At 35.4% G+C, this 132679-nt stretch overlaps 2 protein-coding genes and 1 long non-coding RNA gene across 4 annotated transcripts; 1 reads left to right on the forward strand and 2 right to left on the reverse strand.

Moving 5' to 3' along the window:
* Positions 1-15802: 15802 nt before the first annotated feature.
* Positions 15803-116972, reverse strand: LOC136033091 (A disintegrin and metalloproteinase with thrombospondin motifs like). Of its 2 annotated transcripts, none has more exons than XM_065713699.1 (17): positions 116833-116972; positions 80237-80341; positions 76194-76257; positions 72607-72833; positions 61776-61865; positions 54486-54744; positions 49819-49936; positions 46737-46866; positions 40270-40412; positions 36783-36838; positions 33844-33970; positions 32062-32226; positions 24839-24965; positions 22939-23043; positions 21936-22174; positions 20787-21088; positions 15803-17143 (listed from the first exon to the last, which is right to left on the reverse strand). In XM_065713699.1, the coding sequence occupies exons 2-17, from the start codon at positions 80297-80299 to the stop codon at positions 16992-16994; spliced, it is 2367 nt and encodes a 788-aa protein (XP_065569771.1). In that variant the 5' UTR covers positions 80300-80341; positions 116833-116972; the 3' UTR covers positions 15803-16991. The 2 variants fall into 2 exon arrangements, with proteins under 2 accessions (XP_065569771.1, XP_065569770.1); XM_065713698.1 differs by lacking the exon at positions 116833-116972 and adding an exon at positions 85855-86081.
* On the forward strand, positions 44730-64454 carry LOC136033092 (uncharacterized). The gene is made up of 2 exons (XR_010618849.1): positions 44730-44852; positions 64255-64454. It is a non-coding gene; the product is annotated as an uncharacterized LOC136033092 (long non-coding RNA).
* Positions 99030-99494, reverse strand: LOC136032596 (uncharacterized). Its single transcript, XM_065712864.1, has one exon. It carries the CDS (start codon positions 99492-99494, stop codon positions 99030-99032), a length of 465 nt encoding a protein of 154 aa, XP_065568936.1.
* Positions 116973-132679: the final 15707 nt, after the last annotated feature.

Raw genomic sequence — 132679 nt, forward strand, 5'->3', positions numbered from 1 at the left:
ACAAGGCGCAGTAGAGCAGTTTCAAAGAATTAAAACCGTTTATATACCAAATTAATGGCTGCATAAAAATATTATAATATACATGAAAAAAGTAGCTTTAATTCTTTAGCCTTAATCATTCAAAAGAATCCGTTAATTTTAAGTATGCTGCGCATGCTGTCGTAACATCAAATACGTAAAACATAACTGTTGACAAAGCAATTGTCTTCATATTTTATGGATTTTATATTATAAAGTATTTTTTACTGCTGATACATACTGCGATGCTAACAAATTCAAAGATGAAATGTCTTACGTATATAATCTATTTTCAGATTTTTAGCAATTTTAAACGCAATTTAAGTCAGTGGTGCTAACGGATGCAAGCATAAGTAGACATTAAGTCATAATATCATTAAGTCATAAGTAGACATTAAGTCATAAGACATTAAGACATAAGTGACACTGTTTGCTGCAAAACTGAATCTACTGCAATTCAGTGCATTTCACATAAAATGTAAAAGTCAGTGAAGTGGCTTCTGAGAAATAAATACAGAAGATAAAAACAAAACTAGTTAGTACGGCGGTTCAAATCTAATCTATGAATAGAATAATAGCAATATTGTATTAAAAACTATTAAATCACTTAGGATAAACATATAACTCTAAAAAAGATAGCAAAACAATAAATAAAAGCGAAATCATTAAGTTGGAATTTACTAGTAAAATTCGATTCATTAAATGATTCATTTTATTAACACAAGTACAAAAGAATGAAGTTGCTCACGTTAATAAATAACTAAAAGTGGACAGCATACCTGGAAGCTGCTCTCTCCCCTTAACCTCCCACTTAAGCGACTCCCGAGGTGAAAAGTGATCGAAGGCTTTTTGCTGTATCTAAATAGGCGGCGCCCAACCGAAAAAAACACTTCGAACATGCTGGTCATCTAAGCAACCTCCAAGAAGGTCTACAAGTTCTCTTTCTTTCACAAGCAAAGCTATTTACTTCAAGTGAGAGGTGAGATTTACCCAATGCATCAAACATTTATTTGATCTTGTAGTCAGTATGTTTCAAATTCTTTGTGGAAGATTTTTTTTTGGCTTTGAACCAGTAACTGACCACTCGTGTTCAACCTTTAAGATTCAAGAAAGAGTAGTGGCGTGAGAACAATAGGTCATTTTGTAGTAAATTAAGTGAATTGTCTCAAAATTCAGTTCTACTTCTTTTCATTGTGGCTCATGATCACAATCAAATAATGGCAATATTTCTGCATCAGAATCTTCTTCTGTGAATTGAGATTATGGATTTGTATCTTTCATTGTACTTTTATTTCTGAAGAGAGGAAATGTTGATAGTAAAGTATCATCACTTGTATGACATTATGGACGAAACAAATTTCTTCTCTTTTGTCTTGTTGTTAAGAATAAAAACCAAGATACTTTCTTTCTTGGACTACTTGAAGCTCCTTACTGTCAGAATAAATGTGTATTATATTTCCTTAGATGCTTTTGTTGAGATATTTCGGCTTCAGTTCAGCTTCAGTTTGTTGAGATATCTCAACTTCAGTTCTGCCTGTTTTTATGTGGAGCTTTATGGAAACCTTGTTTTCAAATGCTCAGTTTGGTAGACCTTCCATATCTTCGGTTGAATTTGTGACAGTTTCTAACTCATCGACCATAAAATGAGCGAAAAAGCTCTTTCGGCGAGTTTTTCTGTGAGTGCCCGTTTTTTACCAAGGAAACCAATAACGTTATTTACACAAAAAAGAAGCATTTTGGCAATATCGCTCTCCTCTGCTTCAACACTATTGAGCTTTCAATTGATTAAATACAAAAAAACAAGTTTTTTCAACTGAAAGTAAGGAGTGATATCAAAACTTAAAACGCACAGAAATTACTTCGTATATGAAAGAGGCTGCTTCCTCATCAACGCCCCGCTCTTTACGTTAAAGTTTTTTACTGTTTTAGAAAGAAGAATTGAGAGAAAGAGTCAAACTTTAGCGTAAAGAGCGGGGCGTTGATGAGGAAGCAGCCTCTTTCATATACGAAGTAATTTCTGTGCGTTTTAAGTTTTGATGTCACTCCTTACTTTCAGTTGAAAAAACTTGTTTTTTTGTATTTAATTTCTGAACGTTTTTGAATCAATGCATGTTTTGATTTTGGCTCTCCGCAGAGGAATAATCAAAACGAAATTTGAATATTTTTTGGGGGGGGGGGGGCTAAATGGCTTTCTCATAATTTTGATCAAATGATTTTGAGAAAAAAAGAGCGGGGGCGAAGCCTAGTTGCCCTCCGATTTTTTGGTTAATTAAAAAGGCAACTAGAACTTTTAATTTTTTACGAATCTTTTTATTGGTAAAAGATTTACGTAGCTTATAAATTAGCTTACGTAAAGAACTTTTGTATTCTCATGTTTTTATTACATATATGAGGGGATTCGCCCCATCGTCAGTACCTCGCTCTTTACACTAAAGCTTAAATTTTACTCCCAATTCATTAAGAATGACCCCTGAATCACAAAAGCCGTAGAATTAATAGTTGAAATTACTAAAAATTCTTTAGCGTAAAGAGCTAGGTATCATAAGGAGGTGAGCTCCTTAGATGAGTAATAATTTCTGTTTTTTTTAGTTTTATTGCTGTTCCTTACTTCCAGCTGAAAAAGCTTTTTCACATTTATTTTTTTTTTTAATAATGCTAGTAAATCCTGCTCTCCCTTCATGGAAGTTTTCTTTTCCCATGACAAATTCTCGATGGAAAGTTCCCCCAGCATATCCCCCTCTTCTCAACCCCTCCCCCCAACCAAAAAAATCCTCCTGAAAACGCCTGTATACTTCCCAATAACCATTACTATATGTAAGCACAGGTCAAAGTTTGTAACTTGTTGCCCCTCCCACGGGGACTGTGGGGGAGTAAGTCGTCCCCAAAGACATAGTTATAAGGTTTTTCGACTACGTTGAATAAAATGGCTATCTCAGAATTTTGATCCGTTGACTTTGGGAAAATAATTAGCGTGGGAGGGGGCCTAGGTGCCCTCCAATTTTTTTGGTCACTTAAAAAGGGCACTAGAACTTTTTATTTCCGTTAGAATGAGCCCTCTTGCAACATTCTAGGACAACTGGGTCGATACGATCACCCCTGGGAAAAAAAAAATAAAACAAAAAAACAAAAAAAAAACAAAAAAACAAATAAACACGCATCCGTGATCTGCCTTCTGGCAAAAAATGCAAAATTCCACATTTTTGTAGATAGGAGCTCGAAACTTCTACAATAGGGTTCTCTGATACGCTGAATCTGATGGTGTGATTTTCGTTAAGATTCTATGACTTTTAGGGGGTGTTTCCCCCTATTTTCTAAAATAACGCAAATTTTCTCAGGCTCGTAACTTTTGATGGTTAAGACTAAACTTGATGAAACTTATATATTTAAAACCAGCATTAAAATGCGTTTTTTTTTATGTAGCTATTGGTATCAAAATTCCATTTCTTAGAGTTTTGGTTACTATTGAGTCGGGTCGCTCCTTACTACAGTTCGTTACCACGAACTGTTTGATTTTGATGTCATCACCTTTCAATTTTATTATTTTATTTATCAAAGAATGCATAGATATTATTATCTTAAGAGAAAAAAAAATCTGTGTCAGACCCTTAGAGGTCAAATTTTATGCAAAATAAATTTATCAACCAACTCAATAATTGGATGAACTAGATATGTTGCTTAAAATATTTTGTAAGTCAATAATTTTTTTTGGCTTAAGTTGTCCGTCCGAATCCAAAATTTTTACTCCGAACTGGATGTTGACACTTTCTATGAAATTCCACCGCATAATTGCGTGTGGCTCTCATCTGAAACCCGCTTTTTTTCGTGCTGCTATACTGACGTCTTACCTGCATTATTACTCTTTGATTAGAATTTTCATCTTTGCACCCCCTTTTCAGTTTAATTTTGTGTGTGTTCAATTGAGCATAGGTGCACACACGGATGTGGAGGAGAGCTAGACGGGGAGGGGGAGGTCTTGGGAGGGGAAGTTCCTGCACATGGGAACTTTCATTCAAATATAATTTGTCCTAAATATAACCCAAAAAAACACGATTTTGCCTACCAAAGAAGATAATCACAGATTTGCTATCCCAGATTAAGTAGTTCATTGTCAGCGGTCATTATTAAATTTGTTTTTGCTCAGCAAACATACCACAATTATAAAGATTAGAAATCACATTTTGACCGTAATTAAGGGTGTATTTATTACCTTGGGTAGTAGAATTAAAGTATACTGAAAAAAAAGTGTTTTAGTGCGAAATTAATGTCCTTTTCTTAGGAATAACACACTGTGTATAAAAAAATTCCTTTTCACGAAACAAAAATTGAAATTTAGAAGGAATATTGTCTAAGGCTAAAATAACATTATAGAATTCTAAAACTAACCAACACAAATAGCGCTTGGAATCGCCAAAGTAATTGCCTAGTCCATAGTCCAGTAGTTAGCACGCATTATGTGGTTTTTCTGAGCAGTGGTTTTCTTCCTGCCTCAGTTATTATCTATTGATTGTGTTTATATAATCATCAACATTTTTCACTTATAAATTTATCATTTTAATATGTAATTTTTTAATAATTAAGAACATAATAGATTTCTTGAGAAGCTACTTAAAAAAAAAAAAAAAAACTGAACAAAAGCTAAAAGCGACTTCCAAAGTCCGATTGAATGCTTAAATTTCACGCATAATTTAAATTTCCATTCAATATTCTAGTCCTTAAGCTAAAAAAGTAAAGATAAAACGTTAGAAACATCCTTCAAATAAAATAACGATGAAATAATGACAATTAGAAACTGTTAAAGTAAAGTAAACAGTGATTTTAAAACCTAACGAACAGAAATAGTGATACGTCAAACTTAAAATGAACGGAAATTAACAAATAAGAGACCTAATGACATATGCCTTATACCTCCTAAGGACTAGAGTGACACATCTGCTTCACTAAAGCACAACTGATTTCTTTAAGAGTTGGCAACCGATGTTTTGAAAACTTCAGAAAAAAACACTAACGAAAATAAGTGTCTGTATAAAGTATTAGAACTAAATAAACACTCGCATAAATATTTCTTTTAAGAAATATTGTTTTTCCCTTGGAAAATTCAATGTCATTTTCTTTTAAATTTAGACATGTGCAGCGCAAAAGCGCTGCTTAAGCAAAGAGTGATGTGGTCACAAAGTATTATTTATTAGTACACACATTTTTATGGTTTGTTTTAGGCCAGGGCCCTTCGTATCGAAAGATTTGTCGTAGAAAATTCGAAAAGGGCTCGTTCGATTAAAAATTGAAAGGACCAGTTTCTTTTTTAATAGTCAAAAGTGATGGATGGAATCTAATCCCCCTCCCACGCCCATCATTTCTCCGAAAACATCCAATCAAAACTTTGAGATAGCCATTTTGTTCAGCGTAGTTGAAAGGTCGGGGAATTATGTCTTTGAAGATGACAACCCCCCGCCCCCCACAGCCCTCGTGGCAAGGGTTGCAAGTTATTCCCTGGGGGCATATAAAGTTTATATAGAAAAGGTGATCGTATAAACTTCGGAGGGGGCTCATTGGATTGGTAATCCCTCGTATTTTCTTGAAATCTATCTGATAGAAATTTTGAGATGGCCATTTGTTGTCGTAGGAGCTTCGAAAAAGGCTCACTCGGTTAAAAATTGAAAGGGCTAGTACCCTTTTTAATAGTCAAAAGTGACTGGAGGGAAACAAGCCCCCCCCACGCCCATTAATTCCCAAGACACATCTATTCGCAATTTTGAGATAGCCATTTTGTTCAGCGTAGTTGAAAGATCTGGAAATTATTTCTTTAAAGATGACAACCCCCTCCCTCTACAGCCCTCAGTGCAAGGGTTTTAATTCAAGCCCCGAGAGCATATAAGGTTTTTAAGAGTCATTAAAAAATGAATGGAGGGCAATCAGCCCCCCCCCCAACCGATTATTCCCCAAAATAAATCCGATCGAAATTTAAGAGATCTAATTTGTTCAGCCTAGTTGAAAGGTCCAGTATGTCTTTGAGGATGACACCCCCCAGCCCTCAGGGAAAGGGTTGTAAGTTATGGCCTGTGGAATATAAATTTATGTAGAGAGGGTGATCGTATAAGCTTCGGATGGGTTCATTGGATTGGTAATCAGAAGTTCTAGCGCCCTTTTTAAGATTCAAAGTTATCGGAGGGTGGATACTTGCCACAAACCTCGCATTTCCCCGAAGTGCATCTGATAGAGATCTGAAATGGCCATTTGTTCTCGTAGAAACTTCAAAAAAGGCTCATTGGATTGGAAACTGAAAGGGTTAGTGCCCTTTTTAATAGTTAAAAGTGCCCTTCCCACGCCCATCAATTCCCAAAACACATCTTATCAAAATTTTCAGATAACCATTTTGTTCAGCGATAACCATTTTGTTCAGCGTAGTTGAAAGGTCTGAAAATTATATCTTTGAGGATGACAACCCCCCACAGCCCTTAGCGCAAGGACTGCAAGTTATTCCCCGAGGGCTCTTAAAGTTTATATGGAAAGTGTGGTCGTAAAGACTCCAGAGGGGGATCATTTGATGGGAAATCAGATATTCCTGTCCTCTTTTTATGAGTCAAAGGGATCGGAGGGCAGCCATCCCCGTCTCCACACCGTAGTTCCCACAAATGCATTCGATAGAAACTCTGAGATAGCCATTTGGTCAGAAATAGTCAAAAGATCGTATAATAAGGTGTTTGGGTTTGACAGAATCCTCCACAGTCTAAGGATAAGGGTTATAAGTTATACCTCAGGGGCCATTAAGGTTTTTATGGAGGGGATGGCCGGTTGAAATTTAGAAGAGCCTCATTCGATTGAAAATGCATGACTCTAGTTCCTTTTTAAGATTCAAACATGATGGAGAGCAACTAGCCCCCCCCCCCCCGCCTCTCCCTTACATTCTCTTTTCCCGAAACGCATTCAGTTGAAGTTGTGGGATAAATTGTGAGAAACCCCATACCTTCTCAAGATCAGACCATATACTGAAAACAACATACGTTTTAAATGTTTTCATTTTTTTACTTTCATAAATAAAAAATTATCAAAACTTTAAGAAATAAACATCATATGTCAATTAAACTGACAATCCACCGTCATTTGCTTTTGATTTTTCAGTAAAGTGCAAATTATGTTCTAGATCTTGAGAAGGCATGAGGGTTATCAGCCCTACCCATGTATATTTCTGCTCGTTTTGAGCTTGACTCGGCGATTAATTATACTTTCCGTTTGTTTCGAGTTTCATTTATTTATTCATTGTATAGTCTACAAAATCAAACAGAGCATTGTGAATCACTTCGGTACCTACTTCTCGAGGATTGGTGAAGTGGTTCAAAAGGAAGACCAGCCACTGAGTCAAGGGACAAGTGAGGAAGCTTTCATTGATTATAGGGGCCTGGGACTAATAATGGAGACCGAAGAAACGAATGTACAGCAGTTGAAAGAAATTGTAGATAGTATTAAGTCAAACTCTTCAGGTAGTGACGGTATAAAACTTAAGACCTTCAGGCTTATTATGGTTTACCTCCTACCGTGCCTCGTTTACTTGATTAATTTATCACTGAAAACGAGATAATTCCCGCAAAAACTTGAAGAGGCGCGAGTGATTCTTCTAGGTAAAAGTGGCTCAAAGACTGTTCTGACTAACTGGACACCGATTTCTCTTTGTCGGTTTTCTCGAAACTGTACGGAAAAATTATCCATAAATGCTTTACGCACATTAAGCCAAACATAGCTTTTTAAGTGATTACATAAAAAAAACTAGTTTTTTTAACTGAAAGTAAGGAGCGACATTAAAACTTAAAACGAACAGAAATTACTCCGTATATGAAATGGGACAACCCATTTCATATACGGAGTAATTTCTGTCCGTTTTAAGTTTTAATGTCGCTCCTTACTTTCAGTTAAAAAAACTAGTTTTTTTATGTAATTTCTGAACGTTTTTGAATTAATTCATGTTTGATTTTGGCTCTCCACACATAAATTATTAAAATGAAATTTGCATATTAATTCCTTTTTGGCTAAATGGCTTTCTCTTAGTTTTAATCAGACGATTTTGAGAAATAAGGGATGGGGAAGGAGGCCTAGTTGCCATGCAATTTTTCGGTTACATAAAAAGGCAACTATAAATTTTAATTTTTAACGAATTTTTTTATTAGTAAAAAATATACGTAACTTAAGAAAAAACTTACGTAACAAACTTTTATATTCTTTAATTTTTATTTTGTATATGAGGGGGTTTGTATCCTCGGTAATACCTCGTTCTTTACACTAAATCGTAAGTTTTGTCCCAATTCTTTAAGAAGGACCCCTGAATCAGAAAGGCCGTGAAATAAATAGTTGAAAATACTAAAAATACCATAGCATAAAGAGCGAGGTATTTATCTCCTCCTAAATACCGCGCTCTTTATGCTAAAGTATTTTTAGAACCCCTCATATGCGTAATAATCTCTGTTCGTTTTAAGTTTCAATGCTACTCTTTACTTTCTATTGAAAAAACTTTTCCATGTTTATTTTTTCATTTTTTTATAGTAATTTTAGAAAATCCTGCGCCCTTTTCATTGAATTTCTGTTCCCCCATGACATATTTTTCCAAGGAAAGATCCTCCCACATAGCCCCCTCCCCTCAACCCCACCCCCAAAACCAAAAAAAAACCTGAAAACGACTGTACACTTCCCAATAACCATTATTATATGTAAAAACTGGTCGAAATTTGTAACTTGCAGCCCCTCTCCCAGGGACTTTGGGGGAGTAATTCACTCCCAAAGACATAGTTAATATGGTTTTTGACTATGCGGAACAAAATGGCTATCTCAAAATTTTGATCTGTTGACTTTGGAGAAAAAATGAGCGTGGGAAGGGGCCTAGGTGCCCTCCGATTTTTTTGGTCACTTAAAAAGGGCACTAGAACTTTTCATTTCCCTTAGAATGAGCCCTCTTGTGACATTCTAGGACCACTTGGTCGATACGATGACCCCTGGGGAAAAGAAAAAAAAAACAAATAAACACGTACCCGTGATTTGTCTTCTGGCAAAAAATACGAAATTCCACATTTTTGTAGATAGGAGCTTGAAAATTTTGCCATAGGGTTCTCTGATACGCCGAATGCGATGATGTGATTTTTGTTAAGATTCTGTGACTATTAGGGGGCGTATTCCCCTATTTTCTAAAATAAGGCAAATTTTTTCAGGCTCGTAACTTTTGATGACAAAGACTAAATTTGATGAAACTTATATATTTAAAATAAGCATGAAAATCTGATTCTTTTTATGTATATTTTAGCATCAAAATTCCGTTTTTTAGAGTTTCGTTTACTATTGAGCCGGGTCGCTCCTTACTACAGTTCGTTACCACGAACTGTTTGATAGTCAGTTCTGATTCAGGAAAGGCCACTCTACTGTTCATGCTATGCAGCATCTTCTTGATTTTCTGAATGCATAAATAAACAATGGTGATGTGATTTTATCGGTTTTTATAGATTTTAACAAAGTGTTTAATACGGTTGATTTTGAAATTTTAATTGATAGGCTATGGTCACTTGAAGTTACGGGTAGTATTTTGATGTGATTTGAATTTTATTTGATAGGGGGGTCGATAACTGTGTGTTTTGATGATGTTATATCAAATCATTTTTTATAAATTGTAGTGTTCCGCAAGGTTCTGTTTTGGGTACTTTGTTACATCTTGTATATGTAGATACTATGTGGTTTTATGTTCCGGGTGCTGTTAATACTTCTTTCGTTGATGACACGGTATTATCAGCTACTGCAAAAAATGCAGATGATCTTGTGGAGGAAATTAATCAAGCTTTAAGTCGTCTTTTGATATTTACAAATATTAGCCATTTATCAGTGAATGTTTTTAAAAAACTTATTTTATGTTGCTTAGTTAGAAAGGAAGTCCAGTTGATTTAAGTGGAAAAAATTTCTTTATAATAGGCCATTGAAATAAGTAGCTGTGATGAGATACCTTGGTTTCCAGCTTGATCAAAATCTGAGCTGGAAAGCACATAGTGATCAGGTGGCAGCTAAGGTATCTAGAGGGCTTGGTTAAATTCGGTGTCTGAGAAACCAGTTACCATGTTCTTTCCTTTTAACTCTTTATCACTCTGTTGTCATGCCTTGTATTTCTTATGGTTGTGTGATATTGACTAGTCGATTTTATACAAATTTTAAACATGTTCAGGTCTTGCAAAATAAAGCTATTGGATTATTGGGAAATTATGTCCGTGGTGAAAATGACGCAGTTAACTGTTATAGGAAATTCATTATTCTTGATGTTAGCCAACTTCATGGTTATCAACTTACTATTTTTGTTTTTCAGAGTATTTATGGTTTGTCCCCAGAAATTTTTCGTAAAATGTTTACAAGGAATTCTTCGTACCACAATTAAGAGACTAGAAATATGGACGATTGGGTATACGAGTGTCACAGCTTTCAGAGGGCAATTTTTAGTCCCAGGTTTGCTCGACCAGTAGTACGGAATTCTTATTCGACCAGTAGTACGCATGTTTAAGAGTAGACTGAAGAACCACCTTCTGGGAAGAGATTAAGTAAATAATTTAAATGGGATCGCTTATTGTCTTGTTTTATAAGTATGATTTTTCTCTCTCTCTCTCTCTCTTCTGCTTTATTTTCCTTTTTTTCTTTTCCCACTTTTTTGCCTCATTCATTTTTTTTTTTTGTTAATGAAGACGGTATTGTTGTTTATTGAATGTTATCAGCCACTACTAACAAGTCTTTGACTTTCTAAAGTGGCTGATGTGGCTCTTTTGTGTATTACATAAAAAAAAAACTAGTTTTTTTAACTGAAAGTAAGGATCGACATTAAAACTTAAAACGAACAGAAATTACTCCGTATATGAAATAGATTGTTCCCTCCGCAATCCCTCGCTCTTTACGCTAAAGCTTTTAATTGTTTTAAAAAGCAGAATTGTGGCAAAGAGTCAAACTTTAGCGTAAAGAGCGAGGGATTGCGGAGGGAACAATCTATTTCATATACGGAGTAATTTCTGTTCGTTTTAAGTTTTAATGTCGCTCCTTACTTTCAGTTAAAAAAACTAGTTTTTTTTTATGTAATTTCTGAACGTTTTTGAATTAATGCATGTTTGATTTTGACTCTCCACACGTAAACTATTCAAATGAAATTTACATATTAATTCCTTTTTTGGCTAAATGGCTTTCTCTTAGTTTTGATCATACGATTTTGAGAAATATGGGATGGGGAAGGAGGCCTAGTTGCCATGCAATTTTTCCGTTACATAAAAAGGCAACTATTAATTTTAATTTTAACGAATTTTTTTATTAGCAAAAAATATACGTAACTTTAGAATTAACTTACGTAACAAACTTTTATATTCTTTAATTATTATTATGTATATGAGGGAGTTTGTACCCTCGTTAATACCTCGTTCTTTACACTAAATCGTAAGTTTTGTCCCAATTCTTTAAGAATGACCCCTGAATCAGAAATGCCGTAGATTAAATAGTTGAAATTACTAAAAATACTTTAGCATAAAGAGCGAGGTATTTATCTCCTCCTAAATACCTCGCTCTTTATGCTAAAGTATTTTTAGAACCCCTCATATGCGTAATAATCTCTGTTTGTTTTAAGTTTCAATGCTGCTTCTTCCTTTCATTTGAAAAAACGTTTTCATGTTTATTTTTCATTGTTTTCTTATAGTAATGCTAGAGAATCCTGCGCCCTTTTCATTGAATTTTTCTTCCCCCATGACAGATTCCTCCAAGGAAAGATCCTCCAACATAGCCCCCTCTCCTCAGCCCCAACCCCAAACAAAATAAAATCCCCCTGAAAACGTCTGTACACTTCCCAATAACCATTACTATATGTAAACACTGGTCAAAGTTTGTAACTTGCAGCCCCTCCCCCAGGGATTGTTGGGGAGTAAGTCATCCCCAAAGACATAGTTATTATGGTTTTCAACTATGTTGAACAAAATGGCTATCTCAAAATTTTGATCCGTTGACTTTGGGAAAAAAATGAGCGTGGGAGGGGGCCTAGATGCCTTCCAATTTTTTTGGTCACTTAAAAAGGGCACTAGAACTTTTCATTTCCGTTAGAATGAGCCCTCTTGCGACATTCTAGGACCACTTGGTCGATACGATGACCCCTGGGAAAAAAAAAAAAAAAAACAAACAAACAAATAAACACGCACCCGTGATTTGTCTTCTGGCAAAAAATACAAAATTCCACATTTTTGTAGATAGGAGCTTGAAACTTCTACAGTAGGGTTCTCTGATACGCTGAATCTGATGGTGTCATTTTTGCTAAGATCCTACGACTTTTAGGGGGTGTTTCCCCCTATTTTCCTAAATAGGGCAAATTTTCTCAGGCTCGTAACTTTTGATGGGTAAGACTAAACTTGATGAAACTTATATATTTAAAATCAGCATTAAAATGCGATTCTTTTGATGTAGCTATTGATATCAAAATTCAATTTTTTAGAGTTTTGGTTACTATTGAGCCGGGTCACTCCTTACTACAGTTCGTTACCACGAACTGTTTGATTGGCGATATGTGTAATAAAAGTATCTCTCATCAAACAGTTCGTGGTAACGACCTGTAGTAAGGAGCGAGCCGGCTCAATAGTAAACGAAACTCTAAAAAACGGAATTTTGATACTAAAAGATACATCAAAAGAATCGGATTTTCATGCTGATTTTAAATATATAAGTTTTATCAATTTTAATCTTTGTCATCGAAAGTTACGAGCCTGAGAAAAGTAGCCTTATTATGGAAAATAGGGGGAAATACCCTCTAAAAGTCATAGAATCTTAACAAAAATCACACCGTCTCATTCAGCGTATCAGAGAACCATTTTGCAAAAATTTCAAGCTCCTATCTACAAAAATGTGGAGTTTCATATTTTTTGCCAGAAGACAGATCACTGGTGCGTGTTTATTTTATTTTATTTTTTTCCCAGGGGTCATCGTATCGACCAAGTTGTCCTAGAATGTCGCATGAGGGCTCATTCTAACGGAAATGAAAAGTTCTAGTGCTCTTTTCCAGTGAGACCCAAAAAATTGGAGGGCACCTAGGCCCCCTCCCACGCTCATTTCTTCCCGAATTCAATGAATCAAAATTTTTAGATAGCCATTTTGTTCAGCATAGTCGAAAACCATAAAAACTATGTTTTTGGGGATAACTTATTTCCCCACAGTCCCCGGGGGAGGGGTGGCAAGTTACAAACTTTGACCATTACATACAGTAATGGTTATTGGGAAGTGTATAGACGTTATCAGGGGGATTTTTTTTTGTTTGGAGGGGGAGGGGTTGAGGGTAGGGGGCTATGTGGGAGGATCTTTGCTTGGATAAATATGTCATGGGGAAAGATAAATTCAATGAAAAGGGCGCAGGATTTTCTATCAATACTATAAAAAAAAACCATGAAAAAATAAACATGAAAAAGTTTTTTTTCAATTGAAATTGAGGAGTAGCGTTAAAACTTAAAACGAACAGACATTATTTCGCATGTGAGGGGTTCTTCTCCTCCTTCTCCACCTCGTTCTCTATGCTAAAGTAATTTTAGCAATTTCAACTATTTATTCTATGGCCTTTCTGATTCAGGGGTTATTCTTAAAGAATTGGGACAAAACTTTAGCTTTAGAGTAAAGAGCGAGGTATTAACGAGGGGAAAACCCCATCATATAGATAATAAACTTATAAGAATATAGAAGTTTGTTACGTAAGTTAATTCTCAAGTTACGTATAGTTTTTACTAATAAAAACGTTCGTTGAAAATTAAAAGTTCTAGTTGCCTTTTTAAGTAACCGAAAAATTGGAGGGCAACTAGGCCTCCTTCCCCATCCCTTATTTCTCAAAATCGTCTGATCAAAACTAAGAGAAAGCCATTTAGCGAAAAAAAGAATTAATATGCAAATTTCATTTTAATAATTTATGTGCGGACAGCCAAAATCAAACATGCATTAATTCTAAAATGTTCAGAAATTAAATAAAAAAAACTAGTTTTTTAACTGAAAGTGAGGAGCGACAATAAAACTTAAAACGAGCCGAAATTACTCCGTGTATGAAAGGGGTTGTTCCCTTCTCAACGCCCCGCTCTTTACGCTAAAGTTTTTTACTGTTTAATAAAGTAGAATTGAGAGAAAGAGTCAAACTTTAGCGTAAAGAGCGGGGCGTTGAGAAGGGAACAGCCCCTTTCATGCACGGAGTAATTTCTGTTCGTTTTAAGTTTTAATGTCGCTCCTTACTTTCAGTTAAAAAAAACTAGTTTTTTTTATTTAATGTAAAAAAATTGATAGTGATTTGTGGTAGTTTTACATTTGGAAGATTATTTGACTTTATTTCTACTCATTTTTGGCTAAATGAAGCTCTTTACGTTTCTTTGAAAAACGTGTTTTTTGGAAATTTGTTTTTTTTAATTAATCTTAAAAAACACTATCCAAAGTATACACCACTTGAACTGAAGTGAAAATGATACTCTAGCTTTAGCGGAATCTGAGGGAAAAAATAATACCGAGAATGAGTGTCATTTCAAAATAGCGAAACTAAAGTGATTGTCAGACATTTTTCCCTGGAAACTTGATTAGTTTATTGTTTAGCTGTTTTTATTTTTTTTTCAATATCGTGAGGAAAAGCATGCTGTGCAATATATATTTTGTTTTCTGAGAAAAGCAAATGACATTTTAGCTTTTTTGGGATTTGAGAGAGAAGTATAACCTCTTAATTGTAGTAATTTCTGTTCATTCTAAGTTTGACTTTTTATTTTTTTATTTCTGCATGTTTATGGTGTCAATATTGCTCTTTAGAAAAAAAAAGTAGAAAAAAAAAAATCTACTACCCTTCCTACGTTGCCACTACGACCCAAAGAGCTGATTAGACAAAACTTCCATCTATGCTGTAAATTTATATTCAAACCTAACGGGGTTTATACAAAATAACTTTGCTCAAAGGGGGAGTGGGGAGGGTTCTTACTTAGTTCTTTAAAAAACGAATCAATAAAAATTCACAACAATTACATAAATGTGCATTTTGAAGTTTATATTGTGCAGTTCTTAATGTTTTTTTCAACAATAAGCATAATAGACTGCTAAGTATTTGGCAGACCTTCTTTTGGCATCAGAAAGCTCTAGAAGAGGGTTGATCTCTCCCCTCCCCTATCTGCACACCTCTGTAAATTACCTGTTTGAAGACATGTTAATCTTATATGGCATATTTAACAGAAGTCCGGATCCAATAGAATAGGCGTTGAACTTTTTTTGTAGAATATTCCATCTTCAAGTGGTTTAAAACTATTTGTGAAAGTGCGAAATCATTATGACGAGATACTATAAAACCTTCTTGGATCACAAGATTAAAGCAGAAAACCTGAACACGAACAAGCATGAAGTTTAATCTTGCAAGAAAATATGAATGCGACAAAATTGTCGCACAGTCAAATTTGAAATTCACAAGAAAGTAGAATTTCAGAGTTATTTTAAGAATGATAATCTTCAAACTTAATCAAGCGAAAAAGGCTTTTGAATTTACATGGTAGTTTGTATAGAGTACCAATGCACACTTCTCTCATTGGATCGATTTCCGCGTTTTTTAATACCAAAAGATGTTCGGCAATGAATAGGCTGATATTTGAGAAAATCAATTGGTATAAATGGCTGAAATTCTTTGGAGTTAGAAATGAAAAATAGATCTGATATAACTGCCCCAAACTGGTCTTCTATAATATTTTTCTAATTGCCTGGATTTCTAGAATAAGGATTCATAAAGCTACGGATAAGTCAGTTTAACCAAAAACAAACACATATATAACGAAAGAAAATTTTATTCCTACAAAATGTGAAAACATAGTTATATAGTAAAATCTGAACGCGAAATAATAAAATATACATCCAATGAGAACATCTGTCACGCAAAAGAACAATGATAAAATTAATACATTTGTATCGTCTCCACGAAGTTTCAATAAAACTTCAAATGAATAACTTGCATTTAATAAATCTCAATACTATATCCTTACAAGTAAATTATCAATAATAAATTGAGCTGCATTCGAGAATATGCATGGACAAATTCTTGTTTTAAGCATAATTTGGAGATAAAAGGCACTGTCAGCTAAATATTTTAGATTTAGTCATCGAATTAGTCAGCAGTAGATTTTGACACCTCAAAATCAAAGAAAAAAAAAGCTAAACTGGTTTCAAAAGTGATTTTAGAATTTTCTAATAGAGCTTCGTGGTAAAATAAAGATCTTGACGGCACGGTAAAAAGCCATATAAAGCCTATGAGAACAGAAGGGATATTTTATCGATCACAAAATAATATCCAAAAACTATAGCCATTTCCTGTGATCATGCTTCATATGACTTAATTATTTATAACACGGAATACATTTACCCTGAAACTGTGCATATATAGTAATATTTGGATCACTAAATGTCTTGATAAGATTGTTCTTTCATTGGTACAGCTTTTCAAAAAAAGACGGGTTTCTTGAAGTGTTTGCTGTACAGCTACCAAACAAAGATATCAGATCCCTTTCTATTTATTTTGAAAAATAGTGAACTTTTACTACCACAATTTGTTTTAATTTTGGATACATGAGTATCTGTTAAATCTATTGCGAAGGTCCTCTATCAAATCTTGGAAGATTGTCAGGCTTGAGTTTGAAAGGGTGTCTTGCTCCTTCAACTATTATGATTTAATCTTCTCGACAGCATCATTCTTTCCTTCTGGAGCATGCTTTGATATAAGGAAGTTTTCTTTTTCAGATAATCACTCATATCCCTCTAAAGTAACATTGTAGATCCTTAAACGTTAATCAAACAGTTTTGCACAGACGATTGCACTGGAAAGACAAGTACGGAACTGGAAACGGATTTCCCCCAAAAGAGTGATAAAACGGAGGAATTTCTAAAGGCAGTGTGGAATTTGCTGCACATTCAGTGCAGCATCGCACCGGGAGATTGGAACAAATTACCTAGGCTTTACTGAGATCTCAACTATTTCGACATAATTTTCTTTGTGCGGCACAACAGTTCCTAGTTATATAAGAATGCTTGCAATACTGGAATCCGTATCTGCTTAAGAACTCCTCACAGGACATGCTTCCTGCGATATTAGTGATTTTGTCTTCACACTTTTGATCAGCTGAAAGAAAAATTAAAATTTATAATACTAAATAAATGATACTATAATACCAAACATTTAATAAATGAGATAAAAGAAGAACAAATCAAAAGAAAAATAGATGAATTGAACAGTAAAGATCTCTTAGGATCATCGACTAATAAATAGAGCTAGAACTGCTTATTTTATCCATCTATATGTGAAATACCTTCAAAAGACATGTGTTTTATTTATATTATTAAGTCTACTTATACAGATAATTTACAAATCAGCTTGTGAAAGCTTTTTAAACCTAGCAGAGGATACCTATTCATCATTCTAGAATCCCTGAAGACCAGCTGACACCTCTAGCTAGCTCCGAGTGAAATAAAATTGATTCACACCCACTTTCGGTTCCGCCTGGGTGCTGCTCTTAAGAGATTTTGCAGACCGGAACAGACAAAAGAACAGACAAAAATTAGTGAAACCATTTTTCAGATCTTCCAAACCTAAATGACCGCCTTCATTGCCTCTAGTAAAGACGTAACTACCACATTTTGACTAGTAGAATATTCAGGAGCTGAATCTTTCGGGATACCAATTAGAGATTGTATCCATATAGTCCACAAGAGATAATTCTACCTGAGTTGTCAGATTCGGGGGTGCCAAAACTGCCCCTCGATGCTGGAAAAGCTACCTACACGTCTGCCCTTGGCGAAGTTCTATCCACTGAAATTTTTTATAACATTCTTATTTTATATGGAATTTGATTTTTTTTTTAGAAATGCGTTTTTATGGGTTTACCGTTTCTATGGAGAATATTATCGTATTTTAACATAAAATGGCAAATATTCAAACACCATTATAATAAACCGGTAAAAACGATATGTAACCAACTGGTTATATATTTCCGACTTCTATGTCTTGAGCCAAATTACTTTTTAACAACCAATAAAATAAAATTATGGAATGTGATAATATTATATGAACATGGCAATAAACTTTTCTTGTATATCAATTCAAAAACAAGATTCATAAAGACGCTGCTTCCTTTGGAAACCGACATGTTTAACGAGCGACAGGGCATTTAGAAAATAGAAACAAAAATGAACATATACACCCGAATTACAATACAAGAGCAAAATATGTCATTACGTTATCATGAAACTAACTAGCGTTTGTAGACAATCAAGTTTACAAAGCACTAGCAAATACAAGATTTTCAATCGATTTGATTTTCGGAGAAGCAACAACTAAGAATTTCCACAATTCAAACAACTGTTTATATGAGCAATTCTGGGGTGCCATTCGCAAAATGAAGGGGGTGTATGTGTGTGTTTTTTTTATTCTTCTATGAAGATACAAAAAGGTATTTTGTAAGTCTGGCGGGGGGTGATTGCCCCCGTTCAACTGATGCCCCTGTAGAAATTTACACATTTATTACTGATAGTTTTTGTAATCAACAGATAACATTCATCATTTTTATCAAGACACAGTGTTAAGAACAACCACGATACCCAATTAATCTTGCCAAAGTTTAAAAACAATAGGTTCAGTAAGATTATTCATATTAAGTCTAACGTTGTGACCCTATTTGAATTTATAAACGGATTTATTTAATGACTTATTGTCCGACTTTTAAATACCAATTTTAGTATTTTAGTGGAGTTTAATTGAAATAGGACAAAATTTATAGCAAAGATACGGTCTTCAACAAAACCAGGATTATGGCTCTTTTATGGAAAACTAAAATAAAAAGAAAGTTTTCTCAACTAAAAGTAAGGAGCAACATTAAAAATTAAAACAAAAAGAAATTATTATGTATATAAAGGGGGTTACCTCCTCCTCCTCAGCACCTCACTCTTTACACTAAAGCTATTTAGTACTTTTGAAAAATGCTTCATATTGTTCTAATTAAATGACCCTTGTATTATAGGGGCTGTTCTTATAGAACTGGGGAAAAAATTCAAAATTTAGTGTAAAGAGCGAGGTGTTGAGGAGGAGGCAACACTCTTCATATACATAATAATTTCTGTTCGTTTTACGTTTTAATGTTGCTCCTTACTTTCAGTTGAAAAAACATGTTTTTTTATTTAATTTCCGATCGTTTTTTTGAATAATCCCAGGAAATCTGGCCCCATTTTAACGGAGAAATATTCTACCATGGATATATCCTCTAGGCAATCAATTCAGGTGAAAATTTACGCAGGACAATTACCCTAACACCTCCACGCGTAAAATTTAGACAGAAAAGAGAAAGGAAGAAATATAAAAAGAATTTTGTACAGCAATTCCAACAAAGTCCCCCAGTGTTTAATTTTCTTTGACTAGTTCACCCCCGGGAAACTTCCCTCCCCATGGGAAGTTCCCCAGGAGAAAAATTCGTCTTCCCACCCTAAAATGTATGCGTGCTTCCCAATAACAAATACTATGCGTAACCAATGGGCAATTTTTATAACAGAGGCCTAGTTGCACTCCAATCTCTTGGTCACTTAAAAAGGACACTGGAATCTTTGATTTCCGTTTGGATGAGCCCTCTCACGATATTCTAGGACCATTGGATCTATATGACCATCCCTGGGGGAAAACAACAACAAAAAAACTACAAAATTCCACATTTTTGCAGAGAGAAGCTTGTAACCTCTACTACTAATAGGGAGTATCTGATACGCTGAATCGGATGGTGTGATTTTCATTAAGATTCTATGTATTTTAGGGGATGTTCCCTCTTTTTTCAAAAATAAGGCAAATTTTCTCAGGCTTGTAATTTTTTATGGGTAAAAAACTTAATGAAACTTGTATATTTGAAATCACCATGAAAATTTAATTCTTTTGGTATAAAAATTCTGTTTTTTTTTAGTTTCGGCTACTATTGACCCGGGTCGCCCCTTACTTACAGTTTGTTACCACGAACTGTTTGATTTATTCTTAGCCTTTATTTTGAAAAACCACAAGACTTGAAAAATTACACCAGACATTTGATTAAAGCTATGATTTCCCATTAAATTGCCGTAATTTCCATTGAATTTACCGTAATTTCAATTTCCCGTAATTTCAAATATTTCATTTGAGTGAGATAATCAAAAAGCTTATTGTCATTATAGAGAACTTTTCTAAATACGGAATTTTCAGTGATGGTGGCAACAAAAAACTGTTCCATATGTCGAAACAATTATTAATATCGAAGAATAAAAAAGCTAGATGAGCCTTATCTTCACTTCAAAAAGCCTAGACAATACAGATTTTTTCAAAATGCCAGTGAATAAGTAAAATCCTTTAAGCTCTGATCTAACCAGATTCTGGATAACAGTACATATAATACGTCTTTTAAAATCACTCCGGTTACTATGGACTGGACTTCAGCCTTTACTAAGTTGCAGCGAATTTTACAACCATGATTTTCATTAGGACTGACGTTCAGTTGTAATTACCCCGCTCTTAATTATTCACTCATTCCTTCTAAGATTTTATGTCGGATTTGACAAGTGAGATAAATGAAATACCCTTGTATATTACACAAGTTTATATTAAACTAATAAAATCTAAGGCTTTTCTTTAAATAAAATATTCTTTTAATAAGGTAGCCTTCACCCTATGAACAAAAGATGCAATATGACTTCTCGATAGTGGAGTATTCCAACATTTTTATTTAAGAGATTTTAAATAAAAGAAAAAAAGATTATACCTGAAGTTGAGCCAACCGATTTTTTATTTACGTTTGAAAATGAAGAAACGGTCTTCTCCGTACTTGATGGTAGCCAGTAGCCCCACTTATAGGCTTTCTTTGGCGTAGTATATACTGTTACTCGTGATTTCTCTCCTGCCTCCTCTTCTGAAATTTGACGCTTTGTTACTTTGGATGTTGGGGCCCTCGTGGTTGTTGTTGTCGTTGATTTTGCCGTGGTGGAGGTTGTGGCTAATTTTGAGGAATAAGTGTACTTGTTTTCAGATGGAGTTCGCTTTAACCAATAGTTCCACCAGTTATATCTGAAAGATAAGTAGAAAATTAAGAAAAATGGTGAAGAAAAATTAGTATTTATAGTAAATATACAATTATAATTTTCTTCCTTGTGTACTTTGAATTCGCTTGAAAGGGGTAAACAGAAGACTGCCAAGGCTGTAACTTTTTACTGAAAATTAGGCTAATTTGTAACAAGAATATATAAAACATAAAATAATAAGAAACGAGAAAAATGAAAAAAAAAACGATTTTGGTTTTCAAAGCACAGCCTGTAGTAGGGGTTCTTAAGCGTATCATCCATACCCTTTGGAGTCGGGTAGTCAAATGCTGGAGATTTTATTCGATCCCTAGGCACATATTTGGAAGTCATGATGCAACTAATATCAAGAGATGATTATTTCAGTACTCCAATAAAAGGGCTTTGACAGTCATTAGCGGTTAGAAGGTCATCAAGTTGTGAATTGCCCCTGTCCAAAGGTTCAAATCAAAAGCTCGGCCCATTAATTGTGACACACAAGCTAGAGATCTCTGTTTTAACAATTTAATGTGTGTCATTCTCGCTCCCTTTTCCTTCATCTTTCTATCTTCTTTTTTTGTACATAATATCAAAGCTATTTTCACTTTAAGATTTTATCAATGTTAACCATAGTAGCAAAACAGCCACTGTATCTGTGACAGAGATATCCAGCGATTTTTATTTGTTTCGCTGTCAAATAAAAGGATTGTCCCTATGGAAATATTCTTTGACACTAACAATATTTTGAGAATTTCAAGATGCAGGTTTAGCGGAACTCCAGAAAAGTGCCCATCAGAAAGCTAACTCGTGTCTAGATTCATAGCACTTTGGCACTACCCCAAAAAATCATAACTTACTGAGTTGTTGTTGCTAATCCAGAAGATGGGGTTGATGAACGATAGTTGTACTTCTTCCAGGAGGTTGTTGTAGGTTTTTTGGTTGTAGTTGTTGTTTTTACAGGTGCTTTTGTATAATGGTATACAGCTTGTGTTGCTGCTTGGGCTGGTTCTGATTTCCTTAAGAACGAATGCACATCTTCTGAATAGTCAGGTATTGCATTGTCATTATCAATGACACACTTGCCAGCTACACAAATCTGTAATAAAAAGAGGGCTTTAATTCAAGTTGAATATTGTAAATTGGCAACAGTGTAGTTTAAAGCGCAAAAAGCTATAGAAAAGAAGCATAAACAGTAGAGACAGCAACTATTTTTGTAGAAAAGTTGCTGCAGTTTGTTTGCACAAACGACTTACAACAACAATCCCATCGCAAGGCAACACGGTTCGTCCCTAGAATAACATCTATCTTGTTGGGGATGGCATTGAGTCCTTTAATTTCCAAAAAATATTCCATATGGTCTTCTTGGAATCAATTTAATGTAAAAAGATAAAGCAGCTGCTACATTAGAAATTACTATTTATAAGAAACGATGGTAGTCTAATAAACCTGGTTCTATTAAAATAACTTTCAATAAAAAATAAAGCCTTTTAACAAAAAATAGTTGGGGTAAATAAACCCTGTTTCTGTCAAGAATATTTTGAGATACAAAAAACGTCTCGCAGCTACGACATGTTTAGCAAAAAATGTTGACTCCCAATTAAGCATGCAATATTTTGACTTGTTTGTTGATTTGTTCATTGGTTAGAAACTTTCTCTTTTTTTGTGGTAAAAAAGCTTAAATATAGAAAACTTGAAAAATCCCAAAGTAGATAAAGCTAACTAATCTTAGATTGGACAATATAAATATGTGGTATCTGCACTAGAAACTCAGACAAAAAGTCTGAAAGCTCTGTATTCCATTTCATTTCTCCTAATTCTAGCAGTTGTTCTCTAAATTGAACGAAGAAAATAAAAACTTACATGATTATCACCACAGAGGGAGCCTTCTGCAGCTGGTCGGTAGGATACACAGTAGCCTGAAGATGCATCAAAGCAAAAAAGCTGAGCACAAACCCGATCATCTTTCTAAAAAGGAAAAGAAATACAATAACCATTAGTTTTGTTTTGTCATCATCTTTGCACTGTTAAAGTTCAAAACCATAAATTTTCAATGCTCACTTATCATATGGACTATATAGAGAGTGATTTCATATAAATTGGGATTGGGAATTAACAAACAGGGACATACTTAAGCGTTTGATTGACTTCAGTGTTGTGTTTTTGTCAATTTGATTAAAAACAAATGAAAACAAAAAACTCAAGATGAAGAAACAGATAGGGCTACAGCCAATAGAAAAGACTACAATAGGAAAAGACTAGCTAAAAAGACGCAGAAAAGACTAGCTGAAATAACGCAGATATTGAAATTAATGAGTTCAATGAATTAATGAATTCAATGAATGAAATTAATTAATAATAAAAAGCTTGAAATGAAATAATTGAAATTAAATAAGATCTGAAACTAATAAAAAAACAGAAAACAAACCAACATCTATATATACAATTAATACTCCTGCGATTGAGCATCTCAGAAGTATTTCTATACACTATTGCGAGTGACTTCAGTGAGAACACAGTAACTTCTGTGTTCTCACTGAAGTCTTTAGATCGTTTATTCACCTTGATTATCCCAGATCAACTTCTAGAAATCTATAAATTAACACCAGTCAATCAGATAAATTTAGAACTAAAAGCCTTATTTTAATCCTTGGAATTTGTATAATTATTACTTCTTTTAATAATTTAATTGCATCTTAATCTTTCATTATATCCGTTCTTTTACTAAATCATTCTGCATTAGTTAGATAAAAGCTCAAGCTAATAGTATTTGAATGCCATTTGAGTTTGGAAAGTTAAGAGAGCAGAAAATTAATGCATTGTTAAATATAGAATGTTTAGTACCTCGTATGTGAATTTTCTCTGAAAGTAAAGGTTCAACACCTCAAAATTATAAAAAGAAACTGGCCCTCATTTTTTTTTTTAAGAAGGACGTACACTTCAGCCCTTAGGAAATGTGCTTACACCATTTCTATCAAACAGCTCATGGCCAATCTAGAGCAAAACCTTCGGAGGGGCCCAACATGACAAGGGTGCCAATAATACCAAATTGACAAGTTTATTAAAAAAAAAGAATAAAAAAGAGAAAAAAGACACGGAATGAGAAATCTTGGGGGGCAGGGTCCCTCTGGCCCCTTGGATCCCATAAAACAGTGCATGTAATATAATGAAAACCAATGTACAATCTCTTTTATCCAGAGGCGTAATTTAGTTTGGGGCAGAGGGGTAACTGCCCCTCTCAGAGCTTGATTTGTACCCAGACGTCAGACGCCAGTTTTCCCCTAGCTGAAATATAGCTTTTTTCAAAATATTGTCAAAGCTAAGATAAACCTGCATAATTTAAGCATCAACAGAAACAGATTAGCTTTTAGAACATATTTACCTTTATAGTACTATAAGTTACCTTTTTATAGTACTATAAAGTACCTTTGTACTACTTTTGAAGTACTAAATAGTATCTTTATGTTATCAAACGGCTTACTTTTTTAGTTTTTACTATCATTTTTACTTGATTTGGAAAAATTGGCTCCAACCCCCCCCCCCCTTCCCGGGGCTTTGACGAAATTACGCCCCAGCCTGTTTTTATCCATGGTCGGTTTTATGGCGCCGATCGATTTGAAAAGCGAGCCTCTCGAATTAAATTTTAATGACTCTCAAATTGCTCTTTAAAGATAATTTTCTCTCATCTAAGATACTTGTATTAGGTGATTATATTTGTTCTGATGGTCTATGCACTAGAATAAAAACAGCAGAAAAAACTTACAAAGCAAGCAGAAGTTCCTCTATCCATTCTGCACTGTGCATCCAAGCTTAGGAGTTTCCCAGGCAATACTCGAGGCAAAACCGCGTCTTCATGTGGTGAATTATACATGCAGCTTGCAGTGTCTCCACTAAGAATACAAACAATAAACAATTATAATTACAGTTGAACTGGATTTAACGATTTGCCCCTGAGGGTGAATCTATTTTGCATGAATATTTTTTAGGTGATGTACTGCAAATATTCATAACATTGTCTATAAGTGTCATGAAATCTAGATAAATCTCGAATTTAGGTATATTAAACGCCTCTCTTGGAAAATTCAAGCCTCCCTTGTCTGATCTTTCATGAATTTACCATCTTTAAACTTTTGGCAGATTTTTGTTTATCCTAATTCATTTAGTTTCTAGATCTTGATTTTATAAATTTTAATAAGAAAGTCCTTCAATAGTACAGCCATTAAATTCTGAGGATCCGTAAGGATTCTCTGGACGCAATAGTGCAGCATTTATTTTATTTTCGTTTTTTTTAACTCAATGAAAAGATAGAAATTAAAATATTATAGAGGTAAAATGGGAGTTATCTCCAATAATTTCTTAATCATGTACGAAGTCTATTAAAATAACTGACAATACAAACATTGCCAGGCCACTTTTGACGTCAATTCTTGGCACCCACGAAAGAACTACTGATAATATTCCGTCAGTATCTTAGTTTGGTCAACTTAAGTCCGTTTCACATGCATTTTTTAGTTAAACGTCAATGTCTAGGCAAAACCGTTATCTATCACTCATAATTTGCTTCTCTTTTATAAAGAGTCCTAATTGGTTCTTAGTGATGATGGGTAGAGTTGGATGCCTAGCTAAGCACACGTGTGAACAGGGTTTTACTCACCCTTGTAATCAGATTAGCCACTGCGATTCAATTTTTATTTGCCTTTGACGCAAGACCGTATCCAGGATTTTTGTTAGGAGGTTTTTTTTCTTCAGGGTGGGAGGAGGGGGGTACATAAAAATAAACTTTTAAAAAAGCATCAAAAGTTTGTTAACATTGATTTTTGTTACATTTTTATGAGTCGGGTGAAAAATTCACGGGAGGGGGGGTCACGCCCCGCAATCCCCCTTTTGGATACGGCCTTTCTTTGATGTCACCATTTTAGCTTTTAAAAAATGCAATCTCTATTGAAGATAGGACCAGAACTCAGACTAAATAATTCTAAGCCCTTACTTGAAGTATATTCACTATAAAGATCATGAAGCTGCTGTTTGGCACATTATAATTCTTGAAAATAAAAATGACAGGATCAGGTACTTATGTCATAGTTACGCCACATTACGATTCTAATGTGGACACTGCCGGATTTAATATCTTCTACTGAGTGGGAAGGAAGGGTTTCAATTGGAATTTTCACTTGCGTTACAACTTTTTCTATAAAACTCGAACCTGCATTGACATAGCATTTAAACATCTTTGGTTGGCGACTCATTTCAAAACAGGTCCTAACTGGTTTTTTTGTTGTTTTTTTTTACGGTCGGAAATAGCAGCGACAAGCTAGACATTTTAAGTTACTTGTAAGAGTAGTGATAAGAAAACAAATTTTCATGAATCTAATAGAAAAACCAGAACTATCAGATTTTAGAAAGTATTATTGGAAAGGATTATCTGACAGAATAGATGTACAGCTCCCACTACTATCTTGGAATATTAATGAGAGGTTCAATTGTAAAGTTAAAATCTAAACTTGAGTGGTAATGTCCTATATAATCAATTAGATTAAAGACAAATAATAATAAAGTAACATGTTGACTCTATAGAAAATGGATTATTAAGTGAGCAAATTTGACCTCGTAGAAAAATGAAAAGAATTATCCTCCTAGTTTAGACAATTTGAATAATTTGAAACATTCTCCGCTAGTTCCTGAAAAAAATACAGAAGAGAAAGATGACCCAACTTGATTAGCTATTGACAGGTTACATTAAACTGTTTAATTTTGAAGACGATAATCTAGACTTGACAATAAGTATGTTTTTCGAGCAAGGGATGTTTTGGAGGGGAGAGGACTGGGACAACTAGGAAAAAATGTAAAATAGGAAAAACACAGCAGTTTCAAGGACCCCAATATAAGTTCGTTGAGGGCCATATTGAATTCGTTGACCGTTAAACCAAGAAAAAGGGCATAAGCCTAGAATTAGGGCTGTTGAGAAGGAAACATGTTAAAAAAAACAATTTTCATTTCATAATATTGGGGTTAACACATTTTGATTACAAATCAACTATCTTTATCTCCAGCCCCCCACCCCTCTCCCCCTTCCCATCCCTAATATGCAAATATATAGCCCAAATTATATCTATTCTCATGTGTTTTTCGTTTCTTGATTTCGTCAACGTTGATTCAATTTACGGGTAGATGGCTTGAAACAAGTGACACGTAGCAAAATGTATGGGATATATATTGGGCTATATATTTGTAAATTAGTGGGGGGAGGGAGGTGAAGTATAGTGAAATTGCAGTCAAAAAGTCAAAATGTATTAGCTACAGTTATTCCTCGCATTATGAAGCAATAATTGTTTTCTTTAAATGTTTCCTTCTCAACAGTCCCAATTCTAGGCTTATATCCAAGCTTAAGCCAGACTTGGCTTGTATTTATAGTACTTAAGCAGCCCATTTGATAGAATTAGCTAGTGAGCAAGTGTATTTGCATGTAGTGTTTAATCTTCAGGACACCATCTGTTTTAGTTCCCTTTGCTAATTTCTGAAAACAAGGATAAAATAGGTGTCTCGTCGAACTCTTACTTTGTAGTTGAAACAAAAATTAACTTTAAAGAAGAAGCAGATAATGACAAATTAGGTTCAGCTTGAATGTGACAAGGTAAAAAGCTATTCTAAAGATAATTTTCATGTTTAGGATAACTTCTACAATAAAAATAATTTCATAGATAGATGAAATCCAATTGGTTTGTGTTAGGTTTCACCAAAATATTTGGTTTGGCGTCTAACGGTATTGATTTTTTCACTGAAATGCCGGCCAAAGTAAGAATTTTCCGAAAAATTTAGTTTAAAGGACTTTTTTTAATGGCTCCCGGCGACTCGTTATTTATCAAAAATTAACCAATTTAGCATAAAAATTGAATAAAATAGCTCATTTTCAAATGCTAAGAACAACTTTAGTCACCAATAAAAAATCACAATAGCACACCATCCAACAAAATAAATGTTCAGCTATTAAAATGTAAACACGTTAAAGTGTCTATTCAGCAGTAGCATTGAAATATTACCATAAATTATATGCTAGTATAAACTGTGATTAAGGGGAAGAACAAAGTAAAGTTTCTCAGTAGGATTTACTATGTATAATTAAATTTGCAATTTAGCTTGCGTATCATACGTGAGCTAAATTTATTAATCACATATCTGTGTGTGGGTATACGTGATCCCTCCTTGGCTACTGCTTGAGAAAAATTAAAATTATTTTTAGTAACGTTAAGTGCATTGATCCTACGACTAAAAAGGTCTGCTGCCATTAAGGTTGTATTTTCTTTTTGCTCCTTAGCCAATTTATTTTTAGCAAATAATTTAAAAATTTGTTGTTTTCGTGGAGCTAATTTGCTAACAAGCAATTATCAACATATTACTGCCCAAAGTACAGCAATAAATTATAAGACTTGACAAAACTTCACGACGAACTAATCATAAAAGCTATTGGAGGCGTGGCTTCAGTACATATTCTATTTTGTATTACCTTTTTGGAAGAGGCAGTCAGCAATAAAATTTAGCAAGTACAATTTTCTCACGAAGCAATTATTTTTGATGATTCCCAATTTTCAACAGTCGAATCTTATTAATTTCAAATAAAAGTTTTTAACAAAGATTAACCTCAAATGGAAGCGATAACTGGGCATTTTTTCTTCTTTTGTTACATATCTTGCTCAAATAGTTATAGTGGAAAACTGGGTGCCATAATTCAAAGACGTGACGTGACAAAATTTCGAATAGTTGACTTACATTCCGCTCCCTCAAACAGAGCAAGTTCTATTGGTTATTTCAATCATTCTTTTCTATCTTATTTAGTTCATAAGAAATTCACAAGGTCATATCCAGGGGGGCTAGGGTATTTGGGACCCCCCTCGAAATATTGAACGACTCGTAAAAACGTAACAAAAATGAAAATAAACAAGTTTTGAATTTAAACAAATAAAAAAATTGTATCATCCCCCGCCCCGAAAAAAAACTTGATACTTTCTTGGATATTCAGGAGTCTCTTTGCTTTCTTCGAGTGGAATTTCTTCTGCGTTTGCTTACAGAATATCTGGAAGTTAGATGGTTTCAAATCAAAGGTTTTTTTTAAATCGAATACCTAAAATAATCCTTTTTATAAACAACGCTAGAAAAAAACAGTGAAAAAACCTGAATTTTTCAGTTGTTCAGTTGTCATGGAAACTTAATACGGTTTAATAGGCCGTCTTTTGAACAGACGCATTGAACGAGAAATAAATATTTTGAGCACAAAGAAATTATCGAAGAGATCGACAAAGTATACCAACAGATCCAAGCAAAGACCCTCGTCAGAAGGGAGACATGAAGCAACTTACCACACTTAACCCTCCCTTAGTTCTTTCCAGCCCCAATTGTTTATAAATTTGACAGGCAAGACCTTTATTTTTGCTCTATTTCAGCACTAAGTAAGGCATTTATGGAAGTATATACAACACTTGTCATCTGTAAAAAAAAAAGAAACTTGGATTGGTAGATTTTGAAAGGGTCATGGTGAATTTCAATGTCACTCAGCAAGGCAAGTAAAAGAAAACCCAACTTTAAGAGCAAACAAAATGATCCACTGAAACACATTCAATAGCTTGTTTGCGCATACTGACATCCTTAAACAGCCAGTGAAAAATATAGTAATATAGCTTTAGATATAGTAATATATATAGTAATATAGATATAGGAATATAGTAAATATAGTAATAGTAATATAATGTAATATAGTTGGCATAAAGTTGAATCGCCATGTCTCAAAACTGTAAATTCAGTCTCAAAAAGTGTTGGCTATCAAATCACAGAGAAACAGAGGGACTACTTGTAAAATATTGTGACTCTTAAACTTTCCGTTGTTTTTCTAGTTTGAAATTTCAGACAGGAGAACCAATAAGTGTAATTTAGCTTTTCCGTCTATATATTGGTTTAAAATTCCACATAGGAACACTGTAGAATCAAAGAGGGTTTATAGGGCGGGGTTATTTGGCTTCCCTTTTCAACATGCGCTTAACAAATAATGTGATTGGCATTTTAAATATACCACAGACGTTAACAAACGGAAAAACGGACTTTTAGCAAGAAATTGTATGAAAGTAAATCCGTCTTTCTCTCTTGACCAAACTCTGTGCCTTCAGAGTTCATTTTCTATAACTTAATTGTTAATCTTTAGCTGTCATTTTGATACTAGACTCACGTTGGGCATTTCATACCCTTGTAGGTTACATTTCACCCTTTTTCTCTGGATGTTTAGGTGCGTTCAGCAAGACTAACACTCCCAAATGGTACTTTATAAAATTTAACGACGTGGGCACGAATTATTTATATTAATTATTTTGGCATATCTTGGAAACTTGGGTGACGGGAAGGAAGATATGTGTCTAACGACGATTCTTTTCTAAAAAAAAACTTAAAATGCCTTTTCTTCCATTTTTTCTTTATTTTACGAAGGCCATTGCTAAAAATATTAGTGTTTTAAATAGTTGCTATTTAATGATAATCTTTACTGTTCCATGTCAGCACTGGTTTCTTGCAGTTTCTATAGGGCGATAATAGCTAATTCTGTGTCGTAGTTATGATATTATTAGCGATGACATTTGTAGCTGTAAATATACTTAAGTGTCATATATTTTAGGATCTTTCTCACGTATATCATGCATGTGAGTTACATTTTAGTCAATCGGTTAATCTTTTTTTTTCCTTTTTCCTTTCATGGATAACAGCTTGTTCATAAGGTTTTCCATATTAGGATCCATTAATTAAAGGACTATGAAATACTACCAGCTTTCATTACCATATTGTAGACGAATATTGAGGGAATTTTTATCTTTTAATAACTAAAAATGGTTGGCTGTTACATTCACTTAAAATAATTAGGAAGACCCAGCCCCCAGTCACCTAAGGGTAAGAGTGCATTATGTACTTCTTCGGATTTTCATAGATTGCCATTCAAAGTGAGAATATCAAATGTTTAGTTCTGGTTTATGGTGGGTCCTGAAAATCGTTAATTCTGAGAATTGACTTACATTGATTAATGAAATGAAAAGTTTCAAAAATCCTTAGGACTTTTATCATTAAGTGTTAAACTTATTCTAGACAAATGAATCAGACAAATAATTCAATTTTATGACTTCCAATAGCAATTGGTCTAGGTGTCTATTTGCAACTAAAATTTGATTCGGCTTGATATTTCTAACGGTATTATGTCACTTAGATGACAGTGTGTCTCAGAGACCAATTTGGTCAAGTTTTTTAGACAAAAAGTAGGGAATTCATAACTAGATTTTATTTTAATGCACTAATCAGCTGGTAGAAATGCTGCCCTAAATATTTTGATGTTTGGCAGTGTATTTGAGTGTTTGAATGATCTGAAGTGAATTTCACAGCCTCAAGCCACCTGATAGCAACACACCTCCTCTTCGGTCCCCTTAATCCAGAGGTTCTCCCTGTGCTACTTTTCATGAAAATCCTACTTCACTAAATTCCTTACTAATGACCTCTTCCTACCAGATTTTACTTGGGCCGCCGATGAATTTCTAAAAAGCGCGAATTTTAGAAACTTATCATCCTTTTTCCGTAGAATCTGACGCACGTATATTGGCCTTTCTTTCATCATATCCCAAGAAACTGGTATCAAACCCTATTTTTCATTCAGCTTATTATTGGATATTCGGTCATTCAAACAAGTGACTAAAAATATCCCTAGGCCATTGCTATGGAAAATACTGCACACCTTTCTTAACTTTTCGAAACAGTCAGGTTTCAGGGCTATGATTGACCATTGTCATTACCCCGACTTCTGGCTTTTAGGTCTTAGTTCGAATTCTTAGCTTAATATTCCTCCAAACTTTTTTCATCTGCATAAAACACCTTGCACCTTGACTTATTTTTTACACCTCTTTAAGTTTTAATTCGTGGAACAGGGAACATACTTACAGGTGTGATATAAGCAACAGTAAAGCTTTTACTTACTTCAAAAAGTGATGAAATTGAGAAACGGAGCAAGGAGACCACCGGAATCCCCTGTCAGTGTGGCGAAGATCCGACATAATATATCCATCTTCCCAGCGACAGCGTGTCGCTCCTGGTCCTCCCAAATAGCTCGGAGGAGGAGATCCATCATGGACTGAGCCAAGTCTGAAAAAAGTTGTTATCAAAACTTGCAGGATGAAGGCAACAATCTGAGGTTTCTTTTTGGAGTTTTCATAGGTATTTAGAGGCAATTGAGTACATCAATTAAATCTGCCAATTACCCAATTAAAAACACCCAAGAAATTGAGAAGCACAAAAAAAAACACGAAGTTTAGTTTAACAACTAATTGTTTAAATTATCATTTTGGGCAAAGGAGATTTGGGCAAAGAGCAGATTCCTGAGGGAGATAGAGGGACGTAAACAGTTGCTCAAGATACATGATTTATTGTATAGTTTTCTGGTAATGTTACGAATGATTTCTTTTGATACATGTTAGAATATGGACTATTTTTCACCTTTTTTGCGAAAGACATTTCCATAAGCAAAGACACAAATGCATGGGAAATACTTTTTTTCATATTCGCAAGGACAAAACATTTCCTGACCACAGATATGTGTCTTCTTTTAGGCAGTTATTCCTATAATAATATTCATTTTTTGTCCTTTAAACTAATTGATTGATAAAAATTAGTAGTAAAATATTCCTAATGTTCAAACCTAGAATAGACAATTTATCTAAATTCAGACTCATTCCCCACCCCAAATCCTCCCCAGAATTTCTAAATATTGGTGTATTCATTTTACGGTTTAAAAAACTTGGATATTGGCACAGTGGAGATACCAAAAGATTAGACAAGAGATGAGGTCATGATGAATGCTCACAGAGGTGTGATGCTTCCAGACTACTTCTATAGTATTCTCTGTATGTCATACATGTTGATGCCGTCAGTAATATATTTATTTGATTTTCTCTTGTCAGCAACATCAAACACACCCAAATCGCCATTTAACTGGCTAAATGGACATCAGCTTTTCGACCTCCTGTGTGTCTAAATGGTATGTTCTCCATAGGTCAAAGAAAGCCGCGAAAACTCCTGTCGAGTTAAGACAAGCAACCAGCTAAAGATAGGTCTAATGTCAATAGGTTGTCCATGTCTCGCGTCGGTTTGCCAGTGTCCTTTGATCCGTCTTCCGTTTGATTGTGTGTTTAGTATATGATGTAGGAGTTTAGCTAACATGTGCTAAATTTTATCCAGTTCTTATATTATCTAAGTCACCCAGGCTTGCAGAGTTACATCTTCAAGACTTCGGCACTAAGTGCCAGTTATTCTAAATTGAGTAAGGGGGGAATAAATTGTGAAACACATGTTCTCAGTGGCATAAACAGGGGTGCATGTATTTCCTAGATTCTTTTGCGTCCCTTGTCCCCAGGTTTTGAAAAATACCTTTATTGTGAGTATTTTCATTGAAAATGACAATTTTGGTATTTCCGTTGGTCAAATGAAAAAAACAGCAAATTCTCCCCCCACCCCCTTAGATTTTGAAAAATACAATCTGCCCACCTTCAAATTTTCGTGAATTACTGAATGCACTATAAATCTTTTTGTATAATCCCTGACTTAGATCTTCCTAAGACCGGAATAAATAATTCAGAATAAAAATAAAAAAAATAAAATGTAGGAAAATCAATATTCTATTTTAAAAAAGAGAAGAAATTCCGCACAGTTTAGTAGCCTGTTACTTCCCTTAAATGACTAAAAAAGAAGTTAAAGTATTCTTACAGGTGACCGACTTCATGCGCTGCAACTATAATCCCAGAAAATCCTCCAGTGTCTTCAACAATGGCGACGCTATTGACCTTTTCCAAACGTTTGTTAACAACGCATGCACCACCCACATAGGCAAAACCTAAAAACCAAAACAAACAAATAAATACTGCTGTTCACTCCTAGTTGAAAAGACCCCGAGGCTAATAAATTAAAATAATAATTATGGTACAAGAGTAATAGAAGGAAAGACTTAAAAAAGGGTTTCTATGAAAAATAAATGGCTAATAAAAGAAATAGCTTTCAAGGACATTACGCACGAATAAAAAAAATAAGCAGTAAAAAACTAGAAATAGGGCTCAAAACCATAATATAAGATCAATCCCCAATATGATACCCCTCAAAAAATTAGCAAAAATTCTACATCACGAGAGGACCAACTTTGGCAGTATCACAAATTACAATTTACCTTGCTAGAAGTAGAAATAAATCCTGGATTATATTGCTTAGAAACTTGGGAAAATGAAAGAACAAATTTGTAACTTCAAAAATAAAAAAAGATGAAACCGGTAAAACAAATTTTACAAGATTGATAATCTGATAAACAAGGATTGTAAATAAAACTATGCAAGGTTTAAATTGATGAAAACTTACATTGGTAACATTGACCTTAGGTAGATATTATAAGAAGCATCAATATTTACATAAACATGCAAACCAAACCTCAAAAAGCAAGCAGACGAACCAAAGACAGTAAAGGTTGTTACCCACGTCAATTTAGATGACAGAAAAGATGAATAAAGATTGGGAAACGTTAAGAGTAGGTCAGTCTTTATAGTGAAATAATAAGCCAGAAAAAATAGTTCGCTGGGTCCGAGTTTAAGTGTTGCTTAAGTTAAGTTAAAGTACCGAAATAGAATAGACTTCTATATTCTTAGGATCTCTTGATTTTTTTGCTCTCTTGGCAAGCCTTCATTGGGTCCTTGCGTTTGGAGGGCCTAATGAAAAGAAATATTTCGTATCTCAATTTACAATATTATGTTTAGCTGTAGCTGTCTATTTCAATTCAATCATGAAGGAAATCATACAATAAATGCACTACACATATATTTATTTATTTATATTTGAGATCATATCCAGGAGGTTTAAGCTGTTGATGTAACTTAAACAACCTAATTCAACCCCATTTCCTGTAATTATAGAGTTTGGTCACGATATACAACTTTTATTTTTTTTTTAGGAGGGATAGATAAAGCAGCGGACTACCGAAAGAAGTTATTTTGCGGACTACTCCAGAGATCTACTGGAAAAACTTTCAACGAAACTCTTATGTTACTAGTAACTTCCTTTATTCCTCATAGAAACTGAATGAGCAATTTAGAAATGTAGGCCAATATACTTTTATTTTGGGGGGAGAGGAAGGGGGTCATTGAAAGTGACTTTTTCGGTATTTTTATTGCAAAAATTGAAAAAAAAACACAATCAAAAATATATTTTACCCTCCCTCCCCCCTACATCTTCGTGAATTAACACTACTGCTTTCTCAGTTCTAAGCAAAATGATCATACCATTAGAAGAGTTTTTGGTAAGTTAACTTAAGTGTTTTGTCTTCTATGTGTCATCTTCGGAATTTTGTTTTAAGATTTTTTTTGGCAGCAAGTTGTCCCAATTTTTTTTTATTTAGCTTAACTGAAAAAATATAATATTTGATCCTTTAAAATGAAAGACTTAAATTTAATATTCAGGTGAATAATCAAATAATGAGTCTGAAATTTAGTCCTTCTCACGGGTATGACTTGAGATCTTAATAATAATTAGTCACTTTGGTTACAATTAATCTGTATTTGTCAGCGTCAACGTTAAATAACAGTAGATAAACAAATTTTGTAACCAAGATGTCAAACTATTCTCTAGTGAATTTGTCAGTATGGGCTGTTGTTTTACGAAGTCACTGAAAGAAAAGACAGAGTAAACAAGAGTGAAAAATTGACAGTGCATGAAGAATTTGTTTAATAAAAAATTTTATATTAGCAACAATGTTTTCGTGCTCATGTCCAATCTCGGTAATTAACCAAATGCCGTACGATTATTTTAATAGAACATTTCATTTATAAATAATATTATCCAGAATTATCATACCAAAAAATTATATTATTTGTTTATATCATCTTGACTATAAAAGTTTCTCCAATTATTTTATGATAAATCATATTTGTAACTAAGATTTTGTCGTATTCATCAAAATCGTTTTTATAAAACTCCTAATTATTATAAGATTCAAAAATTCTGAAAAAAAAAAAATTTTAGGCTAGGAATGAGAAAAAGTTAATTACATGAAAAGAAGGAAACTTAGGATAAAATTCAACCAGCCAGAGCTTATGAGATAAAATGTCGTTCGTTTAACAGAAAAAGATTACTTAAATTAATAGAGAAAGTTTCATTGCATAATAATGAAAATAAATGGTATTAAGTGGTTTATAAATATACTATGCAGCCATATGTCGACATTGAACGTAAAGAAAGTGAAATTAAAAAACTAGGGTTGATATAAGAGATTCGCATGATATTGTAGATTTCAATGCCACTAATTAAAGATATTTTTCGGCATTTGATGAATTTAGTATCAATAAATAATTGAGAAACTGCAATTTCTCTACTTTTCAACTAGAAATTTAGACAACGTATAGAATCAATTGGATTAAATGAATATTGAAAATGTTTGGAAACGCAATTAATCAATATAAAAAAAATGTATATACCGAGAATTTTACATCAGGCTACGTTTGAGGGTAGATACTCAAAACTACATATTGGCCTGATAATGCCCCACCATAATGAATTAAATAATGAAAATAAGTTTAATTCTGTTCTTGAAAACTTAAAGAAGTATAAAAAAAATTCAAATAAACGTGAAGTATGCTTTTGTGCTGGGGAAGTCAGTCAAGGTCACTTACCAGCCGTCCCTCTGTTGCAGTCATCAGTAGGGAATTCTCGTCTACACATGTCTAATCTGTGAAAGATAAAAAAATTAGAAGACATACAAAATCAGTGAAAGCTAAAAACTCCACGACAGATATTAAGAGCTATGAGTGATAGCCAAACATTGTTTTAAAGATGCGTTCAAGTTGGAATATATTTCAGAATGGTTATTTTATTCCCACCCACTTTGTACAATACCAGCACCGAATAGCAATCAATTCTCAAATTATTTACCCGCAGTTCCTTGAGAACAACTTCCATTTCTCTGTCGACGACAAAGATCAGACCTGGGGCAAAGAAAAATCCAATGATGAATTTTAAGACCGTTCTTGCAAGTTATCTATCCTAGTTACAAGGTCCCTGTTGACAGAGACCGATTTCCTGTGAATGCAGACGGTAAAAACAAAAGAACAAGTCAATATTATATCCAGTTTCAACATCAAGAGTTTATAGCTTATCTTTTTCGACATTATAACCGAACCAGAGAGTCCCAGTCATACTTGGGTTAAATCGTATTCCAGCAGATCAAGTTGAAAAACGAGCTATTCAGATGCCAGTAAGATTATGTATGTTTCCAAGCGACTTTACACTAGAAGTGTGGTACTGAATTGTGCTTCAATCCATAATTAAAACAAAATGAAAACATTAAACAAGGCTAAAATCTTTAATGACTCAGTCTTAATAAGGAATTTTACCCGTTTATCAATAGTTCAATTTTACTTTAATATTATGTGCAAAGGCAGTGTGTCTAAGAAATTATTTACTTCAATGCACTCTTCAGACTCAAAGAGGTAAGCAAAATGAAGCCAATATGAATACTTTCTACTATATGAATGGCACCATACCCAAAGCCTGCAACTTATCTTCCTTAGTGCTTTTTCTTACGATTTTTTATCTGATTATTCGATTTAGCTTCTTGGTGGGTTATTTAACAAATGGATCCGATGAGTATCTTCACTTTCAAAGTCACAACAAAGGTGCTTAAATTTTAATATACTTCTTCTTCTTCAAAAACGACGTTTTTTTCTTTTTTTAGAAGTTAGTAGTCTCGCTCAGTATGCCGGGACGTAATATATTTAGCAAGAATGAGCCAATCGAAATTCAACCTTTAAAACAAAGGTATTTCTTGGTAACGTGTTATTTTTTTTTTATAGTATCTTCATTTTTACAAACAACAGATTAAACCGAATATTTTGGAATTGTGCGCGAATTTTTACGGCTAATTTGTTGTACAATTTTCAAGCTACTGTCCTTTTAGAATTGACAGGTGAATATTTCAAATTGTTTTCTTCTTTTAACCAAATAAAGCCATTTATAATTTTGTTTCATTGCGAGTATTGTATCCAATACAACTTATAAATTTGAATTAAATTTTGAAAAAGATTATCTTATAGCCTTATTTGTAAGTTATAATTGATATCATAAATCTAGAAACGATAGGAGTCTCAATTCCAAATGTTGCTGTCTTTATTTCAATATAATTGGAACCGCTACTAAATTGTTTAGTCTTCTATCTCTATTATAAAGCCAATTAAAACAACGATTTGACATTTGTCGAGGTAGCTGTATCAATTTTTGACTGGTGTGAGTCATGCATCGTCAAAAGTTAAATGGCAGACGTATAAGCAAGTTGTACCTTAAGTGTTTAGTTTAGCCAAATTACCCTTACAACGCCCGTACTTGTAAAACAGCCAAATAAAAAACATATATAGCATTTGCTGGAATTCGGGGAAAATAAAGACAAGAATAGTTAAAACGATACTTTTTTTGATAAATTCTGCTTCATTATCACCTAACACGCGAGTTTCTCTGCCTTGCTTCGACTTATCGAGAAACTACTTTCTTATGACCGGAACAAACTTCTAGTGATTTATCCCCGATGTTTGTTTTTCTTTCCTTTTTTCATACTAATTCTACTGTATGTATATACGCCAATTCAATGGGACGCAAGAGTGGGTTTTTATGGGGTTTCTTTGTATAGTTTTTTATGGGGCACAAGAGGGAAAAATTTTTCTAGAGATCTCAGACTCAACAACACTAGCAATGCCTAACTGCAGGAAATTTTCTCATGTAGAGAGTTGAAATTTTTTCATGAATGAACTTGTAGTGCGTAGGCTCCTTGCCTTAAATAGACTGACCTCTCTATTTTTTCAATGTGAAGCTGCAGCAAGACGGGTGAAGTGGCGGTAATTATTTGATCTGTTCCCATTTCCTGTTCATTTGAACTTAGAGCCACCATTTCTGCCTGCCAGTAAAGAACGTGCTCTTTTATCCGTCAATCCGGTCAAAGAATATGTTCACTCTAATATCTCCAATTATATATAATGTAATCCTTGACAAGCCTTTACATGGTTACCACAGCGATATTTCTAAAGGTTTCGTAATAAATTTGGACAGAAAACATTTTATTGTTTTTTTAAGTTCACAATTGACGTTCGGTATTAGCATCAGTGTGTACTAGATGTGAATTTAATTAGAAAATCCCTTTCTTGGCAAACGATTATTACAACAGGTGCCAAGACGTCTGATCCGAAGTTCCCATTTTGGTTATTGGCAATACGTATCAATATGGTTTTCGGTTGGTAACTAAATTTTTTTTTTTTAGTAATTTTATCCATGATCCGACATCTAATAAAAATCACTGCTTGGTAGAATCAACAGGGCATGGAAGAGTACTGATTTCACAGTCAGATTACTTACTTTTTCTGGTAATGAAATGTGATTAGAGGCATGATTGTACTTTGAAGCCATTTATTTATAAATGAGAAAAAATCCACTGCCAAACAGAGCAATGAGGCATTAAGATGCTACCTTATACAGGGAAGGTGTGATGAATTTGGTGTTGTAAGTTTGACCTGCGTAACCTTTAGCAGAAGAAGGTCGTTCCATGAAAAAAGTAAGATACCTGTCGATCCGTATTCATCTACCATCGTAGAAGGCAAATATATTTTTTGGTTTTTTATTTACAATCATCACTGACAGGCATGGTGTCTATAAGAAAGGCGATGGAAACCAAAAAGTAACAACAATATGTTTTGAAACGCACGACTTGCATAGACATAGTAAACTATCTGAGAAAGAATAGGAATTCAATTTTTTACGCGGCAACTTACGGGTCGTTTTTTTTCTTTTCCGAATGCTGGTTCTTTTCTACGATGCTAGTTTTTTAGGGGGGGGGGGGCTCATTTACCATACCTGAACATCCTCCTCGTCTTGTAGATAGTTTTGAGATTGTAATGAAAGTCCGTAAGTTTCTTACATCTCGATACAGTTCGCCGATTTTGTTTTTTCTAGCCAACCCCATTTATAGTATCGGCAACATCTCAATTAAAATCATGTCTACAAGATAATATGTCCCGCGCAATAATTTCAACAATAATTTTAACAAGGTTCAAGCTTGAGAGCTTTGAAAAGGCTTATATTATTGCACTGTCATACCGAAGTTCTAGGGGAAACACTTACTTTGTGACTGCAACAGCAATGTCATACACGGGAAGTCTTCTTTCTTGGAATAAGTACTTTCCCATATCTGTGAGAGCTGCAGTTGAGTCGATTGCGTTTCTTCCAACTCGATTTTGTTCAAAATAGGGAGTAGCATCACGTCCCTGAAAGGAATTAGTCGAAGGTAAGAATCAAATGATTAAAAACCGCATCCAAATCTTTTATAGTCCCAGACATAAAAATTAGTACGCCAGATTTCTATCTTTTTTATATATTAATATGGGAAAAAAAATCTTCAACCATACCATAGGCAAAATCAGCATATTTTTCATTATTGGGTCGCGAACCCGTATTTAGGTGGGCCTAAGAGATTTGGACTTGTAAATTTTGTTTATGACTGAAAATTTGCTTTTGAACCGAAAAATGTATATGCATGTTATATTTGAGAAAACTTCCACTCGGACTCTCAAAGCTCTGATCATTTAAGGCAAAATCCAACAGTACATTCTTAGGGACAAATTTGAAACTAGTCTTTAAGTTGATTAAATACGTAAACTAACTCTTACAAAACTTAAACTGAACTGGAAAACTTAAGAATGTTGTTTTATAGCATATTTAAACAAGGTTTGTAAATAATAGTCAAATGAGAATATTGTTTCTAAATATCCTATTGAGGCTACAGATGAATGGGCGAACGGACATACACCTTGGAACAAACGGGAAAAGTAAATAATCTGATATTAAAGATAGATCAGAACTAATTGCCGCTTGACGTATGCAAGGCATAAAGGTTAAAATCAAACCTAAATAAAACACATCCTCTGTTTAAAAGGTCTGTAGCAAATTTAGTGTGTGACAAATCTTAAACTACCAGTGTTGCCAACCCTTTACTTAAAGACCAAGAAATAGTTAAAAATTAATTGTTGACGTAAATCTTAGTATAGGCAGAAAGAAAATGAGAAAAGTCAAACCTAATTGACTGACATACAAGAATTTAATTTAAGAGTACATTCAGACGTCAGGTTAACTTTCTTGAGCAATGTAATCGCTCTATCGAATTAATCCATATATGGAGCCGAGAATGTTAAGCTCTGCTTAGTTGGCTCAGTCTAATATGGGAAAAAGAGAAATTAGATACCACAAATCGCTCACGTACAAACACGGTGGCTAGCCATACTACTCAAAATCAACTGATTGCCTTATTCAGCAAGGTTGTGTGAAGGCTTTGAAATCATTTAGCCGGTTGATTCCCTTGAATGGCACATAATGGGTTCTGATTTTAGGCTTTGTTGAGGTATTTTTGGGAGGGGGGGCGTGTGTCAATATTTGAAGGATACTGATTTGGATACAGAATTTGAGACAAAAAATATTGCATTTTCTTCACCTATCTCAGAAACGGAATATCACTCATTTAGGGCAAAAAAAATATTGCCATACACAGGACTCATAGAACAGAAAGAGGTGTACTATAAATTTATAGGTATGATTTTGGATGAGAAGCCCATATTATCCTAACTATGGATTTTAAAAGCCCCCCCCCCCCCCCCGAAAAAAATGTAAAAATTTAGAAGTCTTGACTTTTTTCTTCTTTTTTGAAGGCCGAGCGATCTTTCTTTTCCTATCGTAAAACACCTTAGAAAAAATGTTTTAGAAAGTCAAGGTTACCCTCCGCTCTCCTAGAACGTGAATGTAGTGACATTAAATATCAATTTAAGCGCAGAATAAAAATTAGTACTGTCAGGAATAGCGGGCAACACTACAGAAGTTTACCAAATACCGCTTGTTTGAAATAGGCGTTATCATAGCGACCTTGAAATAGTATGTTAAAAATGCATTGAAACTGAAAAATACAATAAAAATCGAAATTGACTAGTCATTTTTGGTACTGAATTACATAAAACAAACTAGTTTTTTAAGTGAAAGTAAGGAGCGACATTAAAACTTAAAACGAACAAAAATTACTCCGTATATGAAATGGGTTGTCCCCTCCGCAATCCCTCGGTCTTTACGCTAAAGTTTTTAATTGTTTTAAGAATCAGAATTGTGGCAAAGAGTCAAACTTTAGCGTAAAGAGCGAGGGATTGCAGAGGGGACAACCCATTTCATATACGGAGTAATTTCTGTTCGTTTTAAGCTTTAATGTCGCTCCTTACTTTCAGTTAAAAAAACTAGTTTTTTTATGTAATTTCTGAACGTTTTTGAATTAATGCATGTTTGATTTTGGCTCTCCACACATAAATTATTTAAATGAAATTTGCATATTAATTCCTTTTTTGGCTAAATGGCTTTCTCTTAGTTTTGATCAGACGATTTTGAGAAATAAGGGGTGGGGAAAGCCTAGTTGCCCTGCAATTTTTCGATTACATAAAAAGGCAGCTATAAATCTTAATTTTTAACGAATGTTTTTATTAGTAAAAAATATACGTAACTCAAGAATTAGCTTACGTAACAAACTTTTATATTCTTAAATTTTTATTATGTATATGAGGGGGTTTGTACCCTCGTTAATACCTCGCTCTTTACGCTAAATCGTAAGTTTTGTCCCAATTCTTTAAGAATAACCCCTGAATCCGAAAGGCCGTAGAATAAATAGTTGACATTACTAAAAATACTATAGCATAAAGAGCGATGTATTTATCTCCTCCTAAATACCTCGCTCTTTATGCTAAAGTATTTTTAGAACCTCTCATATGCGTAATAATCTCTATTCGTTTTAAGTTTCAATGTTACTCCTTACTTTCAATTGAAAAAACTTTCCCATGTTTATTTTTTCATTGTTTTTTTATAGTAATTTTAGAAAGCCCTCCGCCCTTTTCATTGAATTTCTGTTTCCCCATGACATATTTTTCCAAGGAAACATCCTCCCACATAGCTCCCTCCCCTCAACCCCACAACCAAAAAAAAAAAACCTGAAAACGCTGTACACTTCCCAATAACCATTATTATATGTAAACACTGGCCGAAGTTTGTAACTTGCAGCCCCTTCCCCAGGGACTGTGGGGGAGTAAGTCATTCCCAAGGACATAGTTATTATGGTTTTTGACTATGCGGAACAAAATGGCTATCTCAAAATTTTGATCCGTTGACTTTGGAGAAAATATGAGCGTGGGAGGGTGCCCTCCAATTTTTTTGGTAACTTAAAAAGGGCACTAGAACTTTTCATTTCCGTTAGAATGAGCCCTCTTGCGACATTCTAGGACCACTTGGTCTATACGATGACCCCTGGAAAAAAAAACAAAAAAAAACAAATAAACACGCACCCGTGATTTATCTTCTGGCAAAAAATACGAAATTCCACATTTTTGTAGATAGGAGCTTGAAACTTCTCCAATAGGGTCCTCTGATACGCTGAATCTGATGGTGTGATTTTCGTTAAGATTCTATGACTTTTAGAGGTTGTTTTCCCCTATTTTTTAAAATAAGGCAAATTTTCTCAGACTCGTAACTTTTGATGGGTAAGACTAAACTTGATTAAATTTATATATTTAAAATCAGCATTAAAATGCGATTCTTTTGATGCAGCTATTGACATCAAAACCCGATTTTTTAGAGTTTTGGTTGCTATTGAGCCGGGTCGCTCCTTACTACAGTTCGTTACCACGAACTGTTTGATGAATTTGACATTAAATGAATTTTGACATTACACATTGAATAAAAATGCAACAGAAAAACGTCATGTTAAAAAAAAATGATATAAGCCTTACTTTGCAAATGTAAAACACGACGTCTTACGTGGATACATTAACGTTTCTAATCAAAGTAACGTTGAGCTGTATGGTATAAAAATTAAAACAGCGAGCTCTCTACCGTGCGTCCACCGTAAGCACGGCAGTGCCAATTTAGCACTATCTCATTATGTGTAGCACTGTAGCACGTGCTCAGGGTTGCTAAAATAGAACGATAGTAGTACTAAAATAGCCCGAAAGTACTATTTCAGCACTACTAGAGCCAATTTTTTGACTATAGCACCGAAAATCACTGTGTTGCGCGCAAATATGGGCAATTGTAGCACATTAGTAACTGACCATGGTGGCAAACCTGCTCTATGCTGGCAGAAAACTTCAAACGAGTTTTTTTCACAGAAGGGTATATTTAGCGTGAAAAATCGGTTGCTTTTAACAACCATGTCTCGGCAGTTGAAAAATGGGATTTTTAATCTGAGAAAGAAATTAGCAACATTGTAAAATTTCACCGGAAACAATAGAGCCTAACCCCAACCATATCTTAGTCAATCGTTCAAATTACGGATTCAATTAAGAGCTGCACAGTTTAATTATAATATTTTGGCAACTAGCTTACATATTAGCGGATGAAAGTGAATGTTCTATTCATTAATTTCAAGTTCAAGGATCGGAAGTTTTTGTGTCTCAAAGGACTGTAATGTCAGTAAAGACATGGACTGTTGCTGACTGAATACAGCGAAATTCCATGACTGGTAAAAATTTAAAACGTGATATATTATTTACCGGTACGTGGTATATATTGGCGGCACTTATATTGACTAGCAAAAGAGACTTCCTCAAACTGGTCTGGAAAAGTCGGACGAGGATCAAGGACATAATTTGTATTCCAAAGAATGAAGTCATCATGAATTTTGCTACATGGTAAGTTATCTAAAATCATCGAAAAGCCCAACTTCAAAAGGCAGTATTTGTTCCGAAACGGGACCCAGAATTCATAAGGCTTGATACTCTTTAGCAGATGTTTTGAAAATGAACATTTTTCTGTAAAAGCTTTCCTCCGGAATTTTCAAATTTAAATTCTTACGAAAGAAATACTCATCAGACCGCCATGATATAGCCTACTTAGAGAATGCGATCCGTAATCCTTAAATGTCTTAGAGATGGATGGGTCTCTTACAGTGAGGCGACATAGATGGAATAAAGGGACCTGGACAAAGAATATAGGGCCAAAATCTAGCGTAAAGCGTAAAATTGGTTCCAAAATGGATTAGGCTAATTGCAAAAAAAAATACTTATTTTCTTTATTTCAAAACTGGTGATAAATCAAATATTGTAAACGATTCTAGTAACAAGGGCGCAATTTTGAAAATACCTTTTTTGGTATTTATATTGAAAAAACAACCAAAGTGTACACCCTAGATTTTGAGAAATAAATCCTCCCTAAATATGTATAAATTGATACCCTTGCTAGAAATTAACACAAAAAAAATCTAGCGCCTCAATATTACTTTATCTCTTGTGTCAACAGAAGCGGAGAATTTTTTATTATTATTTTTCGATTTTCTTGATTTTAACAACTTATCTAAAAAAAAACTTGTGACATAAAGCGGATTTGAAGCTAATAACAGCGAAAAAATTTTCACGCGTTGAAGGATCCCATTCTATGGTCATTGGCTATAGAAGAAAGTGTCTCCATTTAGTTTATGTGCCTGAATTAAAACATTTAAGAATATTCTGGATGCTAAAATATGTTGCGAAAATTGTAAAAAAAAGGCTCAAAAATACAAGAACAATACTCTATCGCTTTACAACAAAACAATGTTTTTCTTTTTCTGTTTTTCCTTTTAATGAATCCATAAGGATAAGACGAACTGTTATTAGTAAAAAAAAAATCCGTAGCAATTAAATTGTCTAGTTCAGGGGTAGCCAACCTTTTGAATACTATGCACCAATGTTTTAATACCCTGTACCTGATTTTGCTTTCTGTGCTTCTTCTTATCATTGTATTTTGCAATATAATGCATAAACTTCTGCTTCCAAATTCGAAACCATGATGGCTAAGGCTAAATCTGAACTGACTTATTTATGATATAAAAATGAAGGTAGATTCATCGTCGAGAATGTCTCTGTATTTTAAAACCCCCAGTGTATTTAAGGAAATTTAAATAAAATCAATTCTGTTTTGGTGAGGGAACAACACGTCCCTTGACAATTCACTTTCCAATTAGTATTTATTCGTTTTTTGTTTTGTTTTTTTATTTGCGATGGTTGATTTTAATTGTCATATATTCAAAGAAGATACGTAGAGACGCAAGGATGCTTGCACCACTTAATTATTCAACGCCCCATGTTTGGCACAGGTGCCACAGTTTGGCCACCACTGGTCTAGTTAGTAATAATTTAACTTCATTAACTTCCCCTATAAATTAGCTTGCCTTTTAGTTATCCAAAAGTTTTAAATATACTGAATAATTCTTTGCAATGTTCTTTTTATGCAATAATTATTTGAACAAATTGTATTACACACTATGCCATTCCCTAATCAAAAATAATTTTTTGCCACTTTCTTGGGTGTTCAAGTCTGGAAAATGAGCACGTCAAGCTGAAAGAGCTCTTCCTAAGTAGGTATATCACAAACTTAATTAGAACTTGTATAAATTATTAGTCAAATAAAAAGTATTATTAAATGGGAGCGATAAGTGACACCACTAAGTGAAAAAAAATTGATTATGCAATGAGAGTCTTCTTCTAAGCTTAAGTAGACATTATAGTAGCACTTTAAAATAAAGTAGTAAATAAACTTACACGTGATATTATGATTCCAGCGATGCTAATTCTCACTCTTGGAGACTTTAGGAGCTTGTACCTCAAATCGACACCATTCCAAAATGAAACGAAATACTTTTTAATTTCAGCATTATCTCCACCATGTAACCTATAACCAAAACTTATCAAATCAGCTTGTGCTTCATCCCCTCCCCCCAAAAAACATGATAATTATTCAATGAACATTAAAAAAACAAAAATCTACAGTATATTGCGAGAGGATGAAGGCTATAAACCAAAGGCCAAAATTAGCTTTGAAAATATGTCTAATAAATCTTTATTTTATGAGTTGAGAAAATGGCAATTGAAACCATGTAAATTTGAAAATTCTTTGATGTTTGCTAACAACGAAAAAAAAAAATACTATTTAGTCATTTTTTCAATATTTCATGGGCTTTTGGCTTTTCTTAGATTTGATCAAATATATTCGTAGTTTATAGTTAATATTAATAAATGTATCTTTCTTTAAAGAGCTGTATTAAATCCATAAAAAAATTGAACATGACGAAGTACAACTCTTTCAAGTAAGCGAATGAGCTTTTGTAAATTTGCAAGTCTATGAATTGATTTTCATGGCAATACCAATGTGTTGAAAATCTAGTGGCTTTGTTAAGGCCTTTAAAAACAATATTACTTATACAATAATTTATGTAAAATTTCCTCTGTGAATTATCTTGTTAACAAATAATCTTTTTGGATTGACAGTTATTGTCACGTAGCTTGCTAGCAGGAAGGAAATAAGTAATTATACGGTTGTACAAAGTTTTTTTTTTATTTAAGGGCAAGGACATATACAAGGAAAACATTGTAAGGAAAATACCGAAAGAATACGCCTATAAGCAGCGAAACAAAAGGTTTTTTATGCATGGTTTCCTGTGAAAAACATGAGATGGATTACCAATAACTTTTTGACCTTAGCTCGTTCGCAAGGTGCTTTCGCAACCAATTGAAGTATTAAAATACTATGGATTTTTTTTGTTTTGTAAATTCAACTGCAATCTAAAAAATACCACAATTCAAATAAGCCACGCCAAGGTAAATGCCAGGATGAAATACTCTATAGTACAATAGCCAAAAGACAAAGTGAGCTAAAAATTAGTTAAGGTCTTTTTTCCTTTTTATTGTTTTGTAAGAAAAAGCTAAACTGTTACAAGGCTAACGATTAAAGATGACAGATAGTCTGATTATAGCTTCTTTAAAGTTTTTAGTTAAACAATACGTAAATTCAATAATCGATTAAAAAATCAGGTTGATCCATAGAATGGACTAAATATAGTTAACTGACTCGATAGAATCAGCAAGGATCCCCCTGGATACGGCCTTGAGAATCAGCAACAAAAATATGACTTTTCCTGAAATTTTACAACGTAAATCGTTGGGGAAAAGTAGTGAATTTTTGAAAACACTGCCAAGTATTTCTCTCAATGGGGATATTCTGGAAACCTTCAAAGTCCTAGCTTTTTTAAAATTCGCACAAGAAAAGTTTGTGTTTGAAAGATGGAGCCTAAAAACCGACCTGGATATATTCTTGAGATGTAAAGCCGAACTTGATTTACTACAGTACAATTACATCTGGTCTCTTTATACTTCAAGCTACAGATTTATGATCGAATGATCAAAGGCTAGTATTAGGATGACCAACTATTATTAGATATGATGATGGTATTTTATAGCTTGGCCAAGTGACAGAATTTAAAATAAGTTTTTATATGTGTATTTAGACGTCCATTACGATCTCTTCTTAAAACCATACAAGCCGACGGTCGCTAGCATTACTATCCACGTAGCTCCATTGGAGGCAACTTAGTTGAATAGAAAATTTCTAATTATATATCAATCAGAACAACCACCAATAGGGCTAGTAGAGTCATCAATTGTACAAAGAAAAAAAATGCAAATAGCTATTGATGGATAGGACGACGAATCATGTTTAACTAATATTTCTCAACAGGTAACATCAACCTAGTGCTCAGAGAAAACCATCTAATGGCTGTTTCGATTGATATGAAAAATACTTCCGGCCAAGGGAGTGGTAAATCTTGCAAAATAATGGTCAATCAATCTAGTTTAAAACATAGCCCTGAACAATCATTCTTTTAAATAAAAGGGAAAAAAAATATTTCGTTCGACATGAAGCTCCGGGACATTTCTTATTAATCTAATAGTCATGGAATTATTGATCAACTTTATAACGAGCCGAGTTAGATCAGGACAAAGTTTTATATTTGAAATTACTTTGGATATAAATATGTGATGGAGTTGGGACTACGGTGAATATGGTCCAGAACTGAGCCAGAGTTATTAATTAAAATCAAATTTACGAGGGATGAAACTAAATTTACGGGGGGGATTAAAGTTCTTTTTACGAGGAATGAAGGCCGGCATATATACGGAAACTTCTTTCTTGTGTTATGACCGCTTTTTGGAGGAAGGGGCGAAAAACGTGCAAAAAATTCTTCTCTAAAAATAGATGTAGCTTTACCTATGAAGCTGCATAATTTTAGCAAGTTTATTCTCCTTTCTAACACAGAGCCTCTCGATCGAGGAGCAAATAGATCGAAAGAGACTTATAGGCTAATGCATATCTTTAAATTATGTTTTAAGCACGCTAGCTTTGGGCAGGGGCGTCGTTTAGGGGAGAGTGGCAGGGGGACAGTTGCCCACCACAAATGTAGAGAAAAAATTATTACATATCCCATCCCCCTTGACTATCCTGATATGAACCCATCTTGCCACCCCCCAATAAAGATTCTAGAAATTCGCCCTTGGCTTCAAGGGCGTCATCAAAATCCTAGGGGGGGGGGCAAAGTTAGAGCCGATTTTCCAAGTCAAGTGAAAAGGGAAAAATGTGCCGTATAGTACGATAGAGGCAAAGGTATACTAAGGAAAACTGATTTGTTTCGGTAGATGCTTAAACTATGTATGGCATTCTTAGTTTTGACAAGATCTTTGAAGACTTAAGTCTCAGCTGGGGGGCAAACTGGGCTCTGGGGATGCAGTTGCCACCCGGCCCTATAACAAATTACGCCCCTGACTAGCTTAAATGAAAGATAAAAAGTACCTGTAACCATCGTAGTCGACAATGACTAGAATTTCAGGAAAAATTATACCAGGAGCCTCTCGCTTTCTTTTTACTGATCTTTTCCTTTTTGAGGGTAAGTGATCTGGTTCCATAAACACTAAAATTGACAAACAATCATTAGACCTTTGTTTCTTTTCACCGAATAAGGGCGAATAATTTACAACTTTAAGCAGCAAGAGCTTAACTTAAGAAAATAATATCTATGCGATAAAAAAAAACATGATATGAATATTCAAATTTCTTTGTATTTATTCTACGTCAAAACTCTTACCTACGTTGCCTGATTGTACTTCTTCAAGGATTGATTCGTACACAGTGGCAAATGAAAGCGACAAGTTAAATCATGTGACTTGCTCTGTTAAAGGATTGTTTATTTATTTGAAATACTGAGGTTTTTGACATACAATCACGGCAGTGATGCAAGGGCAGATTTAGAGCAAACTCTTGGGAAAGATTAAAAGTGACAAGGGCGCCAATGAGCAATATCTTGGGGGCGGGCCCAATGTGGCGAAGATGCCAATAATTGACCAAATTGACAAATTTACTCAAAAAGGGTAAAAGTAGAGAAAAACAAGGAATGAGGGCGCCAAAAAAAATATGCCCCCCTCTCCGCCCCCTGTAACCACCACTGCAGTGATGCAGCTCAAATTAACATTCCCCCGGTGTTTTGGATGTTGTGATCAGGATTACTTTTGGGATTACTATCCCTGAATTTTTTTAGATTACCAGAAATATCCCTCCCCACCAAATTCCCCTCGATAATTACCGTTAGCATAAATTGACGATTTGAATTTTGTTGTAGCGTTTCGTGTGCTTTTCAATGTTAGTTTTAGGAGAAATTTCAGAAAGCCCAAATTTCTTTGGGGAAATTCGAATAGATACAAAAAAATTCAGAGACAGTGGATGCAATGTTCGCGATCCAGGTCACCCTAATAATCTTAGCTTTTTTTTTAGCATTTGCAATTGGAAATAGATATCTTAGGTCTTTCCTCATTTGTGTTACTAGTCAAAATTTCAAGAAGGCTTGAAGTTATCTCCATCATAACTGGAATTGAATCCAAAATCAACAAGCATCACATTATATTTACATCCCCTCAAAAAGGCGCCTATCTCCTCTCTAGTTGCGCAAAAGCAATAAATCTGATATAATTATAACACCTTGTTATTTATCTTATACCCCAAAATCGTTCACACCCATTTGAATTTCTTATTCTCCTCCAAAAAAAAAAATACTCGCTAGAGGGATGGTCGTAAACTATATTCTCTACTTGCGTGCATCGTATCAAGAAAATGGGAAGTGAGATGAAATGCAAGTCCAAGAAAATTACAGGGAGGCCTACTGATAGCTATCGGAATTGTCTATAATGGTTCCTTCTCTTTTAAATGCTTAACACACGTGAGGCTATGAATAAAATTTTCTCTCTCCTGCGGTTCCCTACATGGAGAGATATATTATAACTGTTTAGACTCGTAGTATAGACGCTTTTAAACCAAGTGAAAATAACCAGTCTAAAAATATGAGATATAAATCACGAAATGTAGTTTTTACGTTGGATGACGTTGTATTTCACTGGCGTAATTTCGTCGAAATCCTGGGAGTGGGGGGCAAAGTAGGAGCCATGTTTCCCAAATCAAGTGAAAATGACAATGAAAACTGAAAAATGACCCATATAGTACCATAAAGGTAAATAGTACTTAAGTGTTTTAACGACCAGACCAAAGAAGTGGTTAGGTTAATCCTAATGAAATATACCAAAATATGATGAAAATTAAATACTTTAGTAACAAAATTATGGAAAATATAACAGAGAATTATGGAAAGTAATTAAAATATACGTATACTATTTTATCTCGCTGAGGCTAAGCTGATGATCTCCAAGGGGACACAGAAAACTGGTTTTATTACAGATCAAGAACAATTGAAAGTGCCGTTTCTGTGGATGCTTGAATTATGCAGGCTTATCGTCGTTTTTACAAGATTTTTGAAGAAACCAAATTTCAGCTGGGGTGGGGCAAACTGGGGTCAGGGTGGGACCGAGGTCAGGGAAGGGTAGTTGCTCCCCCCACCCCATAGCAAATTACGCTCCTGCTCTACTTCACTTATCAATAAAAGAATAAATCATTTGGCTTCCAGAAAAATGGTGACGGCGTTTCTAAATAAAATTTAAATCGTGAGCCGCTGTTAAAGTTTCCCTGAGAGACAAGCTGGCCAAGAGCTTTCAAGGAGAACCAACTTTTGAAAAAGGGTTTTTTGGCAAGGAGAGTATAATTGTTACTTATATATTGAAAACTTGAACTATAATGTACTTTTATCATTGAGGAAAGAGTAGATGTCCCTTCCCTCTGGTGAGAGTGCTTGATTACAGTAAGCTACGCCTGGCTAACCTATTTTAGAATTGCATTAACATTTGTAAAGATGTTAAACCTAACAAGTATATTCCAAAGGTGGGAATTAACACGTTGAGGGAAAAATAAAAGTTTTGAAGACAGTATAGGTTTAAATTACTAAATATTGGTGTATACAAGTAGTATGCTTGGAACCATGGTGAATTTGGAACAAAATAAGTCTCAGACTTTTACCAATTGATAAAGCAAGTGTATTAGCTAAAGATATATGGATAAAAATTTTGGAGTTTCGGGCGATTTTAAACGGTTGATCTATCATTGAAAGTGAGAGGATAGATGTAAGAGAAGTAGAATGATAGTAGTATCATTGACTTAAGTCATGCGGGAATCTGATATGTGAAGTAAATAGTACCATTTTTTTTTATATTTAATTTCTTAGACAGGTATTTTTTTTCAGATACATCATGTCATAGGACGCTATAAATTCTTTAATACTAATACCCTACAATTAAGTCAAACCTAAGCAAACAAACCACTATAGTATCATAATTCACAAATAGGGAGGCTCTAAAACTATTTATGACGGAAGTCTTAGCTTTGTCCCCCATTCATAAAAAGGCCTAGACTGTCATAAAACATGCGTAAAACATAGCAGAAAAGTGGTAGAAAGAACCCGTTACTAAGGCAAGATAAAAACAAATAAAGGATGGAAACTCTGATTTCATGGTAGGAGAGGCAACCACCGTGAAACTGTGGGTATGTTTATGAGGAAGTCACGTGGCTATTTAATAAACAAGATCTGTAAAAACATGCTTAAAAGTTGTTTTCTCTTGCACAACAGGAACTCAAAGAACATACCGTAATTGATTTTTAACATCTAAAATTCAACCTTTATACAGATTAACTTTGAATAATATTTTGATAAAGAGAAAAACTGCGATTTTTTTTATTTTTACGGAAAGACTTACAACCTCTGTTGATGGGTTTCCCGACATGTTGGATTTGACTATGTAATTTCTTTAAGATCCCGTTTTTTATTGTCTGAGATTATACGGATTTTCTTACGAAAATAATTCTTGATAGGCAATCTTAAAACTAATGGAATTCTCTTTTCTGAAATTCTTAAGAAAAGGAGTTCTATTTTTTATTTTCTTGCCTTTTAATCCTGTCTCCTGCTAACTAAAACAATAAACTTCTTTGGAAACACTTGAACAGCTCTTTGCAAATAAGTTTTCGTTTGTCAAATTCTGTCAATTCCTTGTCATCCGGCGTGGATAAATTTCGTTTGTCCGAGGAAAAACATCCCGCCAAGATATTTCAATATAATTGTCGGATAGAAATATTATTTGAAATAATCTAAATAGGTGAGTAAGAATGGAAGGATATATGATAATTTCATTAATAGAAACATTTAACATATTATAAACTAAAGATTTCATTATTTCTTTTAGCTTTTTTTATATTTAGGGCTACACCTGGCACCCTCAAGGGAGGTGGGATGCATATTCTGAGAAACGACTGCAATATTTGAAAAGAGCAAATTCAAAGTTTGCGATTTGCTGCTATACTTTCAATCAAGCCCATATTCAGAGAGGAGTAGTTAGGGGGTTTGCACCCTCTAAATAATTTCTGAGACCACACTGGCTAATCATGATAAAACATAAAATCGCCAAGAAAGGAAGAAAACGAGGACAATAAACAGCTAGTGAAAAAATTGAAAAATTATGCACACATTTCGGTCAATACCTCTGCTTAACCGTCCCCACTCCAAAAAAGTGATGAAATACAAAAAAAAACCTAACGACAAAACGCAAAACTGAAATAGGATGACCCTTTCTTAGTAACAATGAAAGGGTAGCTCACCCGGTGAAAGGGTTTGTTTTTTTATATTTTTATTAGTTTTATTTTACATTGAGGACGGTCAAGCGGAGGTCTTGACCAAAATATTTGCATAATTTTTCAACTTTTTCACTGGCTGTTTATTGTCCTCGTTTTCTCCCTTTCTTCGCGATTTTATATTTTATCATGTTTGCACGTCCCCCCCCTGAGGTTTTTGTCCGACTCATCTAAACGAAACAAAAATACATAAAATCACATTTTGATGCCTTTTTTGAAGTTTTATGCACCTCCGCTCCCCCCGAAAAATTCTGGATACTGCCCTGTTTTCGATACTTGACTTCCGTCTTTCCTTTTAGAATATAAAAAAAGAATGGCATCTCGTCTTGACAGCTAAGACAATCTTTTAGTATCGTTTAAATATAACAGTTGGCAATGAAACGAGAACAAAACAAGGTACTAACTGTAATCTGTCGTAGATTCCTTATTTTTTCGTCTGAAAATGACATGAGTGCCAGCTGAATGAACAACGGGCATTGATGATCTTCTTGTCCGACTTATGTTTTGCATTCCACTGCCCAAAAGCTCTGACCCGAAGAATTCTTCTTCTGACATAAAGAGCTCCTTATTTGGACGTTGATATTTAGCTAATTTGGGTAATATCTTTTTCTTCAGTTTTGATGGTACTGGTTTGATGACAAAGTCGTTACCGAGAGTGCCATGCTGAAATAAAAATGCCACATTACTTCATAGTTCACGTAAATCGAGGGATCACACACTGACCACCACTTAGTTTATGTCTTGAAGCATCACTTATTACACCACACGCGGCACACTTACGCCACTCACCACCATACATGAAAAACTTTGCACCACGAATGGGACACTTCCATCAAACATGGCAGGTGACACTGATCAATAATACCCAAAACTGCAGTTTATAGATGAATATTCATTTTAGAAGGATAGCCCCATCTTTTTACAATACTGTTAAGAAAATAAGCCAAAAAATCATCGCAAAAAGTTTCAAACAAGCTTAATAGAACTAGAAACATCAATTGAAAAAAGCAAACAAAATCTTTCTTTATTGAAACTGTAAAAACCGTGCACTTCACTAAAGAGGTACTCCTACAGGATTGTCCATTATCAGGGCTGTTCCAAGGGCTGGTGTTCAAGATTAACGAAATTAATCTCAGCCGCCTCCGAAAAAGTTGAGTGTGAACTAGAAAATGACAAACACAATAGCCTTAGGAAAAAAATCTAGGCCGCAGGACCCCTAGCCACGGTGCCTGGAAAAGCTTGCCCGGATGTTGAAGACCCTGTGCAATTTCAATGGGAAACAGCCAACAATCAACAAAATACCCATTGAGCAAACAAACAGAAGGTCTGCTCGCGGTGAACAGCCGAGCAAATTTTAAATTGAAATGAATGACACCCAAGAAAGATATGACCGCACTTGGATGAAACCTTTTAATCGACAGTGAACACTGTCGATCTGTCTATGGTATCTGTCTGTTCACTGGTATCTGTCTGTTCACTGTCGATTAAAAAGTTTCATAACTATTTTGAACTGTTATACTTTCGTCATGGAAAGGCAGTGTGGTCCTCGAAGTTAGCTATCAAACACGACTCTTAAAAGAGATACCACTAGCTTACTTTGGTTTCGGAGCTTCGAATCTCTTAAAAAAGCAGTCTAAGCACTAGGTAGGCTAACATTATGTCAAACAAATCTCGCGACCTAAGTAAAAATTTGATGGTGGAATAAAAAAAAAAATAACCACTCACCCATTTAGGTTGGAAGCTCACTTAAATTTTAGACAAAAGTTTGCTCTGATGAAAATAAAAGGTAAAGAAATGGGATTTTATAACCTAAAAAATTATTTTGTTTTAAATAATTGGGACCCCAAAATAAACTGATTTCGAGTTAAATATTTCCAAGATGTTGCAAAACCAACCCCGAACTTCAAAATATGCCCAAAATTTTCGTTTGGACAGATTTGAGTGCAGGGCTTCTACAAGAAGACAAAAATAGAATTGTTTAACTATTTTTTAAAATAAAAAAAAGATACGAAACTGGAACTTCGCTGAATTTGTGAAAAGTGGCTTGAAACCACAGAAACCTCCACCATATCCTTGATTTTATCTAACATGCAAGAATGTGAAACCGCTACTTCGAAACGCACACACTGTACTTAAATCATTTTACTTAGAGGTTTAAGATAAATACAATTGTAGTTTGTTTTTAATAAGCAGAACCTGCTCAGGCAGTCAATTAAAACTGAGATTTACAATTTAATTATTAGCAGCACATACCCATAGCAACAAAATATGAGCATACCTCAGAGCTTCACACGTGAAGGCTTCCACGTTTTTACTGTACCGAAAAAGGATCTACAATAGTTGAAAGAAAAGATTACTTGAGATTTGGCAAATAAATTCTGAAGCATTGTTGGCGAAAAAGATGGTTTTAGGCAAATAAAAATGCGTAAATAATTTAATACTACGTTGTGTCAGAACGTGCATCGGTCAAAACCAAATAAAAGTATACGTTTGACAAAAATAAAGTTCGAATTGACAGATGAATTCAGTTTCAAAAATTGAGAATTTGAGAAATATAATTTATAAAATACTTGCGTCAAAATAAAAACTTTCGAATTGACCCCTCCCAAACTAAAATAGTCAAAGCCGTATTTCACTGTTTCAAAAAATTTTTTCTCAGACTATTTCAGCTGATTTTATGGTGCTTACGCTTCCTACATAATCCAATTCGAGTTTGTGACAATGCAGTGAATAAAGCAGCGCTTAGAAAATTTCAAATTGTGGTTCAAACCAGGCTATAACAAGACGTTCTTCATGGAGACGTCGTTGCCCTTGAATAAAACTAATATATTCAGAAAAGGCAAAAAATATACGAAGTACATGAAAATTTGTGAATTTACAGGAAAAGTTTCAAAAAGGGATAAGGACCAAGCTCGATCTCTCCTCCCAGCCCCTTTGTAGAACCCATTGACGCTAATATTTGCCAATACACTGTAAGTTCCGAAAGTATATATTTAAAGTATAAGAACCTTTAAAACCAAACAAAACCTATCGTTTCCTTTGGTAATGAATGTCTCCAAAAGATTAAAATATGGAAGAACTGGATCATGCTCTGTTCAGTCTAGTAAAATAAATGTTATAGAAAATTCATTTACAGTTGCGAAATATGTCGACCAAGATATCGACTCATAACGGGAAAATCAGACTTAGAGGTACATAAATTGACGATGAATAGCTCCAGACATTTCTTACATATTAACTAACCGGCTAATCAAGTTACGTGATGCTTTATGTGTAGACAAATTAAATATCTTTTCACATTAAGAAAAAAAAATTAAACTGAGAGAAATAGTACCCATACAAACAGGAGATTAAGCCATGACTGTCACAGCTATGGGACAGATTATATCATTGTTGCCCGTCTTTATTTCATGGCCTGATAGGGACCGGTTATAGGGAAAAGGTTTGAGATTCTTTGCAGTATCTGATAGTATGTCACATTGCACAAAAATCAAAGGTTGAAAACGTGACGGTTATCACAACGTGATATCAACTCCTAAAGAAAAACTAGTCAAGGGAAAATAATTAAACAACGATGCCTGATTCTCACAAAATTTTCTTTTTCTCTTCAAGATACAAGAAAGGCAATAATAAAGAATTTAGACAGTGTATGAAAAGTTATTCATTGTCAACCCGTGAAGGTGGTGGTTTGTTTTAGTGCTGTATAAATTAAAACTTTAAAAAATGACAGATTTATTATAATATAAGTGTACTTAAATTCAACGGAAATGAGAAATCAGCTTTTGTATATAAATAATAAGCGACAGTCTGTAAAACTAGAGGAATATCTCCAGTCTATTGTCTCAAAAATTTAAGAAAACAAAGCTAGTTATATTTAACGTGAAATCTCGAAATACAAATTATTTTCAGTACCAAGAAAGATAAAAATAATATAAACTTGGAAAACTAAAGATTTTCTAAGGGTCATTATAACTTCAGGTAAAAAGAAAAAAAATTTGTCTGTGAATTCAGTTATCAAATATGTTTTTAGAGAACATTTAGCTGATTTTAACATTTTAGCTGATTTTCCAATTGTCGACTACCGAATTTCAATCGTTCTAAAACTTGTAATCTTTCTTCATTATTTATAATTTATACAAGAAGAGAATTTAACACGAAAAAGGTAATTAACATCACTGATTATTACCTTACATAAGAAGACAAAAAAACTAAATTTTTTCCGGGACAGCCTTGGTCAAATATGTCTTCTTATTTTTATTTATTTCAATTTTGTCAGTGTTCAATTAACGTCGTTTCAATGTAAATCTTGCAATTATAAGGTCACCTGCACAAAACGAATTTAATGGATTTCTATTTTCTAAAAACAAAAAAAATGATAAAAAGGTCATGATTTTTCAAAAACAATTGTGCTTTACCAGGATATAAAAATATTGAAGGTCTGATCCGCTACAAAAAGGCTTTTGCGGTTGGTTACTCAGCGGTATTTAGTAAAGAATTAATATTACTACAAATTATTTAAATAATCAAGGCAGGGAATCACTTGTATCTGAACCAATACGGCCAGTCGATAAATTAAAATGTGGATAGAAAAATGAGATCCTGGATGGGTTGAAAATGGGTTAATGGGTGTACATACCCATTTAAAATGAGTATACACAAATAAAAGCATAGTTTGTCTACTTTGTGAAAGCTTAAATTTGCTTTTTTAAACTAGCTTTATATCTTATAGCTTTATAGCTTTTTTAAATTAGCTTTATAAATCCAGGTACACTAATTCCAAACTACAGCCAGTGGATGGAAGGAGTTTTTCAACAGAGGATGGGTAGGGTATGATTACTTGAAGAATAGTTTTATTTCGAAATACCCGTAAATATAAACAAATTAATTATTACCATAATAAACACCAACGAAAATTTTCTAGGTATATGACTTAATTTCCATTACCCAACTACTGCCACTGACAACTGGCAGTAGGCACTGACAGTGACAAGTGACAAGAGATGACTTGTTGTTACGAACTCGACCATTGCTTGGTCATATCGTCCACATGCCAACAAAAACACTTTACCGATTACTCATTTATTTTGGCCCCTCAACACAAAGCTAGAAGTACCTTCGTAGAAGCCCTAGTCCAAGATAGGGGGATAACTTAGGTCAGTTCATTTTAATGGTCGTTCGAAAATAAGAAAAAACAGTTAGACTGACCTCAGATCGTTCAAACTTGACGCAAAGAATTGCATCTTTTTCAAAGCTGGCCGAACAACAAGAAATTGATTCAAATAATTGAAGCCTACGTGGAGAAGAAGACTTAAAAAATTGTAAGAGAAGTGTCATACATTTTCCGTGACACCGATTTGATTAACGATTGGACACCTTTTTCGTAAACTTTTGTCTTCTAAGAGAGGGGGCAGGGAAATGCCCAGCCCACTCCCTATTGGCACGACGGTTATCAAAAGCTTTTCTGGGTGCTGGAGCCTAACGAATAAATGTTATAAAGGGACTTCCGCTGTGTCCAGTTATCTTTATAATCTCGTAGCAAGCATAATATTTTACAAATTGAAACATTGTTATCCAGCACATTGCTTGTCATGATAAATCTTGGAGTGTGTAATGCCCGTCAATTATTTCACCTGTAATACAACTCTTTAGAAAACACAAATATTTTTGTCTCACACGACATTTTACCAGCAACATCTTTCTAATTACTAGTCTCAGTCTACGGTCTTCATAAAAAGGTGTGGTCAACATAGTAACCATCTAAACTTCTGCCGAACCAACCTGTAGTCCTTGCCGAGTTCTTTTGCCTTGATGATGGTGAAAGTGAAGTAAAGCTGCTGATCTGCGCCTTCTGATTTTGTTTGATCAAACAATTGGTATATTTCTGGGCGAAAACTTGCTGCCTTATATTTGATCCGCGTCAAACTCCCCAGCGATTGTTTATTTTTATTTATTTTTTTCCAGCGATTTGTGCACTTTCATTCTCATTGAGTTGCTATTGTAAGATATGGCGACCAGCAGAGCATGGTTGTTACCTAGTACATTCAATGCCAGAGACCATCCTAATTTGGGAATTTCAAGTTAACTTCATGGTTATATTGGTCTTCTCAAGAATGTACAAGACATAAACACAGAATTAGTATGCGAAATTACTTCAGCTTGTGTGCATTCAGATGGACCAGCAGCATACTACGAAGATGTTCATGAGTAGGGGTTCTCAGATTTTGTGCGGGTCCATATCCCTTTAATGGAAACACGCTCGTTAAGACACGATCTCCCACCCCTTTCGAATAGACCGAAGAGTTTTCGCTCAAATTCAAGTTTATGCATATACCATACCAAGAAATTCTACGGAAATCATTAATAAATTCTTTCTAACAATCACCCTCTAGACATCCTTTCCCCCTAAGGCTACGTGCAGCCCCATTAGCAGTGGCCTCAATGGGGGACAGTCGCCCCCGAGATTTTTGCCCCACATCCCCGTAGGTTGTGATTTTACCTTTGGAAAAACAACCTTTATTTTTGTTGATGATGCCGTGTTTTTGGCATTTCATCGAAAAACAAACGGAAAACTACAAAATTACCCTTCCCTTAGTTTCTGAAAATTACACACACACACGCCCTTATATATCCGTGAACTGTTGCCACTCTACATTTGTAGGTTCTGATCTACAGGATTTGGTGGGTGTAATCCTCCCTAGCTCAGATCTTACAATAGCAACAGTATGACTTCATTCCAATATTGAATAATGGAAGGATAATTTCCAAGTATTTGTTATTTCTTGGGCGGAAAAATGCAATTTTTTTCGAAGAAATGTATCCCAACAAGTTTTAAAATCGGGATCTCCCCTGGTTAAGTTTAGCTGTTAGTTGGCAAAAATTTTCCAAAAAATACCCTGAGACTAAGGTTTACGCTTCACTAAAACAGTTTAATTTAGGTATCTAAGCCAGCAAGCTTCCAACGCGCTCTCATAAATGTCTAAACAGTTTTTATACCAGTGATAAGAGCATTCCAACGCTACTAGTAAAATTGGAAAGACTCAATTAAAAAACAACTTCTTGTTTTATTTTGCCAAAGGCAAAAGATGGCTCAGCAATTTTAAATTTATGATAAAAACATAATTTCAATAGAATTCTTCGCGGAAAGCAATAACAAAAGGTAAAAAAATTAATGAGAAACTATCATTATCGAATTTAATAGACTATTCAGCGTGAATATTTCAAACGATAATAGATCAAACCAAATAAAAAAAAGAAAAAAAATGAAATTAAGCTTGTGCTTTTGATGCCTACTTAAGGTAGTAGTTATTTCTTGGGATTGCATATCAAGCAGCGTGTCCGAAATTTTTTACACTATTCCCATTCTACTGAGACAGAAAAAAAAATTGCAGGAATGACTAATCCATAATTGGAACACAAATTTTTGAATAAAATAAGGCAGAAAGGGGATTGAACCTTGGGATAAAAATGGGTGAAAGAATTGCAGAGCTGGAGATATACTTTTTATCAGGAGGGGGGGCAATTTTTGACTTTGCCACTCTTTGCTGCACCATCATACTGTAAATATTACAATTTTTGTCCATAAATAATATAATTTTAGCTTATTTTTCCTCCTCCCGGGCGTGCTACCCGGGTCTTTGCCCCCTTTTGCTCCCCCGCCTAGATCTAGCCCTGAAGAATCGGGAATATAAACTTACCAATTGAAGTTCATCATCCTCTGGGTCATGATTAAGAATGATTGCAGCCTCATTTTCAATATCTTGATAGATATCACCAATGTCGTCCGACTAAAATATATAATGAACAAAAACATATATTAATAGTACTCGGAAACGGAGGATGGTAAAAGGAATTGTATTCTGCTATGGGTCCTGAGAAATTTCTCAGAAGAGGAAGGATAAAGGTTGACTTCCATCCATAAAATCATACTTTTTTAGTTTTCAATTTAAAATATGTCAAACAGAAGGTAAAAAACTTTTTAGTTTGCCATGTTGATATACGAGTAACTTCCATTTGAGAATACTGACTCAGCATACACAACCCATTCTTTTCGAACGTTTTAAAGCATAGCCGCACTCAAAAAAGCATTAGGAATATTTTCCATGAACTCAGCTAAAAATTACCCCCTTATCAAGGGGGATAGCACTTTTAATCGGTTTCCAGTGGATGGTTTAAAATGAACTAAAAAAAATGGTTTGCTGGGCTTTAAACAGGTAAAAAAAAACAATTTTTCTTTGTTGAAATTGTGACTTGCTGTTTGAATTCCGACAAATTATTTAAATTACTAAGATTTATCTGCTTTTCAGTAGAAAAAATGTAATTTTTAACGTAAATAGGTTACACTAATCAGCTTGTTTTGAACTTCAACAGTAGATTGAAATTTCATATTAAATTTGACTCAAATTTTGATATGGTCCCAGAGTTTTATAAAATAAAAATACCAAGTTTTCCTTGGTTCCACTTTAGTGGCTGGCTTCTCCAAAAGGAAACAGTACAATTATAAAAGCAAAAATAAATTCAAAAATACCAACTTATATCGTTTATAATCGCAGGTTAGTTTATTTTACCCCCCCCTCCCCCCGCTAATGCTTAAATATATGGCCCGAATTATATTCTCTCAAGAATTTCCTGAAACATACTATACAAGTAAAAGTAGTACCATTAGACTCCTTACTTTATGCCATTTCTAAATATTATGGTTACTGCTCTGATGGTTTATCCCTTCCCCCCTGATGGTCTCAGATATGGAGTTAGTAATATATTTCTCCTTTATTTGATCTCTTGATACGTCATCAGTTCTTTGATTATAGGTCTTTGGGGCTCAAATTGCATAAAATCTAGTTTTTTCTGAGTGTGAAAAATATAATTGTAAATAGAAATATCATTTCAACTGATTTAAAAATAGTATATAACAACGGAAGTAGAAAATAAGAAATCCAACAATACTATTTTATTTATACATCATGTTTCAGAAAAATTTTTTGAATATATATAATTTAGACTCTTTTAGGTATGAGTTAAATTAAGTGAAGTGGTTTTAGGAATTATATGCCTAAGTTGGCGTTTTAGAATTCTTGATGGTTAGTTCTCAGAATTCTATTGCATTTCCTTCTAGAGTGACCAACGAATAAAATAAAACTTATTTCTGAAATAAAAGTAAAGAAGAATATTAAAACTTAAAAGAAGCATGCGCACCGCTCGTTAAGCCAAAGTGGCTTTGTCCCAATTCTTTAAGAACGACTGCTCAAGCACAAGAAGCACAATTAAACTTCAGCTTAAAGAGTGAAAGATGAGAATGGGAAGTTCCCCTTCCTATGCAGAATGATTTGTTTCTTTCAAGTTTTAACAATGGTATTTGCTTTCATTTGAGAAAACTTGCTTTCTTTTATTGAATTTCTGTTCAAGTACAAATAAAATAATCAAGGCTACAAGGGGGCCCGCTGAAAATCTTCCAGAGTGGGAGGGGGAGAAGACACCAAAATAGTAGTATTGGGGGCACTGGAATAAATTTAGAATACATTTCCTTATGGATAAATTCAGTGTAAATACAGTTAGAAATAGATTTTCAAATTAAAAGAGTAACTGACTTACGAGCAAAATGAAACAAAACTCAACAAATTTTGAAACTTTCAGGGAATTTTGAGGGAGGATATTCAAAAGGATGATTTCTAGTTTGTGGGAATGAAATCCTACCCACGACACACCATACATACAAGGGCGTAATATACAATAGGACCTCCCCATATCCCAGTTCCCACATTCTCGAGCTGAAATTTAGGGTCTTCAAAAATTTTGTCAAAACTACGATAGCATTCATAATTCAAGCATCCACAGAAACAGAAAAAATTTGATTTTGAGGTACTGTGATTTCCAAGTTTTAATATAACCATATATTAAACTGTCAGTTTATTTTCATTAGTTTAATCCAGTTATCTCAATTCTTATAGAAATTTCATATCCGTTTAATTGCAGTAGCCTAACTCCTGTGTTTAGTGATTTCAGTTCGTTCTAGATTTGACTCAAAAATTGATTTTGATACAATCTTTCAGAAAAGACAGGATTTGACCGATTCGTGGCATAATTATTGCAAACGCTCAGTCCTGGACTTCTAAAAAAGGGGAGAGGGAAGCCTTTCTGTTTTATTTGTGCATCTATTTCATTTCATATTTATTTCAGATTCATGTATCACTCTTTTTCCTAATATGAAGGTATTAAAAACTTGGATCTCTTCTGTCGGCCTGTTGTTTACACCGTCAAACTGCTGATTTCTACCATGAAAAAGTACAGGCAGCAAGAGGTGTCATACTACCTGGGGGAAATTTTTGTAGTAATTTTCTGTTTTTGTAAAATGAGTATTTATTTGATATTTATTGATGCTTCTGAAACTAAAAAGGGAATCATGAAAACTAGACATTAAACTGTTGGCTTAGGAGATTGAACAACGCTAGCGATGAAAATCCAATGGAAGAAGTGGGAATTCAACTTAAAATATGGTTGTTGGTTCAAAACTAGGAGGCGAAGCCGAATAATAAAACCTACAAATTGAATTTTAGGCCTAATAAATTGAACAACACTAGTGATGGAAATCCAATTAAAGAACAGGAAATCCAGCAAACAAAATGAAAATCCAATAAGGATCTTAAAATCCAACATGCTGCGTTTGAATATTCAATTCGGGTACGGGAATGCAAGATTTTTGTTTCTCAAGAAATTGGAAATTCAATAATAATCAGGGAATCCCAATAAGGTCTTTAATATTCAATCTACCGATTTTCAGGTGTTGGAATTCCAATTTTGAAATTCTAATTCTTATTACAAAATTTTTTTATTGAATCTCGAACAATTCTTTTTACAGTGTAAGGGAACAATAAGTTCTCTACTGCCTTTGATTATTCATAAACATTTTCGCATTTTTATTTAGCATAAATACAGTTGAAGACCAACATAATTGCTACTCATATATCATAAGTACCAATTATTAAAGACCACCAACTGTGGAAAGTCATCAATGCAAGTGCGAACTTGTAAAGGCATCCGACATTTTATAAAGGGTTCACTGTCTCAAAATAATGGAACCTTCAGAAAATACATATTGGTATCCTTTGAGAGCTTCCGGACCCTGCAAAATTACAGTCAATTATCCTGGCGAAATGTAAGAACTACTAAAGGTTCAATGAATTGAAATTATTAAGATACCATACTAGGAATGTGGAATGTATGAGAACCTAGTACATCAGCTTTGGATGGATGACATAAATGGAAATGTGTACAGTAATTAAATAGATTTTTTTCACTGAAATTCTAGGAAAGGTAAAAAGAATGTTAACGATGTACAGGCCTGCTCGTTTTAATTAAAATCACTTCACGTTAAGCAGCTTATATATTTCGGACATAACTGCACCTCAGCAGGTATTTTCATGGAGCTTGAATTTACTTTAGCAATGGCAGTTCTAGCCGTGTCTGCTGATTCTATGATAGAAATATCAAGCAGAGATCTGTACTAAAATTTATCATAAAACAGCTTATGAAACTGTCTCAACTGGACGAGTATTCTGGAGCAAATACTAACGATCGTCAGTATCTGCAATTTTAGGCTAGTTAGTCAGCTGCTGTTCTTAAACCGTTGCCGGTTAGGATTGCCCCAGGGTATATATCCTTTGAAAATTTTATTTTTAGACACGCTGTAGTTTTTTTTATATGTTAGCTTAGGTTAGGTGGAAAACGGATATAGGCCTAAGTATTACAAATAATGCGAGCAAAATATCATTGATTTTATTTTGATGAATACGAGGCTGAATCCCCTTTTCAAGGACAAAACAACCATTTTTTCACATTTTAGCCTGATTTGGGATTGTTTCAGCTGGATTTTAGTGGCAGGCCCTATCCAACCCCAGAAATTTCTGCTGGCCAGCTGCATCATTGCATTCCGATTCAGCACAACAGCTATACTAGTTTTGCCAATCTGAAGGCATAAGGTACGCCAGTCTCTTGCAAAATATTGAATTAAGATGACTCTGACTTCAGCTTTCTGTTCCTCTCAGATGCTGTGCCGGAGAAACGTTCAACCATTGACAGGAAAGATAATCATCAAGAGTTATTATATTTAAGCAGATATACTCAGGACTTCATAGTCTTTCTAAAGTAGAGTTTGTAAATTTAATGGCTCCATCAAACATCGAATAATTTCAATGGTCGTCCAAAGCTTCATTTTTTGTGCAATATAACTGAATATATGAATTCCTCAGACAAATTTTTTTGCTAGTCCCATGATAAAAATTATTCCGGATTGAAGCTTATTAAATGACTAGACTTGTTCAGCTACCTTACATGTACTTAACTTACACATAAACTTAACTCTCAGCCACTCCTGATTCACTTTGCCCATATTTCGTTGGGTATCAACAAATTACAAATACCTGCTTATACGAATAACCTTGAGGATGTTTGGAAGGGGTAATATGCTTAAAATAATATATTATGTCAATTATTTGTATACTCAGCTTTACTCCATGTATTATATTCTTATGGATTCCCAATTTTCTTTCCTTTTTGCGTCTTTCAATACCTGTGGATCATGTCACTAAGCCACTGACCAACTTAATTAGAGCCACTTATCTCTCATTAAGAGGATAGTCGGTTCGAGAATTTCATCCAAAGCATCCAAAACTTAAAAACTTCCTGGCTGAAGGGCCAAGAAACGGAGATCAGCACCGCCGGTACGGACTGTAAAGTCTAATGCCGTATCCTTTTTTTTTTAAGTTTGTGAGATATATGCAGAAAGGCGGCATCAAATACCATCTTCAATGAATAGCAAAATGTTTAAAAATACTTTCAGGGAGCCTTTAACTATCATGGATTAGGCCTACTGTTTCAAACCCAAGCAGGAGAAAATCCTGGTCGTAATTGATTTCATCGTAGCCTTCAATTATGTCCATTGGAATGCCATATGGCATGTGGGTAGCTATGAGAGAAGACGGCGCTCCTGAAACGATTACCAGATTGTTAAAGGCAAACTATGATGGTATCCAGGTTCAAGTCAGAGTTGATGGTGAGTTTTTGAATCTGATCCTAATTCAAGAGGGTTTGCATCAACGCTGCAATCTCTCCTAGACTTAATTCAACTTTGCCATCGATTGGACTCTCATGGTCTTCGACAAGTATGAAGTTGTAGTATTTATCCTGTTCTTTTCCATTACCGACCTTGAATGCATTGATAATTCGAAATACTTTTTGAATCTGTTGCTGATGGCTATGATAAATGAAGTGGGAAACTGAGCCCTCTCGACTGGTCCCCAAATAAGTCTACTAAAGACGAAAACGATGCGGACAGATCGGTGGATAACACCTCTGTGACCCTAAATGGTAGTCGAACCCTGGATATTCAGTCATTCCGGCATTTTGGCTCAACAATAAACGCAACTGTGGAATCCTCAAAGCCAAATCTCTCCTTCCAAAAAAGCTCAGAGTTCACGAGGGCTTGGTACTCTGTGTGAGTCTCTATGATTATGAAACCTGGTAACTAAAAGCAGTGAAAGCGTCGAATGTGGACTTGTTCCATCATGTGGACGCTATAGGCATTCGCCATTCAGACATGGTTTGAATAACGAAGAAAGGAGAAGACGTGGCGACCACCCGTTTGTCTCTAAAGTGCTCAAGATAAGGAGTCTGATGTGGATTGGCCAAACAGTGCGAAGATCAAAAGACCATATAAACAAAAAATGCCTTAAGTCCCTACCACCATCAGGAGGGAAGAAGGAACCTAGAGGACAGAAAAAGACGTGGCTCGGGATAGTCACATATCAGCTTGAGCCAATCAGGGCTTCCGAAAATTTGTCGATGTTGGGATCGTCAGTCACTGGCTTGAAACATGGAGCCTGCAACCCTCGAGCAAAATCTCTCGGAAGTAGTGTTTCGTCGTCTGCTGGACAGCATGATGAGCCCGGATGCGGCTTGATCGTGGAACTAGTACAGATAAGTTTCAGGGCTGCCAACAGCGATACAATTGTACCATTTTGGTACATTTCACCTCTAAAGGTACATTCTGGTACAATCACAAATTTTCTGGTACATTTTACAAAATGTGGTACAATATGGTACAATAAGATTTGACTGGGCGTTTTTATTTGTTTTCTCTTCTAGAGTTTTAAGTTTTCCTTTACACATTTATTTAAGTGCCTGCTGTTGAACTCTTGCGGTCATAATATAGCATGAAAGCAGCAAAGCCATCTGTACGGTAAGTACACAATAGGTGAGCAGCTATTTGGAGGAGTGACACCAAAATGGTCTCTGCAGGGGAAAGGAGGTTTCCCAAACATCTTTGAAAGAAGATATGTGATACTATGTTCTCTTTATTGTAAAGTAATTTTCCGATCGTCCACATGTTGTGCGTAGCACAAAAAAAATTCATCTGGCTCATAGGACAAAACGCAAAAAAATAGATATGGTACAGTTTTTTGATCAGTGGTACAATTTTAGGGCGTTTTATGGCACTTTTTCTTCCGAAGCATTGACAACACTGATAAGTTTCTAAAGCAGCCGAATTGCCTTAGACGAGGCCAGCACTGGTAGTGAATAAATATACTAGTTTTAGACATATTATTTGTCATGCGTATCCTATGGTATGTTATAGACATACTGTCTTTTTTTATGTATTATACAATGACATTGAAACAGTGGGACGAAAAGGAATCAAAGTATTACCAGCTACTGTAATATTCGGTATCTGGTTAGCAAAGCTTGCTTCGATGTCTGATGGCAATTGTTCAAATGAAAATCTTATCTTATTTATTGTTATTCACAACAATCTTTCTGACCGAGATTCGCAATTTAGCGAGAATTAGCTCCACTTGGAAAGCGAATCGAAACTTCTAGTAGAAAGCGTTTCTGGTCATTGGTTTAGGGCCCCAAATTCAAATTATTGTTCTCGTGAATAAAAAAAAAAGAACTATGAATTTTAATACTCTTTTACTTTGTTAATCAATAATTTCATGCAATGGATGACATTTTAAAGATCATGCAAAACGATGATTGAGACCCAATTCCTAATGTCAGTCTATAGAGATGAGTTGAATTGGACGATGGTCAAGCTTCAATTAATTTGCTTTTTCAATCGATATTTACAATATTCGTCTTAAGAGGTTTTTCAAGACTAGCATATTTTACCGTTAAGACAAGCCCTGTTGCGAATATCTTCCGCGAATACCGATCCTGTTTAGCGTCACATCCACTTTGATTAGATCCTAAGGAGTCAATCCAGGTAGATACGAAAAGATTCATTTATAGCCAAAAAAAAATTAAAGTATTAAGCTTAAAGAAAAAAATTAGGCAGAATTGTTTCCCTTTAAACTTTCTTATGCCTTTGGTGTAAAATTATACAGTTTAGCACAATGAAATCTGGACTTATGCTTATCTGAAGTTCAGATCCGTGACGCTTTTGATTAAACGGCTATTTTCTGCTTGCTAGTCATAAAATCATAGGAACTCCCTCCTCAAGAAATTTATTTTCTTCACTTCTGCACGCTATTGTTTTTTTATTATTCATTATTAAACTCATGGGCAACGCATTTTTTCGTTATTATTAATTATTTTTTGTCTATCATTAATCATTTGTTATCATTTTTTTAACAGAAAAACTAGAAGATAAACTAAGCAAATACTAGCTCATTACATTGGTTAAAAGGAAAAAGAAGGGCAGATAACCATTTCGGCTCAATATATTCAGTCACAAAAGTTGATATAATCAATGAATCGTCCGTATACACTTGTTCACTGAAAAGGGACGAAAGGAAGGCAAAAAATTACACACAGATTCCATGCCCTTATCTGTGCAACAGGTTGCAACCATGTATGGAAGCATGCATATATGCATAATACAACTGAAAAACACGGCATCTTTTAATAGTTGATGATTGGCTGCAATTCAAGTAGCAGCATCGCCATATGCACAGCCCATAGAATGACTAGAATCCTCCTAAAAAAAGTCTCAACTGTCCTACAAAGTTCATAGAGTCAAGAGCACAATCTGGAGGAGAGCAAAGGGGTGGATCATCCTTGCAGCCCCATGAAAATAAATAAAAACTAAGAAAATAGTCCTGGAATGTAATAGAATTATTTCACTCTATATTTAAACAACTGAACCCCCGCCTCTCTCCGTGTTTATAAAATCATGCCCGTGCACAAGGTTGCTTAGTGGAGGAAACCACCACTCTTTTTGAATAGAAACGTTAGTAGATGAAGTAAAATATTGTTTTGTCCAGTACCTCTAAGAAAACTTTCTTAGAATCTCCCCAAAATATTAAAGAACAGAACATGTATTTATAATCTCAAACTTTACGAACTGTACAGAGAATACAGAGAGGATTGAGATAGGTTAGACCTGTCATACCTGTGCGATCAAGTTAGATTCATAGCTTTAAATGGACTGATGACATGGCTCTTGATTTGGCTTATTTGCCATTATTGTGTTTGACTGCTGAACAAATATTATAGTAAGCTTAGAAGCGAAGAGCCATTTAAAAAACAATAACGCTTTGGAAAAATAATAACGCGTCAAAAAGTGCACCTTTTTAATTTAGTTTTAAATGGAGAAGCTGTTTCCTTGAAACCTATGGTTATTATCTTTATTGACAGCGGATACAAGCTTTTTTTGTTACCTTTTCTTCTATCAAGTAATCGGAAACTTGATAAGTTAAGCCGGCAATGCTGTAACTTGATACTTGTGAACAAAAACTCCAATTATCACTTCAGGTTTTTAATTCGATAAAACCATCTAGTTTAGTGCCCTTTGAAACGTCAATTTTTTGGCATACCTACACAAAGTGCAGAATAAAGGTTGGAGTGCAAAACTTTCCTCATCCTGAAGATTGATCCAAATGACCCAAACAATTGAAGAATAGTGGGCTAAAATCAAATTTTCGCAAACGTGACCTACCCCTTCAAAAAAGATCTGACAACCCTCCCCAGCAGTCGGATCAGTGTATAGCTGTTTTCTTCGAAAAAAGGTAGTTTACGATTCGATTGAAGTTTCTTCTAAATAAAATTAACCTCCAAAGTCCCGAGGACTACTTATTTGTGCGAAAGAATGACATTTTTTTTGAAACGAAATAAGTTTTTTATACAATCATGGAAACTTCATTTTATCCCTATTAAAATGGTATTCTAAAGCGAAAACATGAAAGTGTTGGAAATCCAACAAAACAATTTGAAAAGATTAGATACTGGAATACTTCATACTCGATTGAAGATAATAAAGGTGGAAGTAAAATCTCAAGAATCTCGGTGAGGATTGTGATAACCCTAAAAAGGGTTCACTTCAGGCCATACAAAAATATAATCAAGATTCACTTTCGAAGACAACCCTGTCGGATTCGACCGTATTCCACGTTCGGAAAGTACAACTAAAATTATTTTTACAGCCAATTGCCAAGTTTTGAAACAGAGCAAATAACTGACCTCAAATTTGACAGCCGTCGAGATACGCATAATTACATGATCTATTAAACTAAGAGGAATGCGAAGCTTGTCAATGAAAAAAACTCGGATTCAATGAATCGTCCAAGTTATTCAACGACGCCATATAGTCTGGCGTTACCAAAAGCCTTTAGGGAAACAGACAAATTGGTAGGATTTTTCCAACTACTGGGATATGGTACCCGGATGTATTTTTAACCTTGAGACATAACTAATTAAGCTAACAAGTTCAATATGCCGGTAAAATTGAAGTAGGGTGTGGCCGCGTGGGCTGGTTAACTCATGTATAGTTGTGAGAGCGGTACCTTTGCCTGAGTTTTTACTCTTAAATATTCTATCTTCAGGTGTCAGTTCAATGCACTCATCTCTTTGATGGTCACTTTACATAAATGAAAGGGTTTGAAGGGAACAGACTATCAACTGAAATCAGATAGGTATATATACCTAAAACTTAATATATCTGCTACTCCTGTTACAGTCTGAATGCCAATATATTTTCTTCCTAATATGTTACAGTTGATCCAAGATAGCTACTGATATTAGAAACTTATCATGAAAATAATTTGCCGTTAGTGGGATTTGAATCACATGGCCTCCCGGATGGCAACCAGGTGTCATGACCATGGTTCTCATGTCATGACCATGGTGTCATGACCATTGGATCATGGTTGCCATGGATGGCAACCAGGTGTCATGATTCTGGCAAAGCAGAATCAAAAAGTGATATCTTTACCATACCTAGCGTCAAACTTCTCAGTATCCACATGCTTCGAATTTTTGGGAAACAATTGCAAAAAAAAGTTGACCAGCACTTATGTAGCTTTTTCATTGTTCTTGGTCCAAAATACGCCGCAATACACTTCCAACTGAAGATATAATCTCGCTAATCACAAAGCGGTAACATATAAAAGAAGAACAGAAATACAAAATATGGAGGTGTTAATAATATTGGATTATATTTAAACCAAATACTTTTTATTACATATCACGTCTACTAACGATTTTAAGTATGAAATTGTTTTTCCACCTCCAAAAACAACATATAAATAAACAGCTAACCTGTGGTACTTCTTGTAAGCTAATGTTGCCAATTCCACCAGAATCAGCAACCCAAAGGCGAACTTGATTTCTTCGTTTTAACAGATTGCCATTTCTTCTAAGTTTCAGTTGATACTTTTTCCCAAAAGCTTCTAAATTTATTTGTCTATGGACCTCATCCTCGGTGTGCTCTTCTAAGGCACTCCTCCTTGCTATTGATCTTATGTGTGCTACTTCGTATTCAGGAACTACAAAGGCAAAACTTCATTGTAACAATATGCAAAACAATAAAACAGCTTTATTATTATTATTTTACTATTTCTCAAAATCCTATTTACGACTGTGCGGTAATTAAATTATTAAAAATTTACAGTAAACTTTTCATGATATGTTATCAGCTGTCTTGACTAGTCAGCTTATCATGATTTTGCAACGCAAGTTCCGTAGACAAGAACCTGAAATCTTGACCAGCAACCCTCAGTTACATTAGGCTCAGGGTTGCCACTCACTATTTCTAGTGATTTTTTAAATTTCCTAAACAAAAAAAAAATACTAAATCAGCACACAAATCACTAGATTACTGAGGAAAATCACTAAATCAACCAAAAAATCACTAAAATCTTTTGATTTTTTCATCGGTTGGCAACCCGGATTAGGCTATATTAGCTAGCAGTTGGGATTTTCGCAAAAATTTTTTTGCCCACCCTATTTCTGTGCTTGATTTGTGTTAGAACACTCAGTCAAATGACATGGTCTGGCTTCTTACCACTGTCTAAGCTGACTGAACGAAAAATGCGGAACCAAAAATTGTAATGATTTATTCTATATTTTCGTAGTTCCCCTTGTTTTTTTTTTTTTTTTTTTTTTGGAAAAGTTAGGTACCATAAGAAACCCCTCCTCCCTATCCAAGAGAATTTCTCTTGTGCATGACTTTGCAAGTATACACGAAGATACGAAGCCAAAGGCAGTCAAGTTTCTAATGAGCCATCAGTTTAACTTAGCAGCAAATCAGAAAAAAATTGACCTGTATAAGCCTGACAAATTGTCTATTATCATGAACAGCCCCCCTCCCCAAAATAAAAGGACGAAAAATAAAACTATAATTTTTAGATAAAGTACACAATAAATTATTTCATTCCCTAAAGACCAGCTTATTGTATGACCTATTTAAATCGGTAGTCAAATTGAAGCCATAAATACTACATATCTATATAGCCCAAGGAAGATGGGTCGTTGGCTCGGTCAAGCATTAAAAGGCCTAACAAATATTTAATATTGTAGCCTACTCACAAAGATTGTAAACAATCTGACTCATTATGTAGTTATGCAAGTGCAGTGAACCTTTTACTATTACTTAAATATATTGGATAATTATATGAGCCCCGAGTGTTCCGCAGCTTTTGTGGTCTCTCGGATTGATCCAGTTGGTAACATGCGAAAGGTGTAGCTAACCACGAGAATATTGAATCTGCAAACACTTTGGCAATCTTTCTTCCTGTTTATTAACCGGACAAAAAAAACTCTTTAATTGAAGTTTGCAATGCTCCGGTTAGCTTGACTTGCAGGTTTGTTTATAAGACAAGTCGATGGAACCGCACCGACAGTGGTGTCCCGGAGGGCCTTGTTTGGAATATAAATTGCATTGTTTGGAACTGAGCGTTGGTAGATCTGTTGGTACCCAGGACAATGTCTATTTCGCACCCCCTCTTCCCTTAATAACGTAAATAACCTTGTCAGTTTTGAAATATACGGTATATAAATAATCCTAAATGGGGCTCCAACAGATGCTGTGCCTGGGGAAAAGTCTAGCATCTTCCCCCTAGCTGCTCTACGGGGAAAAGGCTCTGGTAATTAGTTTAGCGGTTTTGTACAAATATTTCTTGAATGTCAGAGGGGTCTCCTTAACATTATAAAGGTAATTTCTGGATTTTTAAGCTTTTAGGTCCCAAGAATTTAACCAAGAAATTTCTGGGAGAATAAAATCAGCATCTTTGAAAGTCTCAAATAAATTCTGAGACCTGTAGTTAGAGCAGTACCGATGCAGTCATAAAGTTTTGTAGCCTTTCTTCAGAAGTAACCCTTGAATTTTACAAATAGTAATATTATCCTCAACCCTCATTGATAGCTGAAATTATACGTAAAACGGAAGTTCTCAAGAGCGTACACGTTCCAGCGATTTTTCACGACAAAAGTTAAGAGGCGAGAAATGAAACCTATTTATCAATTATGCTTTAACACGCTTAACTTCGTTTACCTCTCGACGAAGTTATTCTGCAAAGAATAAGAAAAACAATTCTCATCCTCAGGAAGATGGTTTGGGTGTCCTCTCCTTCCTTAAAACTCAACACAGATTTCAATTTCATAGTTTTGTAGATAAATAAACTCTCAAAAAGGACGCGACATCGCGGTTATTCCTGCACAAAAAAAGTTTTTTGTTTGTACTTGTCGGTTATTGGAAACACATTCAAGAATTACGCTTAGGTTGCATCTCAGAAAACCGGTTTCATAGCTATAAAAACAAGTGATGTATGATACAATGCATTGGACTTCGACAGAATGCATTGTACTTTTATAATTTGAGCTATATATTTGCACATTAGGGGTGGGGTGGGGGTTGGGTTAGGTTTCCATAATTTTGTTTCTAAAGTATTATTTTATCATCATGTTTTGTTATTTTTCATTAGGACTAAACCTAACTTCATTTTTTGGGTGTGCTTCCAGTAACCGACAAGTACAGTTTTTTTTTTAAATACATGTTAGTTACTCATGTATCTAAATATATTTAAGGGATATTTAATCAGTTTCTACTGTCGACCTTTTGACTTTTGGTTGTACAGACCAAGACTTTTCGCAGATAATTGCAGAAAAACTTGTTCCCTTAACTAGGAATTAATACTACTGGTTCTAATGAAACTGGTAGTTTTTACGGCCAGCAAAGTCTTGAAGTGAATCTCCACTGGACTGCTTGAACAAAAATGGATTGGAAAAATGCAAGACCGAAATTGTCACTTTAGTTTGGTTGCTTGGTATAAAAGATGAACCGGAAACGATGTTTTTCCGTAATACGTTTGAAAATGAACGGTATAGAGACTTCTCTATACCGTTCCAAAAAATTCTTAAGCACGGATTTGCAGACAATGCTGAATGGAGATTGACTTTTGGGCATATGTCTCGCGCAGTCCAAAGCATGCAAAAATGCAGGAACCCTTCACATTTTCAATGAATTTGTGATGCATTTTGGTTTTGGAGTTTCAACTCCCATCAAATCAGACTAGCAATACAGATGCGTCGTTCTTGAAAAATACGGAGTTAGAAAGTGATCAGAGGCAAGCAAACACTAGGATGAAGAGGAATACTGACCGGAGCATTCCTCGGATTTCGGATTCAGTTGGAGCATAAAGTTAACATACATGATAATGCACAACGTTTAAAATTGTATACGTCTTAGTATTGTATGACACTGCTATTGACACTTAATATTGACACTGCTATTGTTTAAATAGGCTTTATGAAGAGTGTTCCAGACAAATGAACACAGAGCAGATGTATGTTTTCTGAGAAATAAGGAAATGAATAAAATAAACAAAAGGTTAATTCCCTGGCCATACCTTCTGTATGTGATTCTACATGAAATAGACTCCGAATTTCATCTGAAGACATTTCTTCGTGAATCTAAAACAGAATAAATTACTTAGAAGTATGCAGAAGCAGGGAAGTGTAGAGTTGCAACATAATGTGTATTGGTTTACGGTTTAGCTTTAATGAATTTTCTCTTAACCATTGCCTGTCGATAAGGATATTTGAATGAAGGACAATATATTTTATTACTAGATGAACCTGTAATCAAAAATACAAAAATGAGATTGGGGAATACCAAATTTATCATTTTTCCAAATGTTTACTTGTAAAATTTAAAAGATGGATAAAGTAAGTTAATAATTCAGCCTTTTTATCTTTAAACATTTCTTCTGGATCTAGGCTTTAAGCTGCTATGATATTCAAAAACACCAACACCAAGGACAGATGCAGACTCAGTAATAGAAATGCCAATAAGATTTTGTTTACTATTTCAAGACTTAATACTAATCTTTCAGTGGAAGACATGTGCCAAAGGAAGGGCTCGGCAATCAAGTGAACCAAACTTCCTTTTAATCAAGTAACGCTGAATCTACAAACCTCAAAGACATAACACATAACAGGAGTACAGCAATGATAATAACTTCTACAGCAGGGGGGCGACTACCCCCCCCCCTAGACACCGGTTTGTCAGACCCCAGTTTACCCCTCCTCTCTGAAATTTAGTCTCTTCAAAATCTTGTCAAAACTAAGATAAGCCCGCATAATTCAAGCATCTAGAGAAACGGGTCAGTTTTCTTTAGTATATCTTTGCCTTTGCGATGTTATATGGTTCATTTTTCAGTCTTCATTGTCATTTTCACTTGGTTTGAGGAAATCGGATTCACCTCCCCCCCCCACATCCCAGGATTTTGACGAAATTACGCCACTGAAGGTGGGCTGCATTCGAGATTTTATTTTTTTTTTTTTTAAGGATATTGGCATACAGTCTAAACAAAACAAAAGGGTGAATGATATAAGAAATTACAAGAAAGAATAGATTTCAAGGAGCATAGGCCAAAGACCCTTCCTGTATACGTGTCTGATCTACTGTATTTTATGATAAGGAAAAGGGTACTTGTCTACTATATAAAACAGACTGGGGAAGTGAAGTTTGGTGACAACATAGGCTAATATGATGAAAATAGAATACTTTATAAGTAAAATTGCGAAGATCATTCGTGAATTATTAAATTGGGTGCTTTGGCGTTGGCTGACCGTCAAAAAGACAAAGAAAAGTTCATTATTAACACGATTCTTAACCTAGTTCATTATTAAATGCGATTCTTGAGAACACAGGTTAGTTTGCTTTGACTAGTGATAGAATATAGTCTTTCAGCATGGATGTTCAAATTAAGATTTGAGATATTCCAAGGACCGAATAACAAGCAATTATATTTTTCCAGAATAAGTGGTTGTTGCCCAAAACACAGCGTCAATGGATACACCACGACTGTGTGCTCTTACGAGAAGCAACATTTTTGGAAGTGTGACACTGCGTTCAGGGAGCATATTTTCTAGTTTTCACAATTTCTGCTTATAAAGTATTCTATTTTCATCGCATTTTGCTTTTTCATTAGCATTAACCAGACTTCACTTCTCGAGTGGGTTTTATATAATATACAAGTGCCAAGAAAAGTTTTTGACGGAGTTGTCAAAAACTTGTTTCTGAACTTTTCTTGAAGAAAAGTTGTTTCTTGACTGAGTAATTTGTGAGAGACTTAGCTATTGAACTACAGTGGGATTGAGTGATTTAGCTTTTGCAACTCAGTGCCTCCAAACTAAGTTTAAGGGCTTGGTTAACTCTGATAAGCCTTCAAATAGACTAGATTTTGGCAGAGAGAAGGCAAATTGAGAAGGGCAATAAAACAACACCCAGAAATTGTAGCATGATTTTTAGATACTAACTGCTTACTACCAGACCGCCAGCTGATCAATTTATTGACATTTACAATTGCAGCTTCCGGGCAAGGCAATCATTTCATTTTGATGGATTACTTACTGTTCCTTGTCGGTACCTTTCGTACCGGCTTGGAAAATTACTGCGCGATGACGTAAATATTTGACCCATTTGAAGCTTACCTTTAAAGTTATTTTTCTATTTCAGGTGTTTAGATCATAGCAATCAATGTCAAATAGGCCCTAAAAATGGGCCCCTCTTTTTAAAAGGAAATCACTTGTTTCAGAGATTGGCAACACAAATAAAAAGGGTGTCTGCGCTCGCTGTAGAGTAAACCATTAAAAGGACTATTTTGTTACAGATTGGAACCAGGGAGGACAGTTCAAGAAAATCTGGGTCGGGGGTAAAATTCTTTTTGTTTTAATCTGGGGAGGATTTTGTTTGTTTTTTTCGTTTTGTTTTAATGAAAATACCAAACATAAGTATTTTTCAATGAAAATACAAAGTCAAGTGTTTTAAAATAATCGAAAGGGCCAAAAATCTATATAAAGAGGGGGGCAATTTCCCCCCTTCTCTTTGAATACTAAAGGTTTTTGCATCCACAGTAGAGCAACGAAATGGAAGCATAAATGAAAATAATCGAAGAACTGGTTGTCCACCCCTCCCCCACCCTCCTGCCATGCTAAATAATTAAACAAAATGAGATTTGTAAAAATAGGCGAATATTTTTTTTTAAACGCGAAAAGACATTTTCACAAAGCTCGCCTCCCTAGGGAATACCTGGCTCTTCTCCACCCAACGCCAGATCCTAGACATTCATAAGGCATAAGCAGAACTAGTAATATATCTTAGAAACAAGTGTAAAATATAACATAAAGGCATTGTGGAAATTACTTAGGATCCTAAGATACGTTGTCACTATTTTTTTTATATAGAAGACTTTTAATTAAATGAATAAAAAGACTCACTCCATAATTTTTACTTGTAAAAGAATTCAATTATTAATTCTTAATTTTTATGACATGTTTAACGAATTTTGTGCTGAAATTATTTTCTTAGAACAATTGCAACAAATTGTGCTCAGAAATACACAGCAATTCATTTCACCATGCTGAGTCGCCAAAACGTAATTTGGATAGCAATATTTAATGCTAAAGAGCGAAACTTCAATGACGGAATATGCGGTTAATAGAATCAGACATAGACACGACTTTCGTGATTATGAAGTCTTTTTAATAAGACCACCAGACAAGGGCTTTTACGTTCTACTCAATAATTCTCTTATCACGTTTTTCGTAAATAACCGGATATTGCAAAAAATTACACTGTGACATTTTAAGGGGTACGAAAATCATGACGAGAGATGTTAAAAAAGTCACAATAATAAAAAAATTGACAACTTAAAAAAACATAAAACTACAAAATGTAAAAACATATAAATACATAAAATTGTAGCAACTTTCGACAAAATTTCGACAAGGACCTCTGCCAGTCTTTTAATCAGTGTTTTTTCTCCTCTTGTAGAGTTTACTTCAGAAGGTTAGATTTTTTTTTCTCTTCCTTTTTTTTAGCACTGAGGACAACTTAGTGGAGGTTCTTGTCGAAATATTTGCATGATTTTCGTCTTCATATTTTGCTACTGACTAACAAAATCCTTGTTTTTTCACCTATTTGATTTTTTCTTTTCATTTATTATTTCCTTTCTTGGTTTCATACGTCATGTATAGCAAATATGGTCTCAGAACGTGTTTTGGTGCTATTTTATAGGGCTAGTTGATTAGACAAACACGAAAAATCTAGTCTCTTTTTGTAGCTTTAAATATATGGAGGAAATGAATATTTTTCATATGAAAAATATTCATTGTTCACTATTGACCTTATATATCTTGCTATTGACCTTAAATCCCAGCCATTCTGTAAGACAAGCTTCGTGTCATCAATAATTTCAAATAATTCAATCATTACAAATTCTGAGCATGGCTGACTTTTAATTCTACTCAATTATCCTCCTATTTGGTTCCATGTTTGGTAACTTGTCAATTAGGCGACCAGGAAAATTAAAATACCTTGGCACTTTGAATTTATGCCAAGCAAATGAGCATATTTTCGCGGGCAAATTAAGTAAACTATCCTTACCTTCAGAGTTAAACATCCGAAAGAACATTGTAATAAAATGACTAGATTGAAAAGGTGTGCCATTGTGGAGCTTCGATTGGGAATTTCTAACTAAATGCACAAACCCTGCAAAAGAAAAAGAAAGTTCTAATCAATTCTAAATAGTTACAGAAAAAAGCGACAGAAAAAACCTCAAAACCACATAAAAAATGTGTCTATTTTCAATTTTCTTACGTTTTTACGAGTCGGAAGACCATTTCAGAGGGGGGAGGGGTTCAAACCCCCTAATCCCCCTGGATAAAGCCTTGACCACAGTTTGTCCTTATATAGCCAAGTCGCTTCAAATAGCAATTCTCCAGGAGTGCCACATCTTTACAAGATGGCTGGGGTGATATTTAGGGGCCAAAAATTCTTTCCAGGCTCAAAGAGAATTTGATTTTCGAACATCTTCATTTTTGTAGGAGGGCTCACCGACTGGTTGAACCCATTGTCGCCTCTTTGTAAAGATTGGCTCGCACACAATTCAACTTTGATTCAGTAAAACTGAACACAAAGAAAGCACATAGGCGCTATATACACAAAAACCATGAATTAATTTTACTATGAAAGAAAGTAAAGAAATTAGAAAACCGTTTTACAGGGTTCAAGTTAGAACATAAAACGCAGAAGAAAAAACGAAAAACAAAAGAAAAATATTCACAGACTTCATTATCCCAAACAGCTTATAATTTTTGCAAGTGTAAGTGCAAGAAATCCGATGGTGAACACCCATACAAGGATAAACTGAAAGAATTTGAAAAAGGAAAAAAATTAGTGAAGCCACACCTAAAATTGTTTTTAGACTAATAAAGAAAGTAAGGAATTCAAAAGCGTTGATTCTTTGACTTTTTCCAATGAATTGCGAAGGTCAAAGAACTTACAAGTTGTCGAAAGTAGCCAAATATTCATTAGAATACAAGAGATAAAATCTTCAGATGTGTACTATTTAATCAGATAAACGTATATTTGAAAGCAGATTATTGGATGGAAATGGGGCGGGGGTGGAAGGTCGTAAAGGTATCCTGACATGTTTACAGTTTTCTGCTTAATTTCCTAAATGTTTCAAATAACTGGCTTTCTTTTCAAAATTGTCTGTTTCCAAAACATTGGACCTAGGCATATAAGCAGAGGGGGGGGAGGCTTTTAGACCTAAATCTTCACATTGTTACCATTTCCCTAGTAATTTCTTATTCTCCTAATTACCCAAATTCTGCAGTTTTTCTTAACATTTCCCCTCTTCCCAAAATTTGGACCTCCTTGAAATAAGTTTCTACGCACGTGGATGGTTATATTTTCCTACGGAAGATGATTTTTGTGTAAGTATATGTTTGAAAGACCATAGGAAAAAAAAGGTCAAAGCAGATTCAATAACAATTAGTCAAATTTAAAATCAAGAGGTGAGTTTTATTATTTTAAATTAGAGCCAACCGAAGGAGCTTTTTAAATAAAATTTTTATTTTATTCAGGAATATTTCCGATCTGAGAACTCTAAGCTCTTAGATAAATATTTTTGGGGGGCTTTTTCAAACAACAGAGTTGTGCACAGAGCTGATACAAAAAATGGGATAAAATATGACAAAATGGAAATTTTATAAGTGTCTAGTAGGCTAGAAGTTTAAAATATACCAGCAATTTGTCCCTAATATAGCAATATTCTAAAAAGAAAGCGAGTGATATCAGGCTATGGTCTGCTCCTTGGCTCCCAATCTTCACTTTGAGTAATCTTTCTAAATTTAGATAGCAATGATAAGGTGGACAATTCGTAATATCTTAAAAAGCAAAACAAAAATGTATTTTGGGTATATGCCAATACATCTAGTAGAAAATCAAGAACGGAACATGAGTCTTTCGTGGCAGAGACGGTTGCCATCTGTAGCACAAAGTACTATTTTAGCACTATTTCATTATGTGTAGCACTATAGCACCGGTTCAGGGTTGTCACCCTGTAACACGAAAATGCTGTTTTAGCACTATTACAGTCCACTTTTTGACTGTAGCACCGAAGGAACTGACCTTGGTGACAACCCTGGTGGCATACCCGCTTCATCTGTGCTTGGTGGCACTTTTGATATTTTGCTTAACTAAGGATTCTTCGTTTGGAAGCGGAATAATTACTGTTCTGAACGAATCATCCGTTTCACTTGCTCTTTAAGTTTCACTTGTCTAAGGAAACTTGTTAAATGTCTATAAAAAAAAATACAACCCAATATAATCAGTTGCTAACTCTACAGGATAGACAAGGAGTGAATGAAGTAATTTCTGAATCGAGCCATAAAACTAACCAAACAGGTTTTTAATGCACACTATTTTAACTGAGGTTCCAACCATAATGACTAACTAGTATCCGGAAAGTGAAAAGTTTCTTTCATAGAAAATCAACTAGTATTTCTGAATGAAATCTTTACTGAAGATGCGTTGAAGATTCTACCGCGTATCTTCTGCTGAGGATAGCAGATGTAGGGCCGTATCCAGGATTTTTACTAGAGGAGAGGGATATTTTTTTGGGGGGAGGGGGTTACAAAATACGTGTCAAAAATATGTTTTATGCATTTAATTTTTGTTACAATTTTAAGAGTCGCACAAATATTTCGGTGAATTGGGGTTCAAACTCTAATCCCTCCCCCGACTACGGCCTTGAGTAGAAGTTGTGAATTTATGAGGGATTCAAAGAGATGTGCGAAACGTTGTTCAATGTGCCCATGAACGTTTTGTATCTATTCGATGGCTTGACTTCAAACTTTACCCATTCAAATTAAATCGATTAGGGGATCATTCTAATTAACAAGATTATAAACTTCTGTTTACCCTTTGACTTTAAAAAAGAATCTGTGTTCATTTGGCGATTCCTTATGTAGCTACGTACATGATCAGAACGGGGCAGAAAAGAAACTAAGCCACCTTAGACAGGGAAAAACGTACAAAAATGTAAGACGCTTTTATGTTTAGAAAAATGTGACAATTTTCGGCAAAATGACTTCAATTTTTATTTTTGCCCCTTCCCTTCGTTAAATTGGTCAGGGTAGTCATAGCTATATGCTTCAGGTATCAGACTTATTTTGGTAACATGCTGTATTATATACGGGAGAGGATAGCACCAAATTGTAGGTTTTATTAGTCACTAGTCTAAATATTTTACACTGGATGGGGTCATATCCATCCAACAAAATAGTAGCTGGAATACTTGACAGATTTGACCTTGGAAAAATGCCAAGTTTTATTTTTGGCCCTTCTTTGACCATCTTTAGCCTATTGGGATATATTTACATATTGATTTCGGGAGTTTCATTATTATATGGAGGTGCGTATTTTTATGTATGTAACATTATCAACCTTCACGCATATAAAGACATTGTTTTTCAAAACAAAATAAACAACTGTTTTTAATTTGATTCGTTTACTCATCAATATTTATTTTCTGACAAAAAAAAGAGAAAAAATCACAATTGGTTTAGCTGACATGTAAAGAACCGAAATGAGGGATTTATGTTTGCCCATCGTCCCAAATATCTTATTCAATCCCTTCTCTATAGGAGACCAAAATTCTGCTAAGTCAATCTTTTGTGTCGGTTGAAAAAGAGACAATGATATTTCAACCAAAGGGTTTCAAAAAGACAGTTAATGTCACATTATGATGTTTCTATCAACAGTAATAGAGTGCAAAAATGAGGAAAAAGAAATAGGGAAAAGTTGCAGTTGCAGAACTTCCTCCTTCAGAAGAGAAGAAGCCAGAGGGAAACGTCATCAACTTGAAAGGATGAAAAAAAGGGAAAACAGTCAAAAATTTTTTCTAGAATAATTCAATGAAATTCACTAAGTTTATGAAATTGGTATTGACATCCAAAATTAGAATCAAGGAGCAAAAAAACTTAATTCTATTGTATCCATATCTCTACCCCCAGGGGATCATCACCTGACGGTGAAGCCACAGTGACTAGAAACGCAACATATTTTTAAATCAAAACATATTTTTCCCAATTTTGTGAAATTAATCATATTTAGCTCCCTCCCCCCGTAAAAAGAAATTCCTTGCCCTGAATATGAGGCGCATCAATCTAATCATACAATTATTTTACTATCGAATAACTTTAACAAGCGAAATTTACTACAATAAATTGGTTTAGCAGCTAACTATATGACATTTACTAAAATCCCTTATAGCCATAGTGCAACTTCATTGTAAACCCTCGAATAGTCAATGCTGAAGTTATCCGAAGCTTTTGATATAGGCAACTGTAGTTTTTGAAAAAAGAAAGAAAAAGTTAAAAGTTTAAATATGGCCAACCAGCTATTAGAGTTAAACCGAACATCCCGAGCGTTTCAATGCAAAACGACCAGAATAAACAAAAAGGTGCTAATAACATTGCTCATTTAGTGCCCTGCTCTGAAAATTTAAGTTTTTTGCTTATATTGAGACAACCCATAATTAAAGCACATGATCACTTCTAAAGGAAACTTGTTAATTAACTAAAAGTAGCACCGTTTGATTCATTTTTATGGTCTTTATTTTTTATTATTTATATTTTTTATATTTATATTATATTATTATTATATTTTTATATTATATTATTATTATTATATAACATTATTATATTATTATATTTATATTATATTATTATATTTATTATTTATATTTATATTTTATATTATTTTTTATGGTCATTATTTTATGGTCTTTAAATATCATAATTGCTTTTTTGACAATGCACCCCTATGGTCTCAGATACAGCTGTAGAACATATAAAAAACGAAAAACAAAACAAAAACACTAAAACAATGAAAATCTAATTTTATGATAAGGTGTATGTGTCTACTAAATAGATGATCACGTTTTCTTCCATTGTCTTCCACATTTCTAAGTAGTTTTTGAATAATGTTTAAATTCAACAATTGTATTGCAATCACTTAGGGCAAATGTTTTTACGAATCAAGAATGCAAGAAACACTTTAACACAGAAGATAAGACGCATCATGAGATGAAAAACAGCGAAGAAATGTAGGGGGTGGGGAGCATTGTCAGAAAATTAAGCGTGATATGAAAGAGCCTAAAATAAGGAACCTAATGGTATTCCTTTTATTTTATTATCGTGTTTCCTTTAGAAGTGGTCAGGTAGGCTACTGTAAGTCTACCAAAAAATAACTGTCTGAGCATCCTGTAGATGATCCAGTCTTTAAAAAAATGATCACCTTTAATTAAAACATTACCACTTTTTTAATAACCTGTCAGGTTATGACGACAGTAGAATTTCAGCTTCGTCGCTTGGAGGGATCGTGCAGCCATTTTTCCAGGTTATGCCAGGTTAAACTTTTTAGGGACTAGTTTCGATTATATTGCATGCATAACCCATTTAATGGGGTGGGATGAAGAAATTCAGATGAAGTATAAATCTAGCTTCTTAAGAAGACAGTACCCCCTTCCCATGATGGCCAATTACCTGTAACCTACAAATAATAGCTAGATAGTCCCTTCGTTGGATAAACTTTTGAAAACCCTCCATGTCATTTAGGATACATTCGCCATTCTCTTATAATACTACCAGCGAATCCATTCCCCAAATAGGGTTGGAGATATTTTGCATGAATGAAATGACACTATATATTACCTAATTTGATATTTTTTAATTAGAAATATATCCAAAGAAGCAGATGACTATCCGGTTTGCAAGAGTAGTTGAATCTCAGGAACGCAACACTAGTTATAAAGTCTCTGCCATTGTTGTAACAGTCCACTACGAGATTTAGACGCACACTAAGTTGCTTGGGTATCGGTTAGTTCACCTGTAATCAAGTCAAGTTGGCCTCAAGGTGTAGCAAAAGCCGTCATATGAATGAACAATGCCTGCACAACAATATAACTAGCCAGCTCTCGGTGTAACATTTTACGTTTACCGCCCACCTTGCTAGCGTAATCTGTAAAAACTCGTCCTAATCAGAGTTCGAAGCAGAAAGGCCCTCGTGCAGTAACGGGGATCATACGTTTTGCAATATTTTTCCATTCAAAGAAAAAATGCAACAAATCAAATCAGCATCAAAATGCGCTGAGTATTTTGTCGCTGGGCAGAGGGGAAAAAAAAGACTAAAATTCTGTTCAAATCAATGGAACTGTGTAAAAAAATGCAAAAAATCCAATCAGCATCAAAATATGCTTAGTATTTTGTTGCTGGGTAGAGGAAAAAAAAAAATAAAAGCATAAAGAATAAAATCCTATTCAAATCAATGGAACTGTATCCAACAAGCATCAAAATATGCTTAGCATTTTGTCGCTGGGTAGAGGAAAAAAAAATTAAAAAATAAAGACTAAAATCTTGTTCAAATCAATGGAACTGTATAGAAAAATGCAAAAAATACAATCAGCATCAAAATATGCTTAGTATTTTGTTGCTGGGTAGAGGAAAAAAAAATAAAGAATAAAATCCTGTTCAAATCAATGGAACTGTATCCAATCAGCATCAAAATATGCTTAGCATTTTGTCGCTGGGTAGAGGGAAAAAAAACCTAAAAATCTGTTCCAATCAATGGAACTGTATAGAAAAATGCAAAAAATTCAATCAGCATCAAAATATGCTTTGTATTTTGTTGCTGGGTAGAGGAAAAAAAAAGACTAAAATTCTGTTCAAATCAATGGAACTGTATTTTCAAATAGTTCGTGGTAACGAACTGTAGTAAGGAGCGACCCGGCTCAATAGTAACCAAAACTCTAAAAAATGAAACTTCTATGCCAATAGTTACATCAAAAGAATCGCATTTTAATGCTGATTTTAAATATATAAGTTTCATCAAGATTAGTCTTAACCGTCAAAAGTTACGAGCCTGAGAATATTTGCCTCATTTTAGAAAATAGGGGAAAATACCCCCTAAAAGTCATACAATCTTAACAAAAATCACACCATCAGGTTCAGCGTATCAGAGAACCTTATTGTAGAATTTTCAAGCCCCTATCTACAAAAATGTGGAATTTCGCATTTTTTGCCAGAAGACAAATTACGGATGCGTGTTTATTTGTTTGTTTTTTTTTTTCCAGGGGTGATAGTATCGACTCAGTGGTCCTAGAATGTCGCGAAAGGGCTCATTATAACGGAAATTAAAAGTTCTAGCGCCCTTTTTAAGTGACCAAAAAATTGGAGGGCACCTAGGCCCCCTCCCACGCTCATTTTTTCCCCAAAGTCACCGGATCAAAATTCTGAGATAGCCATTTTATTCACCATAGTCAAAAAACCTAATAACTATGTCGTTAGGGACGACTTACTCCCCTGCAGTCCCCGTGGGAGGGGCTGCAAGTTACAAACTTTGACCTGTGTTTACATATAGTTATGGTTACTGAGAAGTGTACAGACGTTTTCAGGGGGATTTTTTTTTGGTTTGGAGGGAGAGTTGAGGGGGGGGGCTACGTGAGAGGATCTTTCCATGGAGGAACTTCTCATGGGGGAAGAGACTTTCAATGGAGGGGACGCAGGATTTTCTAGCATTATTTAAACAAACAATGAAAAAATAAATATGAAAAGTTTTTTCTACTGAAAGTGAGGAGCAGCATTAAAACTTAAAATGAACAGAAATTATTACGCATATGAGGGGTTTACCTCCTCGTAATACCTCGCTCTTTACGCTAAAGTATTTTTAGTAGTTTCGACTATTTATTCTACGGCCTTTGTGATTCAGGGGTCATTCTTAAGGAACTGGGACAAAATTTAAGCTTTAGCGTAAAGAGCGAGGTATCGACGAGGGGTGAGCCCCCTCATATACGCAATAAATACATACGAATATAAAAGTTCGCTACGTAAGTCAATTCGTAAGTTACGTATATTTTTTACTTATGAAAACGTTCGTAAAAAATTAAAAGTTATAGTTGCCTTTTTAAGTAATCAAAAAATTGGAGGGCAACTAGGCCTCCTCTCTCGCTCCTTTTTTCTCAAAATCTTCCGATTAAAACTATGAAAAAGCCATTTAGCCTTAAAAAATTAATATGCAAATTTCGTTTTAATTATTTATGCGCGGAGAGCCAAGATAAAAAAATGCATTAATTCAAAAACGTCCAGAAATTAAACAAAAAAAACAAGTTTTTTTAAATGAAAGTAAGGAGCGACATTAAAACTTAAAACGAACAGAAATTACTCCGTATATGAAAGAGGCTTTTCCTCCTCAAGGCCTCGCTCTTTACGCTAAAGTTTTTTACTGTTTTAAAATGTAGAGTTAAGAGAAAGAGTCAAACTTTAACTTGAGTTAAAACTTTTGAGAGTCAAAACTTGTTTTGTTTTTGTTTAATTAGTGTGTAAATTGTTTTCAATCCTGTGTTTTTCGTCCTGTAAGAGCATATTCAAACAAAACTGAACGATTTTTTTTTTATAAGATGACATGATAAGCAGAATAGTAAAAAAGAAAGAAAGACTGCTTACTATATTAATACACGTACAAACATACATTAGAGTGAGAGCATACTCTTACATGATTGCCCAGAAGCAAAGAAATTGAGCCAAGAAGCAGAGGCATCATCTACCCTGCGACAGTGGGGGCCATGTCATCCCAGATGGCTTATGTATTTGATCTCTAAGCTAGTTCAAACAACGTGATTTTTTTTTTATTTCAACTTTGTTCAATTTTTTTGTATAATTGGGATAATAGGAATAATTTTTCAACGAAGCTGAGTTGAGACAGTTCTACGACACTTCTACAAGGTCTCGAACAGAATCATACGAACAAGGTCTCGAACAAGGTCAGCAGATTTGAACAAATGACTGTGCATTGTAAGTTTAAGATTCATATGCTGATATTTATTCCTTAAAATCGTAATAATATTTAATTTATTAAAGCTATAAAAGTAAAACCATATAAAATCATTTTTCAGTATAGAGCAAATTCTGTTCTGGCTTTGGGAAGGCATAGGGTTTTGAGCCCTACTCATGTTAATTTCTGCTCGTTTGGAGTTTGACTCGGTTATCTATTGTAATTTCTGTTTGTTTTGGGTTTCATTTATTTATTAGTGCTGGTTTGTGGTAGTTTTATGTTTGGTAGATTATTTGATTTTATTTTTGCTCATTTTTGGTTTAATGGAGTTCTTTACTTTTCTTGTAAAAACTTATTGTGTGGAAAAAGTTTTTTTTCATCAATTTCTGTTCATTTTATATTGACATAGTCTTTTTCAGGGAAAAAGAAAATAATAATTTAAATCTTTCGGTTTTTCTCTTTGACAGCTAGGATACATTTACACTCTTTTGACTTAGTAAAATTTTATGAGCAGAAATAGTAAAAGAAGTAGCCCCAAAAGTCTGAACTTAATACCCTCAGTCGTTCCTGGGATGCCGATGAGATGTCTTATTGGCAAACAGAATACACACGGTGCGCTTTGATTTAATCTTAAAGCAACTTTTAGTTTATAAGCATAATAGAAAATGGCTTCTGGCTAGTTCAAAATCCACCACAACTTTCCCTGAAAGGTCTAACTTTGTAATGTAAGCTGTTATTGTGGTATTGCTTTGTCACCCTTTTGACAATCTACATGATCATAGTTCGTTTTAATTTAGTTCAACATCCGTCTAAATATTCCTTGAAAGCATCACCTTAATAACCTTAGCTTGTGTAGTAGCAATAGTTGTAGCAGCAGTAGTAGCATTGGTACTTTTCTTTTGCGATTCTTTTGCTGCGGTCAATTTTTATTTAGTTGCCGTCAATGAGTAAATATTACCGTTTAAACAAAGTAAATATTATTCAAGCTATACCTTATATAGTACAAGTTACATCAGTATGCACATATCACCTTCGTTTTTTTTTTCAACATCCCCTTCAACACACAGTTCAATTTTCAACTTTATACCGTCAATCGGTCCTGTAGCCTTTCTGATACTTCCTTTTGACAACTTATGTGGGTATTGTGTGTTTCGATTTATTTCAATTAATATTTAACATTGCACAAAATTTTCGCAATAATACCCTTAGGTTTAGTAGCAGTAGTAGTAGCACCAGCAGTTATAGTAGTAGCAGTAGGAATAGAGTTGATAGTAATAGTGCTAGCTTTAGTAGCAGTAGTAGTAGTAATAATGTAATGCCTTATATAGTTCAATTAACATCAGTATGCACATAGCACCTTAATTTTTTTCTTTCAACATCCCCTTCAACACACAATTAAATTTTCAACTTAATACCGTCAATCGGTCCTGCAGAATTGCTGATTTGTCCTCTTGACAACTCATGTGGGTATTGTGTGTATCGATTTATTTCAATTTAGATTTAACATTGCACAAAATTTTCGCAATAATACCCTTAGGTTTTGTAGCAGTAGTAGTAGCACCAGCAGTTGTAGTAGTAGCAGTGGGAATAGGGGTAATAATTGTAGCCTTTGCTTTAATAGCAGTCGTAGTAGCTGTAGGAGTAGAAGCAGTAGTATTGTGTTGCAAATACTGTCTTTTGATTAGTTCAACATCCCCCACAACAAGCCTTGTAATTATTAATTTCACACACAAAACTGTTTCTAAGATATTGCTGATATATCCTTTGGACCACCTGCATACGGGTGGCGCGTTGTGATTCAGTCTACATTCCCCCCTAAAAATTCTCTGAAAGTTTCACTTGCATGCCCTAAGGCATAGTTGCAATAGTACTCACAGCCGTATTATTACTACTCAACTTAACACGCTTAGCCATTGCTATAACATTGTCGAAATGCATATACATATACGTCTATATACGTCATATACGTCTTGAAATTTCCATCTTAATGCTCTTAACCTTACAAATAGTTGCAATAGAAGTAGTGGTTGGAGCAATAGTAATAGTAGTAGTAGAACAAGTAAATGCAGCAGTGGTAGTAATATTAATAGCAACGTGCACATATTGCCTTTTGGTCAATTGATCTTCCCTTTTAAGCATTCTCTGGGAGTTTTAATTTAATACGCAAGTCATTTCTTAAGATACGCTATTTTGACAATCTAATTGCATATATTGCTTTTAGTTAATTCGAATCTGCCATCAATATTCTCTCAAATTGTATCTTCATAGTCTTAGCCTTAATAGTATTAGCATCACGGCAGTTTCTGTGGCAGTAGAAGTAGTTGCAGTGTTAATGCTGTCCTAGTAGAAGTGGTAGTAGCAGTAGCAGAGGTTTTAATAGCGGTAATAGCATGTGCATATTGTCTTTTGGTCCGTTGAACATCGCTTTCATGATGCCCCGGAAATTTCATCTTGACACGGTAAGCCCTTCCAAAAATATTGTTGATGTGCACTTTCGACACCCTTTTGACACCCTGTTTATCTTAATGCTCTAAGCCTTACAAGTCGTTGCAATTGAAGTAGTAGTTGGATCAGTTTAGTAGCAGTAGTAGGACAAATAAAAGTAGGAGTGGTATTAGTGTTAGTAGTGGCATGCATATATTTCCTTTTTTCAATTGGTCGTCCCCTTTAAGTATTCTCTGAAAGTTCCAGTTTAAAACCCAAATTCAATCTTGAAATACGTCCTTTTGACGATCTGCATGCATATATTTTGTTTTGATTTAGTTCATATTCCACCTCAATATTTTGTCAAATTTTTGCCGTCATACACGTAGCTTTAATTGTAATAGTATCGTAGTAGTAGTAGTAACAGTAGGAAAAGCAGTAGCAGTAGCAGTGTATTATTATTAGTAGTAATAACAGTAGTAGTTCATATTCCACCTTAATATTCTGTCAAATTTTCAAACAGTTCGTGGTAACGAACTGTAGTAAGGAGCGACCCGGCTCAATAGTAAACGAAACTCTAAAAAACGGAATTTCGATACTAAAAGATATATCAAAAGAATCGGATTTTTATGCTGATTTTAAATATATAAGTTTCATCAAATTCAGTCTTTGTCATCAAAAGTTACGAGCCTGAGAAAATTTGCCTTATTTTGGAAAATAGGGGGTAAAACCCCTTAAAAGTCATAGGATCTTAACGAAAATTACACCATCGAATTCAGCGTATCAGAGAACCCTATAGAAAAAATTCCAAGGTCCAATCTACAAAAATGTGGAATTTCGTATTTTTTGCCAGAAGACAAATCACGGGTGCGTGTTTATTTGTTTTTTTGTTTTTTTTTTGTTTTTTTTCCCAGGGGTCATCGTATCGACCAAGTGGTCCTAGAGTTTTGCAAGAGGGCTCATTCTAACGGAAATGAAAAGTTCTAGTGCCCTTTTTAAGTGACCAAAAAAATTGGAGGGCACCTAGGCCCCCTCCCACGCTCATTTTCTTCCCAAAGTCAACGGATCAAAATTTTGAGATAGCCATTTTGTTCCGCATAGTCGAAAACCATAATAACTATGTCTATGGGGATGACTTACCCCCCACAGTCCCTGGGGGAGGGGCTGCAAGTTACAAACTTTGACCAATGTTTACATACAGTAATGGTTACTGGGAAGTGTACTGATGTTATCAGGGGGATTTTTTTGGTTTGGGTGTGGGGTTCAGGGGAGGGGGCTATATGGGAGGATCTTTCCTTGGAGGAGTATTTCATGGGGGAAGAGAAATTCAATGAAAAGGGCGCAGGACTTTCTAGCATTACTATAAAAAAAAACAATGAAAATATAAACATGAAAAAGTTTTTTCAATTGAAAGTAAGAAGAAGCATTAAAACTTAAAACGAACAGAGATTATTACGCATATGAAGGGTTCTAAAAATGCTTTAGCATAAAGAGCGAGGTATTTAGGAGGAGATAAATACTTCGCTCTTTATGCTAAAAATTTTTTAAATAATTTCAACTATTTATTCTACGGCCTTTCTGAATCAGGGGTCATTCTTAAAGAATTGGGATAAAATGTAACGTAAGTTATGTACGTTTGTTACGTAAGTTAATTCTTAAGTTACGTTTTTTTTTACTAATAAAAACGTTCGTTAAAAATTAAAAGATCTAGTTGCCTTTTTGAGTAACCGAAAAATTGGAAGGCAACTAGACCTCCTTCCCCACCCCTCATTTCTCAAAATCTTCTGATCAAAACTAACAGAAAGCCATTTAGCCAAAAAAAGAATTAATATGCAAATTTCATTTTAGTAATTTATGCACGGAGAGCCAAAATCAGACATGCATTAATTCAAAAACTTTCAGAAATTAAATAAAAAAAAACAAGTTTTTTTAAATGAAAGTAAGGAGCGACATTAAAACTTAAAACGAACAGAAATTACTCCGTATATGAAAGGGGCTTTTCCTCCTCGACACCCCGCTCCTTGCGCTAAAGTTTGATTCTTTCTCGCAACTCTACTTTTTAAAACAATAAAAAACTTTAGCGTAAAGAGTGGGGTGTCGAGGAGGAAAAGCCCCTTTCATATACGGAGTAATTTCTGTTCGTTTTAAGTTTTAATGTCGCTCCTTACTTTCATTTAAAAAAACTTGTTTTTTTTTATTTAATTACCTTCATACGCGTAGCTTTAGTTGTAATAGTATCATAGTAGTAGTGGTAATATTAGGAAAAGTAGTAGCAGTTACAGTGTATTATTAGTTTTAGTAGAAACAGTAATAGCAGCAGTATTAATAGCAGTAGTAGCAGGTACATTTTGCCTTTTGATCAACTGAACATCCCACTCATGATGCCCTGAAGTTTCCTCTTTGTACGATAAGGCGTTCCAAAAATATTGTTCATACACCCGTATCAGTAAAACGTATATACATAATATATTTTGATTCAGTTTAAATTTCCCCTCAAAGTTTTCTCAGATCTTTAGTTCAATATTCTCAGTCTTGGTAGTACTCGCTACAGAAGTAGTAGTTTTAGTGATAGTAGTGGTAGTAGTAATAGTAGTTGTGGTAGTAGCTTAAGTAGCAGTAGTTATAGTAGTAGTAGGGTGGAAATATTGCCTTTTTGGTCCATTGATCATCCCTTTATCTCTTCGTAAAAGTTACATATTAATATACTCAGTTATTCCTGAGTTATACCCTTTTGACAACCCATATAGATACAACATGTCCTGATTTAGTTCAACATTCCCCTCAACATTCCCTGAAAGAATCATCTTAATGCCCTTCCTATTTTGGGACGTAGAAGTCAAATATGGATATGTTTTCTCAATAACATATACTATCTGTAAACAACGAAGAGATTGCCAAACTTACAGCCCTTACTCTGAGGCCTAGGTGGAGGGAGGGGGGCAAGTTGGCTTCCCCAAACGCATAATTACCGAACATTTCAGCAATGCTGAATAAAACTGATGTCTGAAAACTTTGTTTGAATGTATGTTTTGGGAAATGATAGGTTTAGCGGGGGGGGGGGGGAGGTTGATCTCAAATCACTTTGATCCTTAAACAGGGCACTATAACTTCCAATTTCAAATAAAATGAAACCCATCTGAAGTTTATACGACCATACATTCCATAAAAATCCTATCTGCCCCCAGGGAAACTTAAAACCCTTGCCCCAGGCTCTGGGGGGTCGTTTCAACCTTGGAGGCTTTGTTATATGTTCTTTGGACTATTTTGAACAAAATGGCCATCTAACAATCTCAATCAGATGCGTTTGGCGAAAAGCAATTTCACACAATTTCATCACAATTTCAGTCAGATGCGTTTGGTTAAATAGGGGAGGACTGTCGTTTTTAGATAGACACGGGGAGAGGGGTTGTCTCATCTCTTTGAAGACGTTCAAAACACAAATTGGGTCAATGTTTATTGTACCAAATAAAGATTTCGTGCCTGAAAATATTGGTTGTAAGCCCGCGATCTTCGCTTGTTTACGTGCTGTCAAGGTCACTCGTCACTAGCACTAATTTCGGAAAAGAACAAAGGTGGTACTTGCTGACAGGAAGGCACAAGATTGCTCATTGATAATCAATATATCGATTAGTAGTATTCCATAGGTACCTGTATGCACGGAGACATAAAAAATGGTCTGCTCTTTAAATCTGTTCTAGTAGCACCTGTCTTCGTGGTTATTGAGGCACCAGGGAGGGCACCGTCGTGGTTGTGGAGGCATCGGGGAGGATGCCGTTTCGGCTATGTAGGCATTTGGGGCGAACCGTCGTTGTTAGAGAGTTATGAGGGGAGGACTGTCGTGGTTAAATAGACACGGGGAGAGGGCCTTCGTGGTTAAAGACACATGGAGTAGGACCGCCGCGGTTGTAAACGTAAAAACATTTACAAGCTCCTCGATGCCAGCTTAGTAACACGTGCTGTCAAGGTCACTCGTCACTAGCACTAAATTCGGAAAAGAACAAAGGTGGTACGCGCTGACAGGAAGGCACAAGATTCAATGACTAACCGCAACCGGCGGCTAGTCATTGAATAAGCTCAATGACTAGCCTCAATGTCTCAATGACTAACCACAACCGGCTAAAAATGTTTGGATAGGGGTTAATCCAAGTATTTTTGTTTGGACCACTTGTAAAAACATTTAGAAAACCCATTGCAATTCACAACAAACATGTGGAATGCATGTGGTTGGGGGGAGTCCTCGCCTGTAATAGCATTCAGAAAGCCTGTTCCAGTTCAGCAGTTAAGCATGTTTGGATCAGTTAAACATGTTTAGGCTTGCAAGACCGTTGCGTTTAATAGAACCTTTGAGGGGCTAGTAAAACATATAGCCGTCCGTGAACTAGTAAAGACTAGTCCCATAGGGCTCTCTGAATGTTTGACCTATAGCTTTCATGGAAACAGTTATGCCCCAATACTATTGTCCATCTGGATGATATGTAACAAGATTTCTATTAACTTTTTAAGTCTAATATTGTAGTTTTTGGGCGGTCTGGTAATTGTTATCGTGGTATTTTTCCTTTTTTAAGATTGCATTTATACTTTCATCTTAGTCTCCATTCGTTTTAAGTTTGAAATATCATGTAAATTATGTTCTGCTGGGCTTAAGTTTTGGTAATACTCTGTATTCTTCATTGGAAAAAAAAATGTCTGTTTTTGGTTTAATTACTGTTTGCTTTTTAGCTGCAACAGATTAGATATGTATTAATAGTTATTATATTTCTAATTGTAGTCAAAATAGTAGCCCATGTCATACTTCTAACTTAACATTCTGTACCAACATACAATGTAATCGGCCGAACTCCACAAGCTTCAGTATATGCTCCATCATTTCCAAGTCCAAATCTCTTCAGAATCCACCGCTTCCAAATCTCTAAGAGGCTGAATCCTGTTTATTTATTTACTTTTGTATTTTTACTATGTTTAAATTGCTTTCTAAAAATGGATCATGTGAATAGCATTGTGTTGATTTCGTTGAATTCTCGGTGCGTCAACTTACGTTTGGCTAATATAACTTGCGTTGAGTTGCCTGTTATGGGCTAACATACTTCAGTTGTTTCTTCTAACTTGACTTACTTGACTTAATGCTCCTGCCGAAATGCTTCCGGCGTCGAGTGATGCTACATGGTGCATTGTGTCGAGAGTGATGCTACATTTGGACCGGTCTCTTGCAAGGATGTGGACATCCTCCTGAATATTTGCCATGACTAAGAAGGCACCTGTCATGTCCTTCCATCTGGTCGGGGGACGACCTCTTGGGCGTTTCCCGCCGTGCAGCACGGGATCAAAGTCAAAAATCGTTCGAGCGGGACTGTCGGGGAGCATGCGAAGGAGATGTCCGTACCAGCGTAGTGTTCGTTGGGCGAGTTGGACTGAGAAGGGCGTTTGAGCAGTTAATGCCAGGAGATTCTTGTTGCTATTAAAATCGTGCCAGCGTAGTCCTTCAATGCGGCGAAGATGTTTTGTTTGGGCTATATTTACGGTACTAAGCACAGACTGAGTGGCTGGCCAAGTTTCGGCTCCGTAAAGAAGTACGGATCCCACCGAAGCATTGTATATGCGTATCTTGGTCGTACAGCTGATAGAAGGTTTCCTCCAAAGAGCACTTAGTCTCCCCACTACTGCTGAGGCTTTGGCAATTCGGTGCATTAGATCTTTAAGGATTGATCCATCATTTGAGAGGATAGAGGCAAGGTATGTAAATTCCACAATAATTAGGACTGGCGGGGATGCAGCGAGTAACGGGGCTCAACAAACATTACTTTTGTCTTCTGCCAATTAATCGACAGCCTTATCTTTGAGGCTTCATCAGCAAGGATTTGTGGGGCTTCTGTAAGCTTCGACGGTGAATCGGAGACAAGAGCAAGGTCATCGGCATAGTCAGCGTCTGAAAGTACTCTATCACCGTAATGCAGCCCAAACTGGAGGCGGTTTATGGTCCGAGTCATAATGTAGTCAATGACACAAATAAATCGTTCTGGGGCAGCAGCACAACCCTGACGGACTCCAGTATTGATTTCAAAAGATGAGCTGCGTCTGCCATTGACTTGCACGCAGCTCTCAGTCCCTTCGTTGAGCCGCTCGAAAAGTTTGCTGTACTTCGCTGGTAGTCCTGTTGTTTTCAGTATGAGTCAGAGTGATTGCCGGTCGACAGAATCGAAAGCAGCCTTGAAATCCACAAAGGCAACATATGCTTTTTGTTGAAATTCTCGAGTCTTTTCTATCAGCTGCCGCATTGTGAATATTTGCCCCACGGTGGACCTTCCTGGCATGAAGCCAGCCTGTTGGATTGTTCTTTGGCTTCTGAGAAAAGTGGTACAGCGGTCCAGGAGGGTCATAACGAAGAACTTCCCGGGCACAGAGAGGAGTGTGATGCCACGATAGTTGGAGCAGATTCTATAACTGCCTTTCCGTTTCCAGAGAGGCAGAATGATGCCCGCTCGCCAGTCTTTTGGAATCCATTCTGTACGAAATACTATGGAAAACAGTACTTGGAGCCAGAGAAGGGTCGCTGCCCCACCACATTTCAGCAGTTCTGCAGGGATACCACAGACTCCTGGGGCTCGGTTGTTTTTCATCCGTTTCAGAGATTTCAAGATTTCTGTAGAGGTGAAAGGGTGGTGCACACTTGCACACGGGGTCTCAGGGGTGTTGGATGCAACTTGAAGAAGGTCAGGGTCGGGCTGGCTAATACAGTCCAGGATTAGAAGTGAAGAGAAGTGATCCTTCCAGGCGGACAGTGGAGCGCTCTCGTCAGTGATAATATTTTCATCATTAGATATGATAGGGCCTAGGGAGGATGGCTTTCCATCTGTAAGATCCCGAAGGTGTTTGTATAGAGTGCATATGTCACCCTTTCTGGCGGCCTCCTCGAGATCAGCAGCCTTTTTCTCGGTGAACAGCTTTCTGTCTCTGTGGAGGAATTTATTTCTTACGCCGTTTAGACGTCTGTAGGTAACCATGTCCTTCACTAGGCGTGCTTTGCGACGCTGTTCAATATAATAGGATAATATAAAATCCTAGAGTTTCCTGCGATATCCAGGACTTTTTTCTGGGTTTCAGACGACCGATAGTACTTTCGGCCGAAAGCAATACGCCGTCCTTGAATAGTTGCCATGCTTCTTCAGATCCCGAAACCTGACCAAGACAGTCGAAACGGTTTGAGATGGAGACAGCATAGATCTGGCGCGTGTTGGAGTTTGCGAGATTGTTCAGGTCTAATTTGGGAGGACGGTGGTTACTTTTCTGGGCTTTCAGGCGTAGTCTAAGGTTAGAGACGACAAGCCTGTGGTCAGTGTTTCCCAATTCTGCACTTCTGTAAGTTCTGCAATTAGTTATAGAGGAACGCCAGCGTCGGGACACGATTATGTAGTCTAACATCTTTCTTGTTTGTCCGTCATTGCTATACCAGGTATATTTCTGAACTTCTTTCCTTTGAAAAAGGGTGTTGGTGATCACGAGATCGTGCATGTTGCACAGCTGAAGGAGCCTTAGTCCATTGTCGTTCAAGCAGTCGGTTGTTACAGGTCCTAAGACATTGTTCCAAACGCCATCTGTATCTCTAACAGTGCCGTTGAAGTCGCCAAGAAGGGTTAAAACATCATGAGGGGATACATTTGCTAGGATGCTGGATCAGCTGGGTGTAAAAACGATCTTTCATCTCATCTGAAGCTTGGTTTGTTGGGGCGTAGCAGACAATGATGGTCCATTTTCCATGTTTGTGCTGGATTTGCGCTGTTAGTATCCTGTCTGATATTTGCTCGTAAGAAAGGAGGCACCTCCTGGTCCGAGAGTCTAGCACAAGTGTGACTCCATTAGGTTTGGCTCTCTGATCATCCGACCAGATTAGGTGATAGCCTTCACCGATGTCTTCAGAGTCGTTTCCTATAAGGCGAGCTTCAGTTACGCCTGCTACAGCTACACCAAAACGCTTTAGTTCTAGCGCAAGCATTGACTTTGCTCCAGGGAAGTTAAGCGTCAGAACATTCCAGGTGGCCATGCGAAGACCACCTTGGTCAAGAAGGTTCAAACAATGGTCAAATTTAGTGTTTTTGTTGAGCTTCATCTTTCTAGTTGACTTAGTTGAGCTATTTAAGTTAAGTTTCATACGTAAACCTATCTATGTTAAGTTTTCTCCACTGTGTTACCTATTCTGAATTTTCCTTGGATTTTAATCAGTATTGTTGTTTGATGACTTTCAAGGTTGAGTTGACTGGGTCAATACTGCGCTCTTTACGCTAAAGTTAAAATTTTGTTCTAATTCTTTAAGAACCCCTGAATCACAAAGGCCGTTTAATTAAAGTAAATGGCTATTTTGAAAGTACCAAAAAAACTTTAGCGTAAAAAGCGAGGTATTGAAAAGGGGATAAACCGCCCATTATACGCAACGATTTATGTTCGTTTTGTGTTTTAATGTTGCTCCTTACTTTCAGTTGAAAAAACTTGTTTTTTTTTAATTTCTGATCGTTTTTTAAATAATGCTGAGAAATCTGGCACCCCATTCATAGCAAAGTCTCTTCCACCGTGAAAACTTCCTCCATGGAAAGATCCTCCGACGTAGTCCCCTCCCCCTGACCCCCACCTCACAAGAAAAAATCCCACTGAAAACGTCTGTATACTTCCCAATAACCAGTACTATATGTAGACAATGAGCAAAGTTCATAACTTGCAGCCCTTCCCCCGAGGACTGTGGAAAACTAAGTCATCCTCAAAGACATAGTTATTAGATTTTTCGACTATACTGAACAAAATGCTATCTCAAAATTTTGATCGGGTGGCTTTAGGAAAAATGAGCGCTGGAGTGGGCCTAGTTGCCCTCCTATTTTCTACGTCACTTAAAAAGGCACTAGAACTTTTAATTTCCTTTCGAATGAGCCCTCTTGTAGTATTCTAGGGCAACTGGGTCAATACGGTCACCCCTGGAAAAAAAAATAACCAAAACAAATAAACACGCATCGGTGATCTTTCTTTTGAAAAAAAATACAAAATTCAACATTTTTGCAGATAGGAGCTTGAAACCTCTACAGTAGGGCTTTCTGACATGCTGAATCTGATGGTGTAATTTTCATTAAGATCATATGACTCTCAGGGGATGTTTGACATTTTTTCAAAATTAAGGCAAATTTTCTCAGGCTCGTAATTTTCGATGGGCGAGACTAAATCTGATCAAATTTATTTATTTAAGATCAGAAAAAACTTCGATTCTTTTGATGCATCTATTGATATCAAAATTCCGTTTTTTAAGGTTTCGGTTACTATTGAGCAGGGTCGCTCCTTACTTACAGTTTGTTGCTACGAACTATTTGAAAGAATATACAGTGAATGCTTTTTGTTCTTTACTACAGGCAACACTATAGCGTTGTCTTTTATTAATTATTAAATTTAAAAAAATCAACTGGGATTAAGAAGCAAAATCAAAACTTAAAAAAAAAATTATTCTGTATATTAGGGGGTTGCCCTTTACTCGACCCTTGCTCTTTACACTAAAGTCTTAAAGTTATTTAAACATATTTCTAATTCAAATTCAAGGGCCCGCGTGTTTAAAGAGTCTTTCTTGAAGAATTTAGACAAAACGTCAAACTTATGCGTAAGGAGTGAGGGTCAAGGAAGGGGCAGCCCACCTCCCATATGAAATCATTTTTGTTTTAATATTGATCCTTACTTTTAGTTGAAGAACCTGTTTTTTTTCTTAATTTCTGATCGTTTTTCAAATCATGCTGGGGAATCACCCTTCCACCCCTGTGGAAAATTGCCTTCAGAAAGTTTTCTCCACGTGGATAATTCTTCCTGTGAAGAAAAAACCTCTGAAAATCTCCCCCTTCCCGAAGGATTTCTATACATTTTCTAATAGCAAATACTATATGTAAACAATGGGCAAATTACATAACTTACAGGCATTTCTATGGGGAATCGTTAAAGCTGTGGGGAATCATGCTAAAAAGGTAAGGTAAAGGATACGTAAATCATATTCAAAATGATCAAAAATTACAAAAAAAAAAAAAAATGTGTACCTTAAACTCTCTAATCGCTAGATTATTGCTCACTTTCGTGTGAATGGCCTACATTTCATATAGTGTTTTTATCTGTCACAACATCATCAACAACGGCATAAAAATCACAATGAGAATCAACGTCTACGTTGGTGGGAACCTAGTGTCTCAAAATGAAAACCAGTGTCTACATTGGTTGAAACCTAGTTTTTCATGATGAAACCCTTTGCATACATTAGTTGGAACCTAACGTAAAGAGCAAAGGCTGAGGAAGGGGCAGCCCCCCTCACATATGGAATAATTTCTGTTCATTTCAAGATTTAATGTTGCTCCTTACTTTCAGTTGTAAAAACTTTTTTTTGTGTAATTACAACTTAAAATGAACATTACTTACTGCTTTGGTGTCAGGGTTAACTAGACCTACGTTGCCTGGGCAACGTGAAGTGTTGCGGCAACCTTTGTCCGGCTTTGCCGATTAAAGTGTTGCGAGAGCAACACTTTGGTTTTGTTTCTTCGCTATCGGTTAAATGCTGAAGTTGTCAAAACTATCAAAGCTTTCAAAACGGCGTATTCAAAGAAGAACACAATCAGTAATCACATGATCAAATTCTTCAGCGTTGAAAAAACAACAGCAAAAGAATATCGGAAAAAGGGACTAAATTGAGTTTGCAGCCAGTTGAACTTTATCCTTTTCAATCGTAGACATCGTGACGGATGGAAACTTGGAACATTATCTTATATAATCTTGGTATTATAAAGCTATCTGTAACTTTTCAGGATCAAAAGACCATAGATGTGTACCAATTTGCACAAATTTGTAGCCCCTCATGAGCCTCCTCTAGCAACCGATTCTTACTTACAAGTCCCTCTCCCGTGATATACATCAAGTTTACCGGAAACAAATAATGGGTACACCAACTAGCAAAAGTTGCAAACCCCTCGTCGCTGAAGATCATTGTAGCGTAAAAGCTGATTATTACTTACAACACCCCTACATGTCTCACAATCGGGAACCAAGTGGTTCTTACCATTAAATACACCAGAAACAGATAATAGGTACACCAATCAGCAAAAGTTGCAAACCCCTCATTGCCAAAGATGATTATCAGCTAATAGTCGACTGTTCCCTACATATCTCACAATTAGTATCAGACTATTTTTGGTTCGAGTGTGTACCTTACCACTGAAGTTGTCAACCCCTTGAAACTTTCAAACTGCTGTATCTCATGAAGGAATTTTTGTACCAAAAAATGGATGACATATACTTTAATCAGCTCATCAAGGTCTATCGATTGCCAGTGAAAAAAAAATTCTATCTGTCTTGCTATCCGTAACTTTTCAGGATCAAAATACCATAGATGATACCCTATTAATTATTACGAAACTACCTCACTGTTTTACATTATTGTTTGTACTTGTTTCTTCGGTATCGGTTAAATGCTCAAGTTGTCAGCCTATCGAAGCTTTTAAAACAGTATGTTCAAAGAAGAACAAAATCAGTAATCACATGATCACACCCCAGCGTTGAAAAAACAACAACAAAAGAATATTGAAAGAAAGGACTAAATTGACTTTGCAGCCAGTTGAACATTATCTTTTTCAATCGTAGACATCGTAACGGATGAAAACTAGGAACAATATCTTGTATAATCTAGTTGGTATTAATTATAAAACTATCCGGAGCTTTTCAGGATCAAAATACCATAGATGACATTCTATTAATTATTACGAAACTACCTCATTGTTTTGTATTATCGTTTGTACCCGTTGCGTAACATCTTAATTCTAGGTTACAGTGATTGATAGACCATCGATATGAACTTTCTTACCGACAGATTTACAGGGATCGAATACAATGTGCACCAATTTGGAAAAATTCCTAGCCTAAAGTGAACCGATTTTTACTTACAAGTCCCTCTCCCGAGATAGACATCAAGTTCAACCGGAAACAAATAATGGGTACACCAACAAGCAAAAGTTGCAAACTCCTCATCTCTGAAAATGATTGTAACTAACAGCCGATTGTTACTTACTAGGCCCCTAAATGTCACTTTGCAGCCGGTTAAACTTTATCCTTTTCAATCGTAGACATCGTGACGGATGGAAACTTGGAACATTATCTTATGTAATCTAGTTGGTATTATAAAGCTATCTGTAACTTTTCAGGATCAAAATACCATCAGGGACCCATAAATTTCCTGTAATGACTCGCCATCCAGGATCGCTTATTATTGGATGGCGAGTCATTACAGGAAATTTATGGGTCCCTGATTCCATAGATGTGTACCAATTTGCACAAATTTGTAGCCCCTCGTGAGCCTCCTCTAGCAACCGATTCTTACTTACAAGTCCCTCTCCCGGGATATACATCCAAGTTCACCGGAAACAAATAATGGGTACACCAACTAGCAAAAGTTCCAAACCCCTTGTCGCTGAAGTCATTGTAGCCTAACAGCCGATTATTACTTACAACTCCCCTACATGTCTTACAATCGGGAACCAAGTTGTTCTTACCATCAATTACACCAGAAACAGATAATAGGTACACCAATCAGCAAAAGTTGCAAACCCCTCATTGCCAAAGATGATTATAAGCTAATAATCGACTGTTGCTTGGAAGTCCCCTACATATCTCACAATTGGTATCGGTCTATTTTTGGTTCAAGTGTGTACCTTACCACTGAAGTTGTCAACCCCTTGAAACTTTCAAACTGGTGTATGTCATGATGAAATTTTTGTAACAAAAAATGGATGACATATACTTTGATCAGCTCATCAAGGTTTATCGATTGTCATTGAAAAAAAAAATCTATCTGTCTTAGTTTAAAAGTTGACTTTTTTGCCGGAGGCCAACTTTCTAACACCACCACTTAGAAAGGAGCAAAGGATAAGCTCTAATTTCTTTAGCAATGAGAGAACTTTTAAAGTTTAAGAGGCACATCTGATACCATTTCTCTACCGCAATCCCAAGTGCGAAAAACCGAATGATAAACTCAGCCGAAATCACGGCAGCACTTTCGGACCCATGGGAAAATGCCACTTTTTTGTTTCTCTAAATTTTTCTATTTGTCACTCAAATAAGATATGTTGGCTATGGGGCCGAGGAACTGCCGCACATATTTAGCACTTATGAATTTTAGTCCAGTTTCAGTTTGAAACTGGTGCCTGTCTGCTTGCCTGCTAGAACAGAGCTTTCCACTCGAAAGCAGAAACGTGGTTTAATGAAACGAAAGACGTGGTGAACAAGTTTAGATAACCCTCTCTGACATAGGCTATACAACTCCACTTCACTTCACACACCGTAGGCTCTAGCTCGACGACAAGCATATCGGAAGAAGGGACTAAATTGACTTTGTGGCCAGTTGAAATTTTTCCTTTTCAATCGTAGACATCGTGACGAATGAAAACTTGGAAACATATCTTATATAATCTAGTTGGTATTGTAAAGCTATCCGTAACTTTTCAGGATCAAAATACCATAGATGACTCTGTATTAATTACTACGAAACTACATCTCCCGTGATAGACATCAAGTTCACTGGAAACAAATAAATGGGTACACCAACTAGCAAAAGTTGCAAACCCCTCATTGTTGAAGATAATTGTGGCCCAACAGCCGAATATTATTTACAAGTCCCCTACATGTCTTACCACTGGGAATCAAATTGTTCTTACCATCAAATACACCGGAAACAAATAATAGGTACACCAACTAGCAAAAGTTCCAAACCCCTCATTGCCGAAGATGATTATGAGGTAACAGCCGACTGTTGCTTACAAATCCCCTACATGCCTTACAATTGGTTTAGACCAATTTTTGGTTTCAGTGTGTACCTTACTACTGAAGTTGTCAACCCCTTGAAAATTTCAAACTGATATATCTCATGAAGGAATTTTTGTACCAGAAAATGGATGACATATACTTTGATCAGCTTGTCAAGGGCTATCGATTGCCGTCGAAAAAAAAAATCTATCTACCCTAGTTCAAAAGTTGACTTTTTTGCCGCAGGCCAACTTTCTAACGTCACCACTTAGAAAGGAGTAAAGAGCAAGCTCTAATTTCTGTAGCAATGAGAGATCTTTTGAAGTTTAAGAGGCACGTCTGATACCATTTCTCTACCGCAACCCCAAGTCCGAAAAAACGAATGATAAACTCAGCTGAAATCGCGAACAGAAATGGGTAGAAACAATAGATGGCAGCACTTTCGGACTCGTGGGAAAATGCCACTTTTTTGTTTCTCTAAATTTTTCTATTTGTCACTCAAATAAGATATGTTGGCTATGGGGCCGAGGAACTGCCGCACATATTTAGCACTTATAGATTTTAGTCCAGTTTCAATTTGAAACTGGTGCCTGTCTGCTTGCCTGCTAGAACAGAGCTTTCCACTCGAAAGCAGAAACGTGGTTTAATGAAACGAAAGACGTGGTGAACAAGTTTAGATAACCCTCTCTGACATAGGCTATACAACTCCACTTCACTTCACACAACGTAGGCTCTAGCTCGACGACAAGCAAAAACCATCCTTTTTGGCCCCACGCAAGAGCCCTGCGGAGCTTGCCAAAATGTAATGTCACATTCATCAATCCGGCCTAAGGTCCACACTTTCCGTAAAAACCGCAGAGGTTAGACCCTTACCACTTCCTAAGAATAAGCTGAAATCGGGGTACTAGGAACAAAAAAAAAACAAAAACAAAGAAAAACGGGACAAAACCAAAGTGTTGCTCTCGCAACACAATTAATCATTTTTTCACACTAAATAGTTTCTTTGGAAATATTGTATTTTAAATTTTAGTTCCTATGGAGCCGAGGTCCACTTTTTACTAGTCTGCAGCTACTATTGCAATGGTCATGTAACACAATGTCTCCAATGCATACTGTAAAAAAGCTATAGGATTCAAGATAACAAAGAATAGTACTTTAAATGACGCTAAAAATCATTGATGGCTTTGATATGCATTAGTCTTTTTTTACCTTGTTACGTTTTTGCTTGTGCACTTCATGATGTTAAACACAAGGGAAAATGTTTTCTGAGAAGACCCATTTTGACCAAAGGCCAGCAATGCCTTGTCAATTGTTCTTTTTCCCAAATGGTTTCGGATGATGTATTACAACTTACAAAGACTTAGTAATTACAATGAAGCGGTTCCAGGCAAATCTTTCAATAGTCGCACATGTACTTTGTAAGAATATTCACAAATTTACCGTCCTGTTAAGTAATGAATTGGGTAGAGGAAGAGAATCTAAAAATAGAATATGCCTCTTTCGGCTACTTCACCATTGGCAGAGACTAATCGCTGCAATTCCTCTTAGACACTTTACCTCTCTGCTGCGAAATTTGTCTTATTTTGAGACTGCTATCTATAACAAAGCAAGCATTATACGGGGTGGTCGTTTTTAATTCGACATATGGATAGGATACTGACAAAAAATACATATCATAGTGATAGTAAAGGATGATAACAAAATGTGTAATAGACAAATCAACAAATCAGGGCTTTACAACAGTAACCGAAAGTTTGCCAACACGTCTAAAAAAAACTGTTCTTTGAAAAAGCCTTTATTTAATAGTGAGACACGTATTTCATAGGTTTATCTTCATACTAAAAACATGTTGCGAAATAATTTTCGATAGTTTTTAAAAAGAATTTGAATATCTTCGAAAAAAATGGCAGATCGAAATGAAAAATGTATTATTGAATCACCATACTCAAAAAGTCTTTGCAGGAGGTTTTGAGGCCCCAGATTGAGAAACAAAGAAAACCACTTCTAGCAAGGGTAGCAGTTCCACGTTTATTTTTTTTACCCTTTTTTGACAAGACTAGCAGGCTATCGTAAGATCGTAGAAAGATGTTTAATGACTCGTTTAAAAGCCACTATTCATATTTAGGTACCTTTTATAAACTCGTCGTAGTAGCAATTTCTGTTCGTTTTAAGTTTTAATGTTGCTCCTTATTTTCAGTTGAAATTTTTTTTTTTTTAACTTAATCAAACAAGTAGGCTACATTTCGGTTAAATTCCTAATATTTTGCACTAAATAGAAGCCATAGAACACAAATTAAAAGAAGACTTAGTCGGTCAATACCGCCCTCTTGCAAGGATTGAAAAAAAAGTTTTCCAAGGGACAGCTATGAGCAATATTAAGACTTAAACCGATAAGAAATAAAGTCGTATACAAATCAATTGTTAAATGAACAAAACGAAGTGAAACTACTGTGAATGAATAAATTAAATCTAATAATCAACGAAAACATAAAATGAACAGAAATTACAGAAAATAACAATGAGCTACCAGAGTGAGCTCAGAGGCAACGTTCATTCATTGTATGTCTGATTTTTTTTCCCCCGGTCCACTTTGTATAGAAGGGGCGATTATAAGAATTTGAGAGGGGGCTCATTTGACTGAGAATGGAAAACTCTAGTGCTCACTTAAAGAGTTAACTAAGATTTGAGAGAAACCACCCCTCATCTTTGCCCCTCTCCCTTGCCCCTTCTCCTACCTGCTCCCCTCTTTTGTAGCCCTCCATGGCATTTCTAAAAGTTTCGAGATCATCATTTGTCTCACAACAGTCGGAAGGTCGAATGAATAAACCTTTTCTAATGACATGAATTTTGGGGGCAAGAGCTCCCAAAAAACAATCCCAAAAAGGATCAAAAAAAATTCTTGTCCCGGTCAGCTTGAAACTTATATTCTTAAGATATTGGGCTAAGGAGACCGGAATATAGAAGGAGAAATAGGAAAAGATATTTGTTTCTGGTGCCTGACAAAGGGCCGAAAGTGCCGAAAATTCTTCTGAACGGTTTGAAACTGTAAGCTTCTAGGCAAGGAAACAAATGAAAAAAAAGTAGGTTGGGGCACAGGTCCCCTAAAACTTGAGCCCAAAAAGGCCAAACTTTTTATTTATTGGGTTGAAACTTATATATTTAAGTCCTTATGCATTAGGGACCCAAATACACAAGAAAGGATTCAAAAGGAATTTTTTTCTTAAAAAATGGAGCCCGAAAAAGGACCATAAGTGTTTTTCTTTTACTGTGTTGCGGTTTTGGGATCCCACATATGAGGATTGCAAATGGTTCAATTTTTTTTTTCTAGACTAGCTTCAATTTTCCTGGGCTAAGGGAACCAAAGGTTTGTTGGGATGGATAATAATGGTAGCAGGCCTAGAAATGGGCCAAACACTTGTTTTTCCTGATCAATTTGGAACTTGCAGTCAAAATTCCCTGAGAAAGGAGAGCTTCATGTAAAAAATAATTTTTGAATACCCCCTCCCTAAAAATGCTCTCCAGAAATGGCCAAAAGCCTTGGATTCCAATCAGTCAAAAACTTGTGTCATTGATGCATTGAGTTATGCGTTCCCCAAGGCACAAGAAAAGAGAAAAACAGTACCGATTCCCCTTCCCCAAAAAAGGACCAAAAAACAGTTTGTCTTCGAACGGCTTGAAATTTACACAGTAGCTTTCCAGATAAAAAATATACTTTTTCTTACGTTATAAAAGATGCCAAAACAAAACTCATCTAGCTTGGAAAGTAAATTCAAATTATTTCTCGTATCTCTTCCAGTATCCCGTATCTCTTCTAGGTTTGTTAGAAATCATTCTGAAATAGTCGATCTAGAACACCCAATTCTGATTGTTGGCTTGTTTTCTGAAATTTTTGGTTTGATGCCCTTTCGTATTTTAGTCGAGTTAACCACAAAATTGATTCATTTCACTTAGAAATAATTTCCAAAATTATCATGGCATATCAATTTCTTATATAGTAGAGGTAATTTATTTTCAAGACAAAGTAGAATTTTTTTTCCAAGGCGGATAGGCATATCCTGATCTTATAAGACCTGGAGTTAACTTTGGGTTTCCAAAAACAAAACTTCTTCTGTGACTAATTTTTATATTAAAGTTTGGTTCTACAAATTCCCTATATATCATCCAGATCTTTCCACTTAAAGTTTGAAACTAGAGAACAACTACAGAAAGCGATAGATTGTCCCCTGATATATGCTATGGATGGCTTCCTGTTGCAGAATATATGCTCCTGCCCCCTTAGTGTTATAGATTCCAAGCATTTGGCCACGCTTCTAATAACTGTGTTAATCCAGAGAAACACTCTCAGTGTGCTAACCCAGATATGAATTCTACAGACAGTTACTGTCAGCTAGCCCTGAAGTGTGCACTATGGGATAAAACTGACCATTCGTGATATGCGTATAAGTCTTTAGCCCAGAAGCTATTAAAATGAGTTGCTCTAAGAATAACTTCTTGGAATATAAATAATGCAGTGATCAATAGAAATCCTCTTTTGTGTCAGCTCATGGCTGCTTTGTCCGTGCTTTGACGTGCTTTGTCCGCAGGAGCATTTTTTATCGAAAAAAGGACTAGGCCTGCTGCAACTTGATGGTTTGGTTGAAGTCTTTGGTTTGTCTAGGCTGTCGAGTGGGAGAAGAAGACCCTCTGGTGATGTGGCTCAACTTATTCTCGCCGAAACTTGTGCCCAAAACAATTTCGTCCTCTGATTTCTTTATGTCGGTTCAACTCTTAGACGCTGCTGTGCTTTCTACATACATGCAAGCCGACTACCATGACTTATACTCAGAGTGGAAGTTCAGCAGAGCTTGCAAGTACTGTGTCAGAAGCACGGAAACAAAGCCTTACTGTTATCGTTGCAAGGGATATGAACTGTAATCTTAGTGATGCTAATAGCTCCGGGACAGAGATCTTTCCTAGTTCCCGTCCTCAACTCACGTTCATTAGCAACGACCTCGCATTTACATATGTGCGTAATAGTGGGTCTACATTCAATCTTAATTTTTTCCTTTCAATGAAACCGAATGTACTTCATCCCTCTTCCCGTTTTAACAATGCAATCAGTGTTTCTGACCATCTATTGGTTTCGAATACGTTTCGTGTTGGTTCAACTAATCCTAGTACCCAACTTAAGAAGCTTAACCGCTCGGTTTGGAAACAGGAGTGGGAAAAATTGATGTCCACACTTACCATTTAGTTTCCTGGTAACATATTGTAAAAATTAAAGAGACTTATGACCTATTGCAGACTAGCTCAGGCTTAGGTAAGGTTAACAAGCAGTTATCAATGAATACCTATTGCTGTAAAATCGTACATGCGCTGAGATTAGCAGAAACGGTGGCTATACCTACTAGAAAAATTCGGATTGGAGCAAAACTACCAAAGTGGAATGAAAACCCTAAGCTTAGAGAAGCCTGTCATCGGTCGCAGCTTTGGTTTCAGCTGCGGTGTGACAAAATTAGGCCTAAAGTGGGGACAGTGAATAAAACCAGATTATACACGAAACGCAAATTCGCCCAATGTTTAGCTCGGCATCGGGCTCGTATCATAAAAGAAAATTCCGCTCGAATCAAAATCAACTCTTCCCTGGTTTGGAAATTTGTGAAAAATAACAGAGGTAATGAGTATTTCGATTCTCTCCATGTAAGCTCTTCTAATAAAGAATAGACTGACTACTAAACTTCCAAGTTTTGTGTAACTGAGCCCCAGCTTGAACAGGCTTTTGAAAAGGAATTTGAAAAATGGCTCTCAGAGTCTACTTAAAGTCTGGGCTTTATAGTAACCTTTTCCAGTGTCTTTGATGCCATTTAGCATGGTAAAAAATACTCAAAGGGAGTTGATTATATTTGTGGCTTCCACCTGGTAAATGACAGATGGACCTTCCACCTGGAAAATTCGGATTGGAGCAAAATACCAAGGTGGAACGAAAACCCTAAGCTTAGAGAAGCCTGTTATCGGTCGCAGCTTTGGTTTCAGCTGCGGTGTGACAAAATTAGGCCTAAAGTGGGGACAGTGAATAAAACCAGATTATACACGAAACGCAAATTCGCCCAATGTTTAGCTCGGCATCGTGCTCGTATCATAAAAGAAAATTCCGCTCGAATCAAAATCAACTCTTCCCTGGTTTGGAAATTTGTGAAAAATAACAGAGGTAATGAGTATTTCGATTCTCTCCATGTAAGCTCTTTTAATAAAGAATAGACTGACTACTAAACTTCCAAGTTTTGTGTAACTGAGCCCCAGCTTGAACAGGCTTTTGAAAAGGAATTTTAAAAATGGCTCTCAGAGTCTACTGAAAGTCTGGGCTTTATAGTAACCTTTTCCAGTGTCTTTGATGCCATTTAGCATGGTAAAAAAAATACTCAAAGGGAGTTGATTATATTTGTGGCTTCCACCTGGTAAATGACAGTCCAATGCTGTTCCAGCACTTAACTTTAATTTACTGAATGATATTTTCGTATGGGTTAGTGCCCAATTCTTTATTATCGGTATAATCACTCCAGTTATCAAAAAGGGGAAAGGGCTACCTCAGTGTAGTTCACATAAGCCAATTACTGTTGCTTCGGTTCTCTGTCAAATTTTTGAAATAATAGTTATTGATAGATAAACCAAGTGTGTTACACGCATAGTAACCAATTTGGGCATTTGTATCATTGTATGTGTAATATCCTTCTGGAGTGTGATCGAATTGACGAATCGATTGTTATTGCAGTTATAGATGTAAGTCAAGCATTTTACTCTGGTCTTCATAGTCAATTGCTGTTGAGCTTATATCACTGCGGTCTTGAGAAGTCGGTGGTCTTTACGTTAGAGGTAATGCCTTTAATCGTATAGGACGCGTTCCTGCCCCAGAAGCAAACTTTGTGATAAGATACTAAAATCTTCTTCAAGTTTAGCGCATCTTGGTCTACCTGTGGGTTGTAAAGTTAAGTCAGCACTTCTTTTGTTAAAAGATGATTTTACTAGTAAAGTCCGAAAAGTTTATGGTATGATTGTATATTCGAAAGCTTTTTATAGTTGACTGATTCGGGCCCAGTTATGTTCGGTGATGGGTATACCACATTTGTTGGTCCTCTCTTTTTTTGTTGGGGTTCTCTTTTCAGATAAGAATAAACGCACGAGGCGTTCTTGTTGCTGCCGTTTTGTAAATTCCTTTTGCGCGTACCTCCTTGGAAGTGTAAAGCCCTGTCTTCATTATAGCTTTTCAGGGAATTCGACCGTGTAAAAGCAGCTTTTTCTTCGTCGGAAGAGAGACTTTTCCGAAAGAGCCATTTCAAATGCACTTGATGTGCTTTTTTAAGCCTTAAAAGTACCAATGGAGACTAAGGCTGCCTCATGAACGGATATCTGAAGCGACCATAATAAGGAATGTATAATTTAGTGTTTTCCTTCGAAAATGACTGGTGTTTTTTGTGTTTTGTTATTATTTCCTTATTTATTCTATTTCACCAGGAGGGACTGTGTTGATCTAGTTGTTCCCTTTGAAAAGTTTTAATTTTAATAGCTTTGAATCATAAAACCGTCACTTATAGCAGTTTTTCGTATTCAAAATTAAATTAAGATCAATATTGCTCAGTAACGTTCAACACTTACAGGCTTTCTGAATAACGCCCAGCACTAGGAATTCTTATTTGGTTTTCTTAATCTTAGTTTCAGTGCTTTACTTTGAACAATCTAGTTTGAAAAGGCATCACTTTTTATAATTACAGAGTCTGAAGGCGTTAAATATATCAATGTTTGATAATGATTATGAGGTGGATTTGTCGTAGATAATCCCACTCAAAGTTCAAAAATATCCATCCAGCACTTTGGCATAATTCAGGAGAGCTGAATGCTACTACGAGTTCTCATCTTATTTTTCTTAGGTAGGCTATTGTTTTGTGTATTTCTTGTAATTACTTTACTTTTTTCATTTTTATGTTTTTTTTACTTTACTTGACATCCTTTTTTTCTCACCTTGCAAAAATTTTTGTCTCTAAGCTTTGCTGCCCATCAAAGACCAGATAGAGAGAGTTGAAGTATCGACCGTTTTTTCTGCGTTAGCGAAAGCATCGTGCTTGTGAAACTATACCGTTTCATGAAACGTAATTAAACAAATAAAAAAGATTATTAGCTAAAATTAAGAAACAAATCTTAAACTTAAGACAAACTGAAATTATTCTATATATAAGGGGGACTGCCCCCTCCTCAACTCTTCACTTATTAAGCTAAAGTTTCTATGCTCTAAAAAACCTTCTTTTTCCAAGTCAATGGCCCATGTGTTTCAAAGCTACTCCTTACTTTCGGTTGAAAAACTAGTTGAAAAAAAATAATTTCTGATTGTTTTACAAATCATACCCGGGCCTAACCAAGACATAATGTGGGGTACTGGCCCCTTAAACCCCTGGCTTATTGCTGTTAAAAGGTATCCATCAATAATTGTAAGTTGATTAGCATCGACCTACTTTTTCAGTTTTTCTGCTTAAGAATCAAAATTTTTGATGGCAACTTATGCTTTTTATATACTTTAAAATTTTCGATAAATGGCATTTTTGTTCAGTAAGTCCTTATTAATCTTTCTGCTGAAAATTTTGGGAGGACGAAGAGCGGTATTATTGTCCATGTTGATTGAAATTCTGTGTGACTTTTTGATGAAAACATTATATACAGAAATTTAAATATATTGAAATGCTTCATATAAATAGAAATATTATCATTTAAAATTACCGAAAACAAGGTTCCTAGCAACATTTGCCACCCTCCTAAGATATTTCCTGGCGGGGCTCATTATGGGCAGCCTCACCTCTTCCACCTCTGTGCCGCTAGGCATGGGAATGTAAGATTTTATGCTACATAGAAAAATATCTTGATTAATTCCTACTCCCCCTACCTCTTTCTATATTTGCCTGAAGGCTATTGCAGAGTCAACTGTTTTGGCTTTGAAATGTGATCGTTCAGGCATCTTCCCCCACTCCGCCTACACAATGACTACCCCCCTTCCCTAACCCGTCATGATAGCTGATACACAATTATATATCATCAAACATAATTTCGAAAAAAAAAGTGAATCAACTTAGTTAAACCCAGCATTGCCACCACGCGGTATTACCTCCACTGCAACTGGGAAACATGGATATATTTGTTGATACTTATAAATCGTTTAACTCCTCAGAATTTTAGATTGGTTGCAAATTGGTCCTATTTGGGACAAATTTGTAGTTTGATGCAATAGAATGACAGAAAGTAATACTTTCTTGCGGCACAATCTTTACGGTCACTTAAAAAGGAACTTATAATTTACGTTTGAGTTAGCTCTCTCCCAATTTTCTAGGACCTTTGGTTTGATCCAATCACTCCAGGAAAAAAACAAAATATATAATTATATTTAATATAATATAATATAATTATTATAATAAAATATAATTATTATAATAAAATATAATTATTTAATTCCAAGTAGCAACGAACACAGAACCAGTCACAAATAGACCTTTGAGGCTAGCTGCCAAAAAAGCAAAATTAGCATTAAAAACTTGTTTTAATTATTTTTCTTTCATTTCAATGAATTGCTTTGTTTCATCTCATTTTATTTATCAGTCCTGGTTGAACTTCACTGAAGTAAGGATACTGGGACTGTTTTAAAAATTTCATTTTAGTTTTATTGGTCGTATTTGTTGTAAGTTTTTCTTCTTTTATATATTTAGGTTGTGCTGAGGACGGCCCTTGGACATAGGGCCGAAATATTCATTCAAATTATATTTCCACTGTCTCACGAAAAGATTTCCCTATTGTTCTTCTTGTTTCCTATTCCAAGACTTAGGAAATTGCAAAAAGACAAGTCTACGCCTTTCACAACCTTGGGAAGCGATAAATCTTTCCACAAATTTTGTTTAAGTCTGATTTTCTATTATTCTAGGTTTCGGACATAATGGATTAAGATTAAATGGATGATAATGAATAATAAATAAACCTGAGATCAGAATATTGGAAGCTATTGTGATGAAACTGGTCAGATATGGTTCTGAAGCGTGGACGCTCCATAAAATGGAAGAAAATTTACCAGATGTTTCCCAGAGAAACTGCCGATGGATTGTGTTAGGTACCGACTGACTGACAATATCTCAACAGTAAGCTGAACGAAAAATGTGGGTCAATCCCACTTTTTGGGCTATAATGATAATAATGTTGAGATGGCTATGGCACGCTTTGCAGATGAAGAATGACTGATTGTTCTTGTCGGGCAACCGTCTAAGACCAAGCGAAAAGCATGTCGCCCCTGAATGGGGTGGGAGGATGTCGTAAGAAAAGATTTAAGGGAAATGGAAACTTCCTAGAAGGGTGTAAAGAGGGTGTACACAGCGTGCATAGCTGTGTTGGCTTCAGGCAGCTTTATGCTGTAGTGAGTTAATAATAGTAGTAATAATAGTAGATTCATTAGCCAGGAATCCTCGTCGTTTAAAATTTGCTGGGTTCTGTTTCATTTTGAATGCAAAGTTAGGTATTTTTCTTGTGTCTGCCTGCCACCCCTGGGAAATTTTCTACGGGCACCCTTGGGAGCAAACAAATTTACAAAATTCTTGTGAAACATAGTAGCCTATGTTGCTCCGCAACGGGGATACATGGATTACAGTTACTGCAAATCTCCCTGGGGCCTCGACACCAGAGGTATAATTTTTTTAGTCAAGTCCAAGGCTGTGTCCAGGGGGGTCAGGGGTTTGGAACCCCCCCCCCTTCCTCGAAAATTCTGTCCGATTCATAAAAACGTAACAAAAATATATATAAACAAATTTTTGATCATTTTTTTGGTTTTCTTTTCTGAACCCCCCCCCTCCGAATAAAAACCCTGGATACGGTCCTGATCCGGTTATTCTTTTTCTCCGAGTGAATTTTATAATCACAACCTTAAACGTAAAAAAAACATGAGCTTAGACCTTGTGAGTTAAATATTTCAAGAATAAGTCCTTTTTTATTTGGATTGACCTGACTTTTTGCTCTGAATGTCAATATCTTGCAATTTAATTGTTTAAAATTCATCTAAATAAAATAGCCTTTCATGTCTTTCGGCTTGAAAGTCCTTTGGGTACAAACACAAAACAAATCATCAATCGCGTTGGCTTGATTAAACCAGTTATTTGACCAAATCGCTGATGCTTTATTAAAGACCTGATCAAGTTCCTCAGAATGCAATCCGCTTGGGATATTATGACGTTACTGCACCTGAATATTTTCACGTATGAACATTCTTGGTTTATTAATACTGACCAGTGTTGCCACCTCTAGTGATTTATCACTACCTCTAGTGGTTTTTTATACTGCCAAAAAAATTATTAAATCAGCATATAAATCACTAGAGTATTGAAGAAATTCATTTAATCAGCCAGAAAGTAGCTAAAATCTAGTGATTTTCTCACCGGGTGGCAACCCTGTCACTGAATTGTAACATGGGACATAAACAGAGGTATATAAGAAATGTTTTTAATTGCTTAATTCCCTGTTAGTAAGAAATTAGGTTATATCAGGGTAAGATAAATATCAAAGAAGCGGAATGAAAAAATCATTTCAGATTGCCTTAGCTGCTTCTTTCTGTTTAGTGTAGATCCTGGATTTCATAAATGGTACAATATAATGCAACTCACTTGATAAAGATTCCATATATCCTTAGTCATGTATACACTTGAAATCAATCCTTTTTTTATAGACCTAGCTTCGAGGTCAGACAAAAATACACCTGATAACAAAATATATAGCAACATTCATTAGTTTTCACGAATGAAAATGTTACAACTCCTTAGCTAGCATGAAACAGCTTTTGAAATAGTCTAAACTATATTAGTAATAGAGACGGACAAGAGATCGTTTTCATTTAAAAGGAGAGAGTGACTTTTGTCTAACCATTTACGGTTGCCTCAAGCTATAATTACATTTGTTTACCTTTTTTTCAAGATCAGTGCAGCATATGGCGCGTAAAAGATTGCCAATTTGTTAAATTAAAAAAATTTTAGCCTTCACTTTCTTCCTATGAGCTTTATTATGTTCCGCCATGATGAGAAAACTACACGCGACACTTTCAAAGGTTAAGCATAGTTGATATATGCATAATTATACACTTTATGACATTTTTTGACACAAGGCAAATGTGTATGATCAATTAGTAAAATTTTAAGTATCAGATTGAAACCACAAGGACACTCGTGTGCAAGAGAAATTAAACACCCCGTCCATGTGCTCCTTAATATTTGCACTGCACGACAACAAATCGAAAAGTTCGTAGTAATGAATTGTAAATAAGGAGCGAATTGCCCAAATAGTAACCAAAGCTCTAAAAAAGGAATTTTGATAACAATTCATATATTAAAAGATCTGGCTTTTTATGCTGATTGCAAATTTATATAATTCACCAAGTTTAGTTTTACCCATCATAAGCTACGAGCCTGAGAAAATTACCTATTTTCAACAAAAAAGGGAAAAACACCAAAACGTCAAGTGATCTTAATGAAAGTCTCACCATTAGAGTCATCAAACAGTTCATGGTAGCGAACTGTTAATAAGGGGCGACTCAGCTCAATAGTAATCGAAACTCTAAAAAACGGAATTTTGATGTCAATAGATGTACCAAAAGAACTGACTTTTTGTTGTTTTTAGATATATAAGTTTCATCAAGTTTAGTCTTACCCATCAAAAGTTATGAACCTGGTAAAATATGCCTTATTTTTGAAAAAAGGACCCCCCCCCCCAAAAAAAAGGTAATAGAATCTTAATGAAAATCATGCATCATATTCAGCCTATCAGAGAACCCTACTGTAGATGTTTCATTTTCCTATCTGCAAAAAATGTGGATTTTGGTATTTTTTTTGCCAGAAGAAAGATCGTGGATGCGTGTTTATATGTTCTTTTCCCAGGGGTGATCGTATCGACCCAGTGGTCCTAGAGTATCGTGAGAAGGCTCATTCAAATGGAAACTAAAAGTTCTAATGCTCTTTTAAATTGACTAAAAAACTGGAGGGCAGCTAGGCCCCCCCTCATGCTCATTTTTCCCAAAGTCACCGATCAAAGGTTTTATATAGCCATTTTGTTCAGCATAATTGAAAAATCTAATAGCTATGTCTATGAGGATGACTTAATACCCCACAGTCCCCGAGGGAAGGTCTGTAAGCTATGAACTTTGCCCATTGTTTACATATAGTATTGGTTATTGGAAAGTATACAGACTTTTTCAGGGGGGATTTTTCCTCGTGGGTGTGACAGGGGAGGGGGTTACGCAGGAGGATCTTTCCATAGATAAATTTTTCATGGGGGAAGGGAATTTTCAATGAAGGGGGATGCCAAATTTCCCAGTGTTATAAACATATGAAATTAAATGAAAGTAAGGAGCAGGATTAAAACTTAAAACGAACAGATATTATTGCGTATATTAGGGGGTTTATTCCTTCGTCAATACCTCGCTCTTTACGCTAATTTTTTTGTACTTTCAAAAGAGCAATTTATTATAAGTAAACAGTCTTGGTGATTCAGGGGTCATTCTTAAGGAATCGGAACAAAATTAAAACTCTAGCGTAAAGAGCGAGGTAGTGAAGAGGGGGCGAACCCCCTCATATACGGAATAATTTCTGTTCGTTTGAAGTTTTAACTTTGCTCCTTACTTTTAGTTGAAAAAACTTGTTTTTTTTTTAATCTATTCAAATCAGAGAGCCAAACTGATGTGGTTACGACTTCCTATCTACAAACATGTAGAATATTTCTTTTTTTGCCAGAAGAAAGATCAAGCATGCGCCTTTATTTCTTTGTCTTTAATTTTTTTTTCCCAGGGGTGATCATATCGAGCCATTGATCCTAGAAAATCAGAAGAGGACTCATTAAATGGAGGGCAACTATTCCCCCACTCCTTTCCCCCAAAGAAATCTGATTAAAATTTTTAAATAGCCATTTGGTTCAGCATAGTTAAAAGGTCCCATAATTATGCATTTGAAAATAAAATGACCCCCACAGACCCTGGGGAAAGGGCTGTAAACTATGCATTTCACCCATTGTTTGCATATAGTATTTGTTTTTTAGAAACATATGGAAATTTTTTGGGGGAATTTTCTGCCGGGGGATTTATCTGGAATTTGTATACTGAATTATTTTTATTTGTTTTACTTCCTTTTTGGTTGCTCAATTTTTCGTGGGGAGAGAACGTTTTGGGGGGAATTTTCCGGGGGAATTTGCAGCAGTTCGTCATTTTCTGGGGATTTTTCCGCAGGAAGAGTGTGATTTTCCACGAGACGAAGTTTCTATGGGGATTTTTTCGTGGGAGGAAGTCTCCAAGGAGGAACTATCCACGAAGGAGCTTTCCATTTGGGGGGAGGGGGTGGTAATTTTTCATTAAATTTCAACGGAGGGAAAACTTCCTGTATGAATTGAAAACAATAAGAAATTACATAAATGAACTTATTTTTGTCAAATGAAAGTAAGGAGAGTTTCCTAGGGTGTATTTTCCGGGGGAAATTACAGCAACGAGAGTACTGTCATAGGGGAATGTTCTGCGGGGGGAACTCTACACGGGAGGTATTTTCCATGGAGAGTTTTTCGTGGAGGAGGGGTTTTCTGGAGGAAATTCTCTACGGAATGAGGAGGCGGATTCCCCGGTATAGTTAGAAAAATGGTGCGAAATGAAAGGAAAAAAACAAGTTTTTCCAACTAAAATGGTCCTTATATGAAGGAGGCTGCCTCTACCTCAAACCTTACGCTGTTCAAGCTAGAGTTGATTGGTCGGAAGTGGCAGCCACCCTCATATACGGAATAAATTTTGCTCATTTTAAATTTTAATGTGCCTCCTTAATTTCAGTTGAAAAGAACTTGTATCTTTTATTTAATATCATACAAGGGCTTAAAAAATCCGCCTAAGCAGTCTAAGCCATTGAAGCATGCATTCTTCCAGATTAGACAATCTTTGAAATTGGAAATCCTCGAACTAGAGTTTGAAGCTCAGTCGGAAATTTAATTCCGAGGAGCACCAGGTACTTCCTCAATATGACCGAGGTCCTGAGATATATATATATATATATATATATATATATATATATATATATATATATATATATATATATGTATATATATATATATATATATATATATATATATATATATATATATATATATATATATATATATATATATATATATATATATATACATATTCATAAGACAAACAGAAATTATTCCGCATATGGGGGACAGCCCCTTCTTAAGCTCTCGCTGTTTACGCTAAAGTCTTAAAGTTCTTAAAAATACGTGTCATTCAAATTCAACGACGCTTGTTTTTCAGGATTGGTTTTTGAAGAATTGAGACAAAAAGGTCAAACTTCAGCATAAAAAGTGAGGGATCAGGAATGAGAAGCCTTCCTTATATACGGAATGATTTATGTTCGTTTTAAGTTTTAATGTAGCTCCTCACTTTCAGTTGTAAAAAGTTTTTTTTATTTGAATTCAGATCATAACAGAAAAATGACAGTTTTTCAGATCATAACAGAAAATCCTCCTCCCCCTCACCCATGTAAAATTTCATTCCTAATATATCCCCAGGAAACTGTCCTCCTAACGGAAAATTCTCCCCGTGGAAAATCCCCCCACAGAAATCCACCCCCGAAAAATTTATGTATGTTCTGCGATAATGAATGCTAAATCTAACCAATGTATAGCATCCACCGTTTCCCTACGGGCTGTGGGGAGTCATATCATTCCCAGAGGCACATTTTTGGACCTTCCAACTATGCTGAACCAAATAGCTCTCTCAAAGCTTTAATCTGAAGTCTTTGGGGGAAAAATGTCGTAGGTAAGGGGCTAGCTGCCCTTCGATCTTTTTGGTCATTTAAAAAGGCCACTACATCTTGTAATTTCCATTCAAACGAGCTTTCTCCTGATCTTCCAGGACATTTGGCTCGGTACGATCATCTCTGGAAAAAAAAACACGAAACAAAAGCATATGTGATCTTACTTTTGATAAAAAAACCAAATTCCAAATTTTTGTAGGTAGGAACTTGAAACCACTACAGTAGGGTTCCTTGATATTCTGAATCTAATGCTGTGATTTCTGAAAAAAAAGATCACTCGAATTTTGGGAGTGTTTCCCCTTTTTTGAAGATCAGGCAAATTTTTTCAGGCTCTTAGCTTTTGATGGGTAAAATTAAACTCAATCAAAATTATTTATGCGGAATGAATGAATGTATATTAATTTTCACCAAAAATTCCTTTTTCTAGAGTTTTGGTCAATGTTGGGCCAAGTCGCTCCTTACTTACAATTCGTTGCCACGAACTACTTGATTAGCATAAGAGCACTTCTTTAAGACTAAAAGAGGAGGATACATCCACAAGAATGGAAAGGGTCTTGATGAATATTGTGGCATCAACTTTAGCAAATCTGAGAACTCTTCATCAAGAGTGTCAAGTTCTTATGTGTAAGAATAGGTAAATTTAATTTTTCACCGAAAAGGTTGGTCATGGATGTGCTTATTTTGTTGTTGTTTTTTTTCCTAGAGCTGATTGTGTGGAATGGTCATATACTATCAAACAGTTCGTGGTAACGAACTGTAGTAAGGAGCGACCCGGCTCAATAGTAACCGAAACTCTAAAAAATGGAATTTTGATACCAATAATTACATCAAAAGAATTGAATTTTAATGCTGATGTTTCATCAAGACAGTTATACCCATCAAAAGTTACGAGCCTGAGAAAATTTGCCTCATTTTAGAAAATAGGGGGAAACACCCCCTAAAAGTCATACAATCTTAACGAAAATCACACCATCAGATTGTAGAAGTTTCAAGCTCCTATCTACAAAAATGTGTAATTTCGCATTTTTTTTCCAGAAGACAGATTACGGATACACGTGTTTTTTTTTTTTTTTTTTTTCAGGAGTAATTGTATCGACTGAGTGGGCCTAGAATGTTGCGAGAGGGCTCATTGTAACGGAAAGTAAAAGTTCTAGTTCCCTCTTTTAAGTGACTAAAAAAATGGAGGGCACCTAGGCCCCCTCCCATGCTTATTTTTTTCCAAAAGTCACCGGATCAAAATTCTGAGATAGCCATTTTATTCACCATAGTCGTAAAACCTAATAACTATGTCTTTAGGGACGACTTACTCCCCCGCAGTCCCCGTGGGAGGGGCTACAAGCTACAAACTTTGACCTGTATTTTATAGTAATGGTTACTGGGAAGCGTACAGACGTGTTCAGGGGGATTTTTTGGTTTAGAGGAGAGAGTTGAGGGAAGGGGGTTACGTTGGAGGATATTTCCATGGGGGAAGAGAATTTCAATGAAGGGGGCGCAGGATTTTCTAGCATTATTTGAAAAAACAATGAAAAAATAAATATGAAAAGTTTTATCTACTGAAAGTAAGGAGCAGCATTAAAACTTAAAACGAACAAAAATTATTACGCATATGAGGGGTTTACCTCCTCTTTATACCTCACTCTTTACGCTAAAGTATTTTTAGTAATTTCAATTATTTATTCTACTGCCTTTGTGATTCAGAGGTCATTCTTTGGGACAAAATCTAAGCTTTAGTGTAAAGAGCGAGATATCGACGAGGGTTGAACCCCCCTCATATACACAATAAAAACATACGAATAGATAGATAGATAGATAGATAAGTGTATTTCAAAAACCCGTGGGCCATATACACACAAAATATAAATAAATAACAGACAAGCAAGGAAATTAACAACAGTACGAACACGCACAAAAAAAAAAAAAAAAAAAAAAAAAAAAAAAAAAAAAAAAAAAAAAAAAAAAAAAAAAAAAAAAAAACAAAACAGAATTCAACGCAAAAAGTACCTAATCTAACTACAAAAGAAATTAATCATATAAAACTTTTTCTTCTTATTAAAGATTTTTCTATATATACTCCCACTCGAAATATTGTGGTTGGGTTATTATTTTGTAGAATACCCGGAAGCATCAAATTAATCCCATGCAAATAAATTTCCCGTAAATCCAAGAGCACCGGGCATTTCCGGAGAAAATGATCCAAGTCTTCATCATCATCTTTACAAAGAGGACAAAGATACCGCCTATCAGGACCAACTATCATTTTATTTTTGTCGAACGTTTTTTGCCTGTTCTGGATTGGAAGACAATTTGCCCTAAGCTGAATCCAACGACGTAGAATCATAGCCGGTAAATTAAGTTTAAAATAAACTTCCTCCCCAAAACTAGGTTTTGCCTGATTATAATGTTGTAGGGTTGTAGAATCAAGAACCAGCCCTTGCCAATGCTGAATTTCCTGACTCTCTAATATAAATCGTACCTGGCTTTCTAAATTTGCTGGTACATCGCGAGAGCAAAGACCATTATTCCATAAATAAGGCATTCCTACTTTTTCTAGTAATGATTTAATTTGGGATGGCCACGAGGTTTTTAAACCACATTTCAACATCTCTTCATATGCCACTCTTACTAGTCTATCTTCATTACTCTTAGTTAACTTCAACCAGAATCTAAGCATTAAAATATACCTACGTAGCTTTAAAGAAAACAGGCCCATATCACCTTTCAGAATCTGTGAATGAGTTGTCTGATGTAAACCAAACACTCTTTTATAATACTGGAGCTGAAGGGACTCCAGTTTCTGCACCGTTTCTCCACCCCATATCTCTGCTCCATATTCTATTACGGGTAAAATTTTTGTGTTAAATATTCTTTTATGCATTTTTAGGTTTTTGATCCCCATTATCGTCGGGTTTCTAAATATAGCTGACATGGCCACCCTACCTCTCTTAATTATTTCATCAACATGACTCCTTAGGCTTCCATTTTCCGATAAGATAAAGCCTAAATATTTTATTCTTTTACTTATAAATAGTTCCTTATTATTAAATTTAAACGTATATTTTTCATCGTCCCTAACCTTCCTTTTTTTAAAAATAACAACTTCGCTCTTTTCAGTATTCAGCCTTAACTTTTTTATATGCAAATATTCTTCTATGAGATTCAAAAGAGTCTGTAGATCTTGCGGTTTATTAGCCACCAAAGCAATATCATCTGCAAATAATAAGAGAGATAGTTTTTGAGTCCCTAGGCTAACTTTCGGAGCCCATCTATTCTCTAGAAAATTAACAACATCATTAATAAAAATATTAAACAACTTAGGTGAAAGGGTGCTGCCCTGTTTTACTCCCCGCTTAATATCAAAAAGCTTCGAAAACCTATTACCAACTTGAATGATTCCACTCACACAAGTATACATGCTCACTATCAATCTAACATACGAATATAGAAGTTCGTTACGTAAGTTAATTCGTAAGTTACGTATATTTTTTACCAATGAAAACGTTTGTAAAAAATTAAAAGTTCTAGTTGCTTTTTTAAGAAATCGAAAAACTGGAGGGCAACTAGGCCTCCTCCCTCGATCCTTTTTTTCAAAATCTTCCGATTAATTAATATGCAAATTTCGTTTTAATTATTTATGTCCGGAGAGCCAAGATCAAAGCATGCATTAATTCAAAAACGTCCAGAAATTAAATAAAAGAAAAAGTTGTTTTTAATGAAAGTAAGGAACAACATTGGGTCCAATGACTCCAACAAGGAGTCCAATGACTGTCTGGGCTTGGAGGCAATGAGCTTTTGTGGCCAGAGCCTCGATTCGATTATGCGAGTATGTCCATGATAAAAGTAATAATAATAATAACAGCCAAGAAATGGCAAACCGTAACGAAAGTTCAAAAGTTATATCTGCCCTTTTGTACTGCAAAATAACAGTTTTTGTCAAACCCTGACCAAAATGCTATCGAGCAAAAATTCTGAGATAGCTAATTAGCTATAAAAGTCTATATGTTTAGCCTCCCAATTTCAGATAATATAATAAAAAAGTGCCAATTTTCACCATTTCGTGTAACAAAAAAAGAAAAAAAGATTGTCGATCCGAATATAACCGACTATCGATCAAATATTTCTCTCTACCCATTGGCTTAGAAGTGGCTGAAATAAAATGTATAACATATTAGCTTCAGAGGTCATATTGCCACGTGACGAAGGAGAGAAAGTTTATGGCATTCTTATTGTCATGAGAAGAAGAAATGGAAGGGTTTGAACTAGATTTTTTTTTATCAACTAACTCATTGAACTTCGCTCATGCCAAGGGCGGAGGAGTTCGTCATCCACTGGATCCATCGCTGATGCTACTACACGGCACCACAGAGTGCAGCGAAATCGTAGTATCAGCTAATGGTATTATACAATTTGATTGTTATTAAAACAATTCAGTAATGATTATTGAGCAGGAAAAGAACCCCAAGAAAAGAAAGAATTATTTTCGCCTAAGCCAAGAGGCCAAGGAGCTGGAAACAAAATCTCATTGTGAATATGGCATTAAACAGATCAGTCAAGGAGGGTCTAACCAGCCTTCTCGCTCTATCCCTCCCATTGCTTACACCTTAGACTGGTTTTACTCACACTAGATCTGGCACCGAGCTAAGTGAGCAGACTAGTGCAGTCGTTGTATATAAAAATAAATTACCCTTTGATTAACTGCTAAAAACTGCTGTTCCTACCATTTAGCTTGATTCTGCATAATTTAAATAGATGAAAAGGTTAATCTCCACGTGGGACTACTGAATCTGGCAAGATGGCTAAGAGACGAACTGATTTATAATTTTCAAACATCTGTGCGATGTGACTTCTCTAGAGGACCCAATAAAGCCCTCTTGTTTTAGAGATAAAACTAAAAACTTCCGTCTTTGGTCTTTTGTTCTCTTGCAGTCATTGTGTTGCGAGAGCAACACTTTGGTTTTGTCCCGTTTTTTTTTTCTATGCCGCCGATGTCGGCTTATTCCTAGAAACTGGTAAGGGTCTAGCCTGTGCAGTTTTTATGGAAAGTGCGGACCTCTGGCCGGATTGATGAATATGGCACTACATTTTGGAAAGCTCCGCGGAACTCTTACCTGGGGTCAAAAAGGATGGTTTTTGCTTGTCCACGAGCCAGAGCCTATGGTGTGCGAAGTGAAGTGGAGTTATGTAGCCTATGTCAGAGAGGATTATCTGAAGTTGTGCAGCCAAGCTTTCGTTTCATCAAACCATGTTTTTGCTTTCGAGTGGAAAGCTCCGTTGTAGCAGGCAAGCAGGCAGGCACCACTTTCAAATTGAAGATGGACTAAAATCTATTAGTGTTAAATATATGCGGCAGTTACCTGGCCCCACTGCTAATATATCTTCTTTGAGTGATAAATAGAAAAAATTACAGAAGCAAAAAAGCGGCAGTTTCCCACGGGTCTGAAAGGCTAACAACTTCAGCGTTTATCTGATAGCAAAAAAATAAAATAAAACCAAAGTGTTGCTCTCGCAACACTTTATTCGGCGAAGCCGGACAAAGGTTGCCGCAACACTTCACTTTGCTCAGGCAACGTAGGTCTAGTATTAATCTCAAATGAATCAGCTGGACTTTATACAATCCTGAAAAAGGCTTAGGCCAGCTTTGCCGCCTCTCACTCAGACTACCTTTCTTGGGTTTGTCTCCAATTGGCCAATGGCTTGATGGCAACTTGATTTTAATTCAAAAATCAAGACCAATAAAACCCTAATAACCACACTCGACTCTGGTAGGCTGCTAGCCATGGTGAAAAAACATAAAACAACCGCGGTTGCTGTTTTTTTTTTCTCTCTATCGAAGTTTGTCCATGTATTGCCAACACAAGTTTATAAAAAAATACATGGTTTGAAATTTTTAAATTTGAATCTTTCCCCTAATTACCACAATATGGCCATCGAGCAGGGTGATAGTACTAGTGGGAAAGGAAAAAAAAAGAAAAAGGAAATATCTTCGCATAAAGAATGAAAAGACCAGAAATGGGATTTTTAAAGACCAAATGAAAATACTGAAGAAAACAGAGAAAGCGAATAGTTAATGATAACGAACAGTCATTTACTTTATTTTCAGCAAAAGCGCTGAAAACTCTTGGGAGGTTTTGAGCAAATAGTGGAGCCTATTATGCTCAATGTCACCATTCAGGACCGCAGGCCGGTACTTGTGTAACACAGTCTAGGCTCAGAAGAATCTTCCGTGCAAGCGTATAATTCACAGCGATACTGAGCACAATATTTTATGGTTTGTTTATTATCGCTTTTCTGTTAGTTTGTTGTTTATTTTATTTGTTTATTTTAACAATCTAGTTACTGATTGTAAAACTATATCGAGAGGTCTGCTTGAAAGGTCTTTTAATATTCTGATTGTTGAATCCACTTTTAAATTACCAATTCTTCGGACACTGCTTTTGCAGGGCAGAGAGATTGTTTTTTATTTTATTTCCAGGGTAAGAAATTGTGTTTAGGGTCTACTTGTACTGTATGAGCTGATTAATTTCTACAAAAAAACTCGAATGTTGACATTATAATAGGTCATATTGACAATATAACCTAAAATACTGAGAGTGAAAATACAGCATTGTGGAAATTCAATGCTTTGCTTCTGTATTAGTTCCTGCCTATATGTACTTAAAAAAAGTGACTTTATTATTATAGTTTTTAAACAGGCTACTGTAACAAAACTTTTTTTTTATAATACAAACCGTAATTATATGTCTGTTCGTGGTTAGCAGGTTTTCTCTCTCAAGGATTTAAAACCTTTTTAATGGTTCGAATATCAAGTAATTAGTAACTTGGAAAGTATCTTCCGTATTTTCACCCTCTGAAACAAAGCTCAGAAAATTTTGCACCAAATCATCCGTTCACATGAGGTCAAGCTCAAAGACAGCGTATAACAAGTAGGTCCATACAAATACAATTTTGCCTACGGTCTTCACCTCCATATTTACAAACCTGTCAACTTAATAAGGGTATAGCAGTTAAAATACTATGTCAAATTTTTTTATTATTATTTTCATCATATCAACCTTCGTCATTATTGTCGATATTATGTTTTTGTATTTACTACGACAAGCCTATGGTTTTCTCCTGTGTCGAATAAAATAATAAATAAATAAATGTTTTTGGGGGATTTAAGACTCGAAGTTTATTCCCTCCATGTAAATCAATAGAAAGGGAATTTAGCCCAATTCGTTTTCTAGCACTTAGATAGAACTGCTTTCCGAAAATAGCCAAAGCCAAGGTACGAAAATGTACCAAAACGAAAGATGTATTATTGTTGCTTTTCACAAATGACGGTAATCAGATTCAAAGCGCAAATCAAACCGTCCATGGTAGGTAAAGAGCGATAATTGTTACGAGAAAAAGACACTTAAAAAAAGAATTCAGATAACGATATATACTTCAAAAGAAACTGCCTTTTTATGCTGGTTAAAATAGGCGCGATTAATTGATTTTAAAATTTAATCATCAAATCCCTTAGTATAAGAAAGTTTTCATAATTTAGACACAAGGAGAAAACACTCCCAAAAGAGATGGAGTCTAAAAAATTGTGTAATGAACATGAACATGTCTGAGAACCTTATAGTGGAGATTTCAACCCCCCTATCTACATTTACACTAAATTTTCTATTTTTTCGAGAGAAGTATGGTTACTGATGCGCACTTATTCGTCTGTTTGCTATTTTGTTTTGCTGAGGGTCCACTATATCAAACCTGTGGTCGTAAGATACCGAAGTATCGAAAGAGGGCTCATTTGAATGGATGCTAAAAGTTATATACTCTTTCTTAGTGGCAACGAGAATACGCCACAGCAAAGGGATGATTTCGCTAACCTCCGTGGTTCAGGAGCAATACTGCCATGCAATGGTCCCTAAACATATATATAGTTCATACAAAGCAAATTCCTTTCCCCATTTTCCACACAAGTCCAGTGGACATTTGCCGTCATCAGTCAGCCGAAGAATCTCAATCATTCCTTAGTTCTATGTCTATCTACTTTAGTTCTGCCCTAGGATTGATGGATGAATGATAGAGTATCTATCTATCAAAAAGTGAAAATGACATCATTTTTTTACAATCCTGAAGAAGGCTTATTCCAGCTTTGGCCCTCAGAAAGAATATCTGTCTTGGCTTGTCTCCAATTAGCCACGCGAAACAACAAGCAGCGCCAAGCAACGGCAAATACTTGAGCTCCCGCTTTCGTTGGTATACATGTATTCGCAAGGAAGGTCATATCCATGGTGGCTACCGGGTTTGAACCCCAAGCTTTTCCCCCTACAAAAAATTGCTCGACTCGTAAATAGGTAACAAAAATATATTTAAACAAGCTTTCAGTTAATCCCCCCTCCCGAAAAAAATCTTGGATATACACTTGCTCACAAGTCTTTAAGAGAGGTAAAGAGGTGTTGATCCTTACCGTGCGTGGCAGGGATGGATCTAGAGCAAAATCTTGGGGGAGGCCCAATTTGACAAGGGCACCAATGAGCAAAATCTTGGGGGGGGGTAATCTGACAAAGGTGCCAATAATTGACCAAATTGACAAATTTGTAATAAAAAAAAAGAGTTAAAAAAAGAAAGCAGGATACGAATGCGGTAAAACAAATCTTGGGTGGGTCCTCCCTGGATCCGCCAGTGGTACGCGGTATCAATTTCTCTCTTCCAATTAAAAGTAAAATTTTCCTTTACCTGAAAATTGCTACAACCTGTTGTAGCACAGTGGATTGGTGCTCTGCTTGGCAATACGGGGCCCAGGGTTCGATCCCCACTGCAACAAGGTTGGGCGACAAGCTTGCTACTTGTTCCTGTAAAAACCACCCAGCAACTGAAACGTCGATTCGACGCCCTATGCTCCAGCAATGGCTCTGGAGGATGTTTATGCTTTTTTTTTTTTTATGCCTTCCTTTACCAAAGAAGTGAGATTTGAGCTCTCAATCTCTTGAAAAAGCGAGACAATTTTTTACAGCTATCCCCATGTCTTGACATCCTAATCTTTTTGCTTTAGAGAATATATAACCCGCTGTACTAGACCCCGAAAGCGTATGAAGAAGACATATTGACAAAACCAAATCATTTGGTAAATGGCCTGCTAAGGTAATGTATAGGCTCTAAACATTCATGGAATCATTCAAAACTTTTTGCTTTTCACAATTTGAATGACATCCGAGGAATAGCTGGTACTAATACAGCAATTTTACAACAAAGCCTGTGTAATTCCCATTGACATGTAAAATATAAATACCCTTCTTCAAACAACCCAAAGTCTGCCTCTTTATGGATAAAACTCAAACGCTTTTCGAATTCTGTATAAGTGTTTCACTTCTGCAGAGCATTATGACTCGTCTCCGGTCTTAGAAACGTCCAGAGGAGGCAGACAGTTAAGCCTGCTTGAAGTGCATGGACTGAGTTTTCGAACTCAACAAATAAAAGCTCATTTAGCCTATGCTTTAGAATTTGATAGTAACGTTCCAATTCTCAAGCTTTGACTGCTTACTAAGCGATGCTTTAATTTTTTTTTTAGATCCTGGCTCCTTGTGGCAACTACCACAGTCCGTCGAGCAGATCGTATCGCCTTTTCTGTCACAGTATCAAAATATCCTACCATGCCTGTCTGCAAGAATGTGTATTTCTTTAATGTTACGATTAAAAGATACAAGGTTAAAAAAGTTTGCTTTCCACAGATCTCATTGATTTCGCATCCAATTGGCTGGTGGCTTCCGATGCAGTATATCGAGTTTACCCCACTTGAAAGAGTCGACTCACTGATAGTTTTGACGTTACTGGGCCACTTGTTCAAACTACTTTTTGTTTTCAAATGCTCCAGTAATATAGAGATTGCCGATTCTGCCCCAGTTATTTCATCCATTCAGTTGGATGAGAGTTATCTCATCCATTCAATTTATATCATTTTTAGTTCATTTTACATCTTTTAACATCAAATATTGTACATTTTAAGTATTTTCCATCTCTATATTCAAAATGAAAACAGGTCCTTGGAAATCAAAATCGGTCTCATTTTTATATTTTATCACAATACCCCATCTGGATCAACCCATCAATTTACCACATTTTCAATTGAGTTCACACCATTTTAAATGAAAATTTCTGACCTTTTTTGCAATTTCCCATCCTGAGCTTTAAGATCAAAACAGGTCTGGTGAAACAAGAATTTGATGAATTTGTGAAATAGGAATTTAATTCTATTCCATTTTCCCCATACTACTGATAAAATGTAATAATTTAATATGATTTGATATTTATTTAGTGGATGGTTCGATATCAAAATCTAATAAATAGTTATCATCTTTCCTTTCTCTTTCAATAGCCTTTAAGATCATACCTTTATCTAATTTTTGCAATTTCTTTTCAAGATCAGCTGTTTTAGAATCGAAATGCTAAGGTGCAAATAGATCAACCATTTCACCTTTAAAATCAGTAATGATAACGATTTTCCTTTCATATTTATTTCTAAATGATTTCATTGCTTTAATCGTGTATTCCATTTCAATTTCTAAATCTTCTTTCCTAGTAGTTCGATTACATTTATTTCCCATTTTGACCTGTTTTAGTGGATTCTTGAATTATACAGGCTTATTTTACTTTTGACAACATTTTTGGAGAAACTAAACTTCAGCAGGAAGCGGGGCAAACTGGGGTCTGGAGAAAACTGAGGTCTGGTGGGGGTGGTTACCCCCTCTGCCCCATTACAAATTACACTCCTGATCCCAAACCTTTGCCACTTATTGATTGGAGGAATGTAGGCATGTGGTTCTGGAGCTAATCAAAGTTGTATATTAAAGAAGGATTGCTTATTATTATACTTACTTATTCAAATTATGTACTTGACAATTTCACCGTAAAATTCTCTCCATTCATAAGACTGTGTATCCAAAGAGGAAGAAAACCAAATGAAAACAGTTCTGTAGGAGAATTCAGTTAACTCTTTCCAAAATTTTTGAAATGAAAACAAACTTAGTTTATAACACCATTTATCGTACTTGCACAAGAAATGATCTTTTTTTTGGAATTTGGATTCGTTTCTAAGCAATGAGTGGTTTTTCTCTATAGGAACAGGTCAAAAATTCCCTAGACCTAAATGCACATTCCTGTTGAGCTAGCAAAATTTTTCACAAGCATGTCTATATGCAAACCTGTCCGTTTAGTTAACCTTGTCGAAGCTACTCACCTTGACCCACTTTGAGTGCTACTAAATTTAATTTTTTTAAACAATGAATTAAATATCTATTTCTTCATCTTTTTTTTCAACTACAAAAAGAAGATACAATAGATCTTGATTTTTCTTTCCACTCTAAACTTATTTTTCCTTCAATTCTTGTAAGGTTTCTTCGTTCAGCTCTTTAATAAGGATTGAGGTGTCTTATCTTCCCTAGATTGGAGGTGATTAGAAATAATATAAAAGAATAAGTTTTCAACTGAAACTAGGGAGCAATATTAAAACTTAAAACGAACAGAAATTATTCCGTATGAATAAAAAAGATCATGGCAGTGTTGTTTCTAAATTAAATTTTAATCAAAAATCAGCAAATATTATCTTAGTAAAAGTTCTTTCATGGGAAGTAAAGAATGAAGTTGAAACTTAAAACGAACAAAAATTATTACTTTCCAGCCTATCTAACATATATCAATAAAACTA

This window comes from Artemia franciscana, chromosome 11, assembly GCF_032884065.1.
Source record: "Artemia franciscana chromosome 11, ASM3288406v1, whole genome shotgun sequence".
NCBI classification, from domain to species: Eukaryota; Metazoa; Arthropoda; class Branchiopoda; order Anostraca; family Artemiidae; genus Artemia; species Artemia franciscana.

Bases quoted from the DNA above. Each gene is read 5' to 3' on its own strand.
- LOC136032596 (XM_065712864.1), bottom strand. From the start codon at position 99,494: ATGAAGCTCAACAAAAACACTAAATTTGACCATTGTTTGAACCTTCTT.
- LOC136033091 (XM_065713699.1), bottom strand. From the start codon at position 80,299: ATGGCACACCTTTTCAATCTAGTCATTTTATTACAATGTTCTTTCGGA. The intron at 36,839-40,269 runs GTAAGTGTTTCC...TATCTTTCACAG, and splicing joins ATTGCTGTTGCAGTCACAAA to ATTAGACATGTGTAGACGAG. The intron at 22,175-22,938 runs GTAAGTTTTTAT...TTTTTATTACAG, and splicing joins CCCTCTGTGGTGATAATCAT to ATTTGTGTAGCTGGCAAGTG.